The 144179-nt window shown below is 40.5% G+C and overlaps 7 protein-coding genes and 1 non-coding gene across 13 annotated transcripts; 2 read left to right on the top strand and 6 right to left on the bottom strand.

Annotated features, from left to right (window-relative positions):
• Nucleotides 1-5947: 5947 nt before the first annotated feature.
• Nucleotides 5948-31006, bottom strand: b4galt1l (DP-Gal:betaGlcNAc beta 1,4- galactosyltransferase, polypeptide 1, like). The gene is made up of 6 exons (XM_066642793.1): nucleotides 30254-31006; nucleotides 26380-26615; nucleotides 18152-18339; nucleotides 13682-13804; nucleotides 12472-12576; nucleotides 5948-8559 (listed from the first exon to the last, which is right to left on the bottom strand). The coding sequence occupies exons 1-6, from the start codon at nucleotides 30591-30593 to the stop codon at nucleotides 8424-8426; spliced, it is 1128 nt and encodes a 375-aa protein (XP_066498890.1). The 5' UTR covers nucleotides 30594-31006; the 3' UTR covers nucleotides 5948-8423.
• A 4543-nt stretch (nucleotides 31007-35549) lies between these two features.
• On the top strand, nucleotides 35550-44321 carry rest (RE1-silencing transcription factor). Of its 4 annotated transcripts, XM_066641747.1 has the most exons (6): nucleotides 35550-35707; nucleotides 38914-38971; nucleotides 39715-40673; nucleotides 40896-40979; nucleotides 41355-42879; nucleotides 42934-44321. In XM_066641747.1, exons 3-6 carry the CDS (start codon nucleotides 39725-39727, stop codon nucleotides 44096-44098), a joined length of 3723 nt encoding a protein of 1240 aa, XP_066497844.1. In that variant the 5' UTR covers nucleotides 35550-35707; nucleotides 38914-38971; nucleotides 39715-39724; the 3' UTR covers nucleotides 44099-44321. The 4 variants fall into 4 exon arrangements, with proteins under 4 accessions (XP_066497844.1, XP_066497841.1, XP_066497842.1 ...); XM_066641744.1 differs by having other exon boundaries at nucleotides 41355-44321; XM_066641745.1 differs by having other exon boundaries at nucleotides 35550-35868; nucleotides 41355-44321.
• A 1464-nt stretch (nucleotides 44322-45785) lies between these two features.
• Nucleotides 45786-52449, bottom strand: noa1 (nitric oxide associated 1). The gene is made up of 8 exons (XM_066641748.1): nucleotides 51991-52449; nucleotides 50858-51728; nucleotides 50421-50585; nucleotides 49381-49592; nucleotides 48321-48452; nucleotides 47667-47783; nucleotides 46949-47066; nucleotides 45786-46695 (listed from the first exon to the last, which is right to left on the bottom strand). The coding sequence occupies exons 1-8, from the start codon at nucleotides 52369-52371 to the stop codon at nucleotides 46481-46483; spliced, it is 2211 nt and encodes a 736-aa protein (XP_066497845.1). The 5' UTR covers nucleotides 52372-52449; the 3' UTR covers nucleotides 45786-46480.
• A 441-nt stretch (nucleotides 52450-52890) lies between these two features.
• On the top strand, nucleotides 52891-64363 carry polr2b (RNA polymerase II subunit B). The gene is made up of 25 exons (XM_066641815.1): nucleotides 52891-53012; nucleotides 53613-53685; nucleotides 54005-54155; nucleotides 54672-54784; nucleotides 55102-55321; nucleotides 55719-55877; nucleotides 56143-56307; nucleotides 56528-56724; nucleotides 56982-57101; nucleotides 57238-57424; nucleotides 57843-57986; nucleotides 58093-58232; nucleotides 58362-58473; nucleotides 59010-59164; nucleotides 59355-59553; nucleotides 59669-59837; nucleotides 60377-60473; nucleotides 60597-60691; nucleotides 60864-61114; nucleotides 61463-61552; nucleotides 62187-62294; nucleotides 62491-62604; nucleotides 63205-63365; nucleotides 63488-63683; nucleotides 64053-64363. Exons 1-25 carry the CDS (start codon nucleotides 52994-52996, stop codon nucleotides 64140-64142), a joined length of 3525 nt encoding a protein of 1174 aa, XP_066497912.1. The 5' UTR covers nucleotides 52891-52993; the 3' UTR covers nucleotides 64143-64363.
• Nucleotides 64364-66994: 2631 nt separating this feature from the next.
• On the bottom strand, nucleotides 66995-75956 carry igfbp7 (insulin-like growth factor binding protein 7). Of its 2 annotated transcripts, none has more exons than XM_066642445.1 (5): nucleotides 75475-75956; nucleotides 73763-73872; nucleotides 70345-70446; nucleotides 70026-70152; nucleotides 66995-69176 (listed from the first exon to the last, which is right to left on the bottom strand). In XM_066642445.1, the coding sequence occupies exons 1-5, from the start codon at nucleotides 75923-75925 to the stop codon at nucleotides 69154-69156; spliced, it is 813 nt and encodes a 270-aa protein (XP_066498542.1). In that variant the 5' UTR covers nucleotides 75926-75956; the 3' UTR covers nucleotides 66995-69153. The 2 variants fall into 2 exon arrangements, with proteins under 2 accessions (XP_066498542.1, XP_066498543.1); XM_066642446.1 differs by having other exon boundaries at nucleotides 66995-69173.
• Nucleotides 75957-76633: 677 nt separating this feature from the next.
• Nucleotides 76634-85527, bottom strand: cox18 (cytochrome c oxidase assembly factor COX18). 2 transcript variants are annotated; one of them, XM_066642186.1, is made up of 7 exons: nucleotides 85366-85527; nucleotides 83539-83950; nucleotides 82296-82396; nucleotides 81702-81868; nucleotides 81427-81542; nucleotides 79760-79867; nucleotides 76634-77116 (listed from the first exon to the last, which is right to left on the bottom strand). In XM_066642186.1, the coding sequence occupies exons 1-7, from the start codon at nucleotides 85368-85370 to the stop codon at nucleotides 76940-76942; spliced, it is 1086 nt and encodes a 361-aa protein (XP_066498283.1). In that variant the 5' UTR covers nucleotides 85371-85527; the 3' UTR covers nucleotides 76634-76939. The 2 variants fall into 2 exon arrangements, with proteins under 2 accessions (XP_066498283.1, XP_066498284.1); XM_066642187.1 differs by having other exon boundaries at nucleotides 81427-81534; nucleotides 81723-81868.
• Nucleotides 82771-82905, bottom strand: LOC136665488 (small nucleolar RNA SNORA84). Its single transcript, XR_010795265.1, has one exon. It is a non-coding gene; the product is annotated as a small nucleolar RNA SNORA84 (small nucleolar RNA).
• A 1292-nt stretch (nucleotides 85528-86819) lies between the features above and the next one.
• Nucleotides 86820-105302, bottom strand: cpxm1b (carboxypeptidase X (M14 family), member 1b). Its single transcript, XM_066641896.1, has 13 exons — nucleotides 104910-105302; nucleotides 98295-98404; nucleotides 97243-97382; nucleotides 97010-97094; nucleotides 95528-95678; nucleotides 95317-95408; nucleotides 94393-94516; nucleotides 90816-91012; nucleotides 90344-90523; nucleotides 89280-89574; nucleotides 88976-89115; nucleotides 88159-88261; nucleotides 86820-87664 (listed from the first exon to the last, which is right to left on the bottom strand). Exons 1-13 carry the CDS (start codon nucleotides 105199-105201, stop codon nucleotides 87354-87356), a joined length of 2220 nt encoding a protein of 739 aa, XP_066497993.1. The 5' UTR covers nucleotides 105202-105302; the 3' UTR covers nucleotides 86820-87353.
• Nucleotides 105303-144179: the final 38877 nt, after the last annotated feature.

Here is a 144179-nt window from a genome sequence, read left to right as displayed (position 1 = left end):
CAGCACATGGAGTAAGATGGTGTCGAATATCTCGCAAGCATGTGCAGGCACTTCCGATGTCAGACATAAAAGCATTGTTTAAATATTTACCAAGGCCTAAAGGGTAAAGAAAATGTGTATAATAATTACCTTTAATTCAAAGAAACATTACGCCAGAAGCAGTGAGAAATACAATAGGGACATTCAGTCTGTAAGGCAAGAACAAGTAAAGCCACATATATCAGTGCTGACGTTCCTATCCTGTCCTACAGCTGACAACATTTTCCTGTAAACATGTCATTTCCCTGCCACATGATTGTTCATTATCGTGAACAATCATGTTACAGCATTGAGACAGTTGTAAGAATGTAAAATATTAATTAAACTACACTCTACAAGCTGGACACTGAAATGACACAATGTTAGCCCCCAACATTGTCCTATAGGACAGTGGAACTGAGTTCTCTGGAGTGATGGAACAACTTTGGGATGGGTTTGTGATCCAGAAGTAATCATCTAACATCAGTACATGACAGTACAAGGATAATGTGGCTGAATGTCATAAAATTCTCATAAAAGAGCACATTTGAGGGGAATGGGTTAAGATATTGTAAACTTGTGTACGCAGATAAACAGGTTTTCAAAATGCTGAAGATATAATAACATCAACACGTCCACAAAGAGCATTCTTCTGGAAACTTGAGACTGTTTTAAGTCAAACCTAACCAGTTTTTATAAATTCAAGCAATGAAACACTGAGAAGTAAAAAGAAAAAAAAATATTCAAATATTCATTCTGCTCTACTTTCAGGACACAATTCAAATTCAAACAAATGAGTGAATCTGATCATTTAACCTGTAAAAACAAATGGAGGCTAATCTCATCCATTTACACTGGGGTCAAGGCCAGACTTATGAATCAACTTATTATTCTTAGTTGATTCACAGGTTACGCACAGTAAATGCAAGCCATGGCTGAGCTCTGGAGGTGAGAAAATATTAAGTTTCTGTCATAAAAGTGTGATAAACTTAAGTGAACAGCACTTAAGCTTAAAAAACCCTTTGTAAATTTTGTTGGATGTTTTTTTTTCTCTGAATAGTTATTTGTCTCTATGGACCTTCCTAAAGTCACTTTCTACAAATGAGGAATAACAATATAAACTACAGGCCACTTCATTTTTTTTTTTTTTTTTGGATCCAGCAACAACCATTTGATTTAAATTTGCAGAAATGTGTTCTTCAGGGCACAGAAGATTCTGTAACATACCTTTGAAACAGTGTGTAATAATTACAAACCTTATTTGCCTTAAGGGGACGTCTACGATTACATTCCAAACCCCCCACGTGTTTTAAGGTGGAACAGTATATTTGAGAAGAAAAAAGTGGGCTGTTTGTACGTGGCTGAAGTTCAACTTGTCTGTAAGTTTTTATTCACTGTTTGAATTACCACAGAAACTCGTTTGTAAATCGAGATTTTTAGTTTTGTAGCACTCTCGATACTGACGTTAACTTTCTCCCAAATATGGAGACATTTCCACCTTAATTAATCTGAAATATCAAACAATAAATCATTATTACACACCTATGGAGCAGGAATAAAGCAATATCCTCTTCTCACTTAGTGCTTTTCAACCTTTACCGTTCTCTCTGTAGTCTAAAAAACGACATTCTCTCCCATGAGTAGAGAGAGAGAGATTATAATACCGGAGAGGGACAGTCTGTTCATTTAGTCGTTTACTGACACAGGGGCTTCGTAAGCACTTTAAACCGCATTTGATTGCAAACTGACTGAAGAGCATTTTATGTGAGAATCAATTTTATTTATTTAATATTTTCATGATTGGTTTCCTACCCTCCTCCAAAAATTACACAGAGCAATTTCTGCAGTGATGCGCCCAGATTAGCAGTGGTTGTTCTCTCCCTATTACAGTGATTTTGATGCTGTAATTGTAAGGTAAAAATATGATATAGTGTGGCAAGTGAAGAAGAGTAGCCCCTGGTTGCATAAAACACCTCACATTTTCCCTTAAATATAAAGGTTAAGGGACGAATTTTACTCAAGGTGTTCATGCCACCAGACACAGAACAGCTATGTCAGCCAGCTATGCTCCGTGGTGTCACAGCCACCCAGAGCAGAACCAGGCAAATGATTTAATAATTAACAGATTCATGTCGTGAAAGACTAATAACTGAGTTTCAACGAAGTTTTAAATAAATGTATATTTTCTTAGACAAAATGTTCTTATTTTTTTAATTCAGCATGTGCTCATTGGTTTCTGAGAGGTTTTAAGTCTGGTATTTCATTTCTAAACAGGGGGAATCACTCACTATTCTGGTTGTTTTGACTATGTACAGAACGATAATAATGCAGCACACAGAGGAACGCTAATCAGTTGGAACATTTCTTTTTAAATACAATAAAATACAAGGAAACGCTAACTCACAACTGGTTATGCAGCACACTGACTTAGCCTTATCTCTATCAATCATTTTTAATTAAATACTTTTTTATATTGAAGCCACAAACACTGTTTACCAGGTCCTTAAATGACTGGTCAACTGTCATTAACTGAATCATCAGTACATCAGGAATGGGAAAATGAGAGAGAGAGAGAGAGAGAGAGAAACAATCATGGAATATTCTAAACAGAACCGAACAGAAAAAATGTAATCAAAATGTATTTTTAATAATTCAGGATCATGATTGGTGAATCTTCAGCATTACAATGTAAAAGGCTTCAGAAATCAAATAAGACACTGAAGAAACAAAGCGCTACACAAATCTGCCGTAGGAAATAAAACTGAAGCACGATGAATGTAACTGATAGAGCCCTAATAAGAGGAAAGTTTAACAGGTGGTAAGGCAGCTTTTCTTTTGCGACTGCAGACATAACCCTGAAGTGTAATTATGTGTTGGCACTGATCAAAGGCTGTTGTCCATATACATATTTTTAATTTGATTAATGATTTTTTGTTGATTTTCAAAGTAATACATAAATTCTGAGATTAAAATACAGAGGCTGTGGCTTGTGGAAGTATTTAGCCTGAGGGTATCTATACTTAGGTTCCACTGTCTCTTCTTATGTAAAAGGTATTGAGTGGGTCATTAGAAAGCCAAGAAATGCTTCACTGCTTTGCAGATTAATATGTTTCAGAGAAATAAAACTGAAGACTAAATTGAGAGCTACACCCAAGCATTTGCATTCTCTGGAACTTTTTTAACCCAATCTTATCTGTACTCTGAGAATTATAAATTCAGTTATTGCCTTATATATTCAGTTTTTCTCAATCTTGTAAATGCATCAGCTTTTATGTTTACAATGTAGTAATGTCATATAGAGCAGTGGAACTGAGTTCTCTGGAGTGATGGAACAACTTTGGGATGGGTTAAATCCAGGTTTGTGATCCAGAAGTAATCATCTAACATCAGTACATGACAGTACAAGGATAATGTGGCTGAATGTCCTAAAATTCTCATAAAAGAGCACATTTGAGGGGAATGGGTTAAGATATTGTAAACTTGTGTACGCAGATAAACAGGTTTTCAAAATGTTGAAGATATAATAACATCAACACGTCCACAAAGAGCATTCTTCTGGAAACTTGAGACTGTTTTAAGTCAAACCTAACCAGTTTTTCTAAATTCTAGCAAGCACTGAGAAGTAAAAAAAAAAAGAATTCAAATATTCATTCTGCTCTAATTCCAGGACACAATTCAAATTCAAACAAATGAGTGAATCTGATCATTTAACCTGTAAAAACAAATGGAGGCTAATCTCATTCATTTACACTGGGGTCAAGGCCAGACTTATGAATCAACTTAAGTTTCAAAAAATTAAGTTTCTGTCATAAAAGTGTGATAGAAGTGATTGAACCTTAATAAGAAAAACCTTGTTGAACAATTTCATGAATTCGTTATTGTTTCCCATGAGACAATAAATGTTCTGACAAAAGAACTGTAAATCCATACAATTCCTTCTTTTACAGTTGGGACTAGATTCTGTAGTATATTGTATAGTTGTGTGGGTGGAGATTTCACATGGCCTTACCTGCATACAAGAAAACAGTGCTTCAACTTGCCGAAGGTTTGACAGGTGAATGAAAATAACATCGGTTAGGCATTGTTTCACGATTGTCTCAATATAACAGCACTTAAGCTTAAAAAAACCCTTTGTAAATTTTGTTGGATGTTTTTTTTTCTCTGAATAGTTATTTGTCTCTATGGACCTTCCTAAAGTCACTTTCTACAAATGAGGAATAACAATATAAACTACAGGCCACTTCATTTTTTTTTTTTTTAGATCCAGCAACAACCATTTGATTTAAATTTGCAGAAATGTGTTCTTCAGGGCACAGAAGATTCTGTAACATACCTTTGAAACAGTGTGTAATAATTACAAACCTTATTTGCCTTAAGGGGACGTCTACGATTACGTTCCACACCCCCCACGTCTTTTAAGGTGGAACAGTATATTTGAGAAGAAAAAAGTTGGCTGTTTGTACGTGGCTGAAGTTCAACTTGTCTGTAAGTTTTTATTCACTGTTTGAATTACCACAGAAACTCGTTTGTAAATCAAGATTTTTAGTTTTGTAGCACTCTCGATACTGACGTTAACTTTCTCCCAAATATGGAGACATTTCCACCTTAATTAATCTGAAATATCAAACAATAAATCATTATTACACACCTATGGAGCAGGAATAAAGCAATATTCTCTTCTCACTTAGTGCTTTTCAACCTTTACCGTTCTCTCTGTAGTCTAAAAAACGACATTCTCTCCCATGAGTAGAGAGAGAGAGATTATAATACCGGAGAGGGACAGTCTGTTCTTTTAGTCGTTTACTGACACAGGGGCTTCGTAAGCACTTTAAACCGCATTTGATTGCAAACTGACTGAAGAGCATTTTATGTGAGAATCAATTTTATTTATTTAATATTTTCATGATTGGTTTCCTACCCTCCTCCAAAAATTACACAGAGCAATTTCTGCAGTGATGCGCCCAGATTAGCAGTGGTTGTGCTCTCCCTATTACAGTGATTTTGATGCTGTAATTGTAAGGTAAAAATATGATATAGTGTGGCAAGTGAAGAAGAGTAGCCCCTTTTTGCATAAAACACCTCACATTTTCCCTTAAATATAAAGGTTAAGGGACGAATTTTACTCAAGGTGTTCATGCCACCAGACACAGAACCGCTATGTCAGCCAGCTATGCTCCGTGGTGTCACAGCCACCCAGAGCAGAACCAGGCAAATGATTTAATAATTAACAGATTCATGTCGTGAAAGACTAATAACTGACTTTCAACGAAGTTTTAAATAAATGTATATTTTCTTAGACAAAATGTTCTTATTTTTTTAATTCAACATGTGCTCATTGGTTTCTGAGAGGTTTTAAGTCTGGTATTTCATTTCTAAACAGGGGGAATCACTCACTATTCTGCTTTTTGTTTTGACTAGGTACAGAACGATAATAATGCAGCACACAGAGGAACGCTAATCAGTTGGAACATTTCTTTTTAAATACAATAAAATACAAGGAAATGTTAACTCTGAACTGGTTATGCAGCACACTGACTTAGCCTTATCTCTATCAATCATTTTAAATTAAATACTTTTTTATATTGAAGCCATAAACACTGTTTACCAGGTCCTTAAATGACTGGTCAACTGTCATTAACTGAATCATCAGTACATCAGGAATGGGAAAATTACCTGAAACTAGTAACTTGAAAAAATAAAAGCTACAAATCCACTTCATGTAAAATTGTGATATGTAAAAATAAAACTTACATTTTAATGATACTTTCCTCTCAATATTTCAATCATAGACACACACTGTATATTTGTGTGTGTGTGTGTGTGTGTGTGTGTGAGAGAGAGAGAGAGAGCGAGAGCGAGAGAGAGAGAGAGAGACAATAATGGAATAATCTAAACAGAACCGAACAGAAAAAATGTAATCAAAATGTATTTTTAATAATTCAGGATCATGATTGGTGAATCTTCAGCATTACAATGTAAAAGGCTTCAGAAATCAAATAAGACACTGAAGAAACAAAGCACTACACAAATCTGCCGTAGGAAATAAAACTGAAGCACGATGAATGTAACTGATAGAGCCCTAATAAGAGGAAAGTTTAACAGGTGGTAAGGCAGCTTTTCTTTTGCGACTGCAGACATAACCCTGAAGTGTAATTATGTGCTGGCACTGATCAAAGGCCATTGTCCATACAAATCTAAAACCTGGCAATTGTTCTCCTGGAGAAAAAAAAAACAGTCACAGCTGATGTTTTTATACACGACAGCGCTCTCACGTTATAGCACTTCTAAAATACATCGAAAGCACAAGATTTAAAACAAAAATGCATTTGAACATTGACATGAAAACACACATTGAACCTCCCGCCCCAAACCAAAACAAAACCAAAAAACACACCCTTTCCGAAAAAGAAAAGTCTTGAGCGACTTTACCATCCTGTATTTGACAAATGGAATGCCAACTTCTTAAAAAAAAACCTCAACCAACAGCTGGAACAGCAACTCTAAGAATCAAATGGTACATTTGTTTCACCGAGTCTGAACTTGTTTTCCTCATTACTTGGAAAAAGAAATGCAGAGTAAGCAGGTACTTCAAGTTTCGATAGTCTTTGAAGACAAACCAGCACAAACAAGAACAACATTTAAACTACTGATGAAACTGTTAAAAATCTTAATGGCTTTGATTCCTACCCCGCCCTTCACCCACACCACAAAAGTAAACTGCATATATGTACACATTGTCCGGTCATAATGTCACTACCACTTCATCACAACATTTGCTGTCCATTTTCTCAGCTCCACTGACCATACAGGAACACTTTGTATGTCTACATTTACAGACTGTAGTGCATCTGCTGCTCTGTACACATTTTGTTTGCCCAGTTCAAAACATACAAAAGACGGACCCAAAAAGTAAGTGTGTTTAATTGAGTAGACAGTGAGTGGGAAACATGTTTAAAAGCTCTAGTAACACTGCTGTGTCTGATCCACCACACCACCACTATGTCAGCATCACTGCAGAACTAAGAATGATCCACCACCCAAAACATGAGTGCACTGTAGGGGTCCTACCCTTTAAAAAACAGGGTGAAAGGGCAATAAGTGTGCAGAACAATAGATAAACTAATGGCAGATCTACAAAGTGTTCCTGTATGTTAAGTGAAGCTGAAAAATGAAGGTGGTCTTAATGTTATGGCTGGTTGGTGTGTGTGTGTGTATATGTGTATATATAAAATGTGTATGCGCTTTCTTACAGATCAGTGGTGTACATTCAGAATATTTTGCTTAAAAAAAAGAAAAAAAGAAAAGAAAAAAAAAAGGAAACTGGACACAACATCAATGAAGTACAGGACAAAGTACAAAAATGGGGCTGAGCATGTTGTTTTTAAATCCTGGCTGGTTGGCAGACACAAATTTAGCCACTGATTTGCAATTAAAGAAATATTCCAGGGTTTTTCAGCCATGTACTTTTCCAGCTGTTAGAATCTCTGAAAGACTACTTCAAACCTTCAACTTATAAAAGAAACAAATGTAATAACAACATTATTTAAAACTGAGATTCAACAGAAAAACGCTGACGTATTTTTTTAACAACCCTATTAGAGAAAGATAAAACTTGATCTGTGTCTGGAGAATGGGTGCATAAAATTCAGCTTTGGTTTTCTAGAACATATGTAAGAAACATCTTTACTATTTATTTGTATTTGGAACGAAAACAGGTTTATACATTCAGACATTAATAAACAATACGAGTTATGGCCGGGGGTTTGCTCATTTTTGGTTTCAGAGGCGGAAGGTGAAAGGCTACGTAGGCATTGGCCCAAAGTGGGAACCTGGATTCAACTGGAATGAAGAAGTGTTCATGCATTCTAGACAACAGGGGAAGAAATATGAATGATAACCACTTATCTGACCTGTCCAATCAGCATTCCACAGCCTTGAATCAACTTGAACTAAAGCTAAACTCCAAAACGCAAACACACACAGCAAGCATACATTCTTCTTCATTTGTCCCACCACGGGCAGGAGCACCCAAAACAGCAAATAACATCTGACAGCTGGCTCAAGAGATGCTCTTTCCTTAGCAGCAGTCTCTAAGGCGAACAGTGGCGGAGGGGTATTATTTAGTTTGTAAATAGCACATCGGTTTGGTGAGGGGGGGGGGAAGACTTCCCTCTGCCCTCGGCATACTTGAAATCCTCCACTGCAAACAGATTCACGCATCCTCTGTCCCCCTCGCAGTTGTGCAAAGATGGCAAGATATATGTAAAATGTCTTTAAAAAATATAGACTCCTCTTCCAAAAGATAAAGTCTATGACAAAAAATATAATTCAACGCAAATCTGAAATCTGTAAAGTCAAAGGCACATTTGGTTACTGCATCTAAGGTGTGTTCATAGCAGTGGCCGTCACTTTGGTGCTTTGCCGACATCCACTGTGATTTTGGTGAACAGCTGGTCCTTCTCCACTTTGACCACGTTGTAGGATAAAGAGTTGATTCCGTCTGTGTGCATGGTCTCCCTCGTGTGAGCTATTCGGTCAAATCTGAGAAAAACAAAATGGCAGATTTACAGAGATGAAGACTCATGAGCAATGAAAACTGAAAATTAACATTTGTTTTTTATAAACTCATTTTTTAAGCAAAACAGAAATTCTGAGATTAAAATACAGAGGTTGTGGCTTTTGGAATTATTTAGTTCACGATTTTTGGCCTGGCCTGGCCTGAGGTTGTCTATACTTATGTAAAGTGTATTGAGTCATTAGAAAGCCAAGAAATGCTTCACTGCATTGCAGATTAATATATTTCAGAGACATAAAACTGTGAAGACTAAATTGAGAACTATACATGCACACACCCAAGGAATTTCTTAACCCATTTTTAGCTGTACTCTGAGAATTATAAATTCAGGTATTGCCTTATATATTCAGTTATTCTCAATCTTGTAAATACATCAGCTTTTATGTTTACAATGTAGTAATGTGCAGCAGAGGAGAATAGAGTTGCAGAAAATAGCAATCAAGGTGAAATAACCTATGTTAACCACTGAAATAAATTATATATTATTGTTGTTGCTCTTATTAAAGCAATTTTAAATTTGAATAATTTTTTGACCAGGGATCAAAGAGTCTATTTTGACATTCGCATAGATACAAAAGTTATAACCTAAGCCCCTTTCAGACACATACGGGCATGCACACAAGTTTTCCGGAGCTATAAGCTTTACCCAGAGAAGCTGGACATGCCAGACGTTACTCAGATATTATCCTGCCAGTCCCCTCGTATGAAGCTGGGGTTATTTTGCAGAGATTTCTGTGAATTGACAGGTGCCACCTCATTCCTAAACCATGCAGAACATTTCCTGTTGTGAGGACTTATCTGATACAGAAAATCTCTGGCTGATGTTACATTTGTGAAAGGACAACACCTGTAGAATAGCTGGACGTGACTCTCCAGGAAATTTTCAGCTTTAAACAGATATGTATTTATGAAACAATCCAACTGTTCACATGTTTGTGCAACATTCACTCTTTTTTTTGGTTTCTTTACATAATAAAAAGCACTGAACCACACATACAACATTCATTCACCTTTTCATGATGAATTTACTATATTATATTGAAAGCTGTATTTAAAAATGGCAAACCGTGTTTTCCAGAAGTTAAGTAATTCCCTTTGGTCTTAAGGTGTCTGGCCACAGAACACCACCAACCACACTCTCTGCAGTGTAAAACCAATTATAACTCTAGCCACAATTTCCATTTATACTTCTAGGTTATATAGTATTCAAATAACAAAACAGTATGCCTACGGATTCTTTCACATATTCATGTAAAACACCTATGCCTCTTTGTGGACTGTGGAGTCCATTTGTTTTTGGGAATGGTAAGATTGCGGAAAGCAGGAATTACCAATCGACCTCTAAGCCTGAACTTGAGTGGTGTGGAAAAATATCCCTGAAAAGTTTATTCAAAACAACCAAAATAAAGTCTCCTGAAAAAAAATGGCAAGAGGTTTAAAAACATGGTCTAGCTGCACTTTGTATTGTACTTTATGTCCAAAAACTTGTAGACATCTACTTCAAGGTGCACCCACTGTGGACACAAAATGTAAATTTTTGCACTCAACATATGTATAATGTCCATAGAAAAGCATGGAATAAATTAAGACATTCTGGACTAGTTTCACATGGGCTTAAGCTTATCATGCTCAATGCTCAGTGTGGGCCATAGGAATATATACAGCAACTTCATTTTCTGGATGGAGGGAGTTCAAATCAGAATGTTTAGTGTTGTAAACTTACTGGCTCTTTGGCCAGTATATAAATTGACAATGTTTGGAGGGGCATTTATTATTCAAAAGTTATCATGAATCACTTGACCTTACTTATGCTTGAGTTATACTAGTATATGCCGCCTGGCAACTCTTTCAAGTGGAAATATTATGAAATACAGTACTCATTCAGTACATTTCCACATTCATTTGAGGATCTGAAGTGCCTACCAACACACCACTGTTTAGACAGGGTTGAGAACTGTGTTGTTTGTGATATTTTGATCAAAGCATGCCACCGATATCTCTGTTTCTGTGTTCATTTGAAAAGTCACAGGATATGTTCAGCACATAATTTATCAGCACACATCTCTATTGTTCATAATACTATGCCTTCATTCAAACAAGTAAGTGTATAGATTTTATCTGTAACTGCTATTTCCAGTTAAACAAATCCATTGCTTAGAATAAGCAACAAAGCTGCCCACATTAATTGATCTGATGATCTCTGAATCTAACCGAGACAAAAACGTCCATGTATGTAACCTCTTTCTATATCAAATAAACCTCCATTTAATGTTACTCTGGTTTATCCTGCGTACACAGATTATGTGTGACATCTAAATGAATGCTGGTTCCCTAAAATAAAATACATGTACAACTAACTGCCCTCTTGGCAAAGCAAACTAACGCTGGTGGAGAAAGCATGGATTGTATTCTAAGCATTGACACAACAAACAGAGCACACACACACACACACACACAAAAAAAGCCCTAAGTACAAACTTAATGTGAACACTGTACAAATACTTACATTTGCTGGCAGTATGTGGAGGACTGTATTAGTTATTAACATTGGGCAGAATGCTGCAAAATTACAGCTGAAATCTGCCAGTTTCTGTGATGTCACTGACAGCAAAGCACACTTTTTTTTATCCCTTGAGATTTGCATTGACTGCCATGAGCCTGCAGCTATGTTGAAGAAGTAGCTAGTTTTTTCCTTGGTCACACTCTTTTAACATAGTAACATAAGCACAAAATATGCTGAATGTTTGTTTTTCTGTGAAAGGCATAAGATGACTGGGGAAGGCTACTTAGGTATACTTTGCTTTTTGTACAGCCACCTGTTTATCTAATTCCTTTTAAAGGCTAAGCACCACTTAATGGACCTCCATGAATATTTCACATTATTTTAGTTACTGACATATATAAGTATGAATTAAAATGAAAATAGCAGCTTAATTTGCTTTAAAACTGACAATTTTATTAAATTGACGGAAAAACCCGAGCTCGCTACGGAAATTCTTAAACGCTACCGTGATGTAACTGTTGGACAACAGCTGAACAACGCCGCGGTTAAACACCGTTATGACTGACTGTTATGACAGTATCTAGCTAAGTAACCAACATTATTCATGACAATAGCCTAGCAATAAGCTAAACTCAAATGTAGAGGTACCGTTATTCTTGTAAATGTGATCGAAGTCGAACTCGAATTCATCCGACACTATAAACCTCCGTAATGCAGCTACGTAGCCGAGTATAATCTGAGACACCGAGTTTAGCGAGTCAAGCTAACGTTAACTAACACCAACTAAAACAGGCGAAGTGAGTGTCCTTACCCTGTTTACCTCCATGTTACAGAGGCTCTTGAACACCTTTCGTTGGTGTCCTTACATGCCCATATTGTTGGAAAAGCGCCAGTGAAATGAGCTACAGATAACGGAGTGAGCGGACGGTCCTTTCCAAAGTGCCCATTTAAAGTTGACAAATTTAGTCAATTTTCTGGATATTTTGGGATCTTTGGGCCATTTGTGCACAGATGTCCCACTGTACATTGAATGATTGCAGCCAAAAACAACACACCTTTTCGTCATTTCGCATTAAATTAAGTACAACTTCTAGATTTGTTGTCCACCATTTACGTCACATTCAAGACGCCTATTAGAGTTTCCGAACACCGTTGGGTGGGAGGGACCAACGGTCTTTTAAACCATATTCCTTCAATTAGTAAGAAATAACATGTTTTCTGACTATCAATAAACACAAATTAGAAATCCACTGTATTTATTTGTTTGACACTTTCATATTGCTGGTGCTTAGCCTTTAACAGTTTTTTTGAAAAACAAACGCAAGCACATTTAAAGCTCAGAAAGCTAAGTGAAGTGGTGAAGTGAATGCCTCACCTCTGGGGATTAGGATCATTCTGTTTGTCCCTTTGATGACGTATCATCCGGCATTTCCCAATCACCCCATCGGGTCTTGATATTGACATACCTTTGAAGCTCAATCTGTGAAAAACATAGTAAGACAGGTCGCTTTCATTACCCACTCTTCTGTTTTTGTGTTTTTTCTACATGCCCTACGTGACACATACGTGAGTACAATGCCCTACGTGAGTACAATGAAGCATCCTTAATGGATAAATGTATATCAATTGCACTGTACTTTCTAGAAGCTGAAAGTTGTTTTTAGAGTTCAGCATAAAAATTGTTTTGACTAAACAAGTTTTCTTATAAGCCTCAGTTTAATTTGCAGCTGACATTCAGTTGTGAACAGGCCCAGCTGCATGAAAACTGCATCAAGCACCAGCGTACAACCAGAAAACAACACTGTGGGAAAAAAGGCATTCACTGACTCAACACTGGCAGCGCTCTCTAAATAAAGCTCATGCAAATAAAGTAGTATGGTAGTAGGAATTTGAGTGAGAATTTGTATGGGTGTTTGGACTCGTCTGGTCATGTTTTGTTAATTTAATGAAAATGAGTTCTACAAGCCAGATGGATGATGGATGGCTATGGAGCCATATCATGACTCATTTCAGAAAGATAAGAACACCTAATTTCTAAATGGGAATCCTCATGTTATACTGAAAGGTCAAAATGTTGGGAAAAAGGTTTATCTACTCACCTTTTCTTCAGGAAACATAGTCTAAGAATTTTACCCAAGCCCAAGCCCAAATTTCAAAGCCATAATGAACAACCAACAACCCATGCATCAATTTGTCTTTGCTCATATATATATATATATTTACTTTTTTTATTTATTTATTTTTTAATATCTAAAATGACCCGGACCTACACTGTGTTAGAGAGCTTTAACCCATGTGTTATGTAAAGATGTTAATTTGATAGTCTTTTGCCTTACAAGTCAGAACTATCTTTAAGAAAAGTCAGTTTTAACAAAGCAACTGTTTTGTTCATAAATGTTGTGTACACATGCCTTCTAAGGTTTCTAAATGATGATGATGTTGTTGATACTTACCACAAAATAAAAGTAAAACCTACACTACAGTTTTTGTCTTAGTCAGATTGCCTCAGATTGAGACACACCCCACTGCTTTGTTTTCTGTGTCTGAATGTTCATTGACTTCATGTGTGTAGGTGGTTCACCGACCTGTTGTAGATATCATCATCCTCTCCTCCCCAGCCCCAGTAGTTGTTTGGAAAGCCATTGATTTTCAGAAACTGTTCCTTGCTCATGGAGGACACTCCCCCAAAGTATTGGTTATACGGCAACCTGAAGAAAACAACAGCAGAGCGTGTTTGTTTGTGCTATTTTTTTTTTAACAAAATTTCCTCTCAAAACAAAACCACTGATCCGTTTTTGAATTTGCTTTGTGTTTGAGAATGCCACCTGCTTTACACTGAGTGGAAGTTTCGTTTTTCTCCTGATGATACACAGAGGTTTTCTGCCTGATGCAACAAACTTTAAAAAGTCAGGACTATGTATTTATGGTTCAGGTCATAAGCAGTCTTTCAAGTCCTAAAACACTGCTGTTCGTACGACAGTCCCTTTTCTTCTCTGAGGTTTTTCCTTTTGTGTAAGTTCAATCAGTTTTGCTGCTTGGCTGGATAATTTAAGGTCAAAAAGCATGGTCAAAAAATGGTACACTCTATTCTGCACTCTAAACACTGTCTGGCTCTGGAGTCTTTTCTTTGTCCTGTAGGATGAGCTCATATATGGGATGTTTGACCCTTCCCTTCACCACATGAGCCCTGCCACTTTGTCAGCAAGCTGGTGTATGACATCGGCCTGAAGATAAGTGCTTTTTCACCAGGTTGTCTCCTACACAGGTGCTGAAGAGGCGAAAAGCAAACTTCATATAAGGGAGCTATATCCAAACCTATCCCTGTTTCATCAACATATTTAGGGAGCAAGTTTGTGCCTTAGCCTGTTTAGATTTATTTGGGTATACCTAACCTGGAAATAAGCTGTACTAGTGCATTCACAATCTGTTCTGGGTTCACTTTTGTCAAAGGCAATGCTTCCGGGTATCTACATATCTACATCTATAGCATAACTACAAAATACCACAACTACATATTTGGCAATCTGCAAAAATGGCACATTTATCTTCCTGTTTATTAAAGGCAGACTCTATTTCTGGTGTTGTTTTTAGATAACCTAACATCACTTGAAAATACATTTTTGAATTTCCACATGTTTACATAATCAACCATAATCACCAAAAGATAATTTATTATTTACCTATTCATGTCTCATTGTTAAAGAACCTGCACTATCTTGTTTTCATTGTTTCATGTTTCCACAGAAAGTTATTTCCATTTGTGAAGATAAAGGCTGTTCCAGTTACATTATATGCTGCAGTGAGCATTGAGCATGGCTTCCTACCTAGTTACCTAGTGACTGTTGTGAACAGAGCAGCTGACAACAGGGTAAAGACATTGGCAGCTTGGAGAGACAGCTGACAGAGGGGAATACATCCTTGTGGGACTGCCATGGGCTAGCAACCCATAGTAGCAGCAGCCATGGTGTAATCAACCATGTGGATGCAACCTGCAAAAGCAGGGGAGGAAGATGACTCACAAGAGGATTACAAGGCTATGGACAATGGAAAGGCTTTGACTACGAGAAAGGAGATAAACATAGTGGCAACTGGGGTGGTAGGTGAAGGAAAGAGTTTGCAGGCGTGTGTACGCGGACAGGAAAATATGACAGTAGTAAGGGGACTGAGGATTCATCAGGAAAAGAGAAGGTGCTTGGATGAGGGGAGTACAGGGGCCCGGCATTAAACAATACTTGTTATGGGATTGTTCAAATCAGTCAGTTTAAGTCCAGTGACAGATTAACTCACCACAGTTCACAGGATATCAGCACAGGAGGGTGAATCTGATGTTAACCAGAGGAATGATGGGGAGCAGGAGAGGGTGAAATAAGGGGTGAAAGAGAAAGGAATTGGGCAGAGAATAAAAGAAAAGCCAAGACAGCAAGTAGAAATGGATAAATTAATACAGGAGTTAAGGGCTCTGGAGGGCAGTGGAGGCGAGTAGGGGAAGTGGAAAGAGAGGGCATTAAGGTACTAGGATTAAGTTTAATTTTGTGAAGACCTCATTTGGTAAACAGAAATCTGTGAGTTTAAAAGTTGGAAAGAGGGAATTAGAGGAGCATTTCAATAATGTGTATACCGATGAGGAGAAAGCAAAAGAGCAAGAGTTGCTGCAATATATTCCAGCACTAAGTGAAATAGAGTGGCAAATGGAGGTTAGCCCACCAAAACAGAGTGAGGTTAAAGATGTGGTGCGTCATGCAAAGGCAGGTTCTGCTCCAGGGCCTAATGGTGTGTCATATCGGGTGTACAAGTATGCATCTGAGGTCTTGAAATTTTTGTGGAGGTTGATGATCATAGTTTGGAAGACAGGGATAATTCCAAAACAGTGGAGAAGAGCAGACAGAATCATTATCCCTAAGGAGAAAGGTTCTTTGAGTATAGAACAGTTTGTTTAGTGTGATTTGCTGTTTATTTGAAAACAAACAAATGAATCAATATGTCAGTACAAAAGGCAGGGGTTTCTGAATAGTTGATGCTTAAGGGTAAGATAGAACTGTAAAGCTAGCTTGGAGTGGGGTGAGTCTGGGACACCAGACACTCTCGAGTCTTCTGGTGGTGTCATGGGCTTAATTCAGCAAAACACTGACAACTAATGATCCCTTTGAAGAGCTAGTGATGCAGTGGGTGGTCTGGGTACTCATGTGTTGGGCTCAATGAGTAACCATAGTTGTTAAGGGCAGCTGGTTGCTGATCGGATCATAAATGGCCACAGCAACCTTAGTGGATAGGTGTAGGATTTAAACAATTGAACTGTGTGGCTGCAGGTAGAAAGAGAGTGGGGCGGGACCTATGTGAAATTCTAATGAACTGGCATAAAATATTTTACATCTTATCTTGTGTATGATTGTAATTACTGACCTGTAAGCCCTACAGAAATTTCACAACTTAAACCAGATGGTCTGACAGACATTCAGCACCAGTCTCTACAAATATTTTATCTGACGTCTTTCTCAGGACTACCTTATTGGTTGTGTGGCAGTTTAAGGAATAACAACCAGATACTTTTGAAACACAACAAGAAGAACAAGCCATTCACCGATGTTATTTAAAAAGAAGGGAAAAAATTCGGTTCAAGTGCTTTAACACACTCCTTTTGTTACATATAATGGTGATACAAGAGACAATTTAAATGTATTTAAATACATCTCCCAGTAACACAATATATGACTTAGTGTCATACATTAACTATGTATTTACTAATCCTATTTCAGACATGCGTTCAGACACAGCGTAACCCAGGACCTTTCTGGAGATTACCCCTAGGAGCCGGAAGTGTAAATGCAAATATTTGAATCATTTGTACCAGTCATTATTTGCCAGCTCCCCAGTACAAAACTCCGAGTGAATAAGACCATGTGTAAACAGAGCAGATAATTTACAGGTGCCCTTTCCTAAACCACACAGAACATTTCCTGATTCTCACGACATTTTCCATATGTTCATATGTGAAAACGGTTTAATATACTTCAACACACATAGACACGCAAAATCCCTCCATGCACCAGTAACACTGTCTGGTGGACATAGCATAGGGGGTGGAAGGGATGTTTGAAAACAACAACCACTATCCAAAACCATGTTAACCAACAACAAAACGTGCTAGTATTTTGATCATTCTGATCCTGCCTTCCTCTTTAATACATTATGTAATAAAATTTAAAAAAAGAATAAGTATAATATTATAACACTATATATTAATATTATATATATAATTGATAATATATATATATATAAATCAATTTAATAATAAAAATTATTATTTCAGTTTTGTGTATAAAATGTATAGAAATTAGTAATAATAATAAAAACAATAATATATTATTGTCATTATTATTATTATTATTATTACTCATTTCTATACATTTTATACACAAAACTTGCACAGAAATTGCTTTACAATCAGAGTAAAAATTAGAAATAAAATTAGCACAATTTTTAGTAGTATTTGCAGAACATTTGTGAAATCAGAAAAATTATAATGAAAAGAAGATGAATAAAATGATTTAGAGTAGCTTCTATAAGGTTATAAGACCTCACCTGAGAGGACACACTAGAAGACAAAAAATAGATGACTTGAAATATATGATTAAAACAACCTAATAATTAAGATATGAACTTATGTTCAGCATCCAAGCATTCAATACATTCAGTACAATTACTAACCCATTAGATAAATGCTATAGAGTCTTTTGGTCAGGGAGAAAAAAGCAAAGCTGGCATTCCAGTGCAAAATAAATAAGGCATAGTAGGGATGGATAAAGCATGAACATCATGGAATGATGACATAAAAGGAACTCATATGAAACCAATTTCCAGAAGCCACCACCTGAAAACTTTGTACACTGATAAGAAAGTATATCTGACAAAACAGGACTGGCCAGTGTTTTACTGAAAAGGAAACACTCCCGATAGCCAGATTACCAGATGCTGCAGATAATGTTCAATGTTGGTGCATTCCTTAAATTATTTAATGTTTTCATGTGCGTTATCTTCATAAAGCCATGATCAGTTACCTGAAACCAAACTTGTCCATGGACACTGATAAGTGCCTTGGCTGGCTGAAACACTTGTAGGTGTTGCGATCATCCATGGGAATCAGATCCACGTCACTGAAGACGAAGCACTCGTAATCATACTCTTTAAGTGCCTCTGTGTAGCCCACATTCAGAAGTTTGGCCCGGTTAAAGGTCTCATCTCCATCCTGCCCAAAAAAAGCAGCACTGATTATTCATATATAAGGACAATAAGTGGACACTAGTATAAACAATCTTTAAGTTAATTTTAGTATTTTTTCCATTTTACCTTAAGTAACTGTGAAATAACTAATCAGAAAAATAAGTGAAAAATATAATAACTCCAAATAAAGATTTACATCCCAATTTAAATTTCAGAATTTCTGCAAAATTAAAACTGAGAGATTACAACTTATCTACCCAGAATTTAATTTAAAATAAATAACTAAGATGCTTTATGCAAGAGGGCATAAAACGGAAGCAATAAGTGATTGTGTCAATGATGAGAATATGTTGATGTTGTTTAAGTCAGAGAAAAAAAAGCCCTCTATAATACTCCGTACAATCATTTTGACAGAGTATTTTCCACTGTGGAAATGTGGCTTCTATTGCACCATAAAAGGTAAGATCTCACACAAAAACTATGAGTTATCACAGGAAGATGAACAAACAAAATAATAATAGATTAATTAATCAAATCGTAGTCCTAATATCAACAAATAAATGTGTTTGGTGTTTGAATGAACAGGGTACACCTAATGAGGCAGCTTTAAATATTTACAAATTATTTGGGAAATTGCCTAGAAGTGCCATATAAAAACCTTTAGATGTTCAATTTAATTGTGTCTTTTTACATTTTGAAATGAACACAGAATTATGTGATAATGTAAAGCAACAAGAAGGAAACACTTATACCAACACGAGGAAAATTTTGGCACAGATATTATCTACTAGCACACTGGGCTAGACCAGTCCATGGACCAGTTGGACCAGTTTCAATTAACAGTACACTAAACAAGAAAAATGTTTTTAAACGATAAAGGAAACAATTTTGTAATTATTGTGATATTCTGACTTATTTACATAATGATTTCATGCGGTTACATGTAATATGGCGTACATATAAACATATAAAATATCAATAAATATTTTTTATACAATGTCAGAATCTTGGTAAGTTATGGTTGTTTATAAAAAAAGCAAATGTTTACACATTTGTTTCTTCTGAATGTTTAAAACTGTTTGATTTGTACTAAAATAAAATTTAATATAATTTAAATAAGAAATTAAATATACTATTAATTCAATGTAATTAATATTAATATAACATTTATAATTTTGTTATAATAGTGTGTTCTTGAAATAATACAATTATTTTCAATGTTTTTTTCATATTGCCAAGAATACTGTTAGCCCCAAAATACCCTGATATATCGTGATATTATTTTAGGACCATATCGCCCACAACAAATAGTTTCACTGTCATCAGGTCAAGGGATTGTAAAATATGGTAATTAACAAACTAAAACAAAACAAACAAAAAACAACTGAGGGAAGCCATAATTGTGCCAGGTTATTAATGACATTACCTTGAGTTGGTCACATTGAAGTTTCCATATTTAAAACAGAAAATGCTCACTTTGTAGCCTTTTAGTGTCTATCTGTGTCTCCAGTGACAGCCACAGCCCACTCCTGACCCAATGCATTCAGCCAATCCAAACAATCAGACTACGTAAATGACTGTCAGACTAAACCAAGGCAGAGGAAACGTACATGGATCAGATCTTTCTCAGTTTGGCCCTATTATAATTCTAATATTTCTCCAAATAACTGTTCTGGGATCAGCTTTGTGGTCCTGTGATGCCTTAAGCAAAGAAACACCGCTTGTAATCCAGCTAAATGGTGTGTATGTAAACTACTACCAGTCAGGCCGACATAGATCAATATAGAAGTGACATATGATTATATTAACCACCAGGTAAACGTCCCTAGTATGAAACAGCAGAAGATCTTTTCAGTTTTCTTTTGAAAGTCTGACTAAATAAATTAAAACTTATCTAGCACAAACCTCTGTTTTACAACTGGAAGAGCCAATGTTACCTGCTTCAGCTACAAAGGTTTTTAATTAAACAATTGGAGTAAAGCAGATTCCGAATCCCCTATGGTTACAATGGAATTAATGTACTGGATAGGGTTCTCCCTTTTGTTGAGTGGGACTCTTACCATATCAGGTGCTCATTCAGGACTTGTTCACTTCTAGGCCTCTCCCTTCCCTGTTCTTTAGTGTCTGGAGTGCTGGATGACTCTGCAGTCCACTTTTTTTATTTTGGCTAGCATAAAGGTAGGATCTGAGACTTTCTGTGATATCTACAGATGAAGCGTCTCCAGGGCTATGGGGCTATCTGTTAACCGCTCTTCATGCCAAGTAGACAGCAGAAAAAGCATTCTTTTAGTAAAAGGGGAAATTAAATCTGTGGTCCCCAAAGGCAGGAATCTGTGATTGTCCTTTGTAGAAAGAGGGACATCCTCAGCTGGCCCTGGAGGCAAGGCCTAGGCTTTCAGGAAAGGGGCTCCTTCAAAGATAACCAAAGCAACTAAATTTAGATGGATTAATGTATGCAAGACAGAGCTCCTGAATGGACATCTCTGGCCTTATCTGATTATCACTCTGGTGCGTCATTCTGCCATCCACACACCTGACTAATAAATGTACTGTAGAATGAACAGATCATTCTGAGTTAAGGATATATTTTACAGTGAGTTAACAAGAGCTTCAATTCTCTAAGTTCTTAAAAGGTTTTCTTAAATCTGGGGTGCCAAATAAATAATAAATTACCTTTAGAAACTATTCAACAAGAGATCACATAGAACTCAGGACTTGATAATTGATAAAAAAAAGAAAATAAAAAAAAAAAGAGAGAAACGTGAAACACTGAAATTAGAGGGAGTAAAACTTAATTCCCTGAAGCAGCTTGTGATTGGCCAGAGAAAGAGAGAAGACGTTCTCACCTTTTTTCCCCTGCTGCAAGAGCCGTGTGCAAGCCATCAGACATGCAAAAGACTGGCAGTTTGGTCAGGAAGTGGAAGACAAGTCGAGGGGGTAGGACAGAAGGGAAGAGGGGGAAGCAAAGTAGAAAGGTAAGGAGGGGTGGCAAAAAGAGCGAGAGACAAAATGTGAGAGCAGAGTGAGAAGAGAACCACATAAAGATAACATTCAGAGAAGAAAGAAATGGAGAGAAATAAGTTGATCTTTTGTGAGGCCAGATACCCAAGTTCACTGAAAGGCTAGTAGTGACCGGCAAATTAAATCTAGCATTAGTAACATTTACTAATAAATATTGTTCAAATATGATTTAAAAAGAGCTATATAAATGTAATAGTAATGTAATACAACTATCATTCATCAAAATTAGTATCTAGTGCTGCTGAATTTATATACTCGGGTAAAGTGAAGAAATGTAGCCATGCAAATGCTGGCTTAGGTGGAGATGGCTAACAGAGACACGTATTGTTACATTAAATTCAAAAACCCACTAAGGTTGAACCGTATGCTAGAACTTGATTAAACCTTGCATGGAAAACCACCTACAAGAGACCAAAGTGTAATGTGTAGAGCAGGATACAGAAGCCCTATTATCTGGTATTTCCCTATTGCAGCAAAATCACAGATCTCTGTGACCAACTCATGCAGCAAACTAAAGAAAATTTGTTTTAAGTTGCAAGTCAAATCTACTCCAACCATCTGCCTTAATGGGAAAAAAAACAAACAGCCCTGGTCAGAATGGACAATAGGGTTTTGTGATTGGAACTTGACAGTGAAGGCCTTCAATCCAACATTGAAGCTGGAAAACAAAACAGTGCTGGCTATTGTTGTTCTATTAGAAATACAGTAAGAAAAATGCATTTTCCTATTTTAAAAGCCAAGTTGCCTTTGAATGTGTGAAAGACAGTAATAAGATACGTGATCCATAGTAGGTGTGAGATATGGCCCTATACAAGTATCAGGTACTGCATGTTACTGAAAGTCCATATTAGAAACAGCCACTGACAACAAGTTATTTGTGAACTAAACCACTGGAAAAATACATTTATTACAGAAAAGCATATTATGTGTTCGATGGGTGCATGTAAATCACCTGAAAATAGCTTGACGACAGTTGTCATCGTTTCAAATTAGACTATAAACAGTTATATTTTTACTAAAGTTTTACTAAAGTGATACAGTAATACTAATAACATTTTATTTAACATTCAACAGACAATGTAAATTTGTTCAGATCTAATTAATTAGTTGGGAGACTGTCTTTCCAACTTAGCAGCAACTAAAGAAAATGTTACCTCAAGCAGTGGCACATATACCACTGTCACTGACGCAGGAGAAATGGTTATGTAAATTTGATCCACATAGAATTACTTAATTTCATTTGGCAACATGCAAAGGGTAGCAGAGATAAGCTTTGCACAGCATATTTCTTTTTCTTTGTTATCATAACATATTTACATGCCACCCACATTAAGAACACATGGCCATATCTTCTCATCGATGTTCATGGGTATTTGAGCTGAATCGGTACAACCCTCATAAAATATATAGCAAACGTAAACACACACAAAAAAAAAAAGAAAAAATACATCAGGGGTTTTCTTACTTATGTGAAAAGGCTGTGTCTTTTATTTTGAATAAATTCTCTTCTGCGCAGCACTATGCAGTTCACGATGGTCCTTTATTTGGAGTTGTTTTATCAAGTGTCTCACATGCCTTATAGGTTTATTAATTATGCAAATCAGCAATTATCCTTTAACCTCACTACACATATATGAAAATATTTATAGAGTCAAATGGTTGCAAATTTACCAATAAACTTGGCAAACTATTCCAGGAAATTATCATCAGTTTGCTAATAAGGTTTATTTACAGTGAGCACCACGTCACTGACATCACATTCAAGTTAGCGATCACACTGACACAATGTGCCTAAGTCCAACTAAACTATGCCCAAGGCCGCTTTAGGAAAGGCACTATACAGAGCGATCACCCCAGGCAAACAAATTTGACTTTGTGGGGTCAAACATGCCTGTGAATTCTATGGACGGCCTACTGTGAGTACACCCTTAATGGCAGCTCACACTGAGCATGCACCAGCTTGCCTGGTGTTTGAATTCCAGACATCAGGGAAGCAGTGAGAAGACCTACACTCTCAGAAACAAGACTAGGCATGCCGCAAGCCTAGATTAGCCAGACCACCATTAGCTCTGTAGCCATTGTCACAGAGGTGTTTCTGGCATTTCAAAAACAGGAAAGTCCATAATACATACCCTTGTCATTGGAAGGTCTGGAGAAGCTTTGGTTTTTCATATCAATGTCTTTGTTTACATGTATTTTTTATTATGTGATTGTGTTTTACACAAAATATGAAGTGTATGACTGATAAATGCAGGAATTAAAAAAATATACTTTTAGTACAGCCAGTACAGGTGTTACTTCAGTTGGAAGGATATAATAAAAAGTGCTCTAAAATTCTGGCTGGTTGTTTAAGATTTGGAGCAAAGAATTCCAGGGGCAGAGATTGTTAGGATGAGCATTACAGTCAAGGGGACGCTCAAAGTTTGCCCAAACAACAGGCATAATGAATATGCAAATACAGAATACTTGTTTACTCTGAAACCCAAGCAAAGAATAGACAGTCCAATATTTGTCATAAAATTAGACCAATATTCTACAACAAAATTTGCTCAACTTAAAACAAACAGCAAGTCAACTAAGTAAGAAGGTGCAGAACTTTATTTTTTCAGAAAATTTATCAGCCGTAACTAAGAGTTCAATATATGATTATGATCAAAAAGCAAGACCAGTTATTTGTTGAAATGCAGCCACGTGCATGAACACACAAAATGAATGTTTCTGATTCTAAACTATTAGAACACCTAAGTATTGTAAGCACCTGATGTCTTCGCTCACCTCAATTATATTTTGCAGGTACAGTTCAACTTGATCTGTCTGCTACAGCCAAAATATATTCTCTAAATAGGAAGGGCCTGTGTGCAGTTACAGTACAGCAAGTGAAGATTTAATGTGGCTATGTGCAGCTATATGGAGTTTTATAACTACACCAACACCACAAAATGTCTCACAGCCACTTCCCTTTACAACATTCCAGGCAAAGACACACATTCACCTGAAAGAAGACAAACTAAGCAGTCGTCCTCTCTGTGTTACTACTCGCGCATGTGCGTTTCATCATTAGAAGTAGGTCAGTCAGTCAGTAAGGGAAAATGTCTCTTCTAGGTTGGCCCAGTAGGCGGTCCGGCAAAAAAGGTGAGGTGACTATTGGTAAATTTTCATTATAGAACTGTGTAAAATAAAAAGTATAAAATTCTGGACATTAAATGGGGAGTATGAAATCTACACAGCTTAAAAATAAACAAATACTACTGTAATTGTACCCTAGTGTATGTTCCCTAACTAAATGTGCTGAATATGTAACTTTTAGGGTACCACCACAGTGACAGTAAAAGGTACCACCTCAGTGACAATTCTTCTGAGAGTGTACAACAACAGATATGTTCAGTCACCACTGGGAGCCTGTGAAAATGGTATTAATTACAATTGGTGAGACTAAGTAAACTGAATAATGCTTTAAAGTCACTGGGGGGACCACTGGTCTGCTTGTGCCACCAAGTAGTCCCTGAACACTGAGGATCTCGGAAACTGGAAAGAGACCACTTTGGCAACTACAACTCCAATCTGGAGTTGCAAGTCCTGAAGTCTGAGTCTGTCCAGTTTGATGGAATGATGCTTTACCAACAGAGCAAACTCAGATCAAATAAGACCACTGGTGAGATGATGTTTTTCCCTCAAGCTATACAATGAGACGCCTCCTTGACTAATAACAAGGTTGTTCTGTTTCTTCAGATTAAGTTGACTTTGTTAAAGCAGCCCCTTTTTGAGTTCTTCCAGGAAGTCTGGGGTGCTGTATCTGTGATAACGCAAGCACATTCGCTCTTGTCACAGGAGCAACCACTGAAATTGCAACCTGGGGTGACAGGGCACCCTTGCCCTTAAACAACAGCGCGTCTTGCAGAACCTTGCAGAACACAAATGCTCAATCTTGAGAGTAAGCAACATTGGGGTGTGACCTGAGTCTTATCGTGACAGACAGATCCCGAACGGAATGGCAATGAATGCACACACACTTTTACACTGTAGCAAGTTGATAGTTCTCCCTCAGGACAGTACATTCTGGCTCAGCAGGCTGCATGGCTTTCACTTGCTTACAGAGGACATTTTATGGAAAAATCACTTTTTGAGAGCATTAGCACAACCCCCAAACATCACATTTTTGTGATTTACCTGAAGATTATGAACATGTGGAAAAATAAACAAGCTTATAGAGCATGAAACTAACGCAAGAGCAGAGAAATAAATGGACTGGTTAAATATTGTGAGGATATATAAAATTTTAAAATTTTCTGACTTATCCATATACTTTTTTAATGAATAAAAGAAACTCAACAATCGGCTACTTATTACTATGTAACTAATATTTTTATTATGCACTAATTATTGTTATGAACAAGCTCAGTAAAAGTTTGAATCTGGCTTTTTATTTTATGTACATTTGTTAAGTACACTTGTGTTAATACCATGCCATTTTCTAAACAATGTACAGTGACAACCTATAATTATTCTTACTGCCACTAAAATATCTAATTCCCTAAGGTCAAAAACACACTATTGCCCAACTCAGAGACAAACTAACAAAGATAAAATATTTCTCCACAATCTTGGCATTTTTAGGAAACATTTTTCATACCCACAACCTGTTATACCTGTTATAGGTACAGGTTTTCATTCCAACCAAACCGGAGCACACCCATTATAATTGTTTTCATCATCATCATTTTCTTCTCCGCTTCTCCATTTCAGGGTCGCGGTGATTATAATTGTTTTGTGACTGAGAATTTAATATAAAACTATCAGGTATGCAGATTATTATCTCATAATTAACTGCATCACAATAATGATAAAATAGATATAATGAGCTGCTTGATTTGGAGAAAAACACCATAAAAATGCAATTCTGAAATCCAGTTCAATTGGAAGAAGGCCTTCCATGAACCATGATTACTAATCACTGGTGCAATACACAAACTCATCAAAATTGACCAAAATAAAAGGAAAAGGCTCATTTGCTATGCCTTAAAGGCAGGTGTGAAACAACACTTACTTGGTGGATGATGTAAACCCCATAGTCGAGCTGTTGACGCTGCAGGATGGGGTGAAGGTAGTAGAGCCAGAACTTGAGGTGCTCGTCTCTGTTGCGGAAGGGGATAATGATGGCTACCTTCTGCAGAGCGATGCAGTCTTTGGGCTTGTAGCGACCTCCCTCCTGCAGTGCTGGGTTCTCTTCCCTCACCTGATCCAGGCTGACCGGATTGGAAAACTCAACCCGGAGTGGACCCACTGTTCCACCACAAACAAAAAACACCATCTCAATTTATTCTGTTTACACAACAAAAGAGAAGAAGTTTTTCTATACATAACAGTAACAACACCTCAGTGTTTTACCTAGGTGAGTGATGGGGGAAAAATATAACAAGGTTTCATGATACCTGATTCTGTACTTTTTCTCCCGTCTGTTAAACTGGAACAATAACAAATAATATCCCATCAAGCCTATATTTAAAAGCTGTATGTCTGCTGAAGTTTTGATTTCACTGTTTAGTTAAGCATGTGTTGTAATAATAACCACTTGATAAAACACTTTGCGGTAGTTTCCCAGACAGCAATTAAGCCTAGTCTGTGACAACACAGCATTTTGAACAGTGATTTTCCATTGGACTAGATTTAATCCCTCTCAGGAAAACACCCCTATTAATTAGGCTTTGGATTAATACTTTTTTCCTATGCAGCCTTTTTAGTCTCATGTAAACAGACATACTTTGAGACTTTCAAGACCTAGATTAAAGAATTTTGAAACAAGCCATTTAATTTTAGCATTATCATTTAAATTAATATAAATGTATGAAGGCCATACACGCATCTCAAAAGAAACCCGATGTTCATGATTTTAGATGCAGAGGGTTCCTCATCAGCTAATGCTCTCCAATCTGTTTGCATGCTGGATACTTGTCTAATGTGTTTACGAATCCCAGGAGTCATTAAATGATAAAAAAAAAACAAAAAGGGTGTGTCTGACATGCTATGCTCTCTTGCTCTGCTCATGGCAGATAAACCTCCAAATGTTGAAAAGCAGGATTCCTCAAGAATCTCTGTGTAATTTGGAAACAAAGAAAGAAACACTTCTTAGTTAAGTGTATGTGAATCTGAAGAATTCAGCTAGCTGGAACCAAAAGATAACATAACTTGATTAATGTCTTCACATACAGGCAACACTGTGAATAGCAACTCAGAATCAATGTCTGCAAACTGCTAAACAATTTTCACTAATCAATCATCTAATCAATAAGATGGACCAACTTACAGTGCTAAACAAATGAACCCAAACGCTGCTGTTGAAGATCACAGTAATAATTATTTCCTCTGGTATATGATATGCAATCTGGAAAAAGAATACTTCACCAGAAAGATTTATTCATCATTTCACCTACTGCACGGCAATGTATCATTTAATTAAGACTAATGATGTTTGGGGTTCAGAAAATTACAGTAGAGCACCTGAGAGATTTTAAAACCCGTTTACCTGAGTAGTAAGAACTTACTGCTAAAAATAAACCTAGCCTAATACTAGAATAAAAATCAATACCATTATTAAAGCAACTTGTTTTATGCTGTGTGTGAATGTGTTGGTTTAACCCTTCCCGAGTCTCTTCTTGTGGCAGTCCAGTATTATTTAAGGTTATCATCTAATCCCTAGTTTTAGAGAAAGAGAACGTCTGTAAACAAACTTTGTTCTTCTCACTCGCTCACAGATACTACTTTTTAAAAAAAAAACATTAATATGAAACTTTAATCATATTTCTGTATTTACTGTTATTATATATACATTTACATAAGCACTATATTTATTAAGATGATAAATTATAGTAAAAAATAATCTAGACTAGACTATGACTTGCATAGTATTGCATATTATGACAATCCCAATAAAATAATGACAAACTGCCCAACTCTACAGCACGCTATCCAGATATCATTTGCAGACAGACATGTTGTGGACAAACACTGCCACTGTCAGAACACACCTACCTTGTTCTTAGACTCAACAGCCATTTTATGAGGTGAACCTCATAAACCTAAGTTATGCAGGTAAATGCTAGCTAAACTACCTGCACAGTGTTGGTACTCAAATGCAGTCGTCTATACCACCTAATTTAACATTTAAAAAGTATAGGCTATAATTATATAACTTTCAAATTCACTTCGCAGAGATACAATACTGAACTCTGAATACTGAATTATTGATCATTCACAGAGTGGCCCTTACTTCACAAATGTTTCAAAATGCCTTTGGTATCTTCCGCAAGAAAGGCCCTGATATCAAATAAGAAAAAGAAAAAATGAAGATGAAGCCCAGCCTGCTTGAAGAGAGCCCAGCTGCATAAACATAATTCTGTACAGTACAAATATGGAAATGAGAGCCTGGGATCCATGACTACACTAGCAAACAGATGTACGGAAGATAGCTAAACAAATAACACTATTACCTAAATGAATTTGGTTGCATCCCATTAAAACATTAAAGCATATCATATCATATCAGAGATAGAGAAAACGTCTTATTAAAACCAAATCTGCAAAACTGAGGTTTTGCATTGATTGCAAAGTGAATATTGAGTGGACTACTTTCTCAATATATGATACGGAGCACGCCAGTACGTTCAGAAGTTTTAAAGCAGGTGTAATTATGCTCTATTTGTAACACTATACGCAGGTATTTAGAATAATTGTTTTCACAAGAAGCTTCACAAATTGGCTTCTGACTTCAGTGTCTGGTCAGTCCATACTTACAAACAAAACACCCTGAAAAAGTGTTAGGTCCTGGACTATTAGGTCCAGACAAAGTATAATCCCCATAATTAATATGTATAATAATTACAGAAGACAGGAGATTACATTCTCATAATTATGGCTTAATGACTTGAGTGTCTCTTAAGTATGTCAGTATTTCATAAGAGTGAAAAATTAAGATCTCAGTTTCCTTAACCTACAATTTAAACAAAGATGTCAATGAAAATCTTTTTTATTTACACTGTTGATTGAATCATTCACTTCCTCATAATAATGTGAAATGACAGGATTTCCTCATATCAAAAGATCGTAGTAATTATGAGAAACCTGTCATAGTTAGTACTTATAAAGTGGATACACTTCCTTCTCCTACAGTCAGAAACTGGATTCTTCAGCTATACAGACTAGCTAAAGATAAAAACCAAAATCACAAATCCATATGGAGGCCCATTTCTGCCTGGAAAATAATACAATCATATAATAAATCAGAAGGAACTGACATATAATAACGATGAGAGTAATGGAGCTCAGTAATAGGAGATGGCAGCTCAAAATACTGTGACAATGAAATCATAAATACAAGAAACATTCTAATGATTAGGAAATAATAAATGACTAAGTTTCCAAGATGATCTCATCAAAAGTTCTAAAGAAGGAAATGTCAGCTACATCCACAGAGCCACGTCACAGCTAAACAACATGTTCAGAATATTCAAACTTGGTTTCTGTCAGGGCATGGTCACACACAGGGGGGTTTAAAGGGCTCTCAACAAACACAGGAAACAAATGTTGGCATACACTCCATGATAACAATCCATAATTATTGTTGAATTATTTTCTATATAAACACAGATCCAAACCAAAAACCTTTAAGATTTATACACCACATCTAATGGGGAAAAAATAATAAGCAAGGTCTGTTACTCATAAAAATGAAAAAGGACTTAACCTCAGTATTATGAGACAAATTACTATTTTTTCAAGTAATTTTCTACAAATTGTCTAAGGGAAAATGTTCATTTCTTTCAAAGAGCCACGCCACAATTAAATTAATTGAAATGGTGAGATGCAGACTTGTTTTTTTAAGGCAAAATTAACGTAATGCACAGAGTATTTTAAAAGGCTCTTACCAAGTATAGGCGAGGGATCTGGGCATTTTTCTAGCTTTTTAACGCTTTCAGTAGTGGTGATGCTCTTGGTTTCGATGGTTTTTTTGTCTGTGTTATAATGGGTGAGAGGGAATGTGGGGATGACATTTTCTTCTTCTCCTCCTTCTCCTTCTCCTTGTCCGTAGGTTGTCAGCTTATTCTGGTCCTGCTGCTGGATTTGTTGGTTCTCAAGAAAAGCTTGTTTAAAGTCCAGAGACCTCACATAAAAAAACACAGTCACAGAAATGTGGAGAAAACACAGGAGCACGACCAGAGTGCATGTCCTGTGAAGAAAACTAAAGGTCACACTGGTATCCCGCATTTTTACAAGGTTAGACTTGAGAAGAGTAAATAAAACGATAGTAAAGTCGACTTCTGATCTTAAATAATCCTTTACGTTTACAGTTAGTTGTCTCTAAACGTTTTCCTGCATAGTCCCAACATTTTAATTAATACTCCACGTTAAATCCATTTGCGTGTTTGAAGATAAAAATAAAACGTTATAAAGAGTCCTTTCTCCGAGGCGTTAGCTCGTTAGCTGTTAGCTCCTAAAATACTTTCCCCTCAAACTGTGTGCGCCCCCGCCCCACATAACATTAAACAACGAAACTATGAAGTAAACGCTTTAAAAATGTATTTAAAATAACTTTTACGCGACATATTCCACTTTCTGTGTCGCGGTTCGGGTTCGTAAAACTCGCTTCGCTTCTTCTTCTTCCTTAAAAACTTGCTCCTCTGTTGAAGTAACGGAACACAACAACGAATCAGATTTGACAAGTCACAGCATATCAGGCACTACGTAGCCAGAGTAGGACACGCCAACAGCGTAAGCGTTAGTTACTAACAGGTTAGGTATGTTTGTATAGTTCATTTAGCGGCTTTATATTTCTTTCTTTCTATTGTATCCATTATTTCATCCATTAATTTCCACTATTAATATTTGGTATATACCGAATATTAACAGTGGATATTAATCGATGAAAGAATGGATAAAATAGAAAGAAAGAAATGTAAAGCAGCTAAATGAACTGTACGAACACAACTAATATATTTAACAACCTAAAAGAACGACAATAATAAAAGTCTGTTTTGTTTCCAACATACGGCACCTTTTTAACGCTACTTACATTGAAGTAGTGGTTACGAACATTTGCGTAACATACGCTATCAGCGGAAACGCCAGATTAGAGTTCTAGGGGTTAAAAGGGGGACAGGACTTGCTGGAAGTGGTATTTTACTGTTGTACGGATGTGTAAAGTTAAATAATAATGTGTGTATATTTTCATTATTTTATGTAATTGTCCTTTGTCCATCGCATCACACAATTTTAACATCGTTTATTGAGCTGGATATATGTCATTATTTTATACATATATATTATATTATTATATATATATATATATGTATAAAATATATATTATATATATTATACATATATATTTTATATATATATTTTCATAACTATATAATATATATAACTATATATATATATATATAATATATAATAAAGAAAATCTTTACACCCATTAAAGAAGATTACCACAGTTTAAACAGAAACTTAATCCCAATGTTTCACTTTTTTATTTGTAAAAATCTAGAGGACATTCCAGTTAAACAGTCCTCGGTTTTTTGTTATCTGACAAATTCTGTTTAATACCATCTCTGGTGTTTAAAAACAATTAAACAACAACCAAATGTATTATTTATACACAAAAGAACGTAAATGACACTAAACTAACGTGGCACCGGGAAAAGTGTTTCTAAAACCTGGAAAATGTAATCTTTTTTTCTTTTTTCATTGGCGTTGGGCGCCATCTTGTCGTCAAAATTAGTAACACAAGTAACGGGAAAGCGCATCAGACAGGATAAACCGTGTTATTTAAGGGGATTTCCGCATGCCTGAGGCCTGGTGTACTGTTTCATGGTAATTTTGCAAAAACAGCTTGGCCCAAGACACCTTTTTGTTTGTTATTATACAAAGGGTAGAGAACTTTTTCTTTAGGCGATTTAATGCCCTAAAATACAAATCTATTTATAAAAATGAATATTTAGTAGTTATCTGGTATTGTCTTAGATATACCCACACATTTGGTTTTATTTTCTAAGTACTGAAAATATGCAAAGTATGCAAATACTCCCCACCTCTACCTCCACTTACCCCTTTCAATGTCATAATTAATCTGTTTTGTAAAACGTCTGAATTAAAAATTGTATAAGTGTAAATTACTTCACAATATATGTGAATGATTCTTTTATATATGTACACATATAAATATATGAGCGTGATAGGACAAAACGTGTCACTTCATTTCTACAGCATTTTAAAAGGGGACAAACATTTTAATATGGCACTGTACGACAAGCTAACAGTTAAAATAATAATAATGATTATTATGGGTAATGTGGGGGTCGGTCTCTTGAGGAGGTTTGTCAGTGAAAAATACTCATTGTGCTTTTCTACTGTCTTTGTTTACCACATGTGACCACAAGATGGCGTCTATTAAAGTCATGTAAGGAATGTGTAGTCTCGCGCTACTTGTGGGCGGAGCGTCTGTGGCTGAGACTCCATGGAATCTGACTGAGTTTGGTTTGGTTAAGGGTTTTTTTTTATTACCGTTTTCAGTATTAGACACACGTACATTGACCTTAAAGGTGTGGAATTGTTCACATACACTTTCCGACAACTTCTTCTTTTCAGAACAGTTTAACCTTACATAACAAACTGTCATTATGAGGATAATGGATGATGTTCTCTGCAGTACACCTCCAAACGTTTTACAATCTCCCTCTTCAACCAAGTATTTTCTATTTCCTTAAAAATACAGAACCACTTTTGAGCCTTAATATATTAAAGTTTACTGACCGTGACAGCCCACATAAGGTCTCGACTCCCAAAAATCTAAAACCGTGATGATAATTTCTTTCTCATTGAGGCCTAGTCCAGTGACGGTCTTTGGACATTAAAGTTACTGTGGGGTCAGGTTAAACCCGCTTTTCAGATTATCGTGACACCATCCGGTTCTTTATGTGATTTACACACTGACATGTTTGTTTCTTTGACCCTTATCTCTTTCTTCAGCTCATTTGCTGCACAAAGCAGAATATTTGGGTGAAACTGGATGTAGAAATCTGAAAGGACTGTGTAAGAGGAAAGCCCATCTGACTGGTTGGACTGTTTCCTGGCTTCTTGGTGAAACTGCCTCCAGCAACTAGTGCCAGAACAAATAAGCATTGTTATATTGTTATTTAAATGTGTATCAGTGTTAGATGTGTTCATATGGCGCTGTTTGTCATGTGCAAACATTTATGTGCCTTCTTTAAGATGATTTTCTGTTGAAAAAAATAAACACGACGGAGAACCAGAAAGTCTTACATTTCCCTGTTTTGATTGTGTCATTATTTGTCGTTTATAAAAATCAATAAGCTGTGTCATTTCGACATGGATGTTCAAACATTTGTGTTTAACTCCTGAGGCCACATAGACTTAGGACATCTGAACCATATTTACATCTGATCAAAGACAAAGCCGTGACCTTCAGACTTTCTCAAATGTGCAGAGTGACAGTGAGACTATCTGTTCGCATTGTCTTCACTGAATGATCCTTCTGTAAACAGACAAACCCGAGACTTCACAGCCATGAAGACTGCAGCGCAGTCCAACATAAAGAAGTGTATTTATCAAACTGCTGACCCAGGATCAGCTCTGTTTATTCATGGCCTGTCCATTCAGACATGTTCCTGTCAATATGAAAGGCTGAAACTGTTTACAAATCAGCACATCTACTGTATGACGTCTGATGAATAGGTCTCTGTATGTGTGTTGTTCCAGCTGATAGTTCCTTCACAATGGCTCTTCACTAGGGAAACCCTCAGGGCTTTCTGGGTCTTATCATTAATGTGAAATTAAAAGAAAAAACAATTATATATTTATTTATTTTTTGTATTTTAAAGCTATACATATTGCAGCAAACCACATATTTCAGAAATGACCCTAGCTGAGTTTTTTTCATGTATGATCCAGACAAGCTAATCTCTTCCAGACAGTTTACCACTCTCCTGTGTCTCTGTAGTTTTAACTTAGTTATAACAAATGATTTATAGGTGAGGATTTTCTTTGTCAGGAAGGAGAATCTACACTTAATTAAGTAGCACAATGCACACAGTAAGTACAGTAATTTGGCAGGATTGCTTAGCATGCTTTCATGCTGGTTGTCTTAGATGTCTGGACATTTTTAATTTGCAAATACAATGTCCTTAATCATCTGCGTACAAAAAAAAGAGGCCCTACGAAACTAAGTAAGTATTTTCAGATTAAACAGAGGAGGAAAATTAAACGAAACAGGGGAAAGAACACATGCATTTACAAGAAAATATTTAATGAGTTAAATGTAGACACGATGGTGGTGTAACAGGAAGTGTCGCAGTGACACAACTCCAGGGAACTAGAGGTTGTGGGCTCAAGTTACACTCCAGGTGACTGTCTGTGAAGAGTTTGGTCCTAAAGCACACGTTGGTACGTCGTTTGGTGACTCAAAAGTGTCCGTGTCAAGGGTGTATTCCCGTGCCTTGTGTCCAATGACTCTGTGTAGGCTCCGGACCCACCATGACCCTGAACTGGACAAGTGGTTACAGATAATGAATGAATGTACACACTGTCTTATTAGCTTTTTAGCTTTTGGAAAAAGAGAAGGTTAAAGTCCACCTCTGGTCATTGATTAAACCCCTTTAAATACATCTACGTTGATGAATATGACATGTTAAGGAGGTATGAGGTATGTTCAACAAACATTTCCTAAAGCTTTTAAATTGGCTTAGATATACTTACACTTTCGCCTTTATTCAGTAGAGTGGATCTATGAATATCCAATTCCCAACTACCCCCCCCCCCCCCCCCATCTGCCAAGCTCCGCCCTGAAAGTGGTCAAGAGTGGTTCCTTATGTTTTTAATCTCACACACACACACACCCACAAACACTTTTTTTCTAGCCAATCCACCTACGACCATGTGCATTTGGAAAAAAAAAAGTGTTTTTCACTGGAAGGTCTTTTTGGAAGATATAACAAATACATGCAGGCCTAAGCGTTATCAAAGCAAATTAAACAGTGAAGGAAAAGAGCCAGGACATAATACACCTGCATTCGCGGGAGCAACTTAAAGAAGGAACATTAATCAATTGTCGTAACAGCTGTTTTACTTTTGGAGAAAGAGAATTTGAGAGAGTTTTTCTAGGAGAAGCTGAAGCTCCACTGAGACAGCGCATGCAGCAGACGAGTGACGTCACCGCGGACAGGCCCCTGTGTGATGTGTTGGAATGCGCGCGCACGAGCGGCTCCCAACTCCGAGCAAGTTTGTTTTTGTGGGAAAGGACTTTGAAAACGGGGGAAAAAAGGGGTTATATCCGAGAACAACGCAAAAGAGCCGGACGACGACGCACGGTAAGTATTCCGCGGGGGGATCCGAAGCGTTTTGGGGCGTAGAAGTGGAGTTTGTCCCGTCGAAATGAGTTAAAAATGGAGTCAACACGGAGTTTAGGCGCTGTCCAGCAGGGCTGAGTTTCACTGTTCAGGACCACGGCTAACACACCAAACTCCATAAGGTATATTTGAAAACTCGATTAAAACACGGTTGAATTCGCTAAACATGCCCGGAATAATCGAAAAACACACAGTTTAAGGCGTTTTCAAGGAACTATATTACGGAACTGAAGTTTAACTTCCTATTCCCCAGCTTCTTAGTCGAACTCTCCGTGCCACCTTAAATGGTGCGACAGTTCACATGTAGAGCGCCGTAGCTTTTAAGGTGGAGCGGAAGTTTGAACAAGAAGCTGGCGGAGAGGAAGACAACTAATTTCGTGGTTGTTGATGTGGGTTTAGAATCGAAAATGACTCTTATTCGAGCAGTGGCTGTTCTAAACATCTTTCTGTAATCCTATTAAACTTATGTCCTGCCTTTTTACTCTTTGGTGTGAACTTTCCTCTTGCCCTTGAAGTTTTTAACTCGACGTTTTAAAGTGTTGCTATTAAGTTGTTTGTTGTAAAGTGTACTCCGCATGTGTTTTCTGTGTTTAATTCAACGGCTGTGAACCGCAGTTATAATTTGGTTTGGTCTGAAATGTTCACATTTGGGATTTATTGTGGGATTTAGTGATCTCTGGGAGCTGTCCAACAACAAGGACAGGGTTTTCCCAAGTTTTCCAATTTAATGCATAAATGTTTGAGGGTGCCTATTTTTGTTTGGACCTCCAGACTATTTTGGATTAATAATAGCCGCTGATATCAGCGAGTTTGACGTGACTTTACGTGACTTTACGTGTGTGTGTTTTGATCTGTTTGAGCAGGGCTCATGGCTCGTCGAGACTTTGCAGAGAGTTGGTGCTGTTGTAAAATGGCCGAACTCGAGTTCCTCAACATGCAAACGTGGAGCAGGCCCTGCTTCAGGCTTTAGTTAGTTATCAGCCTGTGCATGGAGTGCTGAAAAGGAATTCAACCTGCTTGGCCCCTGCTATATCTCTTTTTACATATCTTTTCTTTTCCCTGTCACAAACCCTTCTTGTTAAACCCATCTTTAAAGTGGAGGAGGAAAACATTCATTCCACTCTGGCATTTGTTTCGCTGAACTGTCTGCACGAAATGTCTCGTGTCTCAAAATAACACTTTTTCTTTGGCTCACGAGACTTAACTGTTATTCTTCTAAAACTCCTTAGTCAAAATAGCATTTGAGTATAAGGTGACATGACACACCTGTGACCCTCATAAGCCTGTATTCGCAGTTTGAAAGACAAAAAGGCAGTTTAATACGCCATGTTAATGAATGCCCCTCAATGAATTAGCCCATAATGTATAATTACTACGTATCTCATAATAGTGAGGTCCTATCATTTCTCATTATTTATTATTTTTCAAGTCATAACTGAGATGTTGTGAAATTATTTATGGAGGAAATAACTTTTATTGTTACTACAGGGCATTGTAGTTGGTGAAGCTCAACTTCTGATAGAAACAATGATAAATGTTCTGCGAGTATCTGCTGATACCACGTAGGTGAAATTGTACACAAAACCATGGTTCAGTTGGAAATGCGATTTGGTCCTAAAGGTTCAGTATGTGTTCCTATAGTTATCTATAGATATCTTTCATCCTTATAGGTATCTTTCATTTGAACAGACAGTTTGCAAGTTCTAGTTTCCATCTGTTGCCATATAGACCCCTTGTGGTGGTTAATGCAGCCTGCAGTGTGTTTATTAAGCAGTTAATTGTGAACATTAGCATGGTGCACACACACACAAAACGCAACGCATCAGTCTCATTCATTCCACTTTGGTTTCATGAGTTAAAATAAGATGTTGAAAGCCAGAATATTGGTGAAATACTTGCTTATTTTCAGTCATGACAAATAAATAAAGTGAGAAATTTGAGAGATAAACAATAAAGAGAGAGGAGGAGGAGGGGTGGGAGACAAGACTATAAACAAGATTATAGTTACATTAGTAATGCTATTAAATGACTATAGTTCCCACAATACCATGCAAATCCAAAAGCTTACAGCTTAACATTTCCATGTGGAATGCATGCTTGCCATATTTACTTTCAAGTCTTTTATAATGTGCACATAACTGTGACCCCTGCACTCTAACCCTTCGGTTTGAATACACTTACCATTACCACGTATGAATATAAACCCTAACTATTTAGTAGTTCCTAAACATCTTGTTATTTATATCAGTAGACTTTAGTAAATGTTGTATTTTCAAAAAACAGTGCTCTGTTTTAAATACAACACACTAAGCTCAAATGAATGGCATTAACTTGTTGGATTACTTTACACTGTAGTGGTTTAAAGTTACACATTAACACATTCTGTCTTTAACTGCAACAGGCATTACACATGTTAAAGTGAATGTTTTACTACAGCATGTGCATCAGAAATGTACTTCCCTCTTTATTGGCTGTGATACTTTATTGCCCAATCGGAGACTATCTTTTAAATGTTTGTTTAGGCACCTATTCCTGTATGGTAGCACACTCTGTGTAACAGTAATTGTAGTCGTTGTTAATCTCATATTAGAGCCTCAGGCCTTATTCACAGGGAAAATCGTAGACAATGCTTGCTAAACTGAATCACCATGAGTCATGAGGAACATGTCCATACATGGCTTTCAGCCCCGAACTGTGCTTTCTGTTATAGTTCCCAGTGGAGGCCACACTCGGACTGACCTTAGGACTATTATGTGAAATGATGACTTTATTTAGCCACTCAGAGTGTTTTAGAGGAGAATAATGCTCCCTGTGTATTCTCACAGTCTATGCATTTTTTTCGTCGCAGAGTTGTGGAATGTAATTAAAGAGCAACTGGGGGTGAATGGGTGGGGGGTGAGTGTACTGGAAACCAACTGGAATGGCACAAGGCTGCGTTTTACAGTCCAAGTCTGCCTGATTTTTTTCTTTTATTATTTTTTTACACATTTTATAAGAGATCTTAGAAATCAAACAAGAGCTCTGTGATCATTTGTTAACGTCTTCCTGAATGTCAAGCTCTTAAGCCTAGTGCTTTTAAAATTGATCTGTGTACTTGCCTTTATCAAGATAATGGGTCTAATACAAAGCAGGTTGTGATTAGCTTCCTTATTGTTGTGTTCTTTCAGGTTGATTGCATCACCTTTTACTGTCCCATGATTGATTGGGGTCAGCTGGTCTGCTAAGGTAGGAAATACTTATTTTAGGCACAACTGACCCTTAGTAGGTTAAGGAGCTTTTGAAGCTTGAATACGGGCCTTCTAGATTTTTTTTACTAGCTAATTTGCTTACGACTGCATTGTCAAACTACTGTCGACTTGATATGAAGTAAATATTAAATTGTATGTTCTACAGTTATTCTAAGCTAAAAATTAAAGATGCATTCATAGATTAACTTTTTAAAACAGATACTCTAAATCAGGCAAAAGAAGAGTGAGGGAGTAAACAAGTACTACTTTAGCTTTTGAGTGGATCTAAACTGGGGGCAGCCATGGCCTTGAGGTTGGGGAATCAAGCCTGATACCAAAGGGTCGCAGATTCACTTCCTGGGACTGGGCTGAAGTGCCCTTGTGTAAGACACTCAACTCCCAAACAATTGCCTTGGCTCAACCACTTCTCTGGTTGTGTTTGTGTGAAGAATTGCTCTTTAGTGTGGGTTTGTGTGTTCACTACCACTGATGGGTTAAATGCAGAGAAGTAATTTCCATAAGGGGGATCAAAAAAGGTGTTTATTCTTTTTCTAAACAACTCTTAATAATTATGTTTAATAATTATGTTTTGGTTAGTGCTCTAATTATTTTAAAATTGTCTGTAAATTGTATAGATAGGTTATTACTATAGGAAGAACATCTTTTGCTTCTACAAAGGAGATTTCTCCATTTTCTTGATTTAAAGCCAAAATGACACTTTTTTCTGTGTTTGTCCCTCAGCTGATTGAGCATGGCTGCTCAGACAGTGTTTCCGGTGGTCTCTGGAATTTTTGTGCCTTCTTGCGGCATACCATTGCCCGAAGATGGCCATGACCTTACTGAGCTTCCACGGACAGATCTGCCTGCGCCTCAGTTGGTAATGTTGGCCAACGTGGCTCTGACCTCAGAATCACCACCGGGCGATTACAATGCAGAGGAAAAGCAGATGGTGGAGCTGAAGAATGTTGGTTGTAGCAACTACTCAGACAGCGAAGATGAGAATGTGGTCCGGTACAGCTATGACAACACATTGACTTCAGAGAACACATACCTTGAGCAGGATGCCCCAAGGCAGCCTGAATCTGAGCCAGTGGAGCAAGATGTCCAAAAGGAGACCACTACTGAAAGCGAGGCAGGTCCAGAAGACCTCTCAAAGTCCACTGACTCAAGTCCAAATGAGCGCTCAGCTGTTAGGAAACGTAAACATAACCAGGTCATCGTGCCTGCAGCCTCACCAGAGCCAGCCAAGAAGAAGAAGAAACCATTCTACTGTAAACCATGCCAGTTCCAGGCCGAGTGTGAAGAGGAGTTTATTCACCACATACGCACCCACAGTGCCAAGAAGCTCATTGCGGTCAACAACATGGCGGACTCTGATGATGAGACAACCAATGACTCGGCCAAGCAGCAGGCTTCAGAAAACGGTGCATCTTGCACCAAGGGTGTGATCCGGTGTGAGCGCTGCGGTTACAACACCAACCGCTACGACCACTACTTGGCACACCTACGGCATCACAAGAATGAAGGGGATGATCAGAGGGTCTTTAGGTGCACCATCTGCCCCTACTCTACAGTCAGCCAGTACCACTGGAAAAAGCACCTGAGGAACCATTTCCCCAGCAAGCTTTTCACCTGCAAACAATGCTCTTATTTTTCTGACAGAAAAAATAACTACATACAGCACATTCGCACCCACACAGGTATGTAGTATTTTATGAAGGAACAACTATGTTAAAAATGTTATAATGAAACTTAATATATTTGTTTAGTGTAAATGTGATGTATATTTTGTTTAAGTGATGATAAGCTTTATTTATATAAATGTTTTACAGCTGGAGCAAAATATTTAGAATGCTTGACAATTAGTTTTCTATAAAAACCAATTACAGTTTTTATATGTATTGCCCATCTCTGTTTTTAAGGTGAGCGTCCGTTCCAGTGTATTTACTGTGAATACTCAAGCTCACAGAAGACTCATCTTACCAGACACATGAGAACACACTCAGGTGGGTTCTGTGCTGATCTGATCGAATGGCTAAGAGTCTTCAATACTAATTAATAATAATTACAATAAAGTGTGTGTGAATAGTACAAATGTTTTATTTCTTCTTGAACTAATCTACAATAGCAGATCTGTCAATCTTCATTTTGTCACAAAAAATTTTCTCTTTTGTTGCATACCATGGAGCCAGATGGTTTGGATAAATGGTAAAAGGTTTGTGTAACTAAGTGACTCAGTTTGGTGCTGTGATTATGTGGTATGTGTCCTTTTTACGTTTCCCTGCATGAGGCCAGTGTTTGTGTTTATTCTCCCAAGTACAAAGAAAATAAAAGATGCATTGTTTTATTCTAACCCCATGCCTTTCAAATTTCTCTAACAGGCGAGAAGCCTTTCAAATGTGACAGCTGCAGCTACTTGGCAGCCAATCAACACGAGGTGACACGTCATGCCAGACAGGTCCATGATGGGCCCAAGCCACTAAGCTGCCCCTACTGCCAGTACAAGACGGCTGATCGTAGCAACTTTAAAAAACACGTGGAGCTTCACGTAAACCCTCGGCAGTTTTTGTGTCCTGTCTGCAAGTATGCAGCATCCAAGAAATGTAACCTGCAGTACCACATCAAGTCCAGGCATCCTAGTTGCTCAGACATTTCCATGGACGTGTCAAAAGTGAGACTTAGAGTTAAGAAAGCAGACAAAGAGGACCGCACCACTCCTGCAAGTGGTAAGCAGGGTGAAGAGGTGCGGCGTCGGAATGGAAGACTGGAAACTTCAGAAGAAACCGACTCATGTGGCCCCATCAATCTGTCCCTTAAAAAGAAAAGTAAGCCAAGCTCTGCACAGACAGCAGCCACAGAGACCACCCAAGAATCTGTGGATGTACCTGGCAGAGACAAATCTGGGAGAATTAATCAAAAGACCTATGAGAAAAAAGCTGTGAAAAAGGATGCAGAGAAAAAGAAAAATGAGGGAAAAGAAACAAATGTCAAGAAAGTGAAATGTAAAACAGTAGAAAAATCTGACATCAACAAGAAAGACAACACAAGCTGTACTGACAAGCAAGATGGTAAAAAGAGTAAGGAGCTGAAAAAGGAAATGGCTTCCAAGTCTGTAGAGAAAGTCAAGAGTCGATTTGTTAAAGAAAGGTCCGTGAAGGACGTTAATGAAAAGGACACATGCACCAGAGATCAGACCGTTACGGAAGAGAAGAAAAGACTGGACTTGGCAAAGAGACTGGAAAACGAAAAGCTAGAGAAGCAAAAGAAAGGAAATGAGCAGATGCAAAATGAGCATGATGGAAGGTTAGAAAAAGAAAGAAGGTCACAGCTTGAGAAAGATGGTGAGGAGAATGAGGCAGAGAATGCCAAGGATCGCAAGAAATCCCCACCTAAGAAACTAGCCAAGAAGCATGCAAAAGTGGCAAAGGGCAACACTGGTGAAAATCAGATGCATAATCAAGAGACACATGATAGCAGGAAGATCAAGGTAGTGAAACACAAAGCAGAGAGAATAGTTTCTAAACGGAAAATATCCTCTGGACAGAATACCTCACCAGAAAAGATCAAACGCAGAAAAGTGGTAGATACTGAAAAGCCGTCCACAAGTACCAGCATGATACAGTGCACTGCCACTACACTTGGAGAAGTCAAGCTCTCAAAGGGCAAAGGCAAGCAGAGCAGAAAGACTACAAACATGGTAGAGTTGAGCTTGATGGAATCTGAGATGCCAACACGAAAGGAGTGTGTCTTGGCAGCTGAAAGACCAAAATCTTCACAAGTGGAATTATCACTTTTGACAGAACTTGAACAGGGACCTGAGCAGCCTACATTACCACAGCAGGAGAAACCTTCATTAGAGCAACGGCTGGAGAAGCCAAACTTAGAACAACAGCCACAGAAGCCTACCTTAAATCAACAGCTAGAGAAGCCTTCCTTAGTGCAAGAGCCAGAGAACCCCACCTTAAATCAACAGCTAGAGAAACCTTCCTTAGGGCGACAGCCAGCAAAGCCGCCTGCCTTAGTCCAGCAGCCAGTGAAACCGCCTGCCTTAGTCCAACAGCCAGAGAAGTTGCCTACCTTGGTGCAACAGCCAGAGAAGCCTACCTTGGTGCAACAGCCAGAGAAGCCTACCTTGGTGCAACAGCCAGAGAAGCCTGCCTTAGTGCAACAGCTGCAAAAACCCACCTTAGATCAACAGCCAGAAAAGCCTTCCTTAAAACAGCAACAACTGAAAAAGCCCACCTTACAGCAACAACTGGAGAAGCCAACCTTAAAACAGCAACAGCTGCAGAAGCCTACCTTACAACAACAACTGGAGAAGCCAACCTTAAAACAGCAACAGCTGCAGAAGCCTACATTAAAACAGCAAGAATTGAAGCCTGCCTCTCAGCAACAGCTGGAGAAGCCTACTGTAGTGCAACAGCTGGAGACGCATGTTGTACCAAAGGTCCATAAGAAGAAAAAACAGCAACAACCGGAGAAGCTTGCTGCAAACCAAGACATTGCGAAGACTACCTTGCAAACGTGCTCGACAGAAAATACTGCCACAGATCACTGCACAGTGGAGAGCATGCCTGTTGCTACTGAAGAGGTACCAAAAACTAGGGAGAGGGTGCAACCTCTGCCAGAAACGGTGTCTGCAAAAGAGATACAGCCTAAGGCCTTAAAGAAGGCAGCAACTTCGGCAGAGAAGAAGAAGACCGCACGGGAGTCTCCAGAAGTTGACAAGAGTAATGAGGAGATCCCATCTCCCACAGAAAGTGACCCAGGGTTCAGCCAAGAATCAGTGGTCAAGAGCCCCACTCTGGACCTGCCCGGACCAAAGCGCTCCAAGCCGACAGATGCAGAGGACGACGAAGGCATCCACAGCCATGATGGAGGTAGTGACATCAGTGACTGTGCCTCAGAGGGGAGCTATGACTCTGGGCTCAATGGCTTGGCAAATGCCACGGAAAAACTTCCTGAAACCCCCACAGAAGAGATTCCGTCTCCGACTCAGCTCGTTAGTCATACATGTGTCTTCTGCGACCGCACGTTCCCATTGGAGATGGACTACAGGCGGCACTTGAACCGCCACCTTGTGAACGTGTATTACCTGGAGACAGCAGCACAGGGAGAAAAGTGATGAGTGGACTTCATACAGTCACATTTCTTATGTTTTTTTTTTTCTCTGTAAATTTTCAGTATGTCCACTTTTCTTTCCTGATTCATAAGAGTATTAGCAGGTCTTTTGGACCAGTGGGGTCTTCAGAGATGAGGAAATTTTATTTCACATAAATATTGGTTCAGTTTTATTAAGTAGCTTATCATATACGGTTTAGTCCATTTACATGATTAACTTAGACAGCTTAAAGGTTTCTGCAACAAAACAGTGAAACGACTACATTCTGTAGGACTCCCTTGGGCATACAATAAGAAAGCAAGAACATATTCTATGTCACAATGTCTAATGATAAAATCTGGAATCGAAATGACACATCGATTCTCACAGCAACCTTGAACTTAAAACGGTTTCCTTTAGAAGATGAAATAATATCTTTGCTTTAAAACACTGTCCATTAAATTTTACGGAAATGAATCAGTCCTCATCTCGTTCAACGGTACAATGTTTGCTAACCAGTGCCCTGCATTTCAGTGTGGTCTGTCACAATTAAAAGTCATCAATAAATGCCATGATCTACCAGTAGAGAATAGAAACTGATACAGTTATCTTTATGAAGTTTTCCCCCTCATTACCACTCTGTCACACAAGAAAAGGCTACTGCTGTCCATTCCCATCCCTGCAGAGAGCTGAGATTGAACAGAGCCAGGTGGTCCCACTCTGAATAGAACTGAGCAGCGCACAGTTCTCAAGCCCTTTGTACTGCTCCACTCCAGCGGAGAGAGAGAGAGGGAAAAGAGAGAAAGAGTGACTGTGAATACGAGAATGAAAGCGAGCATTAAAACTGGCGTGCATGACCTGGGCACTGTCTTTTGTAAAGACACTTGACAACAAGCAGACTCTTTGCCTCTTGACTTACTGTAGAATATCTGCCTATGTTCATTACCTTCATGCAGTAACTACTAAACTTTGTAATATAGTCAGTAAGGGCAGCATAACCAAAATATTTTAGAAACCTTGTATGCAAACCTTACATTGTACATTCTCTTCCTGTTGGCCTGTGAGCTCTTTTTTTCCTCCTTTTCTTAGTCTTCAGAGTTTTCACAATTTTGGTCCAAAGATGATTTTCTACATCTGTTGCTAGAACACTGTACATATTCCTTCATCTTTCTTTGTTGCCTCTGACAATCATATGGATGTGATTCTTTTAATTTTTTTTAAATACTGTTCTGTTAATTAGTGTGGTCCTGAGGTAAAAATTTTAAGATGGCACATTTTCTCCTGCAATTGTTTTTTAAATTGGCATTGAACTGAACAGTACTGCACATTACAGTGCAAGATTATGATTATTAAAACTGATCATATCCTTCGTTCACATATTTAGTAGTACTTGGCCATAACTGGAGTCCTTATGTCCAGCTGGGGTTTGTGCCATATTGGGTAAAAAGAAAAAGACAAAAAACATTTTATGCCTTTAGTGCAATAATGTATATTGGATATCATACCAAAGCAAGCTCTAGGCCCTTGTTCTGTAACTGATTAGCTACTTATAGCCCAAAACACCCCCTTAAAAATGCACTCATAGATGGTTAAATGTTATATTGCTGTACATTTGTTTGATAGTGCAACATGTTTTGGAGATTTCACATATTGCCTTTTTTCTTTTATATGAAATATGAAAATACAATGCAAAAATGATTTTTCCCCCCATTTTACAGATGTGTGCAGGTAGTCCAATAGTATCATTTGAACAGTTCTGACATAAATCCATTGTAATCTAGTACCTGAGTAAATTTAATTGGCCCTTTTTAAGAGAAATTCCAGTTCAGTGTGTACTGAATATAAAGAACCAATATATAAATAAAAAGTCTTTGTATCCCCAGTTGTGTGCATCCCTTATTCTTGAGAGATTTTATTAAATCAACATTAAGGAAAGAATATTTTAATAATATATACATACACACGTATAAATACACCAGCTTCAACACAAAAATATGAAATGCTTTATGTCCATACATATGTATACTCCCCTTATATATTCATCTCTAAGCTGCAACCTTTTTGACACATTCAAGTTGTATAATCTCTGGTGAAAAGCAGCTGCACATGAGCCCAAAGGTACCATGCTCAATACTAAGTGTCAGCTTGAGTTGTATAAAGCTCTCTGCGTTTGTGAAGAACAGGAGTGGTTTTGTGATCCAAAACTAATCATCCAGTACTGGACATCACTTATTGTGGCTGAACATCAACTCTCAGAAATGTTACATCTAGGGAGACGTTACTGCCTTCCAAGAAGAGTAGAAGGGAGAGAAGTGGGTTTAACTCTGAGCATTGTTCTGTAATGAACTGTGTTGTTTCGATAGAAAATCATTGTAAGCATGACAGAAGCCCGTCAGAAAGTGCATGTCATTTTCTCTTCCGACTTTGTGACTGCAGGGATTTGTCCATCAGGGCTTGGGGCTTAATTGTTTTGTAAGCCGGAGACTTGCGGATACGTTCCCCCTTCACGTTGACTATGTGAGGGAGCAGCGGTGGGTTCCGCAAACTCACTCCCGCCGCTTTGGGTGCATGGGTTCGCACCAGGAGGCGCTGTCCTTCTGCAGCAGTAATGGCAACCCAACCTGAGACAGGACAAATTGCTGATGAGTTAGTGTGCTTGGATACTGCCACTAGCTGCTAGATACATATGGTTGCAATGACACAGCTGAGCATCTAATGGTCAAACCTATCTCCAGACAATTTACAAAGGGTAAATGGGATTCATTCATTCAGAAAATGACATTAAATACTGATGTGTCACAACAGCGTGATGTTTATGATGCTGAAACTTCATTCTTAGTTAATTACTCAATGCAGATGCATGTTCTTGTTTACCTGCTGATGAGAGTTTGATATCTGTCACTGCTGTGTTGAGTCCTTGACCCTGGAGCTCAAAGTCCTGAGCCACAAGTGGTGGAAAGTCCTTCATGCGCTCTTCTCCACCCACTGGCACCTAAACAGAAAATAGCGGGGTTATGAAAACTCTCATTCTCCCCTTGGTTTGAAGTTGGCAACATATTTTCACAGTGGACAATCAGAACAGAGTTATATTTGTTTCCATTGTTATTTCCTTAAGGACTATTACAGCTACTATTACAGCTAAAACTACATATAAACACATTATATATATATATATATATATATATATATATATATATAAACTACATATATGTAAAAATATAGTCTGCCCTCTGCATCACTGGGGAGTCATTTCCATGAACCCTAAACATGCAAAAGTCCATGAATGCTAAAGGCCCTTATGCAAAAATGGTGTGGTAATTTCATATCACTAACACATGTCCTTCTGTATACTTGAAATTATCTCTAGATCACTTATAATACCTAATACAATATAATTATTTGTAAATAATTATTATAGGCCACTGTATTGTGAAGGTAACAATGAAAAAGGGGAAAAGGTCTGTATACACAGAAAGCCTGACTACACAGTGCATGTTGAACAAACAAACCACTGAGAGGCAAGGCAAACAAAACTCCAATGGTGATTTTGGCTACAGCAGGTTGTGCCTACACAGTTCAAGGCTTAACTCACCGTGAGCAGTGTGCCTCCAGCGTGTTTCTGGTAGATGGCATCAGCTTTCTCCAAATTGGTGATATGGACTGGGATTTGGGATGAAGCAATGACCGTAAACCAGCAAGAGTCATTCCCCTGAGGACCGTAAAGGTAGATTTTAAAAAGCTGCCAATACAATCTGATGGTACTTTTTAAATTTCTGATTTTAGTGGGACTATAATTGCCACTGTTTCCAATTTATATTGTTTAAATAAAACATGTATTTAAAAATGGACAATTCAACTGCAATTATACACAGGATAAGATGAAAAATATCTTATGCCAGTCCATTAAAGATTCACAGAGTGCACAACCCACTCTCATCCTTCCAGCTCTTCTCAGGGGTCGTCAAGTAGGCACCTCCCCTTATCAGTGCTTGGCTCAATTAAGCCCATGAGTGCTTGGCACAATTAAACCTCCAGAAGGCTCAGCAGTGAGGTCTGGCCTCCCTCACCCATTCCGTTCAAGCTCACTTTACAGACCTATCATATTCTTATATGTAGATCAACATCAGTCTCCCTGGTTACTAAGGCTGTTCCTGGCCCCACTGGCACCGTTAATGCATGCTCAGTGCTCCAGTTTCATATAAAATAAATAGCAGTGATGAATACTTTACAGGCTTATGATTCTTACCTCCAGGTAATCGATACGTGTCAAAGCTCCCAGCAATAACACCATTCCAGGTTTCAGTATAAAAGTCCTAGGGGTTATGGCATGTGTAGGCACCACCAACTTCACTTCCTGTTCATTCAACAAGCTGAGAACCTGGTAAATAAAGATGAAGTCAATTCAACAAATAATGGGCGCACACTAAAGTCATTAATAAATTGGTATTGGATCCTAGGCAATTGGGTAAATTCCTCTTTCACAGGTGCTCATCTGTGATTTTAATGCTTGTGTTTCTCAGCAAACCTAGCAGGTCTCTGACGACTTCAGTCTTTTGTGCATACAGATGCTGCCTTTTATTGGAAAAATAGATCTTAAATTAACATTTGTTTCCATCCATCCATCCATTATCTGTAACCGCTTATCCAATTTAGGGTCGCGGGGGGTCCAGAGCCTACCTGGAATCATCGGGCGCAAGGCGGGAATACACCCTGGAGGGGACGCCAGTCCTTCACAGGGCAACACAGACACACACACATTCACTCACACCTACGGACACTTTCGAGTCGCCAATCCACCTACCAACGTGTGTTTTTGGACTGTGGGAGGAAACCGGAGTACCCGGAGGAAACCCACGCGGACACGGGGAGAACACACATTTGTTTCCTGCTGAATTTATTCTCCTGACAAGTCTCTCTCTCCAGATATGTATAATTTTCTACATCATGAAGAAAAGTGAGATCCCTCAAAATCATACGACGTCAATGACAGCTACAAGGCATTACCGTAAACATTTGTATATGACTTGTATACGAGTTGTTTTCTAAAAAAAATCTTCCTAAAGTGGTTGATATAATTTGATATATATTTTTATAATTTACAGACATCCCTTTAATAGACTAAGCCAGTGCTTCTCAACCTGAATTACAATTGCACTGCATGTTGTAATGTTCTCCCTGTTCTAGAACTCACTCAAACCTTGTTTATTAGTTGCTTCCGATGTGTTTGGACTGGTAGAGTGCAAGACCAGGATTTGAAAACCATTGGACTGATCCAAGCCATCAGGACTAATATCTTAAAGACTCACATCATGATCTTTCATAATGCCAGGTGTGTCGTAGAACCAGTGAGCATCTTTGATGTCGTTGTAGGGTATCTCTGGCTCTTCAGTGGGCTCTGTGCTTGGCTTTCCAAAATTGTCTTCCTTCGGGTCCTCTCCAAAGCTGAGACTGTCAGGATCAAACTCCACCAGTTTTTTTCTAGACGACTGATCCACTTTGAACGTTCTCCCAATGCGGCCTACAACAGTTACACAGGAACATGGAGTTAAATATATGTGCATTGCTGCAAACCATTCCTAAATTTACACTGACTTGTAACAAATGTAGCTATCCACAAACAAACTTCCCGTTATGTCCCTACTAGTTGGGCTCTAGAGCAGTGGAACAGTATTTGCTGGCGCTCCATCTTGTACCTTTGAGATAAGTTGATGTGGTGTCTGTAATCCAAAACTAATAAGTAAACTTCAGCACCACATCACACTAATGGCACTTGTCCACTGCATGGTACCTACTCTACACAACTCTACTCGCTTTTCGGTGGCCAGTGACATTGTAAATCTCCATCTCTAAAAAGGAGAGCAAGTTTCGGAAACCACAACAATGGCGGCAGGAAAGCTATGTTTACTCATTTTGTTTTGGCTTGTTGTCATCGTTTGGAACTGAACACAGCTCTGTTATCAGTTCAGACGGATAAGCAGAGTTTGTTCCTTCCTTGTTGCAGCATCTCACCGGATTCTTTGATTCAGCCACCGATCCGAGGAGCATTTGAACCTCTTTAAAACACCACGGTGTAATTTTACAAGCTGCCGTTTTGAGTTTGATAAAAACAAATGTGATCTCTGCTGTAGATTTGAGATTTTACAGAGTGAAAGTATTTGCTAGTCGTCTGTATTGCTTCACAAAGTGAGCAGGTACTAAAAAGTACCATATTTGCCTGATGAAAAAGCAAAAAGCTGAGTGGAGCCGAGTTGAGTAGAGTAGGTACCATGCAGTGGAAAAGCTCCATAATTCTCAAAGGGCTCATCCAATCTTCACAGCAATGTTCCAAACATTGCCTCCAACTCACCAACTAGGTATCCCTGCCTGCTGAACTGTTTGATCTTCTTGAGCTCTTCAGGGTTCATGTCCTCCTCTGTCTCCTGGGACATTTGCCGCAGACGCTCCAACCTCCGAGACAGTCGGTACGGTGTTGGGTTGATGATAGGAAACTTCAGCAAGTTTAGTGTTGTCCCTTTATAAAGAAGGGAAAAAAAACGGGCTGTATTTAATTGCAAAACTTAATAAGTGACAAATATGCACCCTATTAGATACATATATTGTGATTTAGTTCACTCCTATCATATTTTTTAATAACCACCCTTTATTGATATTCTAAAGTGGAGGGAGTACATTTCTCAGAACAATAAATCAATCCACTGACTGTCTGAAAGTGTTTGGGATTATTTGGTCTTTTACGTCATATCAAGATACTGAGAGAATTATTTCACTCCACTGTCACCTTACCTGGCCATGGTGATATTGTGGCCTTGTGGATCACATCGGACGCTCTGGACTTGCAGAAATCTGAATCAAGGAGTGTGTTGAAAAGCGTGGACTTGCCAGCGTTGGCAGTCCCGACCAGGTAAACATCTCCTTTGTACTTCCAGGACGTCTGCAGCCTTGTGATCAGTGGCTCTATTCCATACCCAGTTTTGGCACTAATGAGGTGGATGTCCTTGTGGTCAGGAGTGGGAATTCCTGCATCGGCGCAATGCTGCGCCATCTGCCGTTTTATTCGCTGCAGGTAATTCTCAGAATCTCTGGGGAGCAAGTCCACTTTGTTTCCTAAAATCACGACATGCTTGTTTCTTCCCACAAGCTCAGGAAGGTCAGGGATAATAGAGTCTGGAAGATCAAGAAGATCCACAATCAACAAAACAAGTGCCTTCTCAGATTTGATCCTACTGACAATCTTTCTGTATTCCTCCTTGGACATAGTCACATTCAGAGCTTTCTGGTGGTGGATAAGAAGGAAACAGCGCTGGCAAACAGCTTTCTTCAACTTGTCTTCCTCCATTAACCGCTTGAACTTTTCACTGGGCAGGTAACCTGGGACCTCGGGGACGGTGCAGTGCATCAGTGCCCCACATCCAGAGCAGCAAGTGTCACTGACCGGCACTTCAGAGTCTGGCGTCCCGTAGACCTTCTGCTCTTTCTTCACTTTCTTCTTCCTGGAAGATTTCTCCAGAGGGAATCCGATATCGTGGAACTCAATGGATGCATTTTCTTCCACCTCCTCCTCCTTGGCAACATCTTTCAAAGCCCTCAGCTGCAGCTCCAGAGATTTATGGCGCAGTTCAGAACTTGTCACTTTAGGAGCTTTATCCTCTTTAATCTGGATGTGAGTGGAATGGGTTTAAAACAAAATCATATCATACCATTAGACACATGCACAAACGACAGTCTTTTTATTTATAAAATGTCATATGATCTGCTACATCTAATTATTTAAAAACTAATATAGCAATTATTAAGTCATCTTTAATGAGTTAGGCAGTTGTTTAGACCTGTGAATACACTTGTAGTATTTCATTTCAGTTCATATTTACCAATAAAAATATATTAGGATAACGATCAAATATTGTTGAAATCCCCACCTCTGCTTTCAGCTTGAGGGCCTCTGTTAGTTGAAGTTGCTCAAAACGTTCTTCTTGGTCCAGACTTTCAGAAAATTCTGGGAAAGTAAACTCCTCTTCTTTATCTGGCTCCACTGAAGTATATGTCTCTGATTTTGATTTAGATTGAAGTGGAATGTGTTTTTTTCCTGCTGCTTCCACGCATTTCCTGGAAGAAGCTGCAGTGCTGTGAAATCTCAAAGCTGCAGCTCTTTGGACACAACAGTGTCTTTTGCCTTTGGACCCAAACCCAAAGTAAAGGTGACACAGTGGGTTTTTCTGCAGCTCTCTCCAGAGTGACACACTTCTCAAACACTTCCAGGAAGAAAGAGGAGCCGCTGGGAGTTTTATTAATTTAAACATAGTTCCAACAAGTGAAGTGTGTAAAAATGTACGTTTCTAAATAATATAATATCCTCATGACCACACGTGAAGAAAGGGGGCGTGCTTGTTCCGTCGCTGACAAAACGTGTAACCGGAAGCCAATTATATATATTTTTAATCGCATTATTTTATAACTAAAAATGGTAAGCAGTTATTTAATTTCAAATTTATGACTAAAAAAATAAATTGTCTAAATGTTGTAAGTGAACGTTAAATACACAATAAAGGTGGGGTATGTCTTAAATAGCTCCCTACTCCCTATAAGTGCACTTCGACGGAGAAGGGGCTATTCCACAACCTTTATTTTCTGTTTCTGTAGCCAGTAAACTTAAGCCCATAGTTGTGGATTATACAAGGCCTGGTTTGACTTTGAGCTTAAATTATCTGAACAAACTGAACTTTCTATTAGAAAAATGAACAGAGCGAACAGGGAGAAACGAGCAGGGCCTAGGCGCCGTTTGGGATCGAGCCTGTGACCCTTTCCTAAAGGTAGTGACGCCACAGCACAGGCTACCGTTCACTGAACGGATAAAGCGCGTTTTAGCTAAACGTCTTTTAGCTTGTTTACTGTAAACAAGAACACAAATAACGAATAAACAAGATGTATGATCAAGATGAAGGTATGTGGGAAGCGGTAAAGACAGACAGGACCCGGTTCTTCTTCTTAAATCTCTTTATTTGTTCATGAGCTTGTGTTTAAAAACACAGTTAGCTCGTTAGCTCAGTAGCACCGGTTTAATTATTAAAGATGCCTTAAATTTATTGCGGTTTCTTTCATATTTGCTGAAGGTAAAGAGCGGTTTCTGGCAGCTAATATGAAGTAAACACAGTTTATACATTTCTGTGGCAGTCCTATTTATCAGTAACGCTTATATATCAGTATAACGTTACTATATCTCCAAAGTTTTTGCACACCTAGCTAGTTGTGTAATATTCAGATGAAACACATTTAGACACTGGAGTATCATCCAGTATAATATGTGCTGAGCTGAAGAGATATAACGTCAGTACCAGACCTCACTAATGCGAATGTGGGTGAATGCAATGACATTCTCACAGCTCAGGAGCAAAAACACCAAATCATTTCCAGTGTTACTTTAAGAGATAAATATTGAATACGAGTGTCTGCTACATGCAGCAAAGGTAAATAGCCCAAATTGTTCTTTGCATGCTATACTTCAGTGTATGATACTCAACAACCCTTGCCTCTCTTGCTCTAGATATTCAATATGATGAAGATGATGATGAGATCACCGCTGATCTTTGGCAGGAAGCCTGCTGGATTGTTATTAGGTACTGGGATGGAGTTATACAATCTGTGATATTTCCTTTCAGACACTGACGCAAGTATAAAATACACAGAGTAAAATGAAATTACTGCAGTGTCCTAAGGAATAGTGTCAAATGATTACAGAAGAAACAATGATATGGAGGGAGTGGTGATGCAATGTTATGTTCACCGTTATATTAGAGCCCTATGATGATTTTCTTTGTAGTAATTTTAGAACATGTTAAAAGGTAAAAGATGTTAATTGACCAAATGTGGGTGTCTTTTGGCGTACTACTGTGTTCATTGTTAATTTATGGTGTTTACCATATGCTTCCCCTTCAGTTCCTACTTCGACGAGAAGGGCTTGGTGCGGCAGCAGCTGGACTCCTTTGACGAGTTCATACAGATGTCTGTTCAGAGGATTGTGGAGGACGCACCACCCATAGACCTGCAGGCTGAGGCCCAGCACACCTCTGGAGAGGTGGAGGAACCGGTAAGCGGCCATACACATGCATATATTTGAAGATGTTTGAGGGCAAAGTGACACAGAGTTGTCTACAGACTGTTACATTCACTCTGTTTAATATGAGGTTGTTTTATTTGTTTTTAAAGCACTTAATGGGTGTGCACCCATATATATATATATATATATATATCTCAGCAGCATGCTTTCTTTTTCCACCAATCAGCGAGCGCTGAGATCTTCTTCGCAGGATCTGTTATTTGTGCCCAGAACTCGTTTGAAACTCATGCCCCGAGTCTGTGGAACTCTCTTCCATTCTCCATTCGTTATGCCTCCTCAGTTTAATCTTTTAAAACAGGGCTAAAGCCTATTTAATACAGACTCTCATTTGAGCAATGAACAGTGGAAATTGTAGACATTTGGGTTTGTGTTTTGTTGTTAGTTGATGTTATGTTTTAAATGCACAGCACTTTGCTCACTTTTTGTAAGTTGTTTTAAAAGTGCTTTATAAATAAATTTACTTAAAACTATGTTTTTTGTTTGCAGCCTCGGTATCTGCTGAAATTTGAGCAGATCTACTTGTCCAAGCCCACACACTGGGAAAGAGATGGAGCTCCCTCGCCCATGATGCCCAACGAAGCCCGGCTTCGAAACCTCACGTGAGTTTGACTGTCGGGAAGCATGTCCCTCCACTTTCCACCAGTCTTTCAGTCATATGTGAGGTAAACACAGGCTGTATCCAAAGCTTTGGCTCCTGCAGTCCTTGTTTAACAGCTGTCCTCCTAACCTTGATGATTCGGGAGGAAGCGAGGAGTGGAAGAGAGCAGGAGCGATGTCTCTAAATCTGTTTCTGTGTAGTTTAAACTCAAGTGTTCCCCAGAATACGCTTTTTATAAAAGGAGAGGGCTGATTAAGCAAATCATGGCTTGGTGTGAGGTTGGAAGGTGAAGTTTGATTGATCTGTTACTTTGTTTAGATACTCCGCTCCTCTTTATGTGGACATCACAAAAACCATCATTAAAGAGGGAGAGGAACAGCTTCAGACGCAGCACCAGAAAACTTTCATCGGCAAGATTCCCATCATGCTCCGCTCCACCTACTGTCTGCTCAGCGGCTTGACGGATCGTGATCTGTGTGAGCTGAACGAGTGTCCTCTGGATCCCGGGGGCTACTTCATTATCAACGGCTCTGAGAAGGTCAGAGGGGGACAGTTTAATAATCATTTAATGAAAAAGCCTGGGATAGAGTAATAAAGCTCTCTCTGATCTTATAAATGTCTTACTGAATGATCGTTAACCAAAGAAAGATGCTAAAGTAAATTATAGAGTTGTAAAAAATGTCAAAGTAATGTGGTTACTTTGTGTTGGCACCTTCTTGCCAAACCCGAATGTAGCTTAGGAAGCACAGAAGGACCAAAACCACTCAATCCAGATGTTGTTCTTCCTTTGACAATGTGTAGTAAAGTTCATACAGGATCTTGTTGCCCCTTACTGAATGTGAACTGTATTTTCCTTGGAATAATCTTTCCATTTCTGTTCATTCCAAATCATTTATTCACGCATCCTCATGACTGAATCCGGTGTGTTCTTGCAGGTTCTTATTGCTCAGGAGAAGATGGCCACCAACACAGTGTATGTGTTTGCAAAGAAAGACTCTAAGTATGCGTACACAGCCGAGTGCAGGTCATGTCTGGAGAATTCATCCAGACCCACCAGCTCCATCTGGGTCAGCATGATGGCCAGAGGAGGACAGGTCAGATGACACACATGCACACACCCAATACTCCCTACGTTTTCCAACATACTTTGTACTTAACCCTTTCTTCTCTTCTGTTCTTCCTGCTCTGTTTAATTGTTTTTTATGTTCTCTACAGTAGTACATTCTTCAACATTAGTTCTTTTGTATTTCACCTTGTATCTTTTTCCTCAGAATCTGAATGCGTATGAATAGCACTAAAAAGATTAATGTGTGTGTAGCGAGTGGTGTATTGATGTTTTTGGGCTTTTTCTGTTTCTAGGGTGTTAAGAAAAGCGCCATTGGTCAGAGAATCGTCTCCACGTTACCATACATCCGACAGGAAGTGCCCATTATCATTGTGTTCAGAGCCTTGGGCTTCGTGTCCGATAGGGACATCTTGGAGCACATCATCTATGACTTTGACGACCCTGAAATGATGGAGATGGTAATTTCTTGCTTTTTATTTTCATGAATCATTTGTCAGAGATTTAATATAGCACATCAAATCAACAGTCCAGGAGTTGCTATTCCAAAAACAATGTTCCTACCCAATAACACTGCCACTACACCAACTATTGGGTGGTAAAAGTCCTGCTAACATGACTGCTTTAATTAATCTAATCTCAGTTAATTAATTAAACAAATCTTTCTCACCATACACTTAGGTGAAGCCATCTTTGGATGAAGCCTTTGTGATCCAGGAGCAAAACGTGGCTCTGAACTTCATCGGCTCTAGGGGAGCCAAACCTGGTGTTACCAAGGAGAGGAGAATAAAGTACGCCAAAGAGGTGCTGCAGAAGGAAGTTCTGCCCCATGTGGGTGTGTCTGACTTCTGTGAGACCAAGAAGGCCTACTTTTTAGGGTGAGTTTTGCCATAGTTTGTACTTTAAAGGGTCTAAACCGAGCTATGTGTAGAACAATAGGGGTTTAGAGACTTTCTGGTGGTTGTTTGAGGATTCACATAACGCATGCTGGAGGTTGTAGTGACTATTGGCTGAACAAAAACATGGAAACAGTATGTTCTGTCATATAATTATGACCAATAAAATATTAATCTGTAGCAAACTCTGAATTAATGCCTATAATTATTTATATTAACACACTTTCTTTTCGATGTAGTTATATGGTGCACAGACTATTGCTCGCAGCCCTGGGCAGAAGAGAGCTGGATGACAGGGATCACTATGGCAACAAAAGACTGGACTTGGCTGGACCTCTACTTGCTTTCCTTTTCCGAGGGTGAGAACAGTCAGAATGGTTTTCTCAATTTTTCCATATCTTATAATAGAAGGAAAATGATAATTATTTAATCTTCAGGCAGCAGATATTGTGTGACCTGCTCTGATGATCTATTCAAACTTTTATCATCTTGCAGAATGTTCAAGAACCTGCTGAAGGAGATCAGGATCTACGCACAGAAGTTTATTGATCGAGGAAAGGACTTTAACCTGGAGCTGGCCATTAAAACCCGGATCATCTCAGATGGGCTGAAGTATTCTCTGGCCACGGGCAACTGGGGGGATGTCAAGAAAGCCCACCAGGCCAGAGCTGGCGTGTCTCAGGTAGCTACAGGCTGCAGTTTCATTGTGTGAAGTGGGTTTCAGAGATTCAAACTCCTTTTTCTTGGCTCATAAAAGAAGAAAAAGGGACTTTGCTTAGGTTCTAGCTGCGGTTGTTTATACAAAGGTTTCAGCTCTTTACAATGTTTATCAATTTGGATATTGCTGACTAGAACACGTCAGAGAAACTTCACAATGATTTTGAAGCTGTAATTTTAGGGTAAAAATACTACTTAGTGTTGCTTTAAGGAGAAAGTGGTTATCTAAATGTGAAATCCTGAGAGAGCCTACATCGGTAGCAATTTCTGGAAGAAAAAAAAGAACACGTTTAACTCAGTTAGTCAGAACATTCTTATTTTAGCATTTTTTACAGATTTCTGTTATTCTCCAGTTTATGTAACAATGCCTTGATCGTCTGCAGGTGTTAAACAGACTGACGTTCGCCTCCACTTTGTCACATCTGCGGCGTGTAAACTCCCCCATCGGCCGAGACGGCAAGCTGGCCAAGCCCCGGCAGCTCCACAACACTCTGTGGGGCATGGTGTGCCCTGCTGAGACCCCTGAGGTACCACTGACCCCTTTAAACAATAACCCCACATCAAGGCCTTGTTTAAATATCTAGTGGAACATCCTTCATTTGTATGTGATTTATTTTTTTCCCCTCTCCACAGGGTCATGCTGTAGGTTTAGTGAAGAACTTGGCGCTCATGGCATACATCTCTGTGGGGTCCCAGCCGTCCCCCATTCTGGAGTTCTTGGAGGAGTGGAGCATGGAGAACCTGGAGGAAATCTCACCTGCTGCCATTGCAGAGTCAGTGGATACTTTATCTCTTAGGAGCTGGAGGCTGAAATATATATTACCATAACTCATAACTGTCTTAAAGGGTTGGTAGACAGCGTGGATAATACCCCACTGTGGTTTTCAATGTGATTTGTCTAGTGCCACTAAGATCTTTGTGAATGGCTGCTGGGTGGGCATCCATAAAGACCCTGAACAGCTGATGAACACTCTAAGGAAACTGAGGAGGCAGATGGACATCATCGTGTCTGAGGTAAGTGAAAATTAAATTTGTTACCTGGAGACCACAGGTTTGAATCCAGGTGTGACGCCTTGGCCGTCCGATGCTAGGAGTCCTTGAGAACAGAATTAGACTTGCCCTCTGGGGGCGGGGGGTGGAGAAGGACAGCCCCCTACGGTGCCAGATAGCACATGTGTCCGTCAGCTGATATAGCAGGTCATTCTCTGAGGATGCCCTCAACTTTTCAGTGGAGCTTCACCAGGCACAGTTTGAGAAGAATAGGTGCATTGGCTTAACATATCTCTGACTTTTTTGAGGCTGGTGGCACTGTGTGTTGTTGGGAAGAGATAGAATTTAAGACGTCTGATATTTAGGGATTAAACACTGTGAAAAAAATAGAATAATAAAAAAAAAGCTTTAAAAATGAGATATTTTATGGTTTTATGGTTATGTTCCTCAGTGATCATCCAGTAGTTCTTGCTTGATTCATTCCAGACTCAGTAAAAACAGACTCAGTTTTGTTTGAGTGAACTAAATGTTCCTAACTGGAGCTTGTTGTTCTTGTTCAGGTTTCCATGATCCGGGACATCAGAGAGAGAGAGATCCGGATTTACACAGATGCCGGACGAATCTGCAGACCGCTGCTCATTGTTGAGAAGCAAAAACTGCTGTTGAAGAGGCGCCACATTGACCAGCTTAAAGAACGAGAGTACAATAACTACAGGTACATGATCCCTCATAACACACTAGGAGTGTGTGACACTTTATAGAAGTGTTTTCCTGTTAGAAAAGGGGAAAAAATATTATATTTTAATGCGAGGCTATTTGTGGTATTTAAGCATTTGTTGAGATGCATTTCACCTTTTGGAGTTTATTAAAAATACATGTGTGTGTGTGTGTGTGTGTGTGTGTAGTTGGCAGGACCTGGTAGCGAGTGGAGTGGTGGAGTATATTGATACATTAGAGGAAGAGACTGTGATGCTGGCCATGACCCCAGATGACCTCCAGGAGAAGGGCGTGGCTTATTGCTCCACCTATACTCACTGTGAGATCCACCCCTCTATGATCCTGGGAGTATGTGCCTCCATCATACCTTTCCCCGATCACAATCAGGTACACGGACACATACGCACATGTTTGAACACCCCTGGTTAAACGCTGTTTTGTTAATTTTGCAATGTGTTAATTTTTTACTCAGAAAAGTAACAGTGTTGTGTTGCGTACTCAGTCTCCCAGGAACACGTACCAGTCCGCTATGGGGAAGCAGGCTATGGGAGTCTACATCACTAACTTCCATGTTCGTATGGACACTCTGGCCCATGTGCTGTACTATCCCCAAAAGCCTCTGGTCACCACGCGCTCCATGGAGTACCTGCGCTTCAGAGAGCTGCCAGCAGGTGATGCTATAACCTAATTAGAAAGTCAAGTCAAGGTTTCATACCCCAGGAATAAGAAGCTTGAAAAAATAAGTTTCAAAACAGAAACGTACAAAATCTGCCATAGTGTTGTTTTAATTAGTGTTTGGAGGAAGCAATTTGTCACGTTTATTAGTGAACATGTGGTGGTTTAGCCAGTTAGAAGAGGTGTGAAATTCATTGTAGCGTTTTTTTGACATATGTAAACATTTTAATATTATTATATTAACATTCTTAAAACAATAAATAAATATCATAAAGTCATAAAATGTAATAATTTGTTACCGTTAGCTTCAGCATTTGATTATTTTGCTGTTTTAAACGGAATGTGTTTTATGAACTGTGCAGGCTTTGGAGTAAACAGCTTTTCTTTGGGTCAAATATTTCTTTCTGTAACAAAACATAGGATTCGTCCAACGTTATTTAGAATTTTAATCATGGCTTTTGTTTACAATTATACATTTTGCTAACTTTTTAAAAGAAGTTTTATTGGAATATTTGTGTGTGTTTGTCTTCTAAAGGCATCAACTCTATTGTGGCCATTGCATCATACACTGGATACAACCAGGAGGACTCTGTCATCATGAACCGCTCGGCCGTGGACAGGGGATTCTTCAGGTAGCTTTTGCTTTCATTGGTTAACTGCATTTGTGAGTGAAAAAACCTCATATTGGTGCAGTTAAATGACACAAATACAAAATACAATCCTCAGTTTGTATGGATAATGATAAATTGTTGTAGGTCTGTGTTCTACCGCTCTTATAAAGAGCAGGAGTCAAAGAAAGGCTTTGACCAGGAAGAGATCTTTGAGAAACCCAAGCGTGAAGAGTGTCAAGGTGAGCTGCTGGTTAAAATTGATTTGTGATAGTAAACCTCTTATACAAATAAAGCTTTTATTATGTTTTTCCAAATATATGAGCGTCTTTATCAGGTGGCCCGAATTTTTTTGGGGGTCAGGGTCTAACAAATCGCATTGTGTTTCTGTTTCCTCTCTCACACCCACTGCAGGTATGCGACACGCTATCTACGATAAACTGGACGATGACGGACTGATCGCCCCTGGTGTCCGTGTCTCCGGAGAGGACGTAATCATCGGTAAAACGGTCACTCTACCAGAGAATGACGATGAGCTGGACAGTACGAACCGGCGCTACACCAAGAGAGACTGCAGCACTTTCCTCCGCACCAGTGAGACTGGCATCGTCGATCAAGTGATGGTCACCCTCAACCAGGAGGGCTACAAATTCTGCAAGATCCGGGTACGTTAGCAGGCTTTGTATGAAGTGGGAGAGAGACGAGTAAACCCAAAACTAAAAGCCACAAAAGCACCTAAAACGTACTAATAATCACGAGTAGCATGTTGTAACTACTGCGCGTGCATGAACCTGCTCAATGACGGCAGGCTTTCCTGCGTGTGGCTTTACCAGTGCGCTAGTAGTGTATGAATTTGTAAGCAGTGTGATCTCTGTGGACTATGTCTGGTTTTTGTAATAAATCTAACTACAGAGATGTTTCATTCTGCTCCTGATGTGATTAACCCTTGACAGATTCATCAGCCTGAATTTTGAATTCATACTGGTTTTTTTTCTCTGGTTCTTTCTTTTCAGGTTCGCTCAGTCCGTATTCCTCAGATCGGCGACAAATTTGCCAGTCGACACGGACAGAAGGGAACCTGTGGAATTCAGTACAGGCAGGAGGTAAATGCACCAAGCCTCCTTTACATTTGTGCTAGCAGCTGGAGCTTTTATCATGTGTCTGCAGCGAGGATGTGGTAGTGCTTTTATTATAGCTCTGATTAAATAAATAAGTAAATAGCCAGGGTTAGATGTGACTTCTTTTTTTGAATAAGCTTGTGCACTCACTTTGGGTGCATTCAACAATAAAGAAAGATTTGCTCCCGTTTTCTACAGCGACAGAAAGAAAGACACAGATTAATAATAGAGACATTGCACACAAAATGGCGGCTGTGAGTCCACTTGTGAGTTGTTAATACCCCGTCTGGACTGTTTGGAGATCTGTGGTCAGGTCTCGGTCCTTGATGTTTTAGCTTGTTTAGACTGAGACGTACATAGCTTCACTTTCAGGATGTACTCCATAAACAGAGACAAGCCCCTGCAGCAACATCTGGACTCGCATGTCAACTTCGTTACAGACAAATTAATGATCAGACCTCACAAGCCATACAGTTAAAACTGAGGAGAGACCTCCGGGTTTGCTTAGGTTTACAGAGAGGGGAATGTTTTGCTGTGTTGTTTTTGTAGGCATTGCTAATAATGAAGTACCAATAGTCTTCTGAAGTGTTTCCTAAAACATGGAGCTCTCTCTCTGCAGGACATGCCTTTCACATGTGAGGGAATCACCCCAGACATCATCATCAACCCCCACGCCATCCCCTCCAGAATGACAGTCGGCCATTTGATCGAGTGTCTGCAGGGGAAGGTACTTTGCTTCTCAGTTTTGAGAGAGTTTTGTTCAAATATTTGTGTAAAGAATTATTTTAAATAAAACCGCGTAGTGTTTAAATTGTCAAGGTAATCGAAACTAAATCTAACACTGGAAGTGTTATACATCGTCGTAAAACAGTTGTCCAAAACTGCCTTCAAGAGCATTAAAGTGCATTTCTGGATCTTACCAGGTCTCTGCAAACAAAGGGGAGATCGGTGATGCCACACCTTTCAATGACGCTGTGAATGTGCAGAAAGTCTCCAACCTGCTGTCTGAGTATGGTTACCACCTGAGAGGAAATGAGGTCAGTAGCCAGTTTTTTCTTACATATACACAGTAGAAAAGTAGCTAGAGGAGGAAGACTTTCCAGACTACTTGGAGTTGGTGACTAGTTGGACTAGTTGAAGACTTTCCAGACTAGTTGGACTAGTTGGAGTTGAGAACACACCAACTCCTCACAGACATTCACCCGGAGGAAACCCACACAGACACAGGGAGAACACACCACACTCCTACAGTCAGTCACCCGGAGGAAACCTCCGCAGACACAGGGAGAACACACCACACTCCTCACAGACAGTCACCCGGAGGAAACCCACACAGACACAGGGAGAACACACCACACTCCTACAGTCAGTCACCCGGAGGAAACCTCCGCAGACACAGGGAGAACACACCACACTCCTCACAGACAGTCACCCGGAGCAGGAATCGAACCCACGACCTCCAGGCCCCTGGAGCTGTGTGACTGCGACACTACCTGCTGCGGTTCCTTAGTGCCCCACAAACTGTGACCAACAAGCTTCTCAAATAAGATTCTAGAAACACTTGAAATACAATCATGCAAACCCAGTGGATGTGCTACAAGTCTCACCCTCACCCTGCTTTCTCTCTTCTTTTGTAGGTGTTATACAACGGGTTCACGGGTCGTAAACTGACCTCTCAGATCTTCATCGGACCCACCTACTACCAGCGCCTGAAGCACATGGTGGACGATAAGATCCACTCACGAGCTCGCGGCCCTGTCCAGATCCTCAACAGGCAGCCCATGGAGGGCAGATCACGGTGAGACACTTGTTTCTGATTTTACTTGTGCTGTTTACACTGACCAAGCTTTCAAACCAGAAATGAAACCTGAATTCAAATGCACAATCAAACTTGAGAGTTTATGTATGTAATGTGTACAGTGATGGTGGTCTGCGTTTCGGAGAGATGGAGAGAGATTGTCAGATTGCTCACGGAGCTGCACAGTTCCTGAGGGAGCGTCTGTTCGAGGCCTCTGACCCCTACCAAGTGCACGTGTGCAATCTGTGCGGCCTCATGGCCATCGCCAACACACGCACACACACCTACGAGTGCAGAGGCTGCAGGAACAAGACTCAGGTGGGTGCCGGGACCCCTTATTTCTTTTTGCTTATTCTTTAAAGTAGCTGTTTTAAACTGCATTAAATTACAAACACATAATTTTGTAGATACATTATAAACGCCCACTGCTCGTCCAACATTACTCCCGACATTAAAGAAACACTACGTAATATATTTACATTAAAATTCCAGCTTCAAAATCAGCGTGATGTTTCACTGACTTGTAATAAGGAGAATATAGCCCCTGTATTTGCTACTCTGGGCTCAGCACTTCAGAAACGACACTATGCTCCTTTTGGAGGAGGGTAGGGTCATGTGCAGTATGTTACCAATGTGATATAATTGGGGAAAACCTAACCTCTGTCTCTCTGAATGGGTGATTTTCAGATTTCTCTGGTCCGGCTGCCGTACGCCTGTAAGCTTCTGTTCCAGGAGCTGATGTCTATGAGCATCGCACCTCGAATGATGACCAGCTAAACACCTGTGCCACTGAATCATGGAGAAAAACAGGAGTCTAGAACTTGGGTTATTGAACTTAGGAGGAGGATTCATTACTGAAACTGAGTGCACTCACTCGCCCAGGCTCCACCTGCGTACGTCTACACGTCTACTTTATCAAAGTAGTTCTGAACTGTTGTTTTTTTGGAAGTGATGACATCTGTTCTTAGTTGTTTTTGTAAAATGTTGATTCAAATAAATTGCTTTCATTTTTAAACTGTTGCAGAGGGTTTTTCTTTACTGTGTTTCTATTATTACACTTATGTTTAATGATAGGTGACACAGCTGGTAGTGTCACAGTCACACAGCTTGGACTTGGAGGTTGTGGGATCAAGTCCTGCTCTGGGGGACTGTGTTCTCCCTGTGTCTGCATGGGTTTCCTCCAGGTGTTCCAAAACATACGTTGGTAGGTGGATTTGCGACTCAAAAGTGTCAGTTGGTGAGAGTGTGTGTGGGTCGCCCTGTGAAGGATTAGCGTCCCCTCCAGGGTGTGTAACTGCCTTGCGCATAGTGATTTTGGGAAGGCTCCAGACCCACCGCAACCTTGAACTGGATAAGCGGTTATTGACCATGAATGAATGTTTAATAATAGCAAAATTTTTAATTGATATTTATGGTACTTGTACAAAGATTGGTCTCTAGTAGAGAACCGAAAACATGTACGCTAAGAATTCCATTGTGCAATGTATCTGCAGGCTTCATTGTGATTATAACAACAACCCAAAACTGAAATAACCTGAGAACAAATACCAATTTACAGCGCTCTTGTTTCGAATCCCAGACTAGCACTGTTTTTCCTTCAGTCGTGAACAATTTCATTGTGTACACACAATCGTGATAACGGGATTCTTATCAAGACCCCCAGTTTACTCACACCCTGCTGATCTCTAGGCTTTAAGGGCTGTTTTGGATTTGCCCTGATAGCATCATCGTTATTTCGTGACCTCATTTTCCAGCCTTTCAGAGGGTAGAGAAATATTAAAAGAATAATCTGCATGAAAGTTAAACTAGTTTTTTTTCTCCCCCCACCACCAATAGATGTGCTGTGATTTTATGAATAAACTGAAATCTGCATTGGCGGTTAGCTGATGAATAACATAACTTCGCTGTCTAAAGAAAGACCTCCATTTCTGTGGATTTTTAGTTTACTACATCATTTAAACACAGAAACTGTCCTTCACATTTGTGTGAAAATGTCATGATGAATGGACCAATAGAAATGCTCCAAAACACTTTTTAGTTACTATTTTGGAGATACGTTATTTTTTGGACAGCAGTACATTTTTAAATCAAAACATCTGGTTCATATCCTCTGTATATTGTTGCAGTATTTCAAAGTATAGTTACGTAATCCGATAAAAACACACTGCCCATCCTGACTAAGGGCGCAAAGTGTCTTTAATGCAAATCCCTGAATAGCACCCCCTGGTGGAGCAGTTTGTGTGAGTGAATGGATGATGTTGGAGCATTTTTTTTTCAAATCATTTTTATTTTCACAACATTTCTCAAAACACTTTGTACAAACAGCCCCACAGTGTGGATTACCGGAAAATGTCCCAGACTGTTTTTACATTACATTAAGTAACCGTAGTTGTTAAGGGTCGCTGGTTGCTGATTGGATCATAAACGGCCACAGCAAACTTAGGGTGTAGCTGTAGGATTGGAACAATAGAAATTGTGTGTCTTCTGGTAGGAAGAGAGTGGGGTGGGCCCTGTGTGAAGCTCTGATGGATTGACATAGGACCATCTTATCACGTGTATGATTATAATAATTACGTCAATGAATATGTCAGTGTCATCAGAAAGACAAGATCTTGTTTCACTGATTATGGACTGTAGGTCATGACAGACAGAGTCATTATGATACAGAAACGGAAGATAAAGCTGTTTAGCACAAGCAGATAAAATCTGACAAATCAGAAATATAAACATGAGGAACATCCTTTAGGCTGAGATGTACTTATAGGGCAGCATGGGGAAGTACACTGGAGTCTATCTAGACCTCCTGACGCTCCTGTCTGTCGGACCACAGATTCTCATCGACATCACATCGGATATCTTCCCTTGCAATGCAGCGTGGAAACTATCTTTTTAAATGTCTTATCCAGCCTCTACAGGAATCATCTGTGATGTCCTCACATGCTGCATCCATAGCAGCCAGCAGGGTCATCTGAGTGTGGCTGGCTCCTTACTTATTTCAGGCTGTTGAGCCGGGTTATTTACTTGTTCATCCATTGTCAGAAACTTTAACATCGTGTTGCATTCTGTCTGTACAGGGTGGGCCATTTATATGGATACACCTTAATAAAATGGGAATGGTTGGTGATATTAACTTCCTGTTTGTGGCACATTAGTATATGGGAGGGGGAAACTTTTCAAGATGGGTGGTGACCATGGTGGCCATTTTGATGTCGGCCATTTTGGATCCAACTTTTGTTTTTTCAATGGGAAGAGGGTCATGTGACACATCAAACTTATTGGGAATTTCACAAGAAAAACAATGGTGTCCTTGGTTTTAACGTAACTTTCATGAGTTATTTACAAGTTTCTGACCACTTATAAAATGTGTCCAAAGTGCTGCCCACTCTTCACACACTGATAGCAAAACCGCAGGAGAAATGCTAGCACCCACTCGACGCACTTTTTGGTCCCTGGTGGAATTCCCACAAGTACCTGGCACCAAATGTTCCCAGAAGTACCTGGCTCCTAATTGTTGAGTCTAGTGGCATTGTGGTAGTTGTGTTAGCAGCAAACTGAAAAGAAGCCGTAGTTGGCTTCAACTTTAATACACAAAATATCACACAACACAGCATTTCGTAAACTTTTTATTTATTAGTGAACAAAATATTTAAACATATATAGTAGTAATAGCAGTAATCCATATGACAATATGGGTATCTAAGGCCAAAAACTCTATATACTATATATATATATACTAAATACTATTCTAAAGTAGCACCCAAAGCCAAAGTGACAAGCCCAAAAAATAGCATTCCTTAACAGTTTCTGACATGTTTAGAGCATTTGTTTAAATTTATCATTTTTTTTCAGTATGTGACCCTCGGAATGTGCTCTACATGTTTCCATAACCGTGACTGGTTACCGCTAAGGATCTTGAGTGTGTCATCTTGAAGGAAAGACTAAGGCACAAAGAGCAACGTTACATACTTTTTTCCACTGAATTTCTAAAGGCACCTTTCTTATCCTCTCATCTGTGTATCCCTACCTCGGCGACACATCCTACCACAAATAACCCTTCCTCTTTCAGTCTTCCACATACTGGCTTCCAAATAGCACCAAATATCAGAGCAAATAAAAACGATACAAAAATATGATATAAAAATGGTCACTTAAAGAGAACCCTGACTGTTAAGACTGTGCAGTGATACTGAAATACACCATGTGTCCAAGTTTATAGACGACCCTTTGAACAGCAGAATTCCTGAAACATCCAAAGCTAAGGTGACTTTGAGCAAGGCACTCAAGCCCCAACTACTCTCCAGTCACTGGGATGGCTGCAGGCCACTCTGGGTGTGTATGATACGTGTGTGTTTCCACAGCCATGGATGAGTTAAATGCTACATCAAGGTTTCATTGTGCAATGACAATAAAATAATGTTTACATGCTCAAAGTCAAGGGATATAAAGCCTCCCCAGCAATTTGTTCCCTTTTGGGACAAGTCTGAGTGATCCAGAACTGGTTACCCAACAAAATACAGCATCAAATCCTTACAGCAATGTTCCAACATGGCGTCCAATGACTTATCAGACAAGGCTGCAACTCCTGCACAAAGGGACACACTCCCTTGATAAAAATTGCATTAGCAGGTCCAAATATTGGACTGGCGCCCCCTCCAGGGTGTGTTCTCACCTTTTGCCCAGTAATTGCGGATAGGCTCCGGACTCACCGCGACCCAGAACTGGATAAGTGGTTACAGACAATGAATGAATGATCCAAATATTGGACATATGGTGTATGGACAGTAGCGAAGCTGTCATACCTTAACAGTCAGGGGTCCCAGCACTCTTTAAAATCTCTTGAGAAATTGCCCTTAAATAACCTCTGTGCACATGATAACACGATGTGAATGAAAGCACAAAAACCTAAACAAGCTTTATCTACAGGGAAGCTGCAAAGAGAAACAAAGCCAGTGAAAGACAGGCGCACGTATTCATGAGTGAGTCTGCAGAGATCTGCTGTGGGGCGCCGGACATGCTCACGTGTGTGTGTGTGTGTATCACACTGATCTATCTGATAGCATGTCCTGATTGGAGCTTCAGAGTTGCAAAAGTGAAGAAAATGATGGCTATGCTATTCATGTAATAGTGGGATTTTGCAGTAAGCCAGATAACAAACAGAGGACCATAAAACAAGCTGCTCAAAATATTGTGTCCTGTTATAGCATGATTTTAATATAATTTGTTATTAAATTTCTCATTTAGCAGTTTGACACAACTACAGAGGCCCCATCCCCAAGCAAGTTGTCCATTTTCTTAATTCTACATCTAACCCAGCTACATCAGTTGTATTAAAGAGCATTTTAGTACAGGATTAGCAGAAGCAGTAGGTAGAATGTGTTGCTAACTTTACTAATGCTAATAAAAATAGTATTCCTACTGCTTCCTATACAACTGTGCTAAAGTATCAAAATGTACATCAATTAAAGGGAAGAAACATCCAAATCGAGCTACATCAGGTTTGTTAGCTCTTTGGTTAATGTAAGATTAGCAGTAGCAGTACGAAGAATGAGTTCTTTAAGTGTACCAATGATAACATTAATAATATTTAAAAAATAATACAGGCTTATGTTATCTGGCTAACTTGGAAACCCTGTATGAGGTAAGTGCAGGTGAGCACTAATCATGTTGCTAAGTGTTGTTCATGTACAGGAGTGTGTTTGTGTGTGTGTTTGATGCAGTTTGCAGGCATACAGCAGTGTGTAGTTGGTCAGTTTGTGATCCTGATCCTGCAGGAAGTCATGCGCCTCTCTTAAAGCTCGTCGTCCTTGACTACTTCAAATGCACACACATAAACACATACACACACACACACACACACAGCAGAGTGAGAGTCAGTCGCGCAAAACAGTCAAGCTCATGGATCACTGGGATCATGGTGATTACAGCTAAAGTTCATGACAAATTCTCCAGAAAATCTTTTCTTTCACTGCTGTTTACTTTGGAATTAAAATGAATACATTCAGAATGAACATGGTATTTTAACCACTGTGAACCACAAACAAGGAAAAATAATACTGAAATCAAATAAATGCAGATAAACATGGTAATATAATGTCATATTATCAAACTGGCAACTTTACAGAAATAAAAAAATAACCTCATAATGCTGATTGGACCTGAATGTTTTTTTCACATATAATTTTGGAGCATTTTTATTGGTCTGTTCATTGTCTTTTATCTTCTTGTGCCAGTTTTTTCTCCCCATTTCTGCCACCTTGTTCACCTTGTTTTAGCTGAGCTCCACTCTGTGCTTCCTATAGTGCACTGTGTGGGTGATGAAACTACGACTTCTGGTCCAAAATGGATTTGTGTTAGACATTGTGCTATACTTGTGTGTAAAAGCCGTCGTTTAAGGACCTGCATCGTGCACTAAACAGGGCTTAGGAACCCATTTTTGAAGCAACTGCATAAACTTATCCAAGCCAATCTAACTTCTCAAGACACACTTACTGAATGGCACCCCCTTGTGGAGCACCTTCTACCTGCTAAATGTGATTGAATGAGGAGGGAAATTCAAGACCCATGAGAGGCTTTATATTAAAAAAAATATGTATTGTCATGATGAATAGTACATTATTTAGAGAAATTAATTATGTTGAAGACATAAAACTGGTCACTCACCCTTTTTGGTGGGGATGTCTTTGATGGACTCTACCACATTAATGTAGCCCACAGCTGAAGCTTCTCCTTTAGCATTACTGGCATGGCACTCGTATGACCCGGCATCATCAGTACTGAGTGGAAAGACCTGCAACAGACAGAGACACCCCTTTATTTGCCCCCTTTTCTGTTTCTATATAGTCACATTCAGAGTAAGTGAGTAAACTCGGGCAAAGTAAATATAAGTCCACTCCACAATTTAAATGACACCATGATATAACGTGACAGATAAATTATCAATGCATTTTTAAAGCTGGTTTGGTCCAGATGTTTCACTCACCAGAACCCAACCAGTGACCTCATGCTTCTCTGGACCTCCGCGAGTTTGGATCGCCAGATTACCATGGTCTCCGGGCAGGGGCAGCATCTTATCTCCACTGATCTACAGAAAATAGAAGATCATCACAAGCTGTAGTCAAACACAGTATTAATAAAAAATGATGTTGTGCCTCGTTCAGGTCTAGCGATGGTCTGGTTTCCCAGACAGAGATTAAGTCTAGTCCTGGACTACACAGCATTTTGAATTGATTGTCTTTTAGTGCTGGCTTTGTCCAATCTTAGAGTGCACCCACGGCAGACACAGGCATTTGTCTATTTGTCCATCCACAATGAAAAGCACTGACCAAGAGAATGGGAGGTTCTGAAGCAGCCGCAAATGCCAAGAGTCAGAGGGTCATCAAGCCCCCTTAACAGAGTGGGACACTGTTCTCTGGACTGAGAATGCCTTTAGAATAACCGATTGGAGTTATGGGATCAAAAGTAAAAGACTACACCAAAGAGCTCTTGTTAATCTCAGGAGATTAACCCATTGAACAAAGGTGGCTTTGGCCTGGGTACCTTCTGCTGAAATGCCAGCTTTCTTACAGCAGTGCCATCCTTTACATGTGACTGAGCAGGCAGCATGGGAATAAGCTTTCGCAATATGAGTAACTATAGCCATACCGCTCACAAGAGATTTCCAGCTTGAAAACCATTTAAACCCATGTGACCCTAGGATATTTCCATGCACTTTTGTTGCGTAAGAAATGGGTTGAGGCCAAACCTCATAATCTATTTAAGCTTAAAGCATTCTGCATTAAATTGTTCTCCTGCATCTCTATGTCTTAAGAAACATGGTCCAACTGGTGTGCTGTAGTAGTTCTGTACTCACATAATGCAACTGGTATGGCTGAGTAGACTTCCTAAGTCTTGTTACTCTGTTACCAAACTGATCTTGGAACAGGATCTTGATTTGAACAACTCACCACAGATCTCTGTGCACTTTGCTTTCGGGTGGAGGTGTCACAATTCTTTCTTTGTCCCTGCTGTGGTCTCTCTCAGATTTGGAGATTTGTACAAACGAGGGAGGTGGACCAAGACCATTAGCAGAAGGCAGTTCTGAGGCAGTTTACAGGCATGGTATCTATCGCTGTCTTTCTCATTGACACTGGAATCTTTTTACTGTCCCTCACAGGCTTCTCTGTTTTAGAGATGCTGGGTTAGTGGATGTACAGGATGTGAATCTTGGATCAGTTCCTGTTTTGGCAAGACTGCAGATAAATTGAGTGGTGGTCTTCCTGGAACCCTGCATGATCCGTTTATCCTGTAAACTGTAAGGGAGCTTTTCAACAGTAAGATTCACACCTCAAGCTGCATCTATGTGTGCCAGACCTGGCAAATGCCCTTCTGATGTTGCAGATTCTCCAGCAAGACATCTTTAAGTTATCTGAGTCTTTGTTAATCTTCATTTGAGATTCTGAGGAAATTGTTTCTTTAACAAGGCATGCTCTATGACTTTGGGACAACCATAACATTCTTCTAATCTTTGCCATAGCATGTTAACACCAGTTACAGGATAATGGACATGCACAGACCTGATTCTGTTGGCTTGCAGAGATGACTCTGGCCCAAGCCACATTGTCAAGAGGTCAAGTTCTTCCCTGGCATTTAAGTCTAGATCTCTTGCCACACTTTGGAAGGAGGATTTCCATGCCCATCATTTTCCAGACATTCATCAAATTTCAACAATCTGGAACACACCATCGTCTCCTTACGAATCAGATATGTAGGTCATTTGTTTGAGATTCTGAAATGCATGATCAGACAGGCTGGAATCATGAGACCTTGGGAGAGGGTTATAAAGCGACTGATCTGCCTTCGTTGTGATGAAATTTGAGTTGTCTTTTGTGTGTTGCCATTTCACAGGAGCTAGGGTTAGGAGCTGTTTTTGCCTGAAGAAAGTCAACACCCCTAGGAATTGTCTGAGAAAGCACACACTTAAGAAGTTGCTGCTAAGTGTATTGTACAAAGGAACGACTATGTACATATACATTAGTACGCTGAACTGTATCTTGAATAGTTATGTGACCCAGCTTCTTCAGATGATCTTCTTCGCTTTCTGCTGCTGCCCCATACACTGCTGCCTCAGCCGAAGCTACAACTGCTGCCTCTTTTACTGTAGCACAAATAAGTTTGCTTCAATATCGTCTTTACCTCGTCTCAAAGGTCTGTTGTGATTGCTTAGACTCTTCTCATTGTTCCATATTGAATATTGAATATTACTTCCCCTTCCCCTACATACTACTAAACTCGCAGATAGCTAACAGATAGCTAACCGGAATCCCAAAAGGACCAATCGCTTCATAAAGGAGTGATTATATTGAAGTTTTCTGTGTTCATTCACATCCTTGGTTTTTAGGTTGCATTCTTTCATTTCTCTTAAATGTAAAACTGCAAACACAAACCAACTTTGTACATAAGAAAAATAAACATATTACTGTGTTTTCATCATCTGTTTCTAAGTACGAATTGCTTTCACCATGTAGTTCTCTACAGTGCTCTAAAATCACCACACAGTGTAGATTCTGTAGATTAGTACACATTCATTACAGTATAAACACTGAACATTCACACTTCATTAAAATGTTTCTTACTGGTGAACTGTATAACCACCTTCACAAAAGATTCATACTTCATAAATTCACCATAAAATCCATACATTTTCCCTCACTCTCAGACTGAAGATCTACACCTGGTGCAATTTTCAATCATCAGTGTCACACAGTCTGTTTTCTTTCCGTCAGACTGTAGAAACTACACAAACTACAGATTCATACTGTATTAAAACCCCTCCGTTTTATGCGGTGGAAACCGCAAATACATAAATGTTTCATGAATGAACCAATAGAAACATAGCATTCCAAAACTGAGATGGACTAAATCTGGTTTCATTAACTGCCATTCAAGGTTAAGAATACCACACAGGCACATTTGGTTTGGTGGTCTTTACAGTGTGTAGTTATGAGTTTACAGTTCTGGTTCTGAATCAGGGAGAGGATGTTACAGGCTGATGCTCTACTGCCGCACTGGACGGAAAATTTCCTCTCTGTAATCCCTTTCTTGTTTTGACTCTATTGTTTTTGTTCAATGTTATTCATAGCTGCTTGCATCCTTTCACACAGTCTGTGCCCTACTGTATACACACACACACACACACACACACACACACACAATGACTCGCCCGTTTTTCTGACTGAATAAACAGTCAGGAGAATTGGTGGATGTAAATCTAGAGGACCATAAAAGCATAGTCCTTCAAAAATGTCTGCATGAATTGGGCTCATTACCAACATTTCAAACGGGCTCTAACATAACGCCGCTGGAGCTCTACACGCTTGCAGGAGAACACTAACTGCCCAATTCAGCAGTGGGAAGAGTACCTTCTTCCAGGTGAGAATAGGAGTTGGGATGCCAGTGACCTCACAGCTGAGGTACACCTGAGACCCTGTCACGTTCCACACCTCTCCCGGAGCAGTCACAATGGAGGGAGCTGAGAGAGAGAGAGAGAGAGAGAGAGAGAGAGAGAGAGAGAGAGAGAGAGAGAGAGAGAGAGAGAGAGAGATGACAGATGAGTATCTCATCTTAAACACCTTGATATCTTTTCCCTCAGTGGATTAACACACCTTATGGTGACTCTTTGAAAAATGCAAACAGAGAGTGAGAGACATAAATAGTGTGAGAGAGAGAGAGAGAGAGAGAGAGAGAGAGAGAGAGAGAGAGAGAGAGAGAGAGAGATATGAGAAAGAAGAGAGTGGGAACTAAAGTTTGAGAGTGATGATGAAGAAAAAAGAAATATATAGGCTGAGAGAGAGAGAGAGAGAGAGAGAGAGAGAGAGAGAGAGAGAGAGAGAGAGAGAGAGAGAGAGAGAGAGAGACTTGAAGAAACCCTGTCTGTTCAAATCACAAATCTCAGAAGAATTAAGAGGAAGTAACAACATAAATAACATACAGAGGAATTAAGCTACCAAAAAAGGCTATGTCGAATTAACCATATTTCTGATGTCATAACCACAACCATACTAACATGGGGAAATATGGGGAAAATGTGAATAAACCTTGTGCTGTTCTTGACCGCCAGGAAGTAACTGGATCCACAGATCCATCATGAGTGACTCTTTATTGTCCACAATCTTTACCATTAGAACAGGACATTTAAGCCTGGACTTCTTTCAGAATGAAGTGCAGAACATCAGCCAATCAGAGAAGAGGACCGCGGTTAATCATGCAGCTGTAATGAGCTGCGAATGCTGGGCTGTGCGGACACCCCTGGCTTTGCTTTTACCAACAGCGCAGCTCTGTGTTTGGTCAGTGTCTCGGCTCCTATTCACCGCAACAAATCCTCCTGGAATTTCAGACTAGTCTGCTGAGGGAAATGCGTGACACACTGCAGAAACACACCAGCTTTCTGCTTGGACTGCTGCCAGTGATTGTGTGTGTGTCTGTGTGTGTGTGTGTGTGTGTGTGTAAACAGTACACATGCCTTCATATCATTTCCTAAAGTACACACTTAAAATGTATGGTTCTATAAGGGTTTTTTTTGGTAAAGACAATGTTTCTATATAGAACCATGATCATGCAAAAGGTTCAAGTGTTCAGGGTTCTATGCAGAACCATTTCCTTTAATAAAAACCCTTGTAGAACCATGCTTTTTAAGTGTGTACTACCATTCACCAGCTCATGCCATAGTTTTTACATTCCTCTACTCCACAGGCCAATACTGGGGGATGCTCTGGAGCAGCTGGAAATGAGCTGTAGTACACCCATACTTCTGGCAATGCTTTTCTATGGCAGTTACACTCAGTAGAACCCATGTCTGCAATTGAGTGGTGTCCACATACTTATGGACACAGTCCAACTTGGTTTATATCAGTCTGCTCTGTTCTCTCGGGTCAGTGGACGTCCTGCGGTCAGAGCCCTGAGCCCTGAAGGAAAACAAGGCAAAAGTTTGTAGACACCTTTACAGTTTAGTGCACACTTTTCTGGCACCGAGTGTTGTTGGCGAGAGTGGCACAGCCCCCAGAACCGGGCTTTGGGGCAGTGGAACTGTGTTCTCTGAAGATAGAGGGACATCACCTGAAACACCGTCTCTTACCTCGATGGCACTTGCCCTTGTGCTGCACCTTAACGGCTTCCTTGCCCTCGCTCTGGGCGCGCGCGCTCGCCGCCTTCAGCTCGCACGCGGTCGCGTAGTTCTCGTCGTCCGTGCCGCACACCTCGTAGTCGCTCGTGCACGTGCACACGCCGCTGCCCTTCTTGGCGCCCTTCGTCTTGTTCTTCACGCATTCGAGACCGGGAGCGCAGCGCGCGGCGCCGGTGCGCGTGTTGCACGCATCACCAAGACCGCCAAGAGCGTGCGCTGGAGTTGGATCCGCGGACACCGTCTCGGAGACGGACTCGGACACTGTGTCGGACACGGACTCGGACACTGTCTCGGAGACGGACTCGGACACCGTCTCGGACACGGACGCGGGGTCGGGCACGGGCCCCTCCTCCGCGGAGGCCGTGAGACATAGAGCGAGCGCGAGGACCACGACGCGAAACATGACGGAGACTAGAGCGGTATGGCGAGGGGTCTCGCGCTGCCCCGCGGAGAGATCCATGGACACGCCCATACACACACAAACACACACACACACACAAAAGCAGGTAAACAACCGCCTACAGTCTCTGAAACGCAGGTAAAAAAGATGAAGATATTTCCTTAGCGTGGAGGTGACAGACGGGTCACACAACACTATCACTGTTACTATCTTAAAAGACCAGTGAATCTACATTCATTCATTCATCCTGCTGATAGGGTCCTCTGATATTTAATAAGTAATCCTGATGATGGTAATACAGTGGTGAACCTGCGGGGCAGGCCTGGGTACAGTCCAAGCATGGCATGATCTGTTTGCATCTACCTCCACCATTAGCATATTTAAATACTTTAATTGCAAATTAGTGGAATTAAAAACATCATCTCATCAGAAAAGCTTTGATTTTGAATGTTAAATTGTTCTGTGAGGGTGATTTTAGATGTCTTGAGCTCAAATGAGAGCTGTAGCTGATCTTAACCTAATGCCTCTGTCTATGAAGACATTGTGAAATGCCAGTGGTTCGGTCTGAAGTCTGAAAATTCATTACGTACTAAAGGGTTTTTGCACAGCTATGCTTCCTGCTGTTACGTGTTCAACCAGCTTGGTTCAACAGCCAGTTCTGACCAGGAGTCCATCTCGGACATACACACACAAAACAAAACATTGGGTGGATTATAAACGTTTATTTTCAGGTACAATGCACTTTGATTGTGAATTACTTACTGTACAAGACTCAATTTCACACATGAGCAAAAACAGAGGAGTGCATTCAAGAATAAAGGAAATGCCCAATTTGCATTGAGGGTTAAAAACCTACATAGTGATAACTGATGTCTACAAGAGCCATTCAGTGTTAGCAACATTAACGTCGATTCCATTTCCAATACACATTAATGTCCAAGCTGCTTCTGCAGAAATGAAGGCTGATGGAGATGTGATCACATTCTGTAGATACTAATGCTATGTTCAGATATGTCCTCATGCTTTTAATTTGATGTACTTAGCAACAAAAGCTGCCACAATGTCCCTGTAGGGCGTGTCCGAGTCCGAACGAGTCGGTGGGATCCTGCAGAGGGTTCTGAAACGTGGAGAACGCAGAAGGAGGTTGTGACCAAGTCCGACACAACTGGAACTCAGCCAATACAAGGACATCGACTAGAGGAGGAAGACAGACCGAGAGATGGGAAAATGAGTTTTGACATGCACAGTATTCTGGTTACTTATGTAAATCAGATTTGACAACATTCTGTTATACTTGTTTACAAGCACTTTAGTAATCTGATCATGAAAAAACCCGGGTCTACATGAGTCACCTAGTTGTTATGAGTTTTTCTTTTTCTAAACACAGTGCACGCACTTTTACCCTGGCTTAGCAACTCACCACAGCATGGAATTAACTTTTCAAACCAGTTTTCTTATAATCTGAGACTGTTTCTTAATACGCATTGTGTTCTTACATCCTCATATTTGTGCTGGATGTCATCTTCCACCGCCCAAATTACAGTCAAATATTCAAGAACAAAAACAGCAAGTAAGGGTAAAGTACCCTGATGTTGTTCTTGATCCAGCCCAAATAATCATGATTGACTGGTCCGTGACTTATTAACAAGAATGACCTAAAAGTCTTCATGTTCCTGCTGCTGAGAAATAGCCAGAGCACTACTAGAAAGCACATTTAAAAAATGCCCGCCATTTTTGGCACCATTTTCTCTTCCGTTTCTCAGAAAGCTCATGTGTATCGTGTTCTGTTTCTGTAAGTGAGCAGAAAGAAATTAAACGGCCTGTATTCTGACCTGATTCTGTTTACTCGTTATTAAAATGTGTCCCCATTATGACATCAGAGTTTGTTTTCCTTCCTCTAATTGGCTGTAAACATGGTTTCTCACCTGCTACTCCCAGTGTATTATACGCACTTAAATCTTGGGAATAAACTTTTAAAACCAACCCAGAATTGACTGCGGTAGCTGAGGAAAAGCAGTGTCCTGCAGCTGCGGGGTTTTCTGCAGTGGTCAGTGCCACGAGAAACCAGAGTAAGTTTTGGGAACAATAAAGGAGGTCAAGACTGAGGGAACGGATTGTGTCTGGTTGTACACGACACAATTTCCTGTATTTCCTTTGTGTACGATGATAGATATTTTAGAAAAATAAAAAATAAATAAAAGCAGCACACATGCGCTGTCTCTCATTTGCTGAACACGGTTCCCCTCACATAACTCCATCCAGACACGGAAAACACATTCAGTTTATACTTGTGTTAAATGTGGGTGAGGGCCGACCCCCGAATGTCGTTTGAGGGATTCAATTGTAATCAGATCACAGTGTGTCTTGGGGGTGTTTACAACAGGCTTTTAACGTGGACAAATGAAATCTCAAAATGATTCGATCACCAAAACAATATGCATGTTTATGCCAGATGTAAACAGGCAGCCAATAAGGGTAGACATGAACACGGAGTTTTATTTCCTTGAAACTGAATCAGATTTTAACAGTAACCGTATGCTGTCCATGTGACACATTATCAGATAACCGCAAAAATGTAATAGTGATGGTATTATCGGTGCCTGTAAACATGGCAAACATACATTTTGTAATTTGTAGACAAGGAATCTACAAAACACACGAAACAGATGAAGATAAAGCAAAACAAGCACAGAATGCACCTCCAAATGCAGACACGTTTAAGGTGCATGCGTGCAGTACTGTCTTAGACGCACCTGCTCTTTTCAGGGACACGCAAGTCCACTGGTTGAACAGTGAATATGCAATTAAGGATAAGGCCAGATATTCTTATCTTAAATCAGACTAAATATGGCTTTGAAATACACTGACGTTCCCTCAGCTTTCTCAGAATTGTGGGAACCCTCTATTGCCTTTCTTCACTGGGGCTTGGGAGGAGATACCAGCTAGAATAGCACACATTACATGCATTTGCCCCTGGAACTCTTTGTTGTGGGTTTCACTTCTCTGTTGTGTGACCAGGCAGACACAACAATAAGAGTTTGATAACCACATCTGATTACAGTAGCAATCAAAGCTTTGTCCTACAGCAGTGAGGAGCAGAAGCTCTGGTTATTAGCTGTTTTCTCTTGGTTCTCCTCCTTCTCCAATCCAGTGCTGTGATTGGACAGACTCAAATGAGGGGGCGGGGCAATTCTGTGTAGATGCAGCATAAAATCGTTCTTGTTCTGTATTTGGATTTGTAAGATCACTGCTCAGATGGGACCTCTACCTTACAACTTAAAGAGCCCTCGAGGAAGAACTGTAGCTGCTCTGGAGAGGAGCATCTGCTAAATGCCAGACATGTGTAAACATATATAATGGAGAACAGTATCATTCGACGCAGACAGAACATAAGACAGGTCATAGGGGCATGCAGCAGTAACAGTTGTACTCCGTGGTTGGAGATAAGGTGGGAGACAGATCTGCTGGAACAATCTTTTAGAACCTCAAACATCCTTAACCTGCTCCCAGAGTGTGTGACCAGACTAAACAGGACTTCAAAAATACCCCACCCTGACCCAGCTCTCTTACACAATCTCATCATTCCCTGCAGCCCTGTATTGTTGCACACGAGAGGCACCCCCTGACTTGGAAGATGAACAGATAACTCTGTCACGTTTTGCAGGAACAGCATCTTTTCTTCTGGGATGGATTTTAAATGTATGTGAGTATGTTTTGTTGAATTCTGTTTGAAGTCGGATGCACTTATACGCCACCAAACACCATTCCTAGCTCCGACATCGGCCGTGAATGGAATGCAAGATTAAAAACAAACACACACACACACACATTACACACCGAGGGAACTGCAGCAGCCAAGGGGATCATCACCAGTGAGATTCCTCTGATGAAGTTGGTCACGTACTTCTGGAACTTTGAAGATTCGAGCCGTCTCAGGGCAAATATCTGTCAAACAAATCACACACACACACACACACACACAAGAGCTTGAGGTAGGGGTGGGCAACCGGATTATGGTTATTTTTCTACTTTTTACTTGTATACAGTGGAACCTCTACTAACGAACTTTCCAAGATACGAACCGGGTATTTGAATATATTTTGCCTCCACCAACGAACCATGACTCTAGAAACGAACCCGAGCCTCCGCCGAACCGGCAGCTAGAAATGGCCACTGACCCCAATTGGCAAGTCTCCCAGCGCGCCCAGACTTTTAAGATTAGCACATTGTAGCTTTAGCAATTTAGCATTAGTGTAAATAGCAGACATCGAAATTCGTGCTAAATTAAGCCGTATCTACACTTCGTCTCCCCACATTCACTCGCCTACTCTCTGTTATTCCACCCACCCCCACCTCCCGTCATACAGCCAGTGCCTGTGTTACTCCTCCAGCCAGTCGTCACGTCTTCAAGGTAGCGATGTGTAACCACTCAAAACTTTATTTCTTTTTTATTACTGTTTCCACTGTATTTCTCTTTTATTGTTAGTAACGCTACATGTATTTTTTTTACTAATTTTAGAGTGTTGTAAACATATATCAGTGTAAAAAGGGTGACTTTCGGGGTGGGGGCTGGAACGCATGAATTGCTTTTCCATTATTTTAAATGAGGAAAATTGACTCGAGAAGCGAACTTTTCCACTTATGAACCGGGTCACGGAACGGATCAAGTTCGTAGGTAAAACTTCCACTGTACTATATTTTAAAAAGTAGGTTAATCTTTACTTGTGGGCACACTATACAGCTTCAAGTAACACAGAGGTCCAGTGAACAACCAATTTCCAATAAAAGGTCTGTCTTATTTTGACCAATAAACATGAATAATTACTAAAAAAATACAAGCCATACCATCTGTCAGTGTTTTGGGGACTTAATTTTCTTTCTAAAAGCTGTCTCCAGAGCACAAATAATTTAATGTGGCCTTTGCACTGTGACGCTTCTCGTATTTTCAGCCTCCACTGAGCTGTTAAATGACTGCCAAAAAGAAACCACAGGCTTCAGCCAGAAACTGCCTTTATTACAGGCAAATTGAGGCTTAATAACCCTGTAATTCACTTCCAATTATTAAACGTGTGTTTAAAACTGTATGACAGTGTAGGTCAGTTTCCTGGACTGAGATCAAGGCTAGCCTTGGACCGGGACTCCACAGTGAAAATATATTCTGGTGTAGAGTTTTTGGAAAATTAGCAATTCATCTCTTTTCACTTTGGGCATGAAAATGTTGCTTTCCTTGCCATTATTTTTTTTCCACTTTATGCCTCAGAGGTTCGCCTTAGGAAATGAAGGCTGGTCTGATCTCAGCCTTGTTTTGTCCCACATCAGACTGTGTGTGAGACTCTGGGCAAGGTGAAGTTTGCAGTGCTTGTACTTAATACTAGGACCTACATTTGTGTATAGTTAAGGACACCTGTTAATAATGAATCAGTAAACAGAGTCAAGCAAGATAAGCAAGATGTGCAAGAGGGGTAGAGGTTAGTGACCCCAGATTAGCTGCACATGGGTCTCACCTCTGTGATGAGCAGGTTGATGAGGCCCAGAGACACAGGAATGATCCAGGTGGAGTCTGGAAGTGTGAGGTTTGAAAACCAAAGAGTGCCCCCTGCTGCCAGCTCCTCCTGCAAACCTGCCAACACAGGTAATGAATATAAACACCGAATTTCACAACTCTGTGTACTCTGTCTTGCAATGGACTGGAAAAAAACATCATAAGGCCACCAACGACCAGATGCTATTTGGATGATCTGGTGATATCGTTTGGTGTTTAGATCTTTGACATATTTACCAGCTGAGACGTGTCCCATACCCATGCTGAGGTTGCGGAGAGCGAGAGACAGACACACCCACATGGGCAGCTGAACCCAGATCAGCAGACTGGCCTTGAATGGGTGGCAGTTATCCCTCACATACAGCTCTGACACTATCCGCCGCAGGTTCTTCCTGAAATGGTACCTGCACAAAACAATGCAAATAAATATAAAATGTACCACATTAAATATATTGATCTGCAAACTTCAGATGAGGCAGCCAATCAGAATGGAGTTCATTTTCATATACCGTTATTAAGGGCACAACAAAACCAGCCTAATATAAATATGAACAATATTTATACATCATAGTGTACCTATGTAAACACAGCCAACACAAACGTTTGGGCACCCCTGGTCAAATGATGTTTTGCGGATTTTCAATTTATATTCATTATATTATTACCTGGACTGTTGCTATAGGTCCACTGGTCATGAAATTGAGAAAACAAACAGCAGCAGGTGTTTTCAAATTATACCAAAATATTAAAAAAGAAATTATACCCCTAACCCTATTGGTGTGGTTTTGGCACCTGTAGAGTCTGAATGTTATAAACAGGCATCGTTCTTACCTGCATGTTTTCTCTGTCCAGTTCTTCTCCCTGGCTTTGACCGAGATCTCATAGCGTAGTCGTCGGGCCAACTCCGCTATCTCCTTCTGCAGAGCTTCAACCTGTCTGAAAGCAAGAGCGTTATAGTTATTTGACAGTAATCCAGACAGAACACTTTCAAACTCATCCAAAATATGCTTATATACCCCAAGTAATCCAAAAGCTGTTCTCGGCCCGCCATAGTTATCCACAGAAATGAGCCCTATGACCTTTCATCTCTTTCTGAAACGTGATTGCATTGTGACTAAAGAGAGTAAAGCTAATATGGACAGAAAAGACAGAAATGGAGCAGGACTCTGGGGACCATGGGGGCAGTCACTGAGTGGGAAGCATGATTTCTGAAATGTTGGCTGAGCAGATGTCCACAAATCCCATAGTAAACATCAGCTGTGTCCCCATCATTTGTATACTCAAAAAATTTAAAATAACAATGTTCAGATGTTTCTGCAACCGGGCTGTGGAAGCCACACGAACAAGTAACTGCCAAGCATTAAATCGCAGACATCAATTTTTGCCTGAAACACAACCTCGAAAATCAGCACGGACGAGCTGTCTCAAGGAACCACCAGGCAAAACTGAACTAGCCTTGAGAATTGAGCATTGGGGAAGTGATGCACAAAATGATTGGGGAAGTATGGACATCTTCTGTAAGCACTTCACACAGCCACTCCGCCTACCAACATGTGCGCCCAGAGGAAACCCACACAGACACAGGGAGAACACACCAAACTCCCCAAAGCTTCTCCACTAGCTTCTCACAGTAAGAAAGCAACACGGAGGACTTTGTGTGTTTACGCATCCCTTCTGGTCATGGATGGGGCTCCAAGGGGAAGAGTGAGAGAGAACTTTGAATACACCAGAGGGATCTCCAAGGTTTGCTTTCAACGATCTGTTGACCCTCTTAGCGTGCCTCTCATATTTGTCCTGGACTTAAGTAAATAGTCTGAGATGCTTCTGGACAGATGTCCGCTTAATGTTTACTTCCTGCTTTTTCTAGGCACAGTCCCAAAATTTCTGTATTTTATGTGTTCATATGCGTGTTAAAGCTTTCTATTTGTGTAATATAATTGTTATTTAAAAACTGAACATTAACGAGATATTTTATCATTTTATTGTATTGCCTGTTGTGAAACCAGACACTCCTACATTAATAACACCAAGTATAACCCTTCTCTGCACTAAGCACCTCGGTGTGATACTAGACCTTTGCGATGATGATGTTCTGGTAGACGGCGAGGGGCAGTGTGACGGCTGTGCGGAGGGTCACCGTGGTGCAGATGATGCTGAGCCACCAGGGCAGCCCTGTGGTCTGCTGAGTGAAGACCAGCAGCTGCTCGGTCAGGTGGACTGGCCCAGAGTCTGCAATGCTCTCGTACCAGCCGGGTCTGCCCGAGGTGATCGTCCGACATGACTGCTGCTCTGCAGGAATAAATAACGAAGACGTCCCAGCAAATTGGACGCGTTTAGAAGAGAGAGGACGACTGGAGGGGCCTCTAACATCCACAGTAAACACACTGTGAGAAATGCATCTGACTTGGGGCTTCACTGTCACCTGGCAGCCATGTCTACATAACCCCAGGCGCCCAGTGGTCAGTCTCAGCCACGTGGTGGGGAACCTGAGACAGAAGAAAAATAGTTTGGACAACGACTGTTAATCATACAAGTATTTTAACAAGCATGATATTAAAATAATACTGAACAATACTCAGAGAGAGAGAGAGAGAGAGAGAGAGGTAGGAGAGATAGAAATATTGAGTGAGTGAGAGAGAGAGGTAGGAGAGATAGAAATATTGAGAGAAAGAGAGAGAGAGAGAGAGAGAGAGGTAGGAGAGATAGAAATATTGAGAGAAAGAGAGAGAGAGGTAGGAGAGATAGAAATATTGAGAGAAAGAGAGAGAGAGAGAGAGGTAGGAGAGATAGAAATATTGAGAGAAAGAGAGAGAGAGAGAGAGAGAGAGGTAGGAGAGATAGAAATATTGAGAGAAAGAGAGAGAGAGAGAGGTAGGAGAGATAGAAATATTGAGAGAAAGAGAGAGAGAGAGAGGTAGGAGAGATAGAAATATTGAGAGAAAGAGAGAGAGAGAGAGAGAGAGAGAGAGGTAGGAGAGATAGAAATATTGAGAGAAAGAGAGAGAGAGAGAGAGAGAGAGAGGTAGGAGAGATAGAAATATTGAGTGAGTGAGTGAGAGAGAGAGAGAGAGGTAGGAGAGATAGAAATATTGAGAGAAAGAGAGAGAGAGAGGTAGGAGAGATAGAAATATTGAGTGAGTGAGAGAGAGAGAGGTAGGAGAGATAGAAATATTGAGAGAAAGAGAGAGAGAGAGGTAGGAGAGATAGAAATATTGAGTGAGAGAGAGAGAGAGAGAGAGGTAGGAGAGATAGAAATATTGAGTGAGAGAGAGAGAGAGAGAGAGGTAGGAGAGATAGAAATATTGAGTGAGTGAGTGAGAGAGAGAGAGAGAGAGAGAGGTAGGAGAGATAGAAATATTGAGAGAAAGAGAGAGAGAGAGGTAGGAGAGATAGAAATATTGAGTGAGTGAGAGAGAGAGAGAGAGAGAGGTAGGAGAGAGAAATATTGAGAGAAAGAGAGAGAGAGAGGTAGGAGAGATAGAAATATTGAGTGAGAGAGAGAGAGAGAGAGGTAGGAGAGATAGAAATATTGAGTGAGAGAGAGAGAGAGAGAGGTAGGAGAGATAGAAATATTGAGTGAGAGAGAGAGAGAGAGAGGTAGGAGAGATAGAAATATTGAGTGAGAGAGAGAGAGAGAGAGGTAGGAGAGATAGAAATATTGAGTGAGAGAGAGAGAGGTAGGAGAGATAGAAATATTGAGAGAAAGAGAGAGAGAGAGAGAAAACATAATATTTTCTCAAGAAATATTTGAGAAAAGAAATAAACAAGAAATATTGTGAGGGAGAAAGGAGTAAAAATTGAGATAGAGAGAATAAAGATTACAGAAGATAGAGATTTAGAGAGCGGTAGAAGATAGAAATATTGAGAGTGTGTATGTGTGTGTGAGAGAGATATATCTCACCTCATTTTTTCTTATTTTGTCCCGGTCTTTAAATATTCAGCTCATTTTCATATAAATATATTATATTTTATCTAACAGCATTACATTAAAATAAGCGAGATTAAACGAGTTTCTCTGGCGCGTGACATTGAGCCCTTCACCGCGTGGCATGGCGGCGCGCGCTGATGACGCAATTCACCTCATTTACGTTCATCATATTTCGTCATGTCTCTCTCTCTCTCTCTCTCTTTTTTTTAATTAATTTAAACAAGAAATTAAACATTCCCTTCAGCACAGACTTATTATTCGGTCTTAAGCCTTTAGTGTCATGAATCATTATTTTAATATACTGCGCTTTCATCATATTGTTCCATAGTCTTCTAGTAAATATACGTAGTTGTGTTGATCTTCCAACAAAATACATAACACCCGACAGATAAACGCCCAATTCATTGTAGAAAATTATTTAAAACCCAAAGAAACGTGTCCCGTTTTTTCCACAAATGAGCAAGAAGCGCCATCTTCTGGAAGAAAATAACTGGATTCATTCGTTTCAACAGCTCCAAACACAGCAGATTAACTCCAATGGGAATATTTATATATTTATTAGGATTCTAAACACATTAAAGCATTTAAATCTACAAGACCCTCAGTGTATCCCTCACCTGGTTCACTGCCTGCACGATCACACATTTTGTTATGACTTTTGAAACAATTTTGGCTAGTGTTTTTTGCACATTGTTTTATAAACTACAGTGCTTTTGCAGTTTTATGCTCTTTCCCCCCTAAATAAATAATAATATTCTAGCACTTTTATCCATCTTTGAGTATTCTCAGTTATTTTAAAGCGCTATATCGTGTAAATCTGTTTTCCTTGTGTTTTTCTCCAGGTTTCACTGTGGACGCTGCCCAAGCCGAAGCTTCTCCAAAGGTAGACCCATGTGTTTTATTAATGTTTGTGTTTATGGTAAACTACTAGCAGTGTCTGGACATGCAATAACATGAAAACATTCATGATTATTTTAAGAGTAGATAGACATGTTTGTGGCAGCCCTGTTGAAAACAAAACAAGCATGAATGTGATGTTGGTCTAAACCTGTCTTGTGCTGGTTAGTGATGGTTTAATTGTGTGGGTTGATGTGTGAGTGTGTGGTGCCCTGTGATGGACTGGTGTTAAATTGTAATGGATTATACAAATCTGCTATTGTTTTATGCTGGTTGAAGTTGGTTATTGGTCTTAGTGGGTTGGTGTTGGTTCTGTCTGGTTTATGTTGATTTTCAAGATGATCTAAGGCGGCTTGTGTAATCTCAGTACTGTTCCAGTCACAGGAAGTATTCCTGTTTATAGATTTAATGGACATTTTACTGCCCTTCTATACATTATCCAATACTTAAAGTAATTTTACTAGAGTCTTTTTAATGTTTTTGCCCAAGTAAGTATGCATTTACTTGATTATGAATTTCCACTACTCCAGTTTATTTCAATTACATTAATTAATAACAGTTTAATTTATTTTAAAATGATTTTTAACAGTGTTGAGTCATTGTTTTAAAGTGCTTGTTACATATTTGACATCATAGTAACAGATACAGATATCCTTTGATTATTATTACTGACTTACTGGGAAAATGGAGAAAACTGGTTTCAGTGATCAAACTTTAATGTTGGTTTTAAAACAAAAGCTAAAACAAACAAACAAACAAACAAAAGACATCAGTTCCAGACTGAAAACTATACTGTTGTTTACTTTATGATGGAAATGAAAATGACTGATCACTGATAACATGAAATACCCAAAATGTTTATAAATGTAGAGCCCTGAATATAAAAGTCCATAATCTTCCAAAATATAATCACAGTAAGATTTACTCCACATATTTACTCCCCCCAAGTAGTAATACTTTATTAATGAATCTCTCTCCAACCCCCAGTTCTGTAGGTAGCACTGTGCTGATGAAATGAAACCCTGTCCTTGGCCGGCAAAACAGGTCAAATGTGTACGTCTCGTCTAGCGACGGGCTTTTCTGGCTCTCTTCTGCTGAGCTATTCTGCGTTGGTTGAGGGTCTTCGTGGTAGCACGCAGTTTGCGCATGCGCAGTTCCCTCAGGCGCAGCTGAAGGTCTTTGGGGATTTTGCCGCCCTTGGCCAGGATTTCCCGCAGACGCAGCTTGGGGATCTTGGTGAGGTGAAAGTCGCAGATGGTGGCATAGAGCTCATACTCCACTCTACAGGAGCGAGTGACTGGGAAGTAGCCCTCTGCCGTCACGGTTACATCATAGTCCCCGGGGTTGAGCAGGCGCCAGTAGTCCCCGTCAACAGCTGCACAAAGAGCAGGGAGTCAACTGAGTTATTCAGACTATACCCACCATTGTGGTCACTTGTAAAAATAGTTGGGAGCTTGGACACACATTAAAGACATTAGCAAATTTAAAGGAACTCTACGTAGGATTTGGTGTTTTTGCTCCTGGGCTCCCCCTACAGTGGTACAGTGTAATTCAGTGTTGCAGCACAGTCCTGAAATCAACGGGGAAGTGAATTCCACCCTCCTCTAAAGGTTACATAGTACAGAGTCTGCAGTGCAGAGACCAGAGTAAACACAGAGGCCCTGTTCTCCCTATTAAAGCCCAGTCATAATGATATTGAAGCTGTAATTTTTTAGGAAAAATACTACCTAGTGTTCCTTTAATGTGGACACATTGTAGGTTTTCTAACTTCTCATTAGGCTGAATGACACTTTGACCAATGTTTTGCAAAAATGACCAACATCAGACCGTTATCACAGTGTTCAGTGCTGAGTAACAGTTCCCTCTCACCAGATCTGATGTGGTGGTCAATGTCGTCCACTTTGATTATAGCGTCTGCGATTCCAGCTTCAGTGTCTTTGTCTCGTATGACTCCTTTAATTCCTCTGTGCACCTGAGACAGGAAGAGAAAGACAGTAGGGGAACTTTATGTTGGAAAAGTGTTGGCCCTCTCATCAGGGCATCGTAAATTCAATGCCTTCCACGATTCCTCCACCATTCAAGGCTGGAAGTTAAGCCTAGGGTAGAATTATATGGTGCTTTTCCACTGCATGGTCCCTACTCTACTTTACTTGTCTCTAATCTGCTTTTTTTATGTTTCCATTAGGTACATTTGGTTCCTGGTACCTGGAACTGGGTACTTTTTTTTGCTTATGGTTCCAAGCAAGCCGATAAGGGACGAAACCATGATGTGTAAACCTTGCAGATCCCTGATTGGCCAGAGAGAGTCTAGGCCTCTGTAAAGTCTGTAAAAATAGCAACAGCTCATAAAATCACGCCATGGTCTTTTTAAAAGGTTGAAACGCTCCTTGGACTGGTGGCCTTTAAAAGAACAAAGAAGAAATAAGCTCTACTGATCTGTCTGAATTGATGACAGCTGTGTTCAAACCCAAACAACAACAACAACACGCCAATACACGATAAGTAAACAATGCGTGATGTTACTGTTGAGTCCCATTAGAGACAGGGTTTTGAGTCGTCTCTGGCTATATTTCGGGGGACCTGTGTTGCTGGAAAAAAAAAACAATTCCCAAAAGGCGAGTACAGTCAAGTAGAATAAGTACCAGGCAGTGGAAAAGCACCAGTAGACTCTATATTGGAATTTTACCTGCTCCATGTAGACCAGCAATGACTCCTTGTTACTTTCCCACTCAGTGGGCAGTTCACTTTCATGAGGGAATTTATCACAGGACAGTTCTACAGTCACCTCGAAGCAGTTAGTGTGCAGGTAACTGAAGTCATTCATACCTAGGGACAAGTACAGGACAGGAACCAGTTAATGCTCCATAGAGTGGGTCATCCATTTGAGGGCAGTCATATTTAAAAGTTATTATCATAGAAGAATCATTAAAGAATATGACTGAATGCTACTTTAATTTTAGTCTCTACTCTAGTTGTGAGGTGATACCCACTGCCAGGGACTGTGTGCCAGTTGGCTCCATTGATGATGTTGTTGTGACGTATGAAGTCCACGTTGTGGCAGGGCCGGCGGTCAGGGTTGGACATGACGTGGTTGGTGCTGGCATAGACGGTGGCTAGCCAGCGGAAGAAGCTGTCGTCAGCGGTAGGGGTGAGCTCCTTGGGGGCCCAGTCCCTGGTCATGTCGAAGGGGTATGTCACCACCAACTCCCCGCCGTGGAAGTTAGCGCTGAGCACAAAGGGGATGGCCTGCATCCAGCTGATCACTGCCCGGGTCTCAGGTGCCACCTTAAATGAGCCCAGCAATTGATGTTTTATCAGTATTCATCCACTGAACAGTTCTATTTATTAGATTAAAGGAACAATAGATAGTAATTTTACCTTAAAATTGCAGCTTCAAAATCATTGTGATGCTTCAATTGAGCTATAATAGGGAGAATAGAGCCTTTGTTGTTGCTATTCTGGGCTCAGCATTGCAGAAACTGCACTGTGTAACATTAGAGTCCAGAAGCAAAAATACCAAATCTTACCTAGTGTTCCTTTAATTTGGTGTAGTATTAGTTATCACAATATCCTATGACCACAAGTTATTGGGCAATCGCTTCTTCTCCTTTGCTGCAGTGAAGCCTCTACTATTCTGGGAAGGCTTTAGACTTGATGCTAGAACATTTCTGTGAGGATTTGATGACTTTCAGCCACATAAACTCTATTGAAGTCCTGGATCACACCATTATAACTCACCAAGAGATATAATGTGGAGCTCTAGCTCTTAAGAATGCAGTTCTACTGCTCCACAGCCCAGTGTTGGGGGGCTTTACACTGCTCTGTTGGACTATTGGCATTGGGCATGGTCAACTTTGTTTAATGTGGATCTGCTGCGATTACTGAGTTGATGAATATTTGGTGGCTGTTTATTTAACTCAAGTGTTAGCCCAAGTGTTCATCTTTAATTCTCTCAGTGGACACAGTTGAAGTTTTCCATCACAGCCATTTTATTTCTGAATACAACAAAATGGCGGCTTTGTAAGTGATGTTGTGTTTAATAGCTGCTACTCACAAAGGCCTCTTCAGACGTGTACTGCTCAGGAATGGGAAAGTAATGGTTAATGAGTTTGGACGTGTCCGTCTCCAGCTCGATGGCCTTCCACATTACTGTGTTCAGGTCGGCAAAGTTGTGGTTCATGTCGATGCCTTCGTAGCTGAAGCGGCCCAGGGCCCATCCAACAAGCTCTGAGCCCTGGAGAGGATAGAATAACACACACTGGTCATACATCTCTTCAGACATTCAGAGGTTTGTTATTGTGGTCCACTACATAGTCTTACATTCATTTTGTGGAGACACAATGACCCCTGGCTCCACTTTAACAGCTTTCAGACACGTTACAAAGTGCAATGCATATTGTTTAACTGATAAAAATGACTGAATCATAATAATACTTTCTCCTGTAGGTTCAGGTTTAATATAAAGTTCTATTGAAGTTACAAAGCCAAACTCTAGGTACTCTGCACATTCTGTATTCAAAATGAACCTTTTGGTACGCGAGCTCATAGCCGTCTGGGTTCATGGAGGGCAGCAGGTGGATGCGAGTGTCTTTGACCAGCCGGACGATGCGCTGGTTTCCCCGCTTGTACTCCTGACAGATGTACTGCATCAGGTTCAGCAGAAGCTCTCGGCCCAGAACCTCATTCCCGTGGATCCCGGCCACGTAGCGGAACTCTGGTTCACCTGCAGAGGGAGCCAGAACGCTGTTATTACACTCAAACACAGGTTAGGCTTGGTTTGAATGGGTAGTCAACATAAATAAGAATTTCAAATAGTTAAATACACTGAGTTTAATCATTTGTACACATTCGTTTCAGGTAATTTAAGGTGCGTCCACTGTGGACACAGACCATTGCACAGTGTATTTAGTCTGCATCAAAAAGCATGCAATGAAATGGGGTGCTGAGGTGCAACAACACTTAACCCCAAAGTAACCATTTCTAATGGCAAGTGTTAGCTAGAGAAGTGTAATGCACTGCACAACTCTAAGTGCACTCACTGTACACCACGCCAAACATAAGCATTTTAGAGTTTGAGGTTTGTGCACGTTTACAACACATTATTTGTTATTGTCAATAAACTGGTTTGAATACTACATTAACGTATTGCTCTAACTCTGGCTTTTCAGTTAAACATTTAGTTAGTGCTCTGTAATTCCGATGAAAGACTAAGTGGAATCCCAGAGGTGCAGCTATGTGGAGTTTTACGGTAAAGTTCAGAAATGCAGTTCTCTTGAAACTTGACCTTCACGCCTCCCTCTCACATCCCTCTCTCCCTCTCTGTAGCAGAGGGGTCTGAAATCTGGCACCTTCCCCTTAAACAGCCCGGCTGTAAAACAACATTTCTGCACACATTTTTTAAAGCAGGGGCCTGGAAAAAGATGATGATTTGCTCACAATAAAAACAAGTGATTTGCTCACAATAAAACAAGCATCTTCATTTAGTTAGTTAGTTTCAATTACTTTTTAAAAAGTTTTAAGTCATTGTCCCACTCTTGTCTTTTTATGGTAACTGTTGCATAGTATTAAAAGAACAATTGCCATCTTATTCAAGAAAAAAATAAAAAAGCATTTTGATAATGGCGAGTTTAGTAATAATTTATTGGTCATTCGTTATTGATTATTTTTCAAAAGAGAGGAGGAGATTGTTTGAATTTTGTATAACGATTATACATTACACAAAAACACATTCATATTAATATATATATATATATATATATATATATATATATATATATATATATAATATGAAACCTAATAGATATTTGCATGTAATTATAACTCTCATAATTCTACATCAACATTAATAAAGGCCTATTCCAACATGTCCAGTTTTCTTAACACTTCCCAGTATCACACTAAATAAAGCAGCCCCTCTGACGGCTGATGCTTGTTGCAATAAGCTGTTGTAGATGGTTATGGAGAGTTGTGGGAGTCGTGAATGTGTTTTGCAGGTGATTTATGAACAATGACATAGAGGGAATCGCATTTTCAACCTATACTTTATGGTTAAATATTTTTAGACTCCTTTTTAGATATTTTTTGTGTGAAGTCTTCTGAAATAAACAGGGATGTTGTTTGCAGTAAGGTTTTATGTTTTTCTGGATAGGCTTTGTACTAGATACTGGAGCAATGCTGTGAGGATTGGATGGCGTGCCAGGAGAGCATTAGAAAAGCACTCATGTTGAATAATTAGATCTGGATCACAAACACTGCTCCAGCTCATTCCATAGATATTGGATGGTGCTCCAGTACTTGTGAGAACACTCATGGATACCATTGCTTTATAGCCCAGAGCTAGGGTGTTATATACCTCTCCAGCAAATGCTTGCCAAACTTTCAAAATGGCAGTTAGGAGGACTTCAAGACCTCAAGAACATCGGACCCATTCTTCCCGCTCCCCAAAAGTCAACCCGGATGCAGCGGTGGAGGGGGGAGGTAACCAGGCCAAATAGTTCAGGGCTGTGATCTTTGACCTCTGCCCCAATCACCGCAGACCGCGGTGATGTTGATAAACGTTGATGATAAGCATGTGTCCTGCAGGTTTAGACAAAGCTCCTCTGATTCACACACAGCCAGAAAAACCACAAGGCGATGACACGGTTGAAAAAAGATGATGCTGTAAACACCAACAGATGACTCTTGTCTTTCATCCTGGAGTTTCCTGTCCTCAGCAGAGAAGCACTTCTAAGATATGGCTTATCAATCTACAGGCAGTAGACAGACAGAACTGTCTTTGTAATTGCGTGGATTAAACCCAAGACTGATTTCAAACACGAGTTAAGCGTCGGCCACAATGCAATCTGGACTTGAACCCAAACCTGGCCGAGACACAAGGAAATCACCCGGCTTTGAAAAAGTGAATTTTTATAGCTTGGGAAGACATGAACTGACAACAAAATTGTTTTCAGTATCTTTATAGTGGTGTCCCATTTCCACATCAGCCATAAAATGTGTTTCCCGCTCGTATACGGGCTCCCTCAGCTAAACTACGCATTGCTTTCTTCAGTAAGCTTGATGGAATATGTTTAGACGTGTCATTGACAAAGCTTGTGGAGCACTGACTTGACATTTTTTACAGTGTTGTTCATAAGTTTAAACGCTGGAAGACTCCCTCCAAAAGCTGAACTTCTAGCCCCTCTCTGTACATCAGCATGGTCACCTTTGTGGAGGTGTTTTCATCCCTCATTGCTTACTAGCAGCTCAACATTGCACACACAGTGGAAACAATATCAAAGTTAGCACAGTTACACTGAAACAAACTTTTGTGACTTTATATTAATTTATATATGAAGCTTTTATATAAATTACGCCAAAAGGATTGAAGTGTTGACTTAAAAGGTTTTGCTTTTTAAGTTTTTTATAGCCTGGACTACGTTGGAAGAATATTTTTATTCTATTTCCAACCTTCACTGGGCACCCCCACCGGGCACTGCCTCTGGCATCATTGGCCTCATTACGCTAGCTGGCACCGGCCGTGCCAACCCTGACCAAGAAACTGACTGACCTCCACATCTCTGGCCAAAATCAACCCAGTGCTGTTCCAAAATAAACACACAGCCCATGGTAGAGTGGGAGGGAGGCGGTGGATGCAATAGAGGGAGTGAGAGAAGTGCAGAAGAAGTATATTCTTGTGTTTATGTATTTGTTGACCCAAAACCATGCATCATTTTTCAGGATTTATATTACCTACAGGTGTAAATAGATGTATTATAAAACCACTTCTGTTTTGCTAATGCTAATCAGAAATCAGTTATTAAAAATTCACTTTGACCTGTATTAAATTGAAAAACATTATGTCTAATGCTACCTTATTGTTTATTGTAAATATATGTTAATAAATCTGGGATAGGAACATATTTTAACAACTCTTTATAATTTGTTCCTGAAAAAGACGTAGTCTAGAAGGCAGCGTATGTTGCTTTACTTTACACCTAGCGTCGACATGGATTTTCAATTGTCAATGCACTGTGTGTGTAAAAGCATGAAATGTATATGGGCACTGAATCAGCCACATAGAAGCCCATAGTCACCATGCCCATGAGTTAGATCAGGTCTTCTTACCAAGCTCATGTTTTCCTGGGTTGTCGGAGATCTCCATCACGTACAGTTTCAGGCCGGTGTAGCTCTTTCCAATGCTGTAGATGCGTGTGATGTCAGGACAGGCCTCATGAACAGACTTCATCAGCTGGAAAAGAGAGAAACAGTAAAGTTTAGTGGTCTGTCACCAACCTTCATTATAAAGGTTACCATTCCTGTTTTTGGAAACTAATCTGTGTCAGCTCAAGACCCCCCCACCACCTGGCCAAACCCTCATCAGGATGAAGCGGTTACAGATAATGAATGAATGAAAGAATGAATGAATGAGTGTATGTTGTACACAAGAAGCACTCTATTTACCCACAAGCATTTGTTAATGTAGCCTCTGTTGTGTAATAACTGTGGTAGGGTCAGTCTCTGTGGTCTGCTGCATCACAGTTCTTTACAGAGGAGCCCAGAGCAATATTTGTTTTTGGTGAATGTGGCAAACCTCAGGCCACACAAGCCAAACTGAGAAAAAAAAAGCTTGTAGACACACTGTAAAACCAAGGTTTGATGATTTACACACTTTCAGTCACATTCAAAAGCCACTGGAATTGTTTGTGTGTGTTAAACTAAAGGGTCCAGAAGAAGAGCTTTTGTTGTGTGCAGTCCTTTGAAACTGAAGGGTTCTATTCTGCAAGATTTACGCGTCACAGTTTAGTCACTAGAGAGAGAAGGGATTAAAAAAAGGATCCGGTTCCAGGGAACAGGGCCAAAATGACCTAATGGAAAGACCAAAAGCCCAGTAGAGTAGTGTAGGGACCATGCAGTGGTAAAGCGCCCTTAATTTGATTTCCGTTCATGCATCAGCAAATTTCATATCTTCATTGCAATTGCAGCCCACCACTTGCAAAACAGTTACACCACTACTTGAATATGGGGCATATGAACGGGGAAACGCCATACCTTCCTCATTTCCTTGTAATTATGATGTCTGAAGTCCAGTTTGTCCTGAGTGCCCTCCTGCTGCTCCTGCCATTGGTAGATGTTGTTTGGATCTAAAGATAAAAATGGCTACTGTTACAACAAACCTGCATCACCATGATGCACATTTTAAGGGGCTGGTTCTGTCCTAAATATTGCTTTTAAATTTGGTTCTCTGCTTGCCGTACAGTACCTGGTATCACACAGCCCAGCACCTCTGCCCTGAGGCAGATGGTTCCATTCTTGTACCACGTCTGAGGGTTGATCCGAATGTAGCGTCCTACTGTGGGCTCGGGGAAGACAGCCAGCACCGGGGTTTCAGTGTCCCGGTTCCCTTCAAACACCTGTTGGCATCAAAAATCATGTTCAGTAGACCCCTCCAGCTCCACTAGAGTAAAAGGCTCTTGGCTCAGCAGTCGTTGGTGCAGGGGTCCCGTGTGCCAGCATTTTCCACCCGGGCTTTGAGCTGAAAGCTTGCATTGAGCGCTTAGCAGCGGGCAGGCTATTCTTTCCAAAAAGAGGCACTTAACCCTGCCAACTGCTGCCAACAGCTGCCTCCAGCCTCTAATAGAGCTGCAACAGAGCTGTGAGAGTGCTGCCAAGGGGTGCCAGGCCCCGCCAAATGCTGAGGCTGATTCAGCGCCATGGGGACGCCAGAGCTGAGGTCCAACATCAGCAGTGTCCAGTTAGACCCAGAGGCCTGGGCCACGGTCCTGGTTTTAGCCTCAAGCTAATCTATACTCTGTAATGCGTTCATTTGAACATGAATGTATTTCTCAACAATTAGTACCATATCCAAGCAAAATCAGTAAAAATCAATAATTTATCAATATTTTTATTATCCTGGCATTTCATGTGACGTCACTGTGAATAGTAGCCACCATAATATAAATAAACATAAACACAACATAAATAAAACCTGTGGTATTTAAATTGTTTTATATTTTCTTTGAAATCATTTTGTTAAACTTCAAAATTAAAGAAATATAAGATAGACACCATTGTTGCATGTTACATTGACCTGCACTGTGCACTACATAGGGTGTAGGGAGTTTCACTGTGAGACATCATTCACTGATCACTCACATTTCTAGACAAAACAACTACTTTAATCAACTTTAAGCCAAAACTTTAAAAAATGCTAGAAAATAGTCACAACAAAATATTATCCTCCTGATCAGATTATTTACAATGTAAACAAGGGGCAAGTATGAGACAAAAGTACACTTAGCTTGTGTTTTTAGTCTGGAGGGAAAAAAAAAGCCAGAAATAACATCGATATGATCTGAGTATGCAGAACACTCTCAGATTCTGTCACAAGAGCAGAAAAAAGCATTTGAAGCAAATGTGCTAAAAGCTTTCCATTAGATGCTGTGATGATAATGCTAATATGGCTAACCACCGATAACGGCAATATTCATTATAAATTGCAGCAGTATCCTTTTACCCCCTCTGACGCAAAGAGACAGTGGGCTTCTGTGTTTTTAAATGCTGTGAGACTCTCTCCAGTGCAGGGAAAGGTGCTGTGTATGAGATAAATATATGGAACTTTCACATCTGTTTACCTTATTACTGCAGCCACAGCAATGAAAGGATAGGAATACTGTAGTAATTTGTCATAATCCAGAATGTGAATGTGTAATTTGTCATTGCAGCTGTAGTAAATGAATCTTACCGTCTCCTCCGTCCCGTTCATACAGGGCTTCCAGCTGATGGAGTCATTACTGAACTGTACTTTGAAGGATTCGACCCAATGCCAGCTACAATGGAGACATTACGTTAGCTCACAGTCATAGGACAAATGGCCCAATATGCTCTAAATGAAGATATCCAGCTGTGTTTAAATGGTTCAAAAGGCTGCTTATGTAAAATACAGTTATTGTGCTATTTGGGTTTGTGGTGCTATACCTCCAGATGGAAGTGCGGCCCTGGATGATGACCCCTGTGAAGCGAGTGGCCTTCAAGGCATCCACTTGTAGCCACTGGTCTTTATTTTCATACATAGCACACCAGCCGCCATCATAGATATCACCATCTTCAATACCAGACTGTATGACCACACACACACACACACACACACACACATAGAGAGAGAGAGAGAGAGAGAGAGAGAGAGAGAGAGAGAGAGAGCAGTCTGTGAGTTGAAAATTAAGTAGAACATAATTTAGTAGAACTTAATTTTCTCCCTTTTCCTTAAGGCAACACAGCTCTGTGTCCTAATGGAATGTCTGTGACCTGCTTTGTTGAATACACTAAAAGGACCAAACCCCACAGCAGCGTTCTCCTCTGTCTAAAGAGCCCTGTTCAGAACGGTCAGTTTTAGCACATGTTCCCTTAAATGATAATGAGATGCTTGGTGTTCACCCCAACCTGAGTGCACAGCAGTGAGGAGAGTTTTTGCTCAGTTCTCTTCTCCTTTCTCATTTTCTCCATTTTTAGTCTTATGCTGGCTTTTGTGCTCTCACAGAAACATGGGTTCCTACCATCTTCGGAAAGTTACAGAGTGCAGTTTTTGATATATTCTATATCACTTTCCTTCAAAACCTACAGACATTTCAATTGGACACATTTTGAGTCATTGAGAGTCCTATATATTGTGTACTGTTTGCTATATGTTATTATTTATTTAAAGCCATTTCAAAGTGTTTTCAGCAGGTGTTTATTTTTCTGAAATGCAACATCTGCAGCTAAAGCAAGAAAAAACACAAAAATATCTGCTGAAGAACAAAATGCGAGCCAGGCAGTCCTTACCTGTTAATTACCCTAATATGAGATTTGCAGTGTATGCTATGTCTTATGTTATATATCATGATGTTGACAATATACACCTCAGTCAGTTTCCCCAGTCGATGTTAGCAAATGATTGATGTTAGCAATGTTAGCCTTGCTTGAATAGGATGCTAGCATGTTAGCTTTGCCTGTGCGTTGTCTGAATATTAAATTGCCAGTATAACTCTTGCCTGTATGTTGAGTCTTCCGCGGTGAGGTCCTAGCCCTCTGCGCTTGTAGGACGAAGCCTGCAGCTGGGTGTCTTTCACTCGTAAACTCTCCAGACCCAGTGGAGGACACTCTGAGACAGATTGGACACACAGGACAGGATTGAAACTTTCAAATTCAGGATAGTGAGAGGAAGCAAGAGTAAGTGACTGCTAAATGGAGGATAATTGATGAAAATAAAAAGCAAAGAGACAGAAAACCATACACAGATTTCTAATGCAGTTTTGTCCTAGTGGATCTGCCAGGACATGTTTGGTGCCTGAGGTTGGCTGTTTGCATTCTTTGCTGCAGCCATGATGCTACTGCTGCTAATAACTAGCACAAGCTTGCAAACAACAACAGTGCATGTGATTACGCAGCAGAGAGTGAGGAAACTTCTTTATTACTTTATCAAGCTGAACTGTACAGACCCAACTGGTCCTGGACTGAGCTGTGGCAGTGTGGCAAAATATCAGTGTATTTCCAAACTCTGCAAAAGCCTTTTTAGCCTTTATTTTGTGCCCAAAATGTTAATCATAAATCTGAACATGTGATTTTTAGGAGGCATTCCTATTAAATAAACCAGCCATCTGCCGGACGGACCGGGGGCTATTGTGTGAGTTCAGTTTGTTCTCTCACTTATGAAAACACTCTGTATTCTGTGTGTTCTCCAGCCTATAAATGTGTATGAAGCCCACTGGACTGGTGTTCCTCTGTCATCTGCCCTCTGTGAACTGTTCTTGCTATCTTAGCCATTTCCTTCCAATTAAACAAGCTGCTTTAAATACTCTCGCTCTGCCAAAGCCTTCAGTTTAATAAAAATAAACTGCTTTGTGGGAAACATTGTGTCCTAATGCACTGTTTTTTTGGGCAAGTGACAGCATATTTAGATTGGGATTGTTGTTGGGTTTGATATTTCAAGATAACCTATGACAAGGAATAGCTAGACTGAGTAACCCATGGCTCTAGTGTGCACACAGGATGTTCTGTTGCAGCCAAACATCAATGTAATTTTACCACATCCAGTGCCAAGTGTCAGGAAGAGGGGTATAAAGCCCCCGATCATTGGGCTGTGGAGCAGTTGTGGTTGAATGCAAACATGGAGGCCACATGGACTGGAGCTTTTCTAGGCCAGTGTTAGGGAAACTCACAATGTAATTCTGTGTAAGCCCCCCACCCATCTCATTGCCTTAAGGGCCTTTGCTGAAGTGAACTTTCCCCTTTTTCTTTGTTTATACAGACACACACACATATCCTCCTTTTCAGCTGAAAAACCGCAACACCCCTTCTCCTTCCAGCCCCCAGTATGGACCTCGGGCCTCTTCTGAGGAAGTGTCTGGGAGAAAAATGGGGGAGTTAGAGGCACAGCTGCTGCAACAGGGTTCTGCAGAGTTTACAGCAGACGTGAACTCACTCAAATGCTTACTGTAGTCTCTGGATGGCACACTTTTAGATCTTTTTCACCAACGTGGGACCGTTGGAACTATTCTGCGCATTTCCTTCAAATCAATTTAGCTCCTGGACCAGAAAAATTTGTTCCCAGGGACCAAAGATAGTAGGTCCTTCAGCACGAACCGTGATGGCGTCCAAGAATATGCCACGCTAAAGAAGATCAAGAAAGAGCACGGAGCCTCAAATAAAGCATTATGGTGCAGTGAAGCTGGATGGGGGCATTTGCAAAGTGTATTTTTTTGTTGGATAAAAGACTCACAAAGTGTTCTCCCTGTGTCTGCATGGGTTTCCTCCGGGTGCTCCGGTTTCCTCCCACAGTCGAAAAACACACGTTGGTAGGTGGATTGGCGACTCAAAAAGTGTCCGTAGGTTTGAGTGAATGTGTGTGTGTCTGTGTTGCCCTGTGAAGGACTGGTGCCCCCTCCAGGGTGTATTCCCGCCTTGCCCCCAATGATTCCAGGTAGGCTCTGGACCAGGTAGGCTCCCACTGCGACCCTGAACTGGATAAGTGGTTACAGATAATGAATGAATGAATGACTCACAAACTGGATGGGTTTGTGTTCGTTTATGTTTTGAAATGGGAAAATAGAAAATGAATGGAAATAAAAAACAGGAAAATGCTGCTTCTGTTAGTCTTTCCTCAGCACAAAACAAGGCATGTTGCTACTTTCCTCCACTGTTCACAAGCTCAGTAGCTCAGTTTTACACATATATCACACCATGATCTGACTGTACTATAAACAGTGGATAAACAATGACTCTGTTCTGACTCTATCTGTAAATCTCTGGCTCTGGCTCTGAATTCAGCCACAAACAGTGTCTCAACATCTGGATCTCCATCATAACCACTGGAGAGAGTAGATTATCATCTGCTTCATAAAGACTTGTGCTAGCTTCAAACATCTGAGTTGTAAAGTTAATCGAAAACCTGATACAGTTTGAAGTAAGCAGTAGCAACGTCTATTTTCTGGGAACACACTAGATATTGGAACACTGCTGCAAGGATTTGATGGCACGCGGCTACAGGAGCTCAGTTACAGATGTTGGAAGATTAGTTTTGAATCACAGTGGTCACTCACCTCCATGTATAACTCCACCTCCACAGTCCAGTGCTGGGAGGCCTTATACATCAGTACCCAGCACTTGGCCGTGGGCATGGTGACCATGTGTGGCTGGTCCACAGCGCCCCAGTGTGCATCATGCAAGTAAGTTAGTGGGGACAGGAGAAGGGCGGTTGGCTAAACGCAAGCTATGACCACTGTGGTAGTGGACAGTATACAGTATGGCTGCTGCTAGCAGTCCCATACCCATACTATATACAAACACTCTCCATACATACGTTCAGTTGGTTTTGTGGCTGTTCCTGGAGCTGAGATTACCCCAGTCTTTTTGGGTTTGGGCTTTTCTTGGCTGATCTCGGTCCTTTCTGTGCTGATCTTGGGCTTTTCTTGGCTGATCTTGGGCTTTTCTGTGCTGATCTTGGTCCTTTCTGTGCTGATCTTGGGCTTTTCTTGGCTGATCTTGGGCTTTTCTGTGCTGATCTTGGACCTTTCTGGGCTGATCTTGGGCTTTTCTTGGCTGATCTTGGTCCTTTCTGTGCTGATCTTGGGCTTTTCTTGGCTGATCTTGGTCCTTTCTGTGCTGATCTTGGGCTTTTCTTGGCTGATCTTGGTCCTTTCTGGGCTGATCTTGGGCTTTTCTGTGCTGATCTTGGTCCTTTCTGTGCTGTTCTTGGGCTTTCCTCTGTTGAATCTTTCCATCTGTGAGTTTCTCACTTTGGCTTTCACATGGACTTTCTTCAGCAGCTTTTTATCATTTCTCTCTACTGTCCTGGAGGGGCTTAGTAATAGCTTAGCTATAAAAGGCAGTACACAGCAATTGTCATTATTTAATGTTATAAATGTGCCAGAATGAACCTAGTGTCTCATATTTATTCATTTTATCAATCACTGGAGGTATCCCTATACAGTGAAACCTTGACTTTCAGGTGAATTGTATCCGAGATACAAGCCATTGCTTGATTGATATATATATATATATATATATATATATATATAATTTTTTTTATTACTTTTTCTTCTTTTGCCGAGATCTCAGTTTCGAGTGAGAGAGCTTATGCAACCCGCCACTAGGTGGCCCAGTGAGTGTTCAGTTCACTTGGTTATATTGCTGTGCAAGTCTCTCTGTCTTATCGCTGTTTTTGTAGCATTGTAACATTAAGTGTGTAGGAAGTAAGTTAAGTTAAGCGATGGAGCACAAAACGAAAAACTCCCCCAAACTCCTTCGCCAATCTCCTCCACCTCCGCCAGCGTCTTCATCTGATTTCTAAGGTAAACACTTAATAGAACCAGTTTATTTCTTTATATTCTCTTTTATTCTTATATATTATTATTTATAAAGTACATTTTTTCATTTTTCTTATTTAAAAACGCGTAACCAGAAAAAAAAACACTAGAGTTGGTGTGTAAATTGGTGTGGTTTTTCAGGGGCTGGAATGGATTAATAGAATTTCAATCCATTTTAATGGGGAAATTTAATTTTATATATGAGCAAACTGAGTTACGAGCTCGGTCACAGAACGAATTAAACTCGTAATCAAGGTATTACTGTACTTTTATATATTTCACCCAAAATCTCTGACATACCCTGGGCAATAGGTGGCATTAAAATAGCTGTTTTATGAAGAAATACAGTTGAGCATTCCCTAACTTACTTTCCACTGCTATCATAACATCTTATAGAAATGTGGTCATGGTTCTGACATCACAAGCATCATCAGTGCAAAACCGTCTGTGTACGCAGTTTTGAACTGAGGAGTGAAGCATAGGTTTTGAATCTGTAACAGTGTTTACGTACTACATTGCAGACCTTTGTCTTAAAGACAGAAAAAGGCTTTTTTCCGTTTATTAGAGGCCCTTTAAAGTTACCATAGGTTACTCGTCCACAGTAAGTAAACACATAACCAAATGATTTGAAGTGATTGGGGAGCTTAACATCTGATCTCTGTCTGTTATTGTGGCTGTGGCTCAGTCTCGGCTCCAGCGTGGCAACCCAACACTTACTCACGGAAAAATGTCTGTGGTTGAATTTGTAAGAGTTTATGGATGATTGGCTGAGTCAGCACAAATCCACACACACATCTGGAGCTGATGTTTCGGATGACCCAGTTACTGACTGACCTGGTACAGAGGACTGTGACGGTAGAGTTGAGTCCAAAACTGTTCAGTGGGTGTATTAGGGAGCGTCTGTATGGTACATAAAGTAATTGCTAGACTTTTGTGTGTGTGTGTGTGTATATATATATATATATTAATTTATAAATAATTGTCTATGCTGTGAAGATACGAGATGTGCAGAACCTGAAACTACGGATACTGGAAGCCTGTGCTAGCATTTCTCCTGCGGTGTTGCTATCAGTGTGTGAAGAGTGGGAGAAGAGGGTTGCATTGATCCAACACAATCCAACACAATGGGCAGCACTTTGAACACATTTTATAAGTGGTCAGAAACTTGTAAATAACTAATTAAACAGTAAAATTACTTTAAAACCAAGCACACCATTGTTTTTCTTGTGAAATTCCCAATAAATTTGATGTGTCACATGACCCTCTTACCATTGGAAAAAAACAAAAGTTGGATCCAAAATGGCCGACATCAAAATGGCCACCATGGTCATCACCCATCTTGAAAAGTTTTCCCCCTCCCATATACTAATGTGCCACAAACAGGAAGTTAATATCACCAACCATTCCCATTTTATTAAGGTGTATTTTCTTTTGTGTCTATTTCCTTTTCGCAATTCGATCTTCTTTGACAGCTCCACATCTTTTCAGACCCAGAGCACTGAGCTTATTTATTTATTTATTTATTTATTTATTTATTTATTTATTTATTATCACAGTGGAAGGTTGGGCGCATACATCTGAAGTCTGAGTGGAGCTTAATTGTCTCCTCTTTCATCTCTCAAGTAATATTTACCAGATATTGACAGCAGTTGGAAGTGTGAGGTCTTGCGTGGTTGTTAAGAGTCCCATTTCCTCTGTATGGCTATATCTTCTCAGAGAGGATTAATAATTGGTAAAGCTCATCTTTACTGGAAATGGATTCAGTGTAAAATGAACCTCAGGAATCTCAGATCTGTACTGTCTCTCCTCCCCCATAATCCTTTCCTGTTAGTCTGCAGGAGTGTCTGTGCTTTCATGACGCCTTTGGGTCTTTTTGGGAGTAATTAGTGAAGGCTGGACACAATCTGGAGCTCTGTTTTCCCAGAAGCACCATAGTGTTTACACCACTTTAAGTGCAATGGCAGAGTCTGTGGAATGATAACTAGCCTAATGATGAGGGGACAGTTATTTCCTACCATTTGTTACAGATATGAATACAACGGTTTTATAACAACTCCACTGTATCGATTTTAGAATTTTTACATAAATAAATGGACAAAAGAACAGCCTTTGGCTGTTTTAAGGGTGTCCTGTTTGGTTTGGGTAGTCAATATGGTGATATTTGTAGACGTTGTGACGTCTGGTTCCTATCACCACCATTGAAAAATAATACTTATTTATGTTTCTCTGCATGTTTCTCTAATAGGAAACATTTCACAGCAAAAACATTCTGTGAGACTGTGTTTACATTGAGAAGATAGTATTATAGAGTGGTTTTGAATAGTCAGTGTACTTCGCCTTTAAACTGTAGGTCTGCATTCATTCTCTGTGGAAAACCCAGTTTATTAAAGTGTCTATAGCCATCGGCCAGTTTAAACCTCCTCCTGACCCGTAGCTGGCGCTCAGTACAGGAAGAGGCCATGCTATAATATTTGGACAGGGCTTGAATTATGTAAGAAGCCTTTATGGAGAAAGATCTCTTTCTCTCTCACACACACAGAGATGTCTTTTTCCCTCTTATTGGTTATTATTCTAATATATTTTGCTTAAAACATCAACAAAAACATGGCATTTAATCAGGGGTGCGCAAACTTTTGCCCACACCTGTATGTACAATAACTCAGTGATGCATTCCTGTATTAAAAGTCAGAACTAAAACATAAAGCAGAAATGTGTTTGGTTATATGCTGTTAAACTTTAATGTTGTTATTAATATTGTTGAATAACGCCTTTATAAAAACCTGTTGGTTGTGGTGTTCTTACCTAATTTGGGTGGCTCCTTTTCTTTGATCCACCTCTGTTCGGTTTTCTCTTTGAGGTCCTCGGTCCTGTAGCTGGTCGCGGTGGTCGGTTTGAGCGGTGGTCCCGTCGTCGCTGTGGAAACTGTGGTCCCTTCACTCGGAGTGTGTGCTTTTTTGGTTCTTGTGGTTATTAAAGTCTGGTTTAAGGTGGAATCATATGATACAGTGGTTGCTGCTTTATTAACTTCACTGAAAGTGCTGGCAATTCCAGTCAGAAAAGTTAGGAAGAAAAGAAGTGTCCCATTGGAATCCATGACTGACTGTCCACTCTGTCCAAACTGTCCACTCTGCAGCAGAGCTCCGCTCCAGAACTGACCTCCACTTTAAATCCTGCTCTCTCAGAGGTGACGCTGCAGAGGCCACACAACGTGGAGTAGAGGAACAGCAGGAAAACCCTGTCCAAATACTTTCTCAACAGATCACATGCAAAACATATCTTTATTATATGAGGTAATGTAATATAACATAAAAAAAACTTAATATAACATAATTAAAACCACTTGATACAATGTTATTGTGTTGTGGGTAATATTTTTTATTAGTATTAATATAAGCACAACAATAATACTACAGTATATTATTTTATTGAACACATTAATAAAGCCAGCATTAGTTACACGTGCACAATGCTGACAATGATTATTATTACAATTATTATTATTATTATTATTATTATTATTATTATTATTGCCTTTTGCAGACTGGAGCTTAAATTATTTAAACACATGATAAATAAACTTATTTAAGTAATTATTGCACACACTTAAAAACACAGCACTAGCTGTTATTCATTAATTAAGTGTATTTATGACAAATATTAATAAAACATCATAAGCATTAAGTAATAAAACGTTATCTTAAAAGAATCCACTGTTTTCATTCAAACAGAAATAAAAACAGCGACTCTTCTCTGAACGGTTTGTGCACTGCGCCACTTAGTGGTGACAATGATGCAGTGCACACAGGGAGACCTGGGGTCAGCTTTAAAGTTTACTTATGTATTTGTTCTTCATTATATTTTTGTTGCTGTTCTAATACGAACATTACAAAATTTGTCAACTTATTTTACTGTGTTTAATCTAAAAACCTCAGTCAAATGAGTATAATACAATAAACAATAATTAATACGTCATTACGCAGGGCTAGCGGGGGTTGCATTTATTGATGCAGCAGTGAACTGTGTTAAGTGAGCACGCTTATTTAAAGGTTAAGCACCAGCTCTATGAAAGCGTCAAACAAATAAATCCAGTGGAATTTGAGTTCCTAACTTGTGTTTATTAATAGTTAGAAAACATGTTATTTCTTACTAATTCAAGGAATAAGGTTTGAAAGACCGTTGTCCCCCCCCCCCCCCCCCACAACGGTGTTCGGAAACTCTAATAGGCGTCTTGCCTGTGACGTAGATGGTGGACAACACTCTAGAAGTTGTACTTAATTTAATGCAAAATGACGAAAAGGTGTGTTGTTTGTGGCTGCAATCATTCACAGTACAGTGGGACATCTGTGAACAACTGGCCCAAAGATCCCAAAATATCCAGAAAATGGACTAAATTTGTCAACTTTATGGCTTTTCCAACAATATGGGCATGTAAGGACACCAACGAAAGGTGTTCAAGAGCCTCTGTAACATGGAGGTAAACTGGGTAAGGACACTCACTTCGCCTGTTTTAGTTGGTGTTAGTTAACGTTAGCTTGTCTTGCTAAACTCGGTGGCTCAGATTATACTCGGCTACGTAGCTGCATTACGGAGGTTTATAGTGTCGGAGGAATTCGAGTTCGACTTTGATCACATTTACAAGAATAACGGTACCTCTACATTTGAGTTTAGCTTATTGCTAGGCTATTGTCATGAATAATGTTGGTTATTAACTAGATACTGTCATAACAGTCAGTCATAACGGTGTTTTACCGCGGCGTTGTTCAGCTGTTGTCCACCAGTGACGTCACGGTTGCGTTCAAGAATTTCCGTAGCGAGCTCGGGTTTTTCCGTCAATTTAATAAAATTGTCAGTTTTAAAGCAAATTAAGCTGCTATTTTCATTTTAATTCATACTTATATCTGTCAGTAACTACAATAATGTGAAATATTCATGGAGGTCCATTATGAGGTGCTTAGTCAGAAGCCACATGGCTGTATTTATCACCATAGAATAATGAGCTCTGATTCTAATCTCTATCAAAGACATTACTAAAATTAACTTGTTTTTCTTTCAGATTTTAAAAGCTTATTAGATCTGTATTTTAGGGAATAGTTTTCAACAGGGAGTAGTTTATGACAATTTCATTTAAGGCTTAAAGTGTTAATAGTAAAATTAAATAAATAGTTATATATCTTAGAGTTATAAATATTGTTATAATTAACTAAACAAACATAGTTGTATATTTAATAAATAAAATAGACGTTATTTAAGATTGATCATGATTTGATGTTTATTTGACAGCGGCCTGTTCCAAGACAGACGTCTAAGGTTTGTCATGTTTAAATGCACTAGGTGGCGCCAAAGGACTGTAATTGCGTATAAAACCCGGCTAAGCCTTGTGTTCTGGAGCTGCATTAGACTCTAAAACCTTGCTGTGATTAGCTCTCTGTTGTCTGAAAATGAGAGAAAAACGCAATGCTTCCGTTACACGAACACACACAAAAAAAGCTGTTGCATTTTTAAAAGTGGCAGAGTGGTCTGAATGTTCTTGTGGTGGGAACCAGGGGGTTTTGTGCCCCAGTGGAAATCTGTTCTATAGCAACAAAGTGAGAGACCTGGCCTCCATCAATTATAGATATGTCTTAAAAAAACAAAAACCCACAACAACAACAACAACAACACACACCTACAGGCACCTATAAGGGGTTCTATTTTCTTATTTGCGAAGAGGAAAAAAAAACACTTTTAAACACCTTTAACTGTTTAAACGCTGTCAATTATTGATTTAAAAGGCTGTTTCCTGTTCTTTGTGCCAGTGCCGAATGAGGTCCAGCTTTGTTTGGTGTCGTCTCGCAGTGTGTTTTTGTCTCGCAGGCCTGTGGTCCGTGTGCCATTACGAATTGATGCCCATGTTTTATGCATGGAAGTTTAGATAAGAGCCGGCAAACTCCTGATAATGAAGCTTTATATATAGTTTGATTTATGCACCGTTTTCAAATGAGTCACTGAGGGAGGTTATGTTCTCCGTCCTCATTTGAATTACGGTCTGCTTACCGTCCACTGAGGACCGCCGGCTGGCCTGCAGGTACATAACACACTCCTCCAGCTCAGAATATCTTTCTGAATTTATTTTATTTATTTATTTACTTTTTTTTATCACCTCTTTTGCACTGAGATTGACAATATCTGAGTCACTGTACGTACAGTATACTACTGTCCTATATATAACATAAAAGAGTATACAGTACTGAATATACCTTTAATATGCTCTGTGTTTTTGTACTAATGTTTTTTTTATGAATGATTTTATCTACAGTTTTAGGTAGAAATACTCTATGACATCAATATATGTACTTTACATACAGTACTGACTGTATCTGTAATACATGACGTGTACATATTTATGATTAACTATAAATACAGTGATTTATAGCTGATTATATTTACATATATTTCATATTTATTATTTTTTTTAAACGCACATTTGTTGTGAAACTGCTGAATGTAAATCTCATGGTAAACACTTTACTATATTTTTAAAATGCATTGTGTTATTTTTACTTACTTTTACTCACTCATTGTGTTACTTTATTTATTTTAAACTCTCTGCCCTTTCCTTTTCTGATGAAGATCAATACCTTAACCGTGGTTTTAATAAATAATAAATACAGTGATTGAGATGTAAAAGGACAGCTACATTAATGATATGATGATGTTAAAGGGCAGTTTTAAAGCAGAAGAACGTGGTGAGGTTTTGTTGTAGTCAGTTTAGTTTGGTTCTTGTTACGGTTCCGTTTCCTGAAACGTTCTCAGGGTGAACACAGCAGATGGCAGTTTTAAAAGGTGCGCAGAACGTAAAATCAAAGGGTAAACAGCGTTGAACCTGAGGATGATGTGCTGCGTCCCCAGCCTTGTGCTGATATTATATCATTTCATATATAAAGTTTATAACTCAGCGAATAATTAATATAGAAATCGTAAAATACTGAATACTAACATTTGGAGAGAAAATGTGTTGTTTGTTTTCACTTTGAAAAGGATGCTCTTCTCCTGTAACTGACTCTTTGTGTAATGTGTATTGTCTAAAGTAAGAGTTACTTTGTAAACTGTAAACAGCTTGATGTATAATGCGCTTTGTTATAAACATAAAAGTGTATCTCTAATAAAATCCACACATTATTAAAGAAAACACACAGTGCACTTTGGAATTAAACCAAGTCTATAATATTTAAACATATAACTAGAACATATATATATATTAATATAATATTTGATTTTCTGATCCATATAGTATTTTATAAATAGCTGCATATTCTTGTTACTAAACATGTTTTATTAAGGGAATAAATGTAAACAAAAATCCTTAAAATGTATTACATTTTTCTGTAAATTCATATCAGCTAATTAAAAAAATATAAATATGAAATAATATATATATATGCTGGGTATTTCTAATAAAGTGTCCATTTTGTAGAGCATGCTTTAGTATTGAAGCACAGGATTGTTTTAGAGATTACACAGAATATAAGAGAGAATGCTATTTGTATAGTTTTATGAATTTTATTGAGAGCTGAGGTTGAGTGTGGGCCACAAAAAATAATTAATATCACTATTATTCTATCTAAATTTCACAGATTTAATGTTGGGTCATAAAATGTGTAAAGGACAGTGGAGTATGGAGTTTATGAATTGTGTATATTCCTATATTATCTGCACTGGTGAGAGATGGTTCATGATTCCCATGTTAAACTGAGCCATAGGAGACCTTCTCCAAATCACATGGTTTAATCAGGGGTCCCGATGGTTGTGTGCACACCAAACCTGACCCCAAACACAGAGCCCTCTCCGTGCTGTAAACACAGAAATAAATTCAGAATATTCACTCTTTCTCTCATATTCATATGTGAGTTGTTTATTATTAAAAGAACTGGAAGATAAGACCCTGCCAGACCCTGTCTCTTATCCCCCTTCCCTCACAACAGAGCTCTGAGCGTCCAGTATCAGGGGTGAGGTGAAATCCGCAGGTTGTATAGCGGAGAGAAGCACGTTCTGCCTTATGGCTCCCTCCGGACTGACCGGAGCCCCAGGTCCTTCATAAATTCACCTGCTAATTATAAGAAGCTCTGATGGATATAAAACACAGCCTCCTGCTTTTTTTTTTTTTTCTTCCCTCCACTGTCGCACTGTAACAGAATGTATACGTACTGCTTATATATATCTCACCCTGTTGTTTTTGTCTGTTCTCATTAGTAGATAATTTGTTACTCAGTATTTGCATATGTCTTAATTGCTCATTAAGCATTAGTTACAACTTTTTTAAATCATGTGAATCGTTTTCACAGCCAATTTCCAATTTCACCCCTCATTGCTCCCTAGCAGCTCCACATTTTAGAGGTCAAGCAATGTCCTCCTCAATTTGTGAGCCGTCATATATCATTCCACAGCAGGACAGTTACCCGCCAGCGTTGCTTTATTTTTGCTAATTATACGTTTTGATTTTGTTTTTTGTTTTTTTTTAGTGTTTTAAGTTGTTGCAAGAATTTAATTAATAAATTATGTATTATGCATTAATTACGTATTAGTTAACTGTCTAAAATTGTTTTAAGAGTTGTGTAAATTCATTACATATCAGTTGATTCTCATGTTCACTTGCTTATTAGTTTATTTATTTTGTAATTACATATGATTTACCTGTTTATTATGCATTAGTTACAACTTACAGAGCAGATTGTACTGATTTATCAAGGGGTTCCCACTGTTAAAATTCCACCTCACTGCCCCCAAGCAGCGCGATATTTCAGAAGTCCGGTAGCATCTTTAATCATTAAAGAATAACGTGCTACTTGTTATTTGCCTGTTAGTTATTACCTAGCCGTGCGACTTGTTTACAGAGCAAAGGGTTCCCACTGTTCCAGCTCAAACGTCCAAAAATATCCAGGGAAATCAGATGATGTCCATTCTTCCAGGGATGTGTTCCTGATATTTGTAGAAGTGAAAGGGAATATGTGGTCATGTGTTAAGATGTACATAACACTTTACTAAGACAACTTTATGCCGGGTTTTCACTAGGCTGCATGTGTGTGTGTGTGTGTGTGTGTGTGTATGTGTGTTTAATGAGCTGTGAGGCTGTGGGCACAGGCTGGAGGCCGACCTGCTGCGCGGCTTCTGTTCATCTACGACAGGTGAGGGGGTCCACACACTGTGTGTGTGTATATGAGAAAGCGAGAGAGAGAGAGAGAGAGAGAGCGTAAAGAATGTGCTCTGAGCACACTTTGGGAAATACCCGGCTGTATTAGCCTCTGGCCACTGCCTCATCAGCACAATAACTTGGGCTGTGTGGCTGTTTTCAGAAAACTTCTTGACTCTTTTCCACAAGTTTGGACACCTCTGGACAAGTGACCGGTTCTGTTGATTATCTACGAGAACACAACAGTGTATTTTAATGCCCAGTGACCCACTATAACAAAATCCCTTGTTTAGTGCCGGTGCGTATCAATGTTGGTGAAATACAGAGCCAATCAAAACACACACTGTGAAACGGTCTACGTTCGTAGAGTGTTGATACTACAGAATAGCCCCGCCCCCTTGTCTGAGTCGCTCCTATCACAGGACCTGCATTTACATGGGAGCACAAATACCAGACCATGGGAGCAAAGCAGAAACAATGAGCGCAGAGAAGAAAGAGAACCAAGTTAAAACGGCTATAAGCCAGAGCTTTGCTCCTCACTGCTGTGCCTTCAGGTCGGGGTGATCTGAACAGGGCTGTTTAGAGGGAACAGTGCCGCTGTGGAGTTTGGTCTTCGTGCTGTTTTGGCCAAAGCAGGTCACAGATGTTTAGTTAAGACCCAGTTTTATTGTAGCTGCAGTAGCTTGATACATAGTACTATTAACAGTAATAATATTAGACAAATGAATAATATAAATAGATGTTAGGACAGTGTCTTTCTGGAAATGAATCTGATTGCACCAATCACACACCACAAACACAACCAACCATCTGTGTGCAGTGTGAGCTAGTATTTCTGACAGAAATTCACTTTTGGCTGATTTCAAAACACCTCCCGAACACAACCTCGGAGCCCTGACCAGGCCGGCACAGCCTTGACCTCTGACCTCTAATGTGGTGGAGCACAGTAACAGTGCCACACTCCTACACCAGCGCTTATTAACCTGTAATTAACACACATTTCCTCACTTCCCACAAAACGCAATGAATTCTCATTCCAAATATTCACGGATTTCCCCATTTTTTTTGGGAAAGTTGGCTCTTCTCATTAGCACAGCATGCCGACTCCATTCGACAGGGCTCCAGTACCATAAATATTAATCCACCCCCCAACCCACACCCACACACACACATACAGGCAATCCAACAGCGTGTTCCACTCCACTGATAAATTATTGACCCCTAACAGAGCCGTGAAAGCTGTCGATAATCCGATTGTTCAGACGAATTTGTCGAGTGGGTGTTGCGCAAACGTTTAATTGAGGATGTTTGTTTACCCCCGCCGTGCTACAAACAGCAGCCTTACACAACAGCAAAGAAGCTGTTAATTAGCCTTGTTTCCTTTCATTTCATTGTTTTTCCAAGATTCCCGACACCATCCCAAACCTCCTCTCAATATTCCTCTGATGTATCATTCATGCCAGTGGATTGTTGGGTGAAGCTCAGTGTTTGGGTTGTAATTAGCAGCCGTCACTTGGATGATGTGAATGAGTGTTGTTGTTTTTTTGTATGTTTTTGGCTGTTTATTTGTTTCTGTTTTTATTTTCATATTAACTCCCCAAAACAATAATATTAAGTTATTGATATGATTTATTTATACATTTATTAATAATCTAAACATAATTCTAAATCAATTATAACAACATTTCACACACTCACCCACCCATGCCTGTAGACAGTTACACTCACACACTCAGTCACACACACACTTACACAAGCAGAGGAAAAAAAAACACAGAAAATGCTGCAGCTTAAAATACATGAATGTGTGGACATCCAGGCGTTCTCTGTAATGTCATTAAGAAAGGGTCTAAGCTACCATGCTGAATGCTAAGTGTCAGCAGGAGGGGTGTAAAACCTGTGAGCTTTGGGCTGTGGAGTAGTGGATCTATGTAAAATATCCACAATACCTTGAGTTGGATTTGTGTCTGTAGCTGACATCTTAATGACTCAAGGTTGGATGCCTTGGACAGCCTTCCCAGGAGAGCAGAGATGGTTACTGTAGCCCATGCACCCTATAAATACCCTTCAGTAGTGATGTAGAGCGAGAGCAGGTGTTTGGAAGTGTTCGGACATGCATATATATATATATATATATCAGAAGCTAACAGCATGCTCCGGAAAGTTGAGCCTCATTCTCAAACTTTTCCTGAACTTCCGCAGGCTCCCTCCAGCCCCGGGGCCCGGGCCGCTCGGCCCCTGAGTGTGCGCTACATGTGGAGGAGTGCTGTAATATTGATGGGCTCCGATATCTCCTGCTGCCCTCCGTTTGGTCTCTCTCATGTTCCATAAAGTATTCATGATCCTCGTCCCTTTCCTGAGACACACACCCCACTCCCTCTCCCTGGCCCCCTCCTCCCTTCTCTGCTTCCCTCGCATCCCATAATGCATATGTAATGTTCTGCAAGGTCTCCACACACACACACACACACCTGGCTGAGGGAAGTGGATGTGATATTTTGTTCTTCGCTTTTTCACTGACATATTAAATATCCAAAAGTATTTGGACACCTGCTCATTCAGTGTCTCAAAAAGTGAGCAGGTGGATGGATCACTCCAGAGAACACCGTTCCACTGCTCCAGAGGCCGGTGCCATCTCTCAAGTGCAGCTTCTGCCCAACTTTGGTAACCACTGGTGGAGTGGACATTTTCCAAATTCAAAAAAGTGCTGGAGACAATGAGTTTCAGTTTTCTTTCTTTCTTTCCTTCTTTCTTCCTTCCCTGAACTCTCTCAACACCTGTTCAGATGCGTGCAGCTCTGTCTCTCCGTCTCTCTCATTAACACTCCACTGCTGTCGACGCTGGGGGTGGAGGTTTGCTGCTGTGATGGAGGTCCCTGGCCTCCTGCGTGCACCTCCTCAGACCCGGGTCCATGCCATCTGCCTCCGGTCCACCTTAAACTCTGCTGACTTCAACAACAACGACAACAACACTTTCTATTAAAGGTGTAGTTTCTCAGAAGATCGGATTACCTGATGTTGTCCACCATATGACATGTCGTGCTGGTTTAAAGTCCTCCGCAGACATTTGGAGGTTATATGATATGCATTCAAGATGCCTTTGTTTGGAAGCCAGTATATATGCTCCATGATTGGCTGGAGTGTCCTTAACACTGCCCACTGCAGCTATCCCCATTTCTGAATTTTAACTCAATGCTGTTTCGTTACTGACATGACCCCAACTCGGAATATCAGTGTTTCCCAATAGTAAATATGGCATCCTGGTGGTATTCCTGTATGCTCATCTCCTGATTAGGATGAACACTACAGGAAAACTTGAATAAACTGTGTCTGAAGTTTGAGGCTATTCGCTACAAGGCTAATAGATGACAAGTGTCTACTTTACTATAACGCTTCCTCATATGGTCTCTGACAATGCATGAGTGGATTGGAAACTACATTGTTTACATAAACTATTTGGAAAAAAAAACAGTTTGTAGTTGCCCACTTAAATAATCAAAAAGCCCGCCCACAGCTGACATCCTAGTAATGCATCTGGACTGGAAACATAAGGGTTAAAAATCCTCATTCAGGGTTCATTCCCCGAGAAACATGGTGGAAACTAAATATCCACAGCCCAGTGTGCTTTCTCATTGGTTAGGCCTTCAGGAGCTGAACCGAAGGCATGGAGACACTGTTGGCCAACCGTGTATTGACCATATATGGGGAAGGCTATTTTCTAGCTGTCCCCCAGTCAAATAAAAAAACGAAGGCTGTGTATGTTTCATACATGTAACCAAAGCAAGGACAGGCCTCATCACTGTACCACACTGACTACATAAGGTCATCCCGTTGTGTGTGACTTGCATTCTGACTCCTGCTGTTGTGCTGGTAGCATCCATTAAATCGCTCTGACGAACATGAATCCGACCACTGCTTCTTTTCGAACTGTCGCTGACACAACATCACTAAAGCTCAACACGCTTGGAGGAGAAACCTAGCTGTAGGAAAGAGAGGGCCAGTTATGCTCTCACTTGGACGAGGTGCCCCAAGGGATGGAGCTGGCTGTTTTCTTTTTGTTTACTCACAACGTCCGCATGCAACACATTTAGAGTCCATTACTTTGTTTTCGCCTCAACGCTGGGACTATTAATCGGAGCGCATTAGTAGGTTTTCACTGATGCTGATGGATTCCGCTGCATTTAAAAAGTTGAAAACGAGTGGAGTTTACATAGAAGCACATTAAACAATATGTAGTGCAGAAATGCAATGCTTTCATTGATGAATTGTCAAAAGAGAGAGCGAGAGAGAGAGAGAGAGAGAAGCGCTGGCTTGGCACGGAGAATACAATTAACTCAACATGTTTGTGCCAAGCAGGAGCAGGCAATATGCTGTTTGCCTAAACCACGATCCGAGTGCAGAAAACAAATATTTCAAGTAGAGAGAGATGTCCCTGGGGGGGATGTGTGTGTGCATGTGTATGTTGTGTGTACGTGTGTGTACACCTAACACAATAATTCAAACACGCTGGCAAGCACAGACGTCCAGGAAGGTGCAGCATGTTTGTAGTGTGGACAAGAGGAGAGTGAGTTTACCTGCCAACGAGGGACAGGCGGCCAAAAGAGAGGAGCTGGAAATCGACTGGGAAACACACACACACACATACACACACACACACACACACACACACTTGTATGTATTTATAGGTCATGTACCATACAGCCTCTGACCACTCTTCATTTTTCCCTTTGTTATAAACTCATTGTCAAAAAAAAATAGTTGCAATAGTTGTGTCAGATTGCAGTTGTTATCGAGAAGAAGGTTAATGTGGCGTCAAAATAGTGCCAAAAGTTTCTAGAACTACAGAGCAGAATCCATGAGGAATTATGGTCCAGTTCTGACGGGAGGGCGGGATCTAGTCAGCCATTGGCTGCTGGAGAATAAACCGACCATCTGCGCCACACCACTGCAGTCTTTGATGATGTTGACGTAGTGTTATAAGCAGTCGTCACCATGTCTGCGTGCACGTAGTGTTGTGTTGTGCAGCCGTCTGCTAATGGTGCTGTCACTAACTGGACGACTAATGAAGGATGTCGCTGCTCGCAGAAAGTCCATAACCGTGGCTTTTAAAGGATGCTACCAGCACAACAGCACGAGTCAGAATGCAAGTCACACACAATGAGATGACCTCATGTAGTCAGTCTGGTACAGTGATGAGGCCTGTCCTTGCTTAGGTTACATGTGTGAAACTTGCATCATTCACAGGTCTCATGGTGTCAAACGAACACACCAAGATTCATTCCTGTCAGTCGATTGTTATTAAAATAAAATATGCATGCAATATCCAATAGACAATAGACAATAAAAAATAGATACTCTAAATAAATAAACAAACAAACAAACAAACAAATAAATAAATAAATAAATAAATAACCCAGAAGCCTCAGCAACACCTGATGGGTTGTGATTTCCCTGGTATTGCGTGGTTCTTATGAGTTCTGTTTAAATATAAAACATTATTTTGATTGATAGCATCTTGATAAACATCCAAACACACATCTGTAAAGACCCCAATAATAAAGTGATAACTCCCACTCCCTAGAGTCATGTCCACTGCCCTGCTCTCAGTGTCCAGCTCTGGGCCCAAGGGTGGGGGGGGTCTGCTCTCTCTCTCTCTCTCTCTCTCTCTCTCTCTCTCTCTCTCTCTCTCTCCCTCTCTCTCCCCCTGTTATTTATTGGGTGGGCAGTGAAAGGCTGCCTGCTTATTTACACCAGATTGCTTCTCCAGATGTTTTTTTGGGAAGAAGCCCTCCACCACTCCCTCATCCACCCCCTCCTCTGGCCCCCCTCCCTGTGTAACCCCCCCTCCCCCCATTCTTTTGTCCAGATGGAGATCGTTTTTTATCGGCCTGCGTAATCCTTCTTGTTCCCGGGCCCGTTTCCACGGCGCTGTGATAGGAAACTTATGATGAGCTCAAGTGTGAGTGTGGGGTTAAGGCCAGAGACTCGTCAGTGCAAAACACATACACACTCTCTTTCTCTCTCTCTCTCTCTCTCTCTCTCTCTCTCTCTCTCTCTCTCTCTCTCTCTCTCTCTTTGCTTTCTAACTTTATCTAAGCCTCTCTCTCTGTCTCCAACACCCTCAGAAACATACTCTATCTCTTTCACTTTCTCTTTTTCTCTCACTTTTACTCTTATTCTTCTCTCTGTTCTCATCTCTCTCCCTCTCACTTTCATTCTCACCCCCCCCCCCCCCTCTCTCTCTACCCCTCTCTCTCTCTCTCTCTCTCTCTCTCTCTCTCTCTCTCTCTCTCTCTCTCTCTCTCTCTCTGTGGTAGGTGGAGTGAGAACTTTAAGCAGATGGTTTAGAGCTGAATCCCAGAGAGGAGCCAGAGTTAAATGAGTGCTGTACCTGAGCTGAAAGTGCAGTGCTAGAGAATCAAGCAGAGACATAACCGAGAAACAAATCCACAGCGTTCACCCCTTCCTCCCAAACACAAATGAAGTCCATCGGCCAAGACTGTAGGCTTGAAGACAAAATATGATGTAATATTGTCTAAAACAAGAACAGAAGCCCAGTGAGGGTTGGTTTTATTTGCTGCTCATTGGTCTGTTTATGGGGAGAAAACGTCTGTTGTTTGTACACAGCCCTGGCTCAGTAAGTGGGAAACAAATTATAGTGTTTCAGTCTGAACTAACTCAGGTGTTCTCTCTCTCTCTCTCTCTCTCTCTCTCTCTCTCTCTCTCTCTCTCTCTCTCTCTCTCTCTCTCTCTCAGCCATGGCCAGGGAACAGAACACAAACATTGGTAATTTGTTTTACTGTGAGAACAGTAATTCTTCCAAATGCTTTACCTTTGCTATAAATGCTATACCTTTAAATCTTGTCATATTTTTTCTTGAAAACATTTTTCCTACTGTTTACTGATATTGCTTATCTCTAAGGTCATGCTGCTCTACTGGCATCTCGTAGCTTGAGGCATAGTAGCAGCATTATGAAGTTAAACAAATGAAACTTGTTTCATTTCATAATTATTACAGTTCATGTTATAATTCATGTTCAGTACTTGTGTCTCCACTTTTCTCTGCTTTCATCCAAACACCAAGAAATGACTCCAAAATCCCACAGCTCTGACCTCAGCCATTTGGGCCCTCTTCTGTAATGGAGTCTGGAACCTGAAGCTGGCTTCATCACCTGTAAACTGAGCCTCACGCCAAGAGCCTTCACTCGATGCCGGCATCAATCAGAGCATGAAAGTCTGTGTATATATTTTTCTTTTCGAGGGAAAGGGCTTAATTGTCGCTAAAATAAGACGTCTGTTGGAAGATGAAAGATCGTTTTGCTTCTGTTGGAATAAAATAGGACATTTCTCTTGTGAGGCGAGGGGAGCGTTGTTCACTTGATGCTTGGTTTCTTGTGTTCATCTCCACCGTGGTCCATAGGGTGTGTGTATATACGTGTGTGTGTGTGTAAGAAAGAGAGAGAGAGAAACAGAGAGACGAGTAGCAGATTGATGAGAAGCTGAAGTGGCTCCCTGGGTGCCTCGCTGCTCACACTCACACAGTATTAAAAACTCCCACACACTTTTTTTTGTTGGGGGTGGAGGGGTGGAGGGGAAGACAAAATTGCCCTTGCCAGAACGGCGGCTGTATTTTCCACCCCAGTAATGAGCCGCATTTGTTTCATGGTGATAGATGGAGCGGCGGGTGCAATTCATAACATCTTGGAAAAAAAGGAAAAAAAAAAAAAAACGCTTCCGCCTGGGAACACCTCGGAGAAGCCTCTTGGAAGCGCTCCGGAAGAAACAACAGCGGGATCGTCCGGGGGTGGTGTTCTTAAGAACAGAAAAACAGAGAAAGAACAACTGTAAAGGGTTTTGTTGTACAAGTTTTTACCTTGCAACCTGTTCCTTTGTGCCTCACACTGCTCGCTGGCTCTGCCAAAAGAGAAGGTGCCACCACCACACTTAACCTCGCAGTCTCTGGGGAAAAGCAGGTGCTCATGAATATTCAGTAGGTCTTTGGTGTTTGGTAGCTGCTTATTTCTACAATGTATAGCCAAGGATGATCCTGCTTTTCCATAATTTCTTCCAAAATCAAGGGTCTTATTGTGAAGTTGTGACTTTGCGAAGCTGGAGGTCTTTACATTAGATTTTAGTGTTTTTCAACCTTCCAGCGCCCTGTTAAATATATACAAAATTTCAAGCCACACAAATCAAATAAAAACAAAACAAAACAAAACAAAACAAAACAAAAGTATACTCTTTGCATCCAAACTGGCAGCTCTAATCAGCCATAATATTTGAAATTATCATTAATTAATTCATTCATTCATTATCTGTAACCGCTTATCCAATTCAGGGTCGCGGTGGGTCAAGAGCCTACCTGGAATCATTGGGCGCAAGGCGGGAATACACCCTGGAGGGGGCGCCAGTCCTTCACAGGGCAACACAGACACACACACACACACACATTCACTCACACCTACGGACACTTTTGAGTCACCAATCCACCTACTAACGTATGTTTTTGAACTGTGGGAGGAAACCGGAGCACCCGGAGGAAACCCAAGCGGACACGGGGAGAACACACCACACTCCACACAGACAGTCACCCGGAGCAGGAAACAAACCCACAACCTCCAGGTCCCTAGAGCTGTGTGACTGTGACACTACCTGCTGCGCCACCGTGCCGCCATATTTGAAATATCCTTTCTTGAAAATAAAATTGTGACAACAGCAGATTAATTGGATTTGTTACTCAATGATTTGCACAAACTCACAAAAGCTCCAACTCATACCAAACGTATGCATAGAGCTCTGTCTCTCTGCATTTCAACCACACAACAGCCCAACACTGAGGGGCTTTTTCGTTCCTGTTTGGTTACACACTTCTCCATGGAGATTCTTAACCCTTTGCTTGCAGAATTGACCACCTGATTTGGGAAAGAAAGTAACCCGAGTTGACCACCAAAATATGGACAGTGTTCATTTCCAATATCATAAGCCTACCGTGTCTGAGCTGACTGCCCGCATGACCGGAGAAGGGATAAAACTGTATAAATTGGAATTTTCTCCCAACGTATCACATTCAATATTAAATCTGAACTGTTATAATATCTAGGAACAGTTAAAGAACCTACTTATAGCAGCAATAAGCCTTTTCCCCAAGCTTTAACCCATGGAAGCCTGCTGTAATTGAGCTCAATCAAGGGGATTTAATCAAGCAAACTAACTAAGCACAGCTCGATGTGTCGGAGTGACCCCATTACACCGGCGGCGAGGCGGCCCTCCCTCTCCACAGGACGTAAATTGCTGCTTAAACGAATTAATGTAAGGTTTCTCTCATACATGCCCCGGTAATATTAAAGCCATTACACTCCTCCCTGGAGCTGGCATGGTCAGCGCTGCTGCGTAATGCCCTTCGTGTCGGGTTTATTAATCTCCACGCTGCTGTCCAGCTGCTCTCCGGATCCATTCTTGTGGATGCTGGTGGGTTTTGGGTCACCATAATGATGGTGTGAACTTGTTATCAGAACCATATGTGGATCGGGTCTGTGGAAAAGCTACCCACATCATTTCCTGACCTTAATCCTGACTTTAATTCTCTCCCAAGACAGTGGAGACAACTGGTTTCATAAGGCCTTCATGAAAACTTCTTAACTCTAGAGTTATTACTGTGCTTGTTACTTTGTTATTACATATTAATATAGGTTAAGTACTATTAATAATACTTAAGATTAAGTATAAGCTTATTTATTTATTTATTTTAATTGTTGTTTCCAAATTGTACTTTTCAAGAAATAAAATAAAAATTAGGAGGTTAATTAATTAATTAATTAATTCATTCATTGTCTGAAACTGCTTGTCCAGTTCAGGGTCACGGTGGGTCCGGGGCCTACCTGGAATCACTGGAGGAAGCCCATGACGACAGGTGCAGAACACACCAAACTCCTCAGTCACCCAGGAGCAGGTCCTGAACCCACAACCTCCAGGTCCCTGGAGCTGTGTGACTGTGGCACAGTGGCACAGCAGGAGGTTATGTTATGTAACAGAATTGGCCATTGGTGATCTCCAAGTGTGTTGAGCTGATGTTGCATGTTGCATCTTTTCCAGCTTGTTACAACAGAAGAATGCTTTTTGGTGCTAAATAGAAACTGTTTACAAATAAGTGCTAAAAGATTTTTCCATTTTGAAATGTTTGGACTAGAAGTTTAGCTTCACTTCTTGAACTTAATAAACTGTGTGTTTATTGGATTGTAAAGTCTATTTTCATGATGTGTGATGGTGTATATGCTATAGCTAACCATGGGAGTGTGAATCCTTCTGTAAACTCAAGCTTGACCATAGTTCCGTGCTCAGAACCCTCAAACATCATGGGATTTACACACAATGACCTACCTGCTACCCCTGTACACACTCCCTCCCACAAAACCAGCCCACAGCCCACAGTTTACAGTTCTCCATAAACGTACCCCTGTCCCAGGACTTAGCGGCCTAATTAGAAGTGACTGTTTTATGGAGTGTATGACAATCCGTGGATTTCAGCACATCCACTCAGACATGTGGCAAACATCAGAGCAGATTTGTCTCTGGGAACTGAGGCTGTGTGTGTGTGTTTGCCAGGAAAAGGTCACATTGTGGGGACCTGGACCTGTTTACACACTCACATACCTGTAGGGCCACTTGTGTCAGGTTAGGGTTAGGATAAGTGTAAGTCTCCAAGAAATGAATGAAGTCTATGTAATGTCCTCATAGTTCTGAGCAACCGTAATTGAATAACTAGGATGTAAAAATCATTCAGAGATTTGGAGGGGTTCATTGCAAACTCCATGACATATGTCTTTAATAAGGCTTGTATGGTCTGCACAGAGCCATGCATTTTCTTTAACTATTTTCCCATGCATCAGTAGAACTGGAGTAAACAATGACAGTACTTGACTGATAGGGGCATGCAGACATGTAATTGTTGCCAGACTGAAAAACTGTCCTCCATCCAAATCGAAACTACTAGTAATGTTCACAACTTAAAGGCAACCTCTACGATTCTGAAGACCTACTGTTCTCACAGCAAAACAATGTCCCACATGAGTTTTGCTTCATTCAGGAGCGCAGCTTCTTTTAAGGTGGAAGAGTATGTTTGAGAAAGACGCCAGTTGTAGCTTGTTCATGGTTGAAGATTTAAGTTTAAGTTAACGCCTGAAAGTTCTCATTCACTGTTTGAATTACCACAGTAACTCACTTGGACCTTGAGTGATTTACTTTAGTAGCAGCATCAATCTGACCTCACAAATGTTCACAAGGCTGAATACAACCAAATCCTCACAGCAAGTTTCAGGTGTGTTATTTAAAACCTTCTCAAACTGTAGCCCGGCACTGCTGCAAATTTCTGAGACTATAACGGATGTACACACAGTCCCTTGGACATTCACAGCTCTTTGTTCTCAGTTTGACCTTGTTTGTGACATTCATGAATCTTATATTATGAGGCCGGGGATGGTAAGCCCCTGTAACTGTGGAGTTCATCACTAGAGACCAGAGATCAGACTCCGGGTGCCAGTCATGCACCCTCTCTTTTGCTGTCAATGTAAGGTTAGCAGCAGGTCGATGACGCTGGGGCGGAAGACTAATGAAACGAGCCTCGTCTCTCTCGCCTGGGACGGTCCTGTCTGTGCTGATGAGGACTTTAGGCTAAATCTCAGCTTCAGGGGTGACACCCATCAGCTTTTGACTGCTTTAATGGCAGAACTCGTGCCAGATAATGATGCTGACACACTGAGTGTCAGTCTACAACTCCACCTCATGCAGAGGAGACCCTTAAGAGAGCTCACTGGCAGGTCTTGGCCATGATTCTTCACCACCTAAATGCTTTCAAAAGGCGTTAATTTAACCAAAGGGGCCTCAGGGTCTTTTCCCAGCACTTCCTCTCTTTCTTTCACTGCCTTAGTCTCTACATTCTCTTACTCTCAGGAAGCAAAGGATGTACAGGTTTCAGCAGAAGGCTGTAGGACTGCAAATCAATGTAAAAAAGGAAGTACACTGGAAAGTTGTAGGCGTTTTATAAATGCAACTAAGGCACGAGGGATTGTCACCTCTGTGCTGCTGTCACAGTTCTGGACTGGAACATTTGTGTGAGAATTTGCTGGTACCCTGCCATAAGGACATTGTTGAGGTCAGGGTTTGATGTTGGATGATAGGATTCTGGTTAACAGACTCTTGTCAAGCTTATCTTTTTAACTTTCCAAACAGTGTATTTCAGTGCTGGTGGAGGGGTGGGGGAGGGGGTATTGGTTATACCTATCCAGCCAATGCATCACATTGAGCATGGAGGCCTTATGCTTGTGTGCCACTGACCCAGAGCTTCCCATTTCATTGCATGGTTTTCTATTGTGGTGATTCAAGATGTATGTACACAGCTGAATATCCATATCACCATGTGGACATTTGTGGCAGAGTGGCCCTTCCTGCGGCTTTTACTTTAATCTAAACCTCAGAATTGTCCTCAAAGTCTTCTGAAGACAGTAACTTTGTGAAGCAGGTTAAGGCCAACTTGAGTGTTCAGTAAAGTAGTTCTACAAAAGAAAGGGGAGTGTCCTCGACATAAGACCGTGTACGGTCAGTGCAACAGATCTTGCAGGTGGACTGTATTTCAGCACCTCGGAGAGCTCTGGAAGAAGCAGGGTGGGCCTTCTCCTTGACATTTGGATGGAGTGATGGGTCCAGTCCAATTCATCTCCCAGTTTGGCAGTGTGTACTATATAAAGCACAATATAGGGCACTATATTTGATGGGTGGGCTGTTCCAAAAATCGAGGCCCTAGTTTTGTCCACTTTATTCAAAAGAGCTTGGAATTTAACTGACACAAGGAATCTGGTTTACCTTGGCATTGGGTGAATCTTTTTAATATTTGGTGAATAGTTTTCACATATTTACTCAGTGTCGTAGTAAATTAGAAATTAGAGTTACAGGGAAATATCTTGAATTAGTTGCTAGCAGAATGCCCCATAGGGGCCTGTAGAAAGGCACACATTTATCATTCATATTTCATAATCTGGCAGTTTATTTAGAATGAAATCAGATTAAGGGTAAATATAATTGATCTGTATCACTGGTAGGGAACTACATCCAATCAGCTAAATTCCTGCTACTTTGACTGTTTGACTTTTTCTTGTTCTCCCAGGTTTCTGTTATTTATACCCAGTTCTTCGTCACTCTGTAACTCGAGCTGCTATCCAGCTGCAGCTTCTTAGAATGAGGTCATATCTCCATCTCTATCGTTTCTCTAATCAACCCTGCAGTTTGACACTGATCCCGTCCAAACGACGCTGGATTCTGCTCTACGTCCACGAGACGAGTCGAGCCGAATTGCCTTCAAGCCAGAGGCACCTGGATTTGAATGAGAGCACCATGGTTACAAAACAATGGCAGGTTTATTGAATGCTAATGCAGATGTCCGGGGTTGGTGGTGGGTCAGAGTGGAGCAATCGTATGTGAGTTTCCAGCTTGAAATATATGTTCTGTACTTGAGAAGAATGAGGGTGATTTAACCTCTGGTCAGCAGTGAATCATGTCGGATTGTCAAACACAGTTTGGAAAAGGAGAAAGAGGGGGAAAAAGAGGGAGAGAATATGTGTGTGAATGAAGAACTTACATGACCTTGTCTTTTGCAGACTCTTATTGGCTTCCCAGGCTGCACACCTTAGTGGGGCCTACATGGGTTCAACATGGGGTAACTGGGTTCATGGTGGTCATGGACTTTTGCATGGGTTGGTAATCGGACCTGGGTGGGTTGCCCAGTGTGGAGTGAAAGTGGGCAGCCCAGTAAGTCTGTTTGCACGGGACCCACATGGACTGGGTTGTAATTTCGAGAGATGTTGCATTTTCAGGTGGACTGCCCCTATTGACTCTATTTAACCATGGATGACAAATATATATTTGTATATAAAAAATATATATTTGCCATATATAAGGCCAACATCTAACTTGTGGACAAGACTTGCCAGTACCCAGCTGGGCTCTCTATTTGGACCATATGTGTGTGTGCTGGCAGGGTTGACATGGCACCATGACAAGGTTTCACAAAGGTATTTATCAGGTGTCTTTGGTGATGAGGGAAAAAGGCTCAGGTTTGGTCTTGCACAAGTACAACATCTTATGGAATCCATTTTCTGGTAAATTCATTCTATTCTGAAGGCAGAGGTGGGTTTGGCATAGTATCCCATATGTGCAGTTGTGCAAATACAGCTGGTCTACTTTCTCTTGCCATTCCTTTTCAAATGGGAAACCAGATAACTACACCTGAGCCTACCGTCACTGTACTAAATGCAAAGCGTCCAGAGGGATAGACTTTGCTGAGGTGCAATGGAACTACTTTCTCAATGGGATCTTAAATTAACTGGGATCCAAAAACTGACCATATAAATACTCTCAAATGCTCTGAATGGCAATGGCAATATTTAATACTGCAATTTTTTTTAAAAAAGAGGAAACTCCTAATTTGCACAAATCCTGATTGAGCAGAGCATATCTATAGAATATTTATTTCCCTTGTGACTGAATGACCCTATATAATCTCTATTACAAACAGGTGAGTTGGAATCCTTATTTAGTACAGTGTCACATGGAAGGTGGCCATGCTTCACTCCTACCGTTCATGCCGAGCAGTGGAAAACAAGCCTCAGGCTATCAAATGCATGCACTTAAAGCACCACTACCAGGACAGTACTATTTGTGTCCAAATGATATCATATCCACCTTTGTTGGGTTATGTACTCCATACAATGTGTGGGCTTCCCACAAAGCTGCATGATCCCTGGGGCCATCTAAAGCATCACCGCATGCAGAAGATTAATAGTGCCGGGACTGTAAATAACAGGGACGTTTTGGAGCCAGATTTGTGCGTTCAAGCTGCAGTTCAAGGCTGATGTCATTTGGAAAACATTGTCCTATGTCCCTGGCTTTGGAAGTGTGCTTGGATGTTGCAGGAGGTCTCTGCTGATGAAGACTCTGTACAGTATTGCCTGAAGCTTGCTCTTGAGAATAGTGCGTTAGAACGGCTTTTCTAAAGAGGACAAGTTGGAGTGTGCTGTTGCAGCCTGTTCCAGGCACCTGTTCTGGTTGGAATTGGCAGTTTCTGAGGTTCTCCAACCTTCTTACCATATGCTGCGCTTTAAAATTTGTTATTACTTTTACAGGCTATTGTGTCCACCACTCACATACAACATTAATAGAGGTCCAGTCCACTTCAAGTCTTCCCAAAGGTATTGGATTGTGCACTTCCCACTATCTCACAGACCAAAGCTGAGGGGCTTTATAATGGCGACCTAGGACTAATGTGTGCCATTAATGTTAATTGTATATGGCACTTTTCTACTGCATGGTACCTACTTGACTCAGATTTAGGAAATAATGCCTAGTGCACCTTTAATCCAGAAGAAAGTTACAGCCAGACTAGTTGAACTCCAGCCAGGAAATGAAGTGCATCACTGTCTCATGTTCCTCACTTTCTTTCTTTCATTTGCTCTTCTCTTTTTTTCCTGGGTGCATCCAGCGTGGAGACGGTGATGCTCGCTGACAGCGGCTGCTAATTGGAGTAAATTAATTTACCTCGGGCGGCGTGTTCGCGTAAAATGGCGCCGGCTGTGAATAAGTGATGATCGGCAGGGCCTGAATAAGCCCCGACTCCTTAAATCATTTAACACAGCGATCCACTCATTAGCGCAGAGAAAGCCGGCTTTCAGCCACAATTAAGATGGGCCTGTGTCAGTCAGGGGCGAGGGAGAGAGAAAGAGAGAGGCAGAGAGAGAGAGAGAGAGAGAGGCCGCGGAGGGAAAGGGCTTTGATTTATTCATCCTCCGAGCAGATGCTGAGTGCAGTGGGGGTTTGGATGTAGGGATGCAGAGGATTGAGGAAAGTGTGGAGGGGTGAGGGAGTTGGTGTGGCAAAGTTGTAGAGTGTGTGTCTCAGACTATGTGTGGGGATTTGGATGGAGTGATGCAGGGGATGGGAGAAAGTGTGTTTGCGTGGAAATGGGGGAGTTTGAGTGTGTGTGTGTGTGCGTGGTGGGGGGTGTTTGAGGAAGTTGTTATAGTGTGTGTTTGGGGGCTGAGGAAGTTGTAGTGTGCATTATTGTGTCTGTGACAGTTTGGGTGGACGGAAAGGAGGTGACTCACAGGAGATGTAGGAAGTGTGTGTGTTTGTGTGTGTTAACACGGTAAAGGAGCTGGAGTTTGCTCATGGAGGGCTGAGGAAGTTTGTGTGTGGGTGGGAGAGTGAGGAAGTTTGAGTGTGTGTTTGTGGATATGAGGAATTAGGAGTGCATGAGGGCAGTCAGGATCTTGATGTGTATGCGTTTAAGAATGTGTGAGTGTTTGAATAGAGGGATGCAGAGAATGGCGGAGTGTGTGTGATGTGTGTGGTGGGAGTGAGGGAGGAAGTACATAACGTTGCTCTCTGACTAAAAACATGCATCTCCATTCTTAGTGGTTTTCACTTTTTTACATGTGTTAAATGTGGGCATTAATCTCTGTCTGTTTCTAGCAGCCAATATCAAAATAACCAGTTAAAAGCTAAAAAATCACGTACCCTGTGTCCAAAATGGCTGCCTATTCACTATTCCCTATATTATTAGCGATAAAGTTTACTTTTATAAGGAACTGAATTCAGGAGGGTAGTGAATGATTTTGGACACTGCCTCATGTGGGTTTTTACCAAACAATGCAGTGGATTATGGGTAATCTGATATATATTACTGTACATGGGTTGTACACTACTTTTTGCAGTGCATTGTGGGATTGTTTGAGTGCACTGAAAGTTGGTGGAAATGGTGGAACCCCAAAATATTGCACTATATTGTGAATTTTGGGCACAGTTTCGGACACAGCGCCAGTTTCTATACAAATATCTCCATTGGCTGCTAGACCTGTCAATCAAAACCGGGTACTCTCCCCTGTTCTCCCGATACTGTCTAAGTGTTCATGCTAAAGTTAATGACTGATCTCACGTTTACTCAACGTGGAATATTGGACCAGCGTGGCTATAATGAATCAGTAAGGATTAAATATGCTGATTTCAATCAAGTACAATATTGATAGACTTTGAGTTTGTCAGTATTTGCTGTCTACAATGCACACAATCCATTTTACATATGAAACTTTTGGATATGCATACCAATAAAGATATTCTTTACATTTCTGAGCTGTAATGTTATTTACATATAATTTACAAAGTTATTTAAAATAAATTGTGTTTCTGTGGTTTCTTTTTTACTGTTACCCTCAGAGAAATAGTCTTTTCCTGTTCATGAAAAGTCAACTTGGTGTATGTAGTGCTGAGACATAATTATGACGTCCCATATTTATGACATATGTATGTACCTTGTAATAACACATCTATAAACAAATTCAGGAACCAAAAATAAATAGTTTTACTAATTATAATAATTGATCATAGATTTTCTGCAAACAGAAAAGTTTCCAAGTGTTCCAAGACATTGTAGGCTACCCTTGTCCTGAGAAAACAATTTTTCTAGCTTCCTCATTCTTTCTTGGAATAACATATGATTATATGTGGCTTTTAAAATGCTAAAGAAAATCCTTTCTTGAACCCAAAAACCTGTGTTATATTCAGTGATTTCACAATAATTCACAAACCCAAGTGATGGTTTATTTTGGCAATTTGAAATGACTGACACTTGCTGAGCCATCTCTTTAGTTTGATTCACAGTGTGTCTGACACGGAATGAAAAAATGACTCTCATACTAATGTCCAAGGATTTGGGAACGGTGCACAAGAACATTTGGCTTTGTGGCTGACAGCCGTTCAGGATCGGGGCCAGCAGAGCCTTGTGAAATATTTGTCAGAACTAACCCTCTTAGCAAGTAGATTCCAGTTGCGAAATTCAGTACTGGTTCCACAGTGTACAGTGTAGCATTCCTTTTTCACGTTTGGTTTGGCAGTGTGTCTTCTGAGAGGTTTGTCTTTGTCTTGTCAAAGGCCTTGCATGGTCTTGTTTGGTCCTGCTTGCCAGATACAGGCCATCCATCCATTTCAGATCAGGGGTTTATACCCACTGAAAGATTAGATCAAATCTGTGGAAAGGCACCATGAATCAGTAAAGAGGCGAGGCATGCGCTGCTTGATGGATGATGACTCGGTGGCTTCAGTCCATAAACAAAGCCTTCGTTCAGGCTATGATGACACGCCGATAGGTGCACACTCGTCTGTATGCCTGCCTGGGCTTCTTTTGGCAATTTATTCAAGGTCATGTCCAAGCATTGTCTGCCATTCCTCTGTCTTGTCCCACAGACTTTTCCGACAACGCTAATTTGCATCTCGCTATGAATTTTAACCCTGAAGATTTATCATTCGTTATTGTTTAGTCGGGATGCTGCTGTTTTTGTTGATTTGTTGATTTGTTTACTGGAAAAGACAAACTTTTGTTGGCCACTTTGACACTTTTGAGAATAGCCCTGAGATGAGCTGCTTCTTCCTCCTTCCCTGTAATTGCTTGATTTGGCTTGCTCTTCCCTCTCTCCCTCTCTCTCTCTCTCTCTCTCTCTCTCACTCTCTCTCTCTCTCTCTCTCTCTCTCTCTCTCTCTCTCTCCACCAGTGCTAAAAAGTCTTTCACTTTGATCTGGGTAGTCTTTGCAGGCTCATTGACTGTAATGAGTTCTGGAGAATCCATAAAGACGTCTGGGATTTGACCGTGAGCCGAACGAAACCCGGAGCTGGGAATCAGGCAGCATTTCACGGACGGCGCAAAAACAAAATATGAAAAAAAAGAGAAGGTTCTCAGATGAGTTGGCAGCGCTTTTGCCTTGCCCTCCTCCCCCTGCTCGAGCTGCCGTTAATTTCCCTGCAGTCTGGAATTCCAGCGTGGAGGGAGGGAATTCGCTGGAGGCGAGAGGGACGGGATTTGGCATGGAAACTCCTGGATGCCTTGGTGCTTGGGCCCCTGGTGATTGCTACCGTCTCTGAAATCTCTCGCCTTGACGAACGTCCAGTGCCATCAATCACTTACTCAAGGGCTCCGTCCCTTTGCTCTATTGAGGACAGCTTCCCCACAGCCAGCATGGTCACTCTGAAGCTTCATTACTGGGTCAAGGGGAGGAATATGGTGCGGCGGAAAAAACACAGAAAAGTACCCTGCCAAAAGGGTCCCTCTGAATAAGACCCAGACCCACCCCGTGGTGCAGGATGTTATTAATTTACCCAAGACATGTCTTGCTATCAAACAGTATGGATGCCTGTGCTAGGAAAGCCTGTGAAAAAGACTTTAAGGATTCTAAAAATACCTCGCCCTGGCACGTCTGACTGAATTACGGGACAGCGGTGAATGCAGCCAGCACCAGACAATTTTTAATGAGGGGAGAACTTAGTTCATTTGATTACGCTGCTGTAATTATGTTAAGCAGGAAAGAGCAGTTCTGACGCACGTACTTTGTGGTGTAATTGGATATATGAAGTATTCGGACTAATACCTTATTCACAATACAATTAGAAGAGGCACTAGCATTGGCCATTAAGACTTGGCTTAATTTCTCACTGGAACTGTTATTATTTTCAACAGGCTCTGGAAAATATACAGCATTAGTCAAAGCTCTACAGTATAAGCCACTTTTTAGCTTGATTAAAAATATAATTTATTTAATAAAGCACACAAATTAGCCAGAGCATATTTTTACAAATGCTTTTTTGTTTATTTCCTGTCAAACCTAAGAGTTGTTTTCATATTTGAAAATGCTAGCGGCTCTTCACATTCAGTGAATAGTTTTTAACCAAATGAAACATATGGATGTTTGTATTATTCTCACATCCTTACAATGTTTTATGCTGGTTTGTACATTTGTACATATTTGAAATACATATCTGTGCGTTAATATAATCATTACTCATATAGTGGGTACTATTTATATTTGGGGATGTTTATATGAATCTCTGGCAACACAGCATGGAAAATCCACATTAAAACTTTGCTTAATACTAAACCTAACCCTAATCCCAAACCTAACCCTAACCCATCAAACATACCTAAATCTAAACTCCGAAAATATTAGAGACGACTTCGTTGTGTGGATGTTTATATCCGAACACAAAGCCTAAATGTAAACTTAACTCCAAACTTTACTGTATACCTAACTGTAACTTATGTAACACTATTGCTAACAGAAAACCACACTATTTCTGTAACTCAGTTAAGAGTTCAAGTGAATTTGAAACATATATACAAATGTGTGAATGTACTTTTTAGTACTTATATGATTTCCTTTTTTTGGACATCTTGCTGCCATACATATGGCACATAATACAAAACAATTAATTTGTCTAGGGTACAGCATAGCACACAACAGATTAAGGTTCAGATCTCAGCTCAGGCAGGAACACCGTGCTAATGCCAGTAAAGGTTCTTGGGCAAGACTTTACTGTACATGACTGTAAACATGAACAGACAGCAAGGGCCATGTAAGTATATGCGCACACACACACACACACACACACATACATTCTCTGTCTCTCTTCAAGCCTCGCATTTCATGCCAGTCTATCCCATTTCTTATTAATGAGCATGTAAATAACCTTAGCCAGAGCTCTCCATGGCCAACGTGGACCTGAGGTCCCGGGCTCAATTATTTTCCAACGTGTTTGTGCAGGCGTGTCCCAGCTGAGAACAGTGTGTCCAGGATAGAGAGAGAGAGAGAGAGAGAGAGAGAGAGAGAGAGAGAGAGAGAGAGAGAGAGAGAGAGAGAGAGAGTGAGAGATTGAATCCTATCAGTCTGCATTGAAATTTCACGGAGCTTGACCCATCTCACCCAACTTTTGTCTCTTGACCTTGAAAGTTTGTCTTTTTTTCTCCCACCTCTGTCTTTTAGCCTTCGTTCTCACCCCCTCCTTCTCTCTCTCTGTCTCTTTGTGCTTCTTCTCATCCTCTCTTGCCCCTCCTCCCTCATCACGTCTCTGCTATGGCTCACGGCTGGACCATTGCTCCGATGCTGGGCATTAAACGGCATCATCAACCAGCTGTGAGTGTGAACCACACACACACACACACACACACATACACACACTTTTCTGCAGCCATTAAAGAGGCCCTTTAATTAAAGTAGGCATGTAAAGGTCGTTAAAGGCGAACAGATGGGCCCTGGGTTTACACAGAGTAGATCTTCATTGTCTTCAGCTGGCCCCTTTTGTCCCGCTGTAAATACAAATGTTGGCCAAATGTTCAAGAACTGCAGCTACCGAGTTACTCCACCCACGTTTGTCTCAACCACAAACTTGAACCTGATCGCATTGTAGAATTCATGTGTTATTTCCTATTAAATCCCATGCTTTTCTCTATGAGGAGAATGAATGGAGATGGAGATAGTATGGAGTTGCTTAGGTTTCCCCTCAAACTGTTCAGTTTGACTAATTTCAATTTAATTTATTTAGCACTTACTACAACTGATAGCGCCGAGTGGCACTGAGAGGACAGTAGCAGGCAAAACTCTCATAGAACAGAGGGTTAAGAGCTGTATTAATAAGGTACAATGAGAGGTAGGTGAAGAGTGAGCCCTTATACTAAAAGCCCAGTCCCGGTGGCCAGTCTGTGGGTATGAAAGTAAGACATTGTGGCAAATGGAGAAGGCTTTATGAGGGATGATCAGGAATCAGCTAATTTTGAGATGTGTTCTGGGAGATGTGTAGATGTTGGTCAGAGCATGTGGGAACACACCAATTCAGATGAAGATAAACATGCAGAAATCCTCTGAATTAAATGCTTATTTACTAATCAAAGTTCAATAAATTTGCAGTCGCAATGTGTGTTCCAGGCCACTTGACGTTTATGTATCATTTTTAAATCAGCATGGACTGTATTATATAAAAGGTCATTCTTACACATGGCTATAGTAAGAATTTTCTCCGTTTTAATCAGTTCAGGTACTGATGTTGAAAGATTAGATTTGGATCACACACTCCATCACATCCCATCCCAGAGATATTGAACAGGTATTGGAAATTGTTGAATGAGTCCAGAAATTGCAGTTCCTGTGCTACATAGCCCAGTGATGGGGTGGGGATGGCTTTATATTTCCTTAGAAGACACAAAGCATTGAGCATATGTGTCTCTTTCAGCCTGTCTCATTTCATCACATGCTTTTTGGAGCTTTCACAACTGACAATATGTGTTCACGATAGATGTACCTCATCTTACCGGTCTCAACTGCAAAACAGAGGAAACCCTTGCAGACACAGGGATAACACACAACATTTTTCATAGATATTATCCACGGCATGGACCTGTGGCACTACTTGCACACTGCACTAGTGTTAATGTATGAAAACCTTTAAAAAGAATAATATGCCACATTTTTTTTCCCAAAATCTGGACATGAAGCACAGGAATGACCGAGTGTCTTGGCCATTCCCAACTCTGGTGAAGCAGAGCAGATTCTAACTGTAACCAAGCACAGCCAAACACTGATTGGTTGCGTGCCCCATGTGCAGAGGAAGAGAAGCATTAAATAACTGCCTCATCATGTCTCCGTGGTCATTCGATTCGCTGAAAGACAGAATGAGTGAATGACCAGTTGGTATTTAACACATGCTGCCGTTCCTCATATGGCACAACTGACCATCGTATACTGTTACTTCACACAGTGTTAACTCTTGGCATCTGAGGCTTAAAAAATTGTCCACTAGGGGGTGCTTTGAGACTTGTTTACAATAGCTATGAAATAATTTATCTCGGAAACTTGGCATCAGCATTTGGAAAACTGAAGCAAATTTGAAACTTTTTTTGCAACAGAAAATGTTCGGCTTCACACTTCCTACAAATATCTAGAACTCCCCAGGTGTTTGTGCTCATCTTTCGACTGTGAGAAAATCTCAAGACTGCAGGGCTGAGAGGACAAAGAGTGGATGAGAAGCTGCTTCTAAGAAAAGGAAATAGATACAAAAGAAGAACATACACAAATCAACAAAGTATTTGCTGGTGTAGTATGGACAAATTAATTCTGGAAAGTGTAATGATAGGAAGAGAAGCTGTAAAAAAGGTTTATGGGTAATTATATGTTACATGTAATATTTCTGCTTTATTTCCCAGGACTGAAAAATTAATAACATGTACTTAAAGGCGAATTTGACCACTACAGTATGTAACATCTGTTTCCTTTGGAAGAATATGCTGCCTGTTACATTACAGCAACAGCTGTGCTGAATATAATCCACCCTCAATAATGTACAATGTGTGCTCTTCTATCCATCTTTAATGTCCAAACCAGTCTAGGAACAATGGCGCTTTTCCCTCTTGGCAGTAATCCACTCGCTAATAATTAGCCGAGGGTCATCATTTTTTGATAGCATGGCCAGACAATGAGGGACTGGGAAAGCATGAGAGAGAGAGAGAGAGAGAGAGAGAGAGAGAGAGAGAAACAAGATGGCTTCATTAGCATAACAACACCAGCACTACATGAAAATGTAGGCCTCCTTTGCATGTGTGGGTCAGGTGGGTCACTGGACACTTCAAAGGTGATTAGCCCCTCATTCCCACCTTATGCTTGAGAATTCAGTATTCAAGAACTCTACTCTTCAGCCCGGGAATAGACATCAGAACATTGCTGTGAGGGCCTGACGGCATTATGCAATTAGAGCATTAATGAAGTCAGCTTCTGATGCTGGATGATATGTAAGGGATTAGATGGTGCTCCACAGCCCAGTGCTTGGGGGGGGGGGGGGGGGGGGGTATTTTTCACTCTATTCTTTCGTTCATCCATTCATTCATTGTCTGTAACCTCTTATTCATTGTCACAGTGTGTCCGGAGCTTAGCAGGAATCACTGGCCGTGAGGTGGGCACACACCATGGGGGGCAGCCAGACCCTCATAGTAGCCCAAACAATGCATTCCAAATGTTCTATGCTACCTTGTTCTGTTCCCTTCAGCCAGGGCTAATCTCTTGCCCTTAATCCTACTAGCAGCAATAACCAAGAGCAGGAAACCAACAAAATATTAAAGACGAGTGGGCTAAAGAGCACTACAGCTTCACCCTCCATGTTTTGTTTATCTCAACACCACCAGCTCCACTGCTTCATTGTATCCCCACTCCACTTCCATAGTGCATCTCCCCACCCCACCTGCTCATTGTATCTGTGAGCCTAAAACACTTTGTTGTGCTAACTTTGCTAGTGGAGTCACAACTATTACTGACAAGCTGCATTATATCGAATTATCATCCATAACACCTCTCTCTCTCTCTCTCTCTCTCTCTCTGTTTCGCTCTCACACACACTCTTTACTGATTCATTTACGGCTGTGGCTGATACAAAAATGCAAGCAACGGTGTGGCAAAACAAATTAGAGCAGAACAGCGATTAGGCAACGGGGATCCCAGAGGGGCAGAAGATGATATTAAAGTCATCCTCCCACCACAGCAAACATGCCGCCCACTCACAGTGATGGACAAGTAAATTAGCCGAACAAGATCTACACTGTTTTATTTCAAAGTGAATGGGGGGGGGGATAAAAAACGAGCGAGAGGCTTTCCCATAAAAGACAGAGCCACACTCACTGGGTTATCTGTATTTGATTGCTGTTGAAAGAGGCATTTCATAAGCAAGGCCAACTGATAATGTCTTGAGGCATTGCCAGATTAGATTTCAGGACTGACACCAGAGTTTCACAGGTTTCCTCTGTGATCTCAGAAAACTGTATAGAATACTGCAGAAAACTCTCAGTTGTAGTACACTGTATTTTAGTACACTCTTCAGTCTAAGAGGTCGGTTAAACATTCTGCATCTCACAGTTTAAGCAAATCCCAAAGAAATTCAGAAACTTTGTGGACTGGCCTCTTAAGCAATGTCCAATGTTGTCAGAATGTTAATGTCTTAACAACTCTGGATCCTTTCTGAACAATAATGCTTCAAAAATTGATTAAAAAATGTCTATCTGTCTGATACAGACACATTCAGAAATAAATATCTCCATCACTGGGTTGTGGAGCTGTGGACCTTTATTCTTTGGAATAATGGTGCTCCTATATCTTTTGGATCCTACATCAGTGCCTGTTATCACATGTTTGTGCCTGAATAACATCAAATCCTCTCAGAAATATTCCAATACGTAACAATATGCAGGTACTTCTCAGAGGCAAAAAAAAGGTGTGGGGGTGTGGGGCAAACATTTGGCAGAATTTCTCAAGCTGTAAGTGTAAATACATCCTTTACAATATCTCACTGTTCCTTTTTTTCATACTTTCATTCGTCAACCTATTCTTTCTCACCATTTCTCAAAATGCACACCTGCACACCTGAGTCTCCTCCTCCCTAATGTAAAGATTTGTAATGGCCATTCCCCTGGGGTCTTGTCCTTCTGTCAGTGAAGTGTGGGAGTCAGCCATAAGTCCTAAGGGAGCTGAAGCTAGTGTTAAAGAGGGAGACAGAGAGAGAGAGGAAGCTAGAGGAAGTGTTTGAGACCTCCATCTGGGCCTACAGTGAAGCAGACATGGTCTTCAACCCCTGCCCTCCCCCTCCAGAGGAACCGCCACCATGGCAACTGCTCCTTCGGCCTCATGGCTGCCTCAAATGCATACCATATGAAATGCGATTAATACATCCATTTTTAAAAAAGGAGATGGGAGGTAATCGGCAGCAGATGGCTAGATCGACGGGGGATCTGGACCGCTCCCCTCGTAGAGGTCACCACATGGATGACCCACACACAGTCCACTGCCACCCCGCTAAACAGCATGCTCGCCAGCAGAGAAAGTTTCATTGTTTACCACAAACATGGATTAGCAACTCTTCAAGGAAGAGTATGTTTGCATTACATATGTATATGAATATGTATATAATATTGTGCAGAGACTATATCTCAACATTTTGCTCCCAGCTATAAATGTCAATCAAGTTGGGAATGTGATACATCAATCTCATTATCCATTTTATTAGCTCCACTGACCTTTCAGAGGCACTTGGTTGTACTACATTTACATCTTGTAGTGTATGTGTTGCTCCGCATACTTTTTAGCCCTCTTTCACCTTGTTTGTCAATGGTCTGGGCCCACACAGGACCACAAAAGAGCAGGTATATTTTTTGAGTCAGAGTCAGCGATGTAGTTGTGGTGCGTTATTGTATGTTCTGCTCATACAAGTGGATCAGGCACAGCAATGCAGCTGGAGCTTGGATTTCATTGGATGCCCTTCCAAACTTCCTATTCCACCCAGGCTTGGGAGAACCCCAGTGACTGGGTTGTGCACAGGGGAGAACAAACTGAACGCCACATAATCAGTGACCCAAAGTGAGGACCGAACCCAGACCCAGACTCAGACCCCAGGCAAGGCCCGAACCCCTGTCCACAGCACCATTGTCCAGTAGCAATGAATGGTCTTTAGTTTAGAACTGAAATTTCTGCATGATCCTGCAACATCATTTGCTTAAAGGATTGAAAACTGCCATTTCCCAAATTTTTCAACCCACATTCCGGGCTAGTGGGGCATAAATAGGAAAAATACATCATTACAATCTCCTACCATATGGTGACTTTTAGGAGCCTGCGTATAGGACAGTTTCCCCCATAAAATGAGGGAGAAAATCAACGAATTACGAGAGACTGGCACCGTACCAGTGCTCTCTCATCTAATTACATTTGATTGCACAATCAACTTGGACCAAATGGGCTGTCATATGTTTCAGAGCGTAACTCTTTCAGTGTAATGCAGGGTTGACAGGCAGCGAGGCCTGGTCCAACAAACGCAGTGCAGAAGCTTGAAAAGCTTGTCGCTGTTTGCGTACAGTGGAGCCCTCTTCATTACCACAAACACACACACACATACACAGAGACACTCCAATTACTCAGAGAACTGCTGCTCCCTGGCAGGACGCTCCAGGAGGTGCCACTGCTCATTGCCAAGAACGCTGTAAAGGAAATAGCCAGGAATGTTGTTTTATGTCGTTTCATAAATCACAAAGTGTGTTTTGAACACACTCACATACAGAGCAAGGGGACAGTATGCAAAAACATTATCTTGCTGTAATGTAGTGGACACCATCACTACCTTCCACTAAGAGTGCTTAGGCAGGACTCCTGACCCTGTGTTAGACCATCTCTGTAGCAGGGTTAAATTGTAAGTCCCGTTGGATTCCTGTGCCCGTGAGATGCCATCAATATTAAAAAAGGTTTCTTATGTGTTTTGAGCATTGTAACCAGTCACATTTAAAGACTGGACCTCTCTACGTCTGTAGACAGAGACATCCTTCTATTGTGATGAGAAGAATATGATTAATTGGGAATTGAATGGACATTTGAGTAGAACATGTTTTGTCCATATCGTGCACCACATGTTTTCCACAGCTGAAGACTCTGATGGTCCTTGTTAACTTGAGCCCGCTGTTTGTTTACTGTTGGGTCAGTGGTGTTTTCATCTGGTGACCACAATTTCTCACATTTAACAGGGATGTGAAAACAAACAGAGGGATCTCTCTCTCTCTCTCTCTCTCTCTCTCTCTCTCTCTCTCTCTAGCTCTTACTCTGGTTATTTTTAATGGCAGGTTCTCTAAGGATTTGGTGCTTCTGTGGTTTGTGTGTGTGTGTGTGTGTGTGTGTGTGTGGTTGTGTGTGTGTGTGTGTGTGCACCTATTGTGTGAGCACTGTGTTGTGTGCTCTCTGTCCCCTGTGAGTGTGTGTGTGTGTGTGTGTGTGTGTGTGTGTGTGTGTGGATGTGTGTGTTTGGACTCCTCCTCACAGATGGGGCTTTAATTAACACATGGGCTCTCTCATCACAACACCGCGGCCAGGTGTCGCCGTGGAAACCGTCTCTGCACTGGACGCCTGGGACTCGGACCCAAAAGCCCATCACCTAAACACTGCTCTCTCTTTCTTTCTCTCTCTCTCTCTCTCTCTCTCTCTCTCTCTCTCTCTCTCTCTCTTATGGTAGAGGATACAGAGTTGATGATCACAGTGGTGATGTTGATCATGATAATGATCACTCATTGTGTTTTCTCAATTACAGAACCCTATTTTTTTATTCTCTAGCGTTAGATGTAACACATGTTGTTTTAAGTGTACCCTTGATTTTGATTATGATGATTATGATCATTTGTGCTTTAGGTATAACATAATAATTCATTTGTATTATTCTTGAAAAATTATTTCTAAGTACAGTGTTATTAGTAGCAGTTGTGCAGGCAGGCAGACAGACCAAATACAGAGCCACAGACAGATTGTGGACAGACAGATGGCACTAAACACAGACCGAGAAACACAGACAACACAGAGACTGACAGACAGTAAAAATCCCACTTTATGTTGTGTATATTTAATAACTGCATAATTACATAGTAAGAATGCATGTAAGAGCCGTGTAGCTACTGCTGATATAGCCACTTTTACCATAGTACAATATATGCACTTTTGAGCAACTTTAAATACAAGTAATGACATTGTAATTATCAAGATATAATCATGTAATTACATGACTATAAACGGGCTTTTAGCACAGAAGCTGTGCTACTGTAATCCATCTGTAACAGTGGACACATTAGCAGTTATCGATTTATTACATGTGTATTTAATGGTTAATAACACATTTGAACAGGGGACTATAACACAGAGCAGTATTTGTTAGTCTGATAATTCAAAAGTGAACACTGGACAAAAGGAATGTTCAAGACAATACGAAGCTCCTTTGACTTTATCTTGTCAGGATGAGTGCAATCAAGTCCTCAAAGCAATGTTCCACTGAGTATAAACCCTTCACAGACGAGTAGAGGACTGTCTCTCTTTTGATGCCCTTCATATCAGACCAAAGATAAATAAATAAATAATTAAATAATTGGACAGCCAAGTGTCCCAATACTTTTGGTCATGCAGTGTCCACATCTGACGTCTCAGACAACTTTCAAAGTGAGCTGAAGGCGAACGAACCCCAAGCAAACGTGTCGTCCCAGAGTTGGGCTAAGTGCTTTTTGATCGGAGAACTTTGAGTGGCGCACTTTTCCTGCCCGTTAGGAATTCTCCGGGATGATCTCCGGCACACTCTCAGGGATGATCTCTGGGACGGTTTTGCCTGCCTTCGATCTGTCATCCTCCGGCTCCGGAGGCAAAAGAAGCTGGGGTGACATTCTCTCCGTTCCAGCGACATCTGGCCACAAACAAGTGCCTCAAATCCCACCCAGCGGCGGCTTAAAGGCTGCCAACTGCCACGCCGCGTTACCTGTGGCGGCCCGCCATCGGAGCCCCGAAGACGGGCACTTCAAACGGCCCTGGGAGCGAGGCGGGGCCCCGCGAGGGCCACACATCATCATATTTTAATACAACATGTGGCTCCTTTGCCGCTGTCTCGCGTCCAAATTGCAATAGTGAATTCTGTCCAGCTGTCGGGCTACAAATGGAGCTCAATTACGCGCCGGCAGTGGCAGCAGCATTGGGCCTTGCTCTCTCTATTCCTCTCCTTCCTCTGCCTCACTCTCTCTCTGTTTCTCCCTCTCTCACCCCCTCTCTCTGCCAGCCTCCTGGCCTTAATTGTTGAACAAAGTGAGTGTGAGTCGTTTCAGTCGCTTTTGGTCAAGACTCTGTTTTTGTGACGGGTGACATCATCTGTACCGACACTGTTTCCTCACTCAGCTACTCCTGGGCGTGGGGGTCCTCTCTCTCTCTCACTCTCTCTCACACACACACACACACACACACACACACACACACACAGAGCTTGGTTTTTACACTATCTTAGGATATAAGATCAAATATGCACTTATCAGACATTGTTCTTAAACTTTGCACTGACCGTATATGTCCCTCTGTTGTTCTGCATACTTTTAAAGCCCATTTTCAGGTTTTTCTTCAAAATTGAGAACCTCCAGAAGACCACCACATAGCAATTATAAGTTTGAGTGGTGGATCTTTCTCAGCTCTGCTGTGACACATTCATTCACTGATTCATTCATCCACTTTGTATTTTCTAAAGCCATTTCAGTCTGACCTTCCTGTTTCATGTTCCAAACCATGTCTTACGTGTTCAGAGAGACATGGCATTGATCAAGAGCAGCAATGTAAAGCACTAGTATTTCACCAAGCACAGATCCTAAGGCTTGGACCTTTGCGGGAGGACAATTTAGCAACTGGATCTTACCGAATATAAATTAATATCCCTGTTTATTTGTATAGTGATATGAGACACAGTAACACCTAGAAAGCCCTCGTTCTCCACTGATTTATTACACTCTGAACAGCATGAACATGCACGTGGCGTGGCTCCTCTATCAGTATATTCAAACCAGGGATAAAATCAAATTGTGTCAGTCATTTTTCCAAATAAATTAACTTTAACCTAACAACCCAAAACTAATGTACTGTTTTGCATTTGCATTTGGATTATTATCCTTGAGGTTAACCCTTTCTATAAATTCACAAAAGTGATGTCCTAGAAATATATTGAAAAGAACACACAGACGCAGAGACACACACAGAGACATGCATACATATCAGTGTGATGAAATGGGCTCTGCCATCCTCTTAATGGAGCAGTTGGCGTGTGTACTCGTCTGTACAACACACTGATCAAACACTCTCTTTATGAGCAAGTTCCAGCATGTTTTATTAATGACCGGGGTGATGGCATCTGTGTGTGACTCCTCTCACTGATTCACACTGCTTTCCAAAAGGTCTGGAGATGCCAGATCACCATCCAAATGGCCCACCGCTCTTTAGCCATAGCTATGTGGACAACAACTGGCCATTTTACTGGAAACCCCTGCACCTTGTAGGTGTACTGTTAGAAACTGTAGGGCATTTGTTGATGTAGACAGCTAGGCAGGCTTGAAGTAGTGGGTCAGATATGGTCACTGATTTCCCACTACTATAGTGACACTGCAGGTAGTCTCACTGCCACAGCTCCAAGGTCCTCAGGTCACTGATTGTGAGGAGTGCAGTGTATGGGTTTACTCCAGGTGCGCTCCAGTTTCCTTCCACAGTCCACACACACTGTTGGTAGGTGGATATGTTTTTGGAGAGTCCTGTTCAGGGTGTGTTCAATGATTCCTGGTAAGCTCTGGACCCAGCACAACCCTGATCAGAATGAACTTGTTACAGAGAATGACAGAAGTGTGAATGATGAAGCTAAAGTCTCAGGCCTTTTCAAGCCTATTTGTCCCTTGCTGGCCATATATTTTGCCCATAAATAAAGTGAATATAGACCGTGAGTAGTGACTCAAAAATAACTAGATTGCCACTGCTAACCAATCAGTAACCACTTTTTTGACATAGTTTTTTAAAAGTTTCAATTGTGTCAAATGTTCAAAACCTGACCATCACTAATGCTTCATAAGAACTCAATTTATTATATTTATTACATTGACTTCCCTCAAAGCTACATGCTGTTTTTTCCTTCTTCTGAAAAAGGTACCCTTTTAGACGTATGAGGTTTTGTTCTGTGTAGTTATCCCCCAGCCCCAGAACATCCACTGCATTATCCAAGGCTCTCCTTTGAGCAGCTTATGTTCCAGTGAGGGGGTCCTGGACCCCTGTGATGCTCCACAGATTCAGAATAAATGAACTGGCACCGTGCCACTGCCATGAGCAGAATCCTTTCTCCTCATATTGACACTGTGCTTTATTGTCTCTAAAAGAAGCGCGGGTTTGCTTTATGTCGCATCACTTACGGCTTTACTGCTCTCTGGAGCTGTCATCTGCCCTCAGACAGATACGCTATGTATCCAGATGTATATGGATGCCCGTTCTGATGAGAGATGTTTTTATTTTAAAGTGCACTCATTGCTAGTACAGTACATAACCCTAAGCTTAACCCTAATTTTAACCATTAAACGTAACCATAAATCTAAATTAGTTACAGTAGGGTGCTACACATTTTTTGTCTAAACCTAACCCTAATATGTAGCCCTTAACCCCTAAGCCCTAAACCTTAAACCTCTAAACCTAGACATAACACTTACCTTTACCAAAAACTTACCTCTAAACTCCTAAAAACATTAGAAACAGCATTAAATTGTTAAACGAACTCTGAACATAATCCCAGTAAACAATTAGCCGTTGATTCAACGTTGAAATAACGTAATGACTGCCGTCTAATCGACGTTCTCTTAAGGTTGAAAATTAAAGTTGAAAAGACGTCCAGACACAGACATTGAAAAGACGACTATTAGACGTATTTTGGACGTCCATTGACGTTATTAATTGGTCCCGAAATAAATTACTTGTATAAAACGTGTTTTGGACGTCCACTGACGTTATCGATTGGTCACCACTTAACTAACTTATTAAGATGGATTTTGGACGTACATTGACGTTTAAAATATGTCCTTCACAGGACATATTTGGACAGACATATTTGGACATATATGGACAGACTACTTTTAGACCTGTTTTGAACGTCCAGAGACGTTCCTTGTTTACTGGGATGATACACTTAACTTTATGATCCAGAAAATTATAACCAGTAAAGTATTGTGATTGTGTAATGTTATTACAACTAGTTTACAGAACTGTTTCTATAGGTCTTTGGTGAAACAGCACCACCAGTGGACAGGACCTCTCTTAATGACTGTTAAATAACTATGAAGTATAGCGAATTGAAATGTTGAATTGCTAGGATTATCTGAGCTTAATAAATTTGGAATATAATCATTAATATGTTTGTGTATTTTATTCCTGGTGTAGTAAAAATGAATGTGAATAGATCTGACTGATGTACAGTGGAAAACCAACTTGGACCTATCAGTTATCATGTTCCAACACACTGTTCACGCTGTTTATTTCCATTTTTCTTTTCTTCTTGCATCACTTTGTCAGGATCGCTTCACTTGCTTTAAGTAAACAATCTCACTCCCTGACATCCTAAATACCTCTGGGACCCCCCAACTCTCCCCCTCCCCCTAAACTAACCCCCCCGCCTTGTAACGTACAACACCATGATAATCTTCATCATCGCAGAACATATATTAC

The sequence above is a fragment of the Hoplias malabaricus genome, chromosome 13 (assembly GCF_029633855.1).
Source record: "Hoplias malabaricus isolate fHopMal1 chromosome 13, fHopMal1.hap1, whole genome shotgun sequence".
NCBI classification, from domain to species: domain Eukaryota; kingdom Metazoa; phylum Chordata; class Actinopteri; order Characiformes; family Erythrinidae; genus Hoplias; species Hoplias malabaricus.
The sequence above is the reverse complement of the archived record's forward strand: the minus strand, read 5'-3'. Positions and strand labels throughout refer to the sequence as shown.

Excerpts from the sequence above, each read along its gene's own strand:
- rest (XM_066641746.1), top strand. The coding sequence starts at position 39,725 with ATGGCTGCTCAGACAGTGTTTCCGGTGGTCTCTGGAATTTTTGTGCCT. Across the intron at positions 40,674-40,895 it reads GCACATTCGCACCCACACAG|GTGAGCGTCCGTTCCAGTGT; the intron begins GTATGTAGTATT and ends TCTGTTTTTAAG. Across the intron at positions 40,980-41,354 it reads ACACATGAGAACACACTCAG|GCGAGAAGCCTTTCAAATGT; the intron begins GTGGGTTCTGTG and ends TTTCTCTAACAG.
- noa1 (XM_066641748.1), bottom strand. The coding sequence starts at position 52,371 with ATGTTTAAATTAATAAAACTCCCAGCGGCTCCTCTTTCTTCCTGGAAG. Across the intron at positions 51,729-51,990 it reads CCCTCAAGCTGAAAGCAGAG|ATTAAAGAGGATAAAGCTCC; the intron begins GTGGGGATTTCA and ends ACTCACATCCAG. Across the intron at positions 50,586-50,857 it reads CACAATATCACCATGGCCAG|GGACAACACTAAACTTGCTG; the intron begins GTAAGGTGACAG and ends TTCTTTATAAAG.
- cpxm1b (XM_066641896.1), bottom strand. The coding sequence starts at position 105,201 with ATGGATTCCAATGGGACACTTCTTTTCTTCCTAACTTTTCTGACTGGA. Across the intron at positions 97,095-97,242 it reads GGCCGCACTTCCATCTGGAG|CTGGCATTGGGTCGAATCCT; the intron begins GTATAGCACCAC and ends TCTCCATTGTAG. Across the intron at positions 90,524-90,815 it reads ATGAGCTCGCGTACCAAAAG|GGCTCAGAGCTTGTTGGATG; the intron begins GTTCATTTTGAA and ends TATCCTCTCCAG.
- cox18 (XM_066642186.1), bottom strand. Across the intron at positions 81,869-82,295 it reads TGGACAGAGAAAACATGCAG|GTACCATTTCAGGAAGAACC; the intron begins GTAAGAACGATG and ends TGTTTTGTGCAG. Across the intron at positions 77,117-79,759 it reads TGGCTGCTGCAGTTCCCTCG|TCGATGTCCTTGTATTGGCT; the intron begins GTGTGTAATGTG and ends TTCCTCCTCTAG.
- b4galt1l (XM_066642793.1), bottom strand. The coding sequence starts at position 30,593 with ATGCGGGATACCAGTGTGACCTTTAGTTTTCTTCACAGGACATGCACT. Across the intron at positions 26,616-30,253 it reads AGATCCCTCGCCTATACTTG|TGGGTCCACTCCGGGTTGAG; the intron begins GTAAGAGCCTTT and ends GTGGTGGAACAG. Across the intron at positions 12,577-13,681 it reads GATGATGATATCTACAACAG|ATTGAGCTTCAAAGGTATGT; the intron begins GTCGGTGAACCA and ends TGTTTTTCACAG.
- igfbp7 (XM_066642445.1), bottom strand. The coding sequence starts at position 75,925 with ATGTTTCGCGTCGTGGTCCTCGCGCTCGCTCTATGTCTCACGGCCTCC. Across the intron at positions 70,447-73,762 it reads CTATTCTCACCTGGAAGAAG|ATCAGTGGAGATAAGATGCT; the intron begins GTACTCTTCCCA and ends TATTTTCTGTAG. Across the intron at positions 70,153-70,344 it reads AGGTCACTGGTTGGGTTCTG|GTCTTTCCACTCAGTACTGA; the intron begins GTGAGTGAAACA and ends TGTCTGTTGCAG.
- polr2b (XM_066641815.1), top strand. Across the intron at positions 53,686-54,004 it reads GCCTGCTGGATTGTTATTAG|TTCCTACTTCGACGAGAAGG; the intron begins GTACTGGGATGG and ends CTTCCCCTTCAG. Across the intron at positions 62,295-62,490 it reads TCGAGTGTCTGCAGGGGAAG|GTCTCTGCAAACAAAGGGGA; the intron begins GTACTTTGCTTC and ends GGATCTTACCAG.